This window comes from Diabrotica virgifera, chromosome 2 (assembly GCF_917563875.1).
Source record: "Diabrotica virgifera virgifera chromosome 2, PGI_DIABVI_V3a".
Lineage (NCBI taxonomy): Eukaryota > Metazoa > Arthropoda > Insecta > Coleoptera > Chrysomelidae > Diabrotica > Diabrotica virgifera.
Window position 1 is genome coordinate 29,873,688 of NC_065444.1, and position 113,527 is coordinate 29,987,214.

The 113,527-nt window shown below is 32.8% G+C and overlaps 2 protein-coding genes across 4 annotated transcripts in view; one reads left to right on the top strand and one right to left on the bottom strand.

The window, feature by feature from the left end:
• The first annotated feature begins 23,563 nt into the window (after positions 1-23,563).
• Positions 23,564-100,893, top strand: LOC126879478 (titin-like). 3 transcript variants are annotated; one of them, XM_050642510.1, is made up of 17 exons: positions 23,566-24,010; positions 24,073-24,270; positions 26,322-26,515; positions 36,368-36,653; positions 44,042-44,178; positions 48,149-48,375; positions 48,786-48,859; positions 49,829-50,085; positions 57,634-57,922; positions 64,438-66,001; positions 67,124-71,552; positions 80,671-80,941; positions 83,134-83,380; positions 87,735-88,433; positions 89,180-89,286; positions 93,036-93,280; positions 100,409-100,893. In XM_050642510.1, exons 1-17 carry the CDS (start codon positions 23,939-23,941, stop codon positions 100,503-100,505), a joined length of 9,393 nt encoding a protein of 3,130 aa, XP_050498467.1. In that variant the 5' UTR covers positions 23,566-23,938; the 3' UTR covers positions 100,506-100,893. The 3 variants fall into 3 exon arrangements, with proteins under 3 accessions (XP_050498465.1, XP_050498467.1, XP_050498466.1); XM_050642508.1 differs by having other exon boundaries at positions 23,564-24,010; positions 64,438-71,552; XM_050642509.1 differs by lacking the exon at positions 93,036-93,280 and having other exon boundaries at positions 23,572-24,010; positions 64,438-71,552.
• A 4,554-nt stretch (positions 100,894-105,447) lies between these two features.
• Positions 105,448-113,527, bottom strand: part of LOC126880665 (zinc metalloproteinase nas-13-like) — a 17,572-nt gene continuing 9,492 nt past the window's right edge. The window contains exons 3-4 of the mRNA XM_050644718.1: positions 112,234-112,367; positions 105,448-105,678 (exon numbers count right to left, since the gene is read on the bottom strand). Of these exons, the coding sequence (XP_050500675.1) occupies positions 105,448-105,678; positions 112,234-112,367 (365 nt within the window). The remainder of the gene's footprint in view (positions 105,679-112,233; positions 112,368-113,527) is intronic.

Below are 113,527 nucleotides of genomic sequence, written 5' to 3' on the forward strand. Positions count from 1 at the left end.
GACGAATTGGATGTTAAAGTGAATTTACCTAGATTTGAGGGTAGACAGATCATCCACGTGGCCCAGAAAAATATTAGCGACGTTCAATTTACATACCTCTTCTAGACAATGTTTGTACCGAATTAACGTTTAGACTACATGCCTTTGGAATGCTTGGGGCTACGCAGTGGCGTACTGAGCATGGTTCCGCGGGCTCCGCGGAACCAGAGCCCGGGTCCCGCAGTGGCCCGCTCCAGTGTGCTCTTTGCTTTTTTTTTAATTTGATGGGGACATTTTGCACTACACAAGTACACACTAAAATGTTGTTCTGAAGCTATTTCCTTGTGGCATATTTCATATTTCCCATATAAATAATTAATACACACTAAAATGTAACTTCTTAATAAATTTTTATTTTTGTGTAGGTACTTATAAATTAAAACGAGGAATACCTATTTATAAAAAAAATTGAAACCAGAATTTAATATTAGACACAAGGAAAACTTTTGGAAGGTCCTGTACTTGTTTTATCTACTAAAAGTGCCTAGAACCCAAGGTCCCTATACCATAGGTTGTATGGTAACTTTGACATTGACAAATGAAATATTGTCATCGTGACGTCACCCAGACGATCAATTTTACGAATTGTTTGTAAACATAATAGGATACGTGGTTTGGAGGCTATATTTTGTTATTAAATATTAGTCCTGTCGCCAGGGGGGGTACAACGGCCTCCTTAATTCAGATGGACTTACCCAAGTTTTTTTTATGTATTTTGACCCGTAGAATACGAATTTTTTGGGTAACAGTTGATCAGGATGTCGATAAGATTGTTATAAACAAAGAACTTGAGGAATTACATAGCAGCGATTTTTCGCAAAACAAAATATTTTTCTGTATTTTTTGGGTGATTCTCAGCAAAAAATGGTCTTAAAAGTTTTTTCGTAGGACGCGTAGTTTTCGAGATAAACGCGGTTAAACTTTCAAAAAATCGAAAAAGTGCAATTTTTGAACCGGAATAACTTTTGATTAAAAAATAAAATAGCAATTCTGATTACTGCATTTGAAAGTTCAAGTCAAATTCTATCGGTTTTGATTGTTTGCATTGCTAAAAAATAAGTTTTTATTTGTTAAATAAAGGTATAAACACATAGCGTTTCCCGGGCCCAATGCATGCGTTTTAATGGACGTAATGTACGTAGACATTCTGTATGCGCGCCTACTCGTTCGATTTCAAATTAGAAATGCATTGAAAATATCATTCAATTACTATGTGTTGATAGCTTTGTTTAACAATAAAAAAATTAATTTCTAGCAATGAAAATAATCAAAACCGATAGAATTTTACTTGAACTTTCAAATGCGGTAAGCAGAATTGCTATTTTATTTTTCAATCAAAAGTTATTCGGGTTCAAAAATTGCAATTTTTCGATTTTTTGAAAGTTCAACCCCGTTTATGCCGAAAACTATGCATCCTACCAAAAAACTTGTAAAATAATTTTTTGCTTAGAATGACCCAAAGAATACAAAAACATGTTTTGTTTTGCGAAAAATCGCTGTTATGTGATTCCTCAAGTTCTTTGTTTATAACAATCTTATCGACATCCGGATCGACTGTTACCCAAAAAATTCGTGTTCTACGGGTCAAAATACATAAAGAAAACTTGGGTAAGTCCATCTGAATTAAGGAGGCCGTTGTACCCCCCCTGGCGACAGGACTATATCGTTAGTGTTTTAATTTGTGTTTATATCTTAAGATATAATGTATCTATAGATATTATTATGTAAGTGTTTTTAGTATAATAACTTTAACCGAAAACTATTTTACAAGTGTTAAGATACATTTTAATGTGGTTGTATTAAGTACCTACTTACTTTACTGGATTTTCTTTCTGCTGTATTGTATAGTAAAGGACATTCGTGTATAGAGACATTACAGTTCTGTAATGTCTCTTGCGGTTCTTCACATCAAGTTTACATCATCTGTGTAGGTTACAATCTGCTTAGACTTATTGAACAATATATCTAATTAAGTCTATAGATAATAGATCTATTATATGTAATTGTTTCATATAAAATTATAACCAATATTGCAGCCATCTGAAGATCGTTTGAATAAACAATTATAAACTAAATGAATATATAAAATGGGCAAAATTCCCTTTATTGCGCTGAAATTGTATTTTTTTTATAATTTACTGTTAATGTAAAATTTCACAGGTACCTATTGAATGGAATCATAATGTTTTAATAGTTTTAGATATTATAATCCAGTACCTAACGTAATCAGATGCTCTTATGTTAAACTTAAGGGAACAACTACTAATTTTGATACATAAATCTTTAGTTGAATCTCTTTTTCACCATGGTTTACATGTTAGGAGGAATTTACAATAATGTACTACATGCAGTATCCCCAATTCAAAATTATTATATACCTACTCAAAATCATTTAAAAAAGTAAATTGTATTCAACCCATTATTAATATACCTAGGATATTTGAATGATTTAGTCCCATATATACACAAGAAAGAATCTCCTTCTGCTTTAATTAAGTAGTAATGCTATTCTACTGCATATATTTAATTGCAAATATATTCTATGATTTTTGTAACTCTACAGGTATCTACCACATTTTTTAACGAATATATGAAATAAATAGTTATTAAAAATCCAAACGTATTTTTTTTAAATATACACATTTTCAATACATTCCTACTTTCCGAGTTCATTTCAATGAGTGAAGTGAATGAATTTGAATGCAGCATTCTGGGTGACGTCACTCCCGCCATTAGATTCTCGACGCTGATTGGTGGAAAGTTACCATGCAACCTGTCTATTTATGAACCTTGCCTAGAACCCAAGTTTTGGTTTCAACACATGTAAAGAATTACCGCCTATAGGTACCTTTTAACTCAAAAACTTATATTTATATCAGCACGTTTCATGGATTAGTCGTAAACTAGAAAGTTGTAAAATTTTGCAAATTGACACAGTCATTGCAAGTTTTATACTTGCATTGAGGAGTGTTATAAAAATACCTAATTCCCAAACAATAAACTCGACGAAAAATCCTTCTTTTGTTTGTATTTATAGCATCATCATTCTTTACTTTTACATTTAAGTAATAATTCTTGATAACTGAAATGAACTAACAGGTACGTATCAGAACTTCCGTCCTTCCTGTGTGGAAGAAGTCAGTAAGTTGAATTAATAAAGTTTGAAATATCTAAGAGTTGACCGTGATCTAAAATTTCTAAGACCACTTTGGATTTGAATACCTTGATAGTAAAAATATAATACCAATATTTATTTAAACTTTACTCTGATACTCTGATCATTGATATAATGTTCAACGTTTTCGACGTTTGCTTCCGACCAGAGATATTATTTATAGCATTTCAAATTTTTTTGTGTTTGCACCAGTTTCATGGATTTTATTTTGATATAAGTCGTTTTTGTTTTTTTTTTTTTGCTTTGAACAAACTATTAATATAACCTTATTTCTATAGTTTTTGTAATCAACATTAAGATCGTAGACGCAAGAAGGCGCAAATATTTTACGAATATACCTTCTTTTTTTCTTTACACAGCAAATTACGTGTAGTAAAATTCTTGCTGGTACGGAGACGTAAACATTGGTTGACAATGACATTGCCATGATTAACTTAGAGATGGTTGAATGTTCTTGGATAATCGTTACTTGTATTACCGCTTAAATTATTAATTCATTTGATTAGTATGATAATTTTTTCACTAACTATGTATTCAGTGATTGCAATAATTTATATACTATACAATAAAAACTAATAATCGAGAAAAGAGTAAAAACGATTTTTTTAATAATATATTGTTACTATGGAACGCTTAGATAAATTTTGAACGTCTTTGACAACAAAATACTAGGATCACAGATCAATTATGTATCAGATACACTATCAATATTATTTAATAAACAATTCAAAATATTCCTAAAGCCGTATCAGTGTCAAATATTTAGTAACCTTGTTTGTCACTATCTTGTCACCACATTCTGTTCAACTGAGTGCATTGTATGACAAAGATAGCGAATGTTCGATTTGGAAAATATATGACACAGACATGGTGTCCATTTTTTTCGAATACTGAAAAAACTTATAAATATTTTTGAAAAAACTAGACGCAGAATGAAAGACTTATTATTACCGAGGACCGAAAGTCCCTTAGAATAAATAAAAAATTTCTTTTGAATGAGATATTTGAAATTTAAAATCACACTAAATTGTCTCTTTTTTTCACCCCTGTGACTTATTAAAATAAACATTATAGAAATTTTCAGGGCTTTCGGCCCTTGGTAATAACGTAATCTTTCATACTGCGTTTAAATTTTTTAAAAATACTTTTTAGTTTTCTCAGGATTCTAGAAAAAAATGAATGCTTTTAAAATGCATTGGAGCTCAAATTTGCGCCTATCCATTTAAGTGTTGGCGAAAGTTGTTTCATTATTTTTTTTTTAGGAAATCTCGTTTGATTAAAGATATCAACCCTACAGTTATCCAAGGTTTTATTTTTGCTATTTTTTCATTTAAGCGTTTTATCTCCCTAGCCCTAGAGGTTTGTATTTAATTATTTAACTTATTAAAATTTGAGAATATACAGGGTGTAACAAAAATACAGGTCATAAATTAAATCACATATTCTAGGACCAAAAATAGTTCGATTGAATCTAACTTACCTTAGTCCAAATGAGCATACAAAAAAAGTTATAGCCCTTTGAAGTTATAAGATAAAAATCGATTTTTTTCCGATATATCGAAAACTATTAGAGATTTTTTAATGAAAATGGACACGTGGCATTCTTATGGCAGGAACATTTTAAAAATAAATTATAGTTAAATTTGTGCACCCCATAAAAATTTTATGGGGTTTTGTTACCTTAAACCCCCCAAACTTTTTTGTACGTTCCAATTAAATTATTGTTGTGCTACCATTAGTTAAACAGCATGTTTTTAAAACTTTTTTACCTTTTAGTACTTTTTGGAAAAGCTAGTTTTTATCGAGATATTTTGAATATTTGTCAAATCCACCACATGTTTGTGTACTGTTACGTACGATTGTAGAGACCTGGTAATAATATGAAATTTTTTTTATTAATTACAGTTTGAGGTATATTTTGAACCATATTAGAAAAGAAGCCACATCTCGATAAAAGGTGCCTCCTCGGAAAAATACTAAGAGGCAAAAAAGTTTTAAAAACATCCTGTTTAACTAATGGTACCGCAATAATAGTTTAATTGAAACGTACACAAACATTTGGGGGGTTTAAAGGCACAGAACCCCCATAAAATTTTTATGTAAACATATTAAAAAAGAAGCCGCATGTCGATTAAAATTGGTTTATAGAAAAAATATTAAGAGGCAAAAAAGTTTTAAAAACATTGTGTTTAACTAAGGGTGCCACAATAATAATTTAAGTGGAACGTACAGAAAAGTTTGGGGGGGTTTAAGGGAACAAAACCCCCATAAAATTCTTATGGGGTGCACAAATTTAACTATAATTTTTTTTTTAAATTTGCCTGCCATAATAATACCACGTGTCCATTTTCATTAAAAAATCTCTAATAGTTCTCGATATATCGGAAAAAATCGATTTTTATCGTGTAACTTCAAAGGGCTGTAACTTTTTTTGTGTGCATATTTGTACTAAGGTAGATTAGGTCAATCGAACTATTTTTGATCCCAGAATATGTGATTGAATTTATGACCTGTATTTTTGTTACACCCTGTATTTTGTGATGTAATTTGCATTCTAATATTCATTTTTTAAAAGCTGTTTTAGTTATTCGATATTAAGGTTTTTAATTATGACTGGAGATTTAGATGTAGAAAATTTTTGATTATCATTATTTATAAAAATTGCTGGAGTAAAGTAATCAATTATGTTAGTATGAAAAACGATAGGATTAATATTAATTTACTGTTTTAAATTAGCTGAGTTTTTATAAATATAAGTATGATGATTTATATTTAATGTTTATTAAAAACTTTTAATGTACAATGTGTGTTTTTATTGGGCCGGGTTGCCCGCATTATTGGGGGGGGGTGCATTATTGGGCGGGGGCCCGCATCCCAACTGGAACCAGGGCCCGCGGATCTATCAGTACGCTACTGGGGCTACGGGGAATTATGTCCACACTCTTAACTGATTCCCAAGGAGAAAAAGAAGTGGAACTATTAAAATATTTGCAGAGCAGTTAAACAGTTTTCACCTATCATGGACATTGGTGATACACAGACAAACATTATTCTATTTGAGAGTGAACTTGATTTATGAAGAAATCATTGGAAGAATGAAAAGGAGAGAAATGCAAAACTGCCAGATGAAGTAACAAAGGTGCTTGACGTTTGTGACGCCAATACTTTTTCTATAATTCACAACTTTCTAAAAATCTTGGCTACTCTTTTTCTTATATCATATCATATCAAAAATCTATTTCATAAACTAGACTCTAGACTATATTTTCTTTCTTTGCACTTGTTGGACTTTATGGAGTTTTAGGTTAAAATTTGCTGTTTTTTCGTTGCTAGACAAATATAAATACTTAATATCGATAAGTTTTGAATGTCTTTATGGCACTCAAAAGTGTGTGAAAAGTGTCTTAAAACTCACCATTTAACTATAACTTTTTTTTAATTTCCCCCAGACCCCACGGTTCCCCCCCCCTCCAAAAAGTTCATGGCCCCTCCCAAAATCGGTCCTGGATCCGCCCTTGGTCCACAGTGCCTACATCGTTCTTTTTGAAAGATAATTACAAAAGTCTTAAAGCGTATTGACGCAGTTATCAATGTGAGTGCGAGTGAGATGCACCATATTGCACCATTTTGACATTTAAAAATTCAAACTTCTGTCAAACCACAAAACTGTTAAAACTTTTTTTGTAATTTATTGCTCACATGTCATCACCATGACAAGGCGAAAGTTCTTCTTCTTGTGGTGCTTTCTCCTTTAGTGGAGGTTAGCGACTACACTGGTAAATCTGTCTCTGTCCAATGCGGCTCTAAACAAAGATGTTGAATCAAGGCCGGTCCAGTCTCTGATATTTCTAAGCCATGAAATCTGGCGCCTACCGGGACCCCGTTTTCCTTCAATCTTACCCTGGATGATCAGTTGCGTGAGGCGGTACTTTTCGTTTCTCATTATGTGTCCCAGGTAGCTAACTTTTCTGACTTTAATGATTTTTAGCAGTTCCCTATTTGTACCTTCTCTCAGAACATATTCGTTGGTGGTGTGGGTTGTCCAAGGTATTTTCAAGTCTCTTCTATAAAGCCAGAGTTCAAAGGCGTCCAACTTGTTCATCAGTGTTGTGTTGTGTCCAGGCCTCCGTAATCAAGTTGATTGATGAACCAGCAACCAAGATATTTGTACTGGCTTACGTATTCAAGCTGTTGGTGTTTCACATATTTATTGGAAGAGGTAAATTTTTTTTCCTTGATATTCTTATAACTTTGGTTTTCGCAGTATCTATTGATAGTCATCTCTATTTTTTCACAACTCTCAGTAACCCTATCCAACAGTATCTACAGACTATGGTCCGAATCAGTCATTAACACTGTGTCATCTGCATAGCGGATGTTATTTACTCTCTGACCGTTTATCCTGATTCCTTCTGAAGAGTGCGATAAAGAGTTCGCAAATATTACCTCAGAGTAGACGTTAAAAGTATGATGGGTGATAGCACACAACCCTGTCTAACACCTCGTTGTATTTCAATTGGCCTTGACGTATTACCATTGGTCTTTATGATTGCTGTCTGATTCCAATAAATAGCCTCTATAATTTTAGAATCTCTTTTGTCGACTCCGATGTCGTTCAATCTTTCTATCAAGGTCTTGTGCTTCATCCTATCAAACGCTTTCTCAAAATCTACCACCGCAAATAATGATATGTACCACCAGTGGTACATGTGGTACAAAAAAATAGTGTTAAACTCTTAGGAATTTTCCTAGATGATAATTTGGACTGGAGTGCTCATACAGACTACTTAAGTTCTAAACTTGCTACAACTATATTTTTGATACGCAACTTAGTTTTTATGATCCCTAAAAGTACCCTTAAAATGATCTACTTTGCACTGTTCCATAGCCATTTAAAGTACGGAATAACTGTTTGGGGTGGCTCTTGTCACGCAGACAGAATTTTTAAGTTACAAAAGAAAGTAGTGAGGATACTTGCAGGAGCAGAGTATAGGGAACACTGTAAACCTTTATTTCAGAAGTTAGGTATTATGTCACTACCTTCACTCTTTATATATGAGACGCTGATTGAAATTCATTCCAACAAAAGTAAGTTTAACATAAACTCCAACTTTCATGATCACCATACAAGATCGAGCGATGCTATTAGAGCACAACGTTTTAGGTTGACGAAAAGTATAAAAAACTCAACTGATGTTGGTTTGTACAATTTTTTGCCAGATGAAGTAAAAAGTCTTCATTTACAGTCGTTTAAAAATAAAATAAAATCACACTTTTTAAAACATTGTTTTTACACAAAGACAGAGTACTTAGGTACCGCTTATAATACAATTATAATAAGTACACTAGTTTGGTCAGGGTTTTTTGCCGATTATGACGATATTTCATGTTTTTAAGTTTATTTCATGTCTTTACGTTTTTACATAGTGTGTTAAATTGTTTAAATTTGTTAGTACCTGTTTGTATATCTGTTCATTATAATTTATAATATTTATCTTTTAAATTTTGTCAAAATTTTATAATGTAGGTACTGTTTAATATATATAGCTGTGTAACAGCGTAGCAAGGGGCTGCGTGCTAGACATGACATGGCTAACTTCAAGCCAGTCAACATGGTGGTCACTTGTATGATTATTGTATACTTGTATGTTATATTGTATACTTGTATATTATATACTTGTATATTGTATACTTGTATGATTATTGTATGTAAGATGTTTAGTAAGTTTTATAAAAATATATAAGTTTACTCAATACTATGATTGTTTGATTATAACCCATTAAATAAACTAGTTTAAACATGGCGCAGTCAAACAGCTAGTTGGGTTACAGTTTACAGTCGAAAAGCTAAATTTATAGCAACTTGTACACGAGGTACCATACATAACCTACAATGGCAGTGATGGGAATAAATGTAAAATTACCACCAGATTTTGACCTGCAGGATCAAAATGCTGCAAGCGAATGGAAGTTCTGGAAGACTAGTTTCGAAGATTATTTACTAGCAACGGGACAAGACCAGTCAGCAGATAAAATGAAAATGTCAATTTTAAGAAATATAATTGGGGCTGAGTCTGCCAAAATTATGTCCACATTCGAGATCCCAGAAGCCGAAAATAACAAGTATGACTTGATGATATCACTAATCGATAAGTATGTTAATCCAAGGATGAATGAATCATTTGAAAGATACAATTTTATCATGAGGGTCCAGAAAGAAGGAGAGTCGTTTGAGCAGTTTCTTACTAGTTGTAGACATTTGATTCGAACATGTAATTATAATGAAATTGATCCAGAACAAACAGCCGAAGATAAAGCTCTGAGAGACAAAATATTAATGGGCATCAGAGATCCAGTTACTAGAGAAGCTCTATTGAGAGTGGACAAACTTACCCTACAAAAAGCCATCGAATTTTGTAGAACTAGTGAACAAAGTAAGAACCAAAATTTGAAATTTCATACCGAAAGAAAAGATGTAGACATAGGAGAAGTTCGTAAAGATAGGTACCAGGGCCATAGAAATTATAATAACTCTAGAAGTAAAGCGAATACCAATGAAAAATTCAAGTGTAAAAGATGTCAATCAACTCATGGGGCCAGAGAATGTCCAGCGTATGGAAAGAAATGTAAGAAATGTGGGCTTTTAAACCATTTTGCAAAGTCGTGTAGAGTGAAGAATATTGATGTCATAGATGAAGATAGCAGTGATGGATCAGCTGATAGTTTTGTAGGAAATGTCAATAAAGTATACCAAAATGTAAGTAGTCAAAATATTTGGGATGAAATTATAGAAATTGAAAACAAGAGAATTAAAGTAAAACTTGACACAGGTGCAGATGTAAGTATAATTCCATTAAAAATTTTTAAGAAAATTGATAAACAATTTAAAATTAGGGATAATCATTATGTACTGAAAGGGTTTGAGGGTACTCAGGCTAAAACAATGGGTGTCGTAAATTTATTTTGTAAACATAAAAATAAGTATGTTTACGAGGATTTTACAATTATTAATGGGGCAACTCGAGTTCTTTTAAGTGGTAAATTATGTATTGATTTGGGGTTAGTTAAACGAATCAACAATATTGAGAGTTGTGGTACTTTAGAATTAGCAGAAAGGGATAAATTTATAAACCTTAACCCTGAAGTTTTTAGAGGTCATGGTAAATTTTGTGGTAAACATAGGATCACTACAGTAGACAATTTTGAGCCAGTAAGTTACCCACCTGTAAATGTACCTGTCGCAATTAGAGATAATTTAAAAAATGAATTAGATAGGTTGACAAAAAGAGGGGCAATTGTCAAAGTTAACGAAATTGACCCCAGGGCAAGCATAAACCGCATTGTTATTGTGGAAAAGCAAAATGGTAAGTTACGTTTATGCTTAGACCCATTAGATCTAAACAAACAAATAGTCCGCAAACCAAGAGTAGTACATAAATTGGAAGATGTTTGTGCACAAATGATAGGTAAAAAGATATTTTCTGTATTTGATCTCTCTGAAGGGTATCATCATTTAGAACTTGACGAGACATCATCATGGAAATGCTGTTTTGCAACTTCTTATGGAATTTTCAGATATAAAGTATTGCCATATGGATTATCAAATTCCCAAGATCTGTTTCAAGAAGTAGTAGAAGATAAATTTAAAGGTATAGAGAATTTATTGATTTGTCATGATGATATGATTGTTATGGGAACAACAAAAGAAGAACATGATACAACTGTTAAAAAAGTGTTAGAAAGGGCTAAAGAAGTAGGAGCAAAGTTTAATGGGGACAAATTTCAATATTGTCAAGAAGAGGTCAGATTTATGGGTCAAGTTTTTTCACATAAAGGGATGCAAATAGATCCTGACAGAGTGGAATCACTTTGTAAACTTGAAAAACCAAATAGTAAAGTAGAATTACAAAGAATTTTGGGCGCATTTAATTACGTTAGACGGTACATTCCGAACATGGCTGAACATATTCAACCTCTTTGTCAATTACTTAAAAATAATGTAGAATGGGTGTGGCTCCCGTCACATCAAAAATGTTTTGATAATTTAAAGAACATAATTTGTAAATCACCAGCGTTAGTCCCTTATGATCCTAATCAAAAAATTATTTTACAATGTGATGCATCTAAAAATGGTTTAGGTGTTTGTATGTTCCAGAAATATGATTCTATTTTAAAATTAGTAGCTTGTGCATCACGAAATATGAATGATAGTGAAATAAATTATAGTCAGACTGAGAAGGAACTATTGGCAATTTATTATGCTACTCAAAAATTTCACAATTTTATTTATAATTTTGATGTTGACGTTCAATCAGATCACAAACCTATAATCTCCATTATGAAGAAGCCAATTTCCAAAATTGGATCAGTTAGACTCCAACGTTTAAGGCTTAAACTTCTCAAGTACAGATTAAATGTATATTTTGTTCCTGGGAAAGACATACATTTTGCTGATATGCTATCTAGGTCCAGTTTAAATATAGAGAGACATGACCCAGAAATGTTTGAAATGGTCCACTCAGTGAGTAAACATTTACCTATGAGCCAGGAAAAGCAATCTGAGTTAAGACTAGCTACTAGCCAGGATGAGGCATTAGCAGTAATTTTTGATTTTTATTATAATGGGTGGCCAAAAGAAAAAAATGTTCCTCAAGTGTGTAAAAAGTACTATGGTATAAGAGATTCACTGTATTTTGAAGCTGGCATCGCATTTATTGATGACAAAATAATTATTCCGAAAAAACTTAGGCTTGACATGATAAAATTGCTTCACAAAGGCCATATAGGAGTCAGTAAAACTATAAACAAAGCCAGGAGTATATATTATTGGCCAGGACTTAATGATGATGTGACAAACTATATAAAAAAATGCAGGATATGTGAGAAATACAGACCAAATAATTTTAAAGAACCAATGATGCCTCATGACATTCCCAGACTAAGATTCAATAAAGTTGGTACAGACATTTTAGAGTATGGTTCAAAAGCATATTTAGTAATTGTAGACTATTTTTCGCATTGGTTGGACATTTCAATATTAAAAGATAAAACCTCCAGTTCAGTAATCAACTCATTTCAAGATACTTTTAGTAGATTTGGATATCCAGAAATTTTAATTGCAGATAATCTACCATTTACTTCGGTAAAATGTAAAAATTATTATAGAGAAAAAGACATTACAATTATGACATGCACTCCACATTACCACCAGAGTAATGGACTTGCAGAAAAAGCAGTCAATATAAGCAAACAAATTTTAAGAAAGAGTAATGAGGAAAATGTTGATTTTAGAGATTTGGTGATGGAATATAATAATACCTGCATAATAAATCTTGATGCATCTCCAGCTCAAATTTTACAGAGCAGGATCCTGAGAGGACAATTACCAACTACAGCTAATAAATTAGAACCTACAATCCAGAAACAAGTATATAAGAATTTATGCAAAGAAAAAGAGAAATTACAAGTACGTTATGATAAGACAGCACGAAGAAAACCAGTAGAGTTTAGAAAGGGAGATAGGGTAGTAATAAGAAGTTCAAAAGATAATTATTGGCGTAAAGCAATTGTGTTAGAAAAGGCCAATGAACCTAGATCATATTGGGTGAAAAAAGAAGATAACAATAAAATTATTAGACGGAATTCACACCAAATGAAACATTCATACACCACAACACTTGAAAAAGAACTCATTTTAGAACCCGAGTTGTACCCTGATATTCAGTCACAAAGTGTTCATAAAGATACCACTCACATTAACGTAAATGATAGTGTTAATAAAACCATTAGTTGCCCAAGCCCAAATGTAAAATCAGTACCTACATTGAGTCATAAAGTCAACCCAAATATTGAGACTTCTAACAGTTATAAGACGAGAGTTGGTCGTAATATAAAGACCCCTTATAGATATCGATCTTAGGGGGAAGGTGTTTAATATATATAGCTGTGTAACAGCGTAGCAAGGGGCTGCGTGCTAGACATGACATGGCTAACTTCAAGCCAGTCAACATGGTGGTCACTTGTATGATTTATTGTATGTAAGATGTTTAGTAAGTTTTATAAAAATATATAAGTTTACTCAATACTATGATTGTTTGATTATAACCCATTAAATAAACTAGTTTAAACAGGTACGTACTCTTTTGACTTGTCAAAAACAAAAGAAATTTTGTATATTTGATGAAATAAATTCTATTCTATTCTATTCATGTACCACAGATTGAGAACCGCTGCTTTACATAATATGAGATAGAGTAGATAAAAATTATTTTTGTGAATTTGGTTAACAAAAATTGGTTAAACAATTTTTCGACCGTGGTACCGCGTGACACCCTGTGTATTTGTTATAAGAATTGTTATACGGATGTATTTCTTTGAGTAAGTTTGTGCAAAAAAATCGAATCAGAATAATTTACCTAACGGGGGCGACGTTACAGACTATACTAATAAGTAGTTGAAACGGTCAAAACAAAGAAACGCACACTCATCAAAAGTGCACTTGAGATTCTCGTATAATCAACATTTACTGAATCGATCCAGGAAGAGTCAACTCCAACTAGTAAAAGTTGATTTAAATTTTTAAAATCAACTTTTTCTGCTTGTTTCAGTTGGAGTTGACTCCAACTAGTTGGAATCAACTCTAACTGAAACTGAGAATCAACTTGAACTGTAACATATACAAGGTGTACCAAAAGTAGTGGAACGGTCGAATATTTCGCGAACTAAACATCGGATCGAAAAACTGAAAAATACGTGTTCAATCATTTTCAAAAATCTATCCAATGACACCAAACACCAACCCCCACTACACCCCCTGGAGGTGGGGTGGGGAGTAACTTATAAATCTCAAATAGAAACCCCCAGTTTTTCTTGCAGATTTTAATTTGTTACGTAAAAGTAAGCAACTTTTATTCAAGACGTTTTTTCGAACTGTGGATAGATGGCGCTATAATTGGGAAAGACGATTTATCCTGATACCATAGGTAAATTATAGAAACGGTAATATTTTTCGAAAACCTATTGAATAACACCAAACATGAACCTCCAACCTACCCCCTGGAGGTGGGGTGGGGGGTAACTTTAAAATCTTAAATAGCAACCCCCACTTTTTATTACATATTCGGATCCGTCATGAAAAACTAAGCAACATTTATTCGAAACATTTTTTAGAATTGTCAATACATGGCGCTTTAATTGGAAAAATACGATTTATTAGCGCCATCTATCAGAAATTTTAAAAAGTGTTACGAATAAATGTTGCTTAATTTTTTATGACGAATCCGAATCTGCAATAAAAAGTGGGGGTTGCTATTTAAGATTTTAAAGTTACCCCCCACCCCACCTCCAGGGGATGGGTTGGAGGGTCATGTTTGATGTTATTCGATAGGTTTTCAAAAAAGATTAAAAATTTGTTTTTTGTTTTCTCATTTGGAAGTGTATTTCGTGAGATATTAGACCATTTCTATAATTTACCTATGGTATCAGGATAAATCGTTTTTCTCAATTAAAGCGCCATCTATCCGCAGTTCAAAAAATGACTTGAATAAAAGTTTCCTACTCTTACGTAACGAATCCAAATTTGCAAGAAAAACTGGGGGTTTCCATTTGAGATTTTAAAGTTACCCCCCACCCCACCTCCAGGGGGTGGTGGGGATTGGTGTTTGCTGTCATTGGATAGATTTTTGAAAATGATTGAAAACGTATTTTTCAGTTTTTCGATCCGATGTTTAGTTCGCGAAATATTCGACCGTTCCGCTACTTTTGGGACACCCTATATAATACCTATCTACATTAAAATTTACAAGACTGACATAAAAATTTAAGGGGAGTCTAAACAAGGGTCATTTTTATAAAGATGGTTTTATTCAAGATGGTTGCAAAGTCACCCAGTTAATATTTAAATTCAAAAATTATTCAAAAGTCTCCTGAAAGACTACTCTTAAAATCGTATTAAAAATTTTTAAGCATTTGAAGAAGAATTACAATGGTCATTTTACCCGTTAACATTGTGAAATGTATTGTCATCTACAACGTCTACAAAATTAGGAAAACTTTGAGATTCAACAACAATACAGGGACCTAAATAGAGAAGTAATAAAAAGAGAAGTGATTAAAAGAAAAAATGCAACCTGGATCAAAAAATGTGAATACATAGATCAACAATTAGGAGGAACTAGGAGTTCAGATGCATGGAAAATGATAAAGAATGTCATAAAATCACATAAAGGTGGGCATACAATTAAGAGTATATCTGATGCCGAGTGGGAACAGCATTTTAAGGAATTATTAGTAGAAAAACGACCACAATACATAACAAGAATACAAGAAAAAGAGAATGATATACAGAGTGGACACGAAATAGAACTAGATAAAAGCAAAGTGGAAGAAGGTATTAAAACTATGAAATCCCGGAAAGACATATTACTCCCATACATAAGAAGGGATCTAAAAATATCCCCAAAAACTGTAGGGGAATCGTAGTAATCAGCACCATTGGAAGATTATACTCCAGGATAGTAAGAAATGAAATAGAACAAGAAATTCAAGGAAAGCAAGATGAAGAACTAGCTGGTTTTCGTGCGGGACGTTTAACGGTAGACAATCTCTTCACTTTAAAAATAGCGATAGAAAAAAAATACAAAGAAATCAGGAAACCCACTTCGCTCTTATCGACCTAGAAAAAGCCTATGATAGTGTCCCCATAATAGAACTATGGAAGTCAATGAAAGACATCGGTATCGATGGGAAACTCATACAAGCAACCAAAATGTTATATGAGACCACCAACACCAGAATCAAAAACGGCAAAGATTTCACTGAGGCATTTAATACTTCAAAAGTCCTCCGACAAGGATGTTGTCTATCTCCCACTCTCTTTAAAATATATCTTGACCAATCCTTACAGAGGTGGCCAAAAGCAGTAAAGCCGATGGGACTGAAAGTGGGAGACGACTCCCTATTTACATTATATTTTGCGGACGACCAAGTTGTTATAGCCCAAGATCAAGATGACTTAAGCTATATGATACGGAAGCTAAATGAGCATTACCAACAGGCAGGATTAGTAATAAATATGGATAAGTCAGAATACTTCATAGTGGGAAACGAAGACATTGAAAACCTACCATTGGAACAAGGACATATTGTTGGTGTGAACCAATGCAAATATTTGGGAGCTATATTTAACAAACGAGGAAATAGTGAAGATGAAATACAACACAGGATTAATAAAGGTAGAAGCATCGCTAGATCCCTCCATTCAATTTTATGGGACAAAGATATCAGGAAGGAAACAAAGAGAATATATGAAAGTATAATGAAGAGCGATACAATATACGGTGCAGAAGTTTGGGACATAAGTGCAAGAAATAAAAAGTTACTTAGTTCCGAAATGGACTTTTTGATGAGAAGTTGTCCGGTTTCGAGATTAGAACATGTAAGAAATGAAACAATTAGAGAACGTATGAAGGTGGAAAAAACTATAATAGACGATATTGAAAAGAGACAGCTGACTTGGTTCGGTCACGTTAAAAGAATGAATAAGACTCGCTGGCCGAGAAAATATTAGAGTGGGTCCCCCCGGAGAGAAGAAGAAGAGGACGACCACGGAGAAGCTGGAGGGAAAATATTCAGGAGGCAATGGATTTAGTCCTGTCGCCAGTGGGGGTATAACGGCCTCCTTAATTCAGATGGACTTACCCAAGTTTTTTTATGTATTTTGACCCGTAGAACAGGATATTTTTGGGTGACAGTCGATCCAGATGTCGATAAGATTGTTATAAACAAAGAACTTGAGTAATCACATAGCGATTTTTCGCGAAACAAAACATTTTTTTGTATTTTTTTGGGTCATTCTAACCAAAAAATGTTTTTACAAGTTTTTTCGAAGGATGCATACTTAGTTTTCGACATAAACGCGGTTAAACTTTCAAAAAATCGAAAAATTGCAATTTTTGAATCCGAATAACTTTTGATTGAAAAATAAAATAGTAATTCTGCTTACCGCATTTGAAAGTTTAAGTCAAATTCTATCGGTTTTGATTACATTCATTGCTAAAAATTATTTTTTTATTGTTAAACAAAGCTATAGACACATAGTGATTGAATGATGTTTTCAATGCATTTCTCATTTGAAATCGAACGAGTAGGCGCGCATACATACAATTTCTACGTAGATTACGTATATTAAAACGCATGCATTGGGCACGGGAAACACTATGTGTTTATGGCTTTGTTTAACAAATAAAAACTTAATTTTTAGCAATGCAAATAATCAAAACCGATAGAATTTGACTTGAACTTTCAAATGCAGTAAGCAGACTTGCTATTTTACTTTTTAATCAAAAGTTATTCGGGTTCAAAAATTGCACTTTTTCGTTTTTTGAAAGTTCAACCGCGTTTATCTCGAAAATTATCCATCCTACGAAAGAACTTGTAACACCATTTGTTGCTGAGAATCACCCAAAAAAAATGCAAAAAAATGTTTTGTTTTGCGAAAAATCGCTGTTATGTGATTCCTCAAGTTCTTTGTTTATAACAATCTTATCGACATCCGGATCGACTGTTACCCAAACAATCCGTGTTCTACGGGCCAAAATACATAAAAAAAACTTGGGTAAGTCCATCTGAATTGAGGAGGCCGTTGTACCCCCCTGGCGACAGGTCTAATTCGAGGCAATTAGATGAAGATATGTGTTACGATAGAAAAAATTGGAAGCTGAGTATGGAGTCATCCGGGATCTACTCAGTTCACCCCCGGCCTATTGGGTTCTTGTTCATCTTCGGGTGATGCACAGAATTCGCCGCTCGTCTGCAACGATTCACCAGTCTTGAAAAAGTCCGGTGCTACTAGCTTTGATAAAAGAAAAAACTAGTAGTATTTCTTACATTGCAAAAATTTGCGTTCTGAGAAGAACCAGCCATTTCTTAACATTACTTATAATAAGTGCACCTAAAAATGAAAAAAAAAACAGATAAACTCTAATTTTGTTTTCAGGAACCAGGAACTGCAGAAACAAAATAAAACATAAGTATTTCGGTTGTATAAACTGCCAACCACAGAATCAGGTAAGGTAACAAGGGCAGAGCCCCAGCTACCGGGACTCCGAGAGTGCAGGTGACTCTCAGAGGAGCCAGATTTAGGCCAATGGGAGTAGCGGACGGCCGGGAATCCCAAGATTCCGACCAATCCAAGAGAAGAAGGGTTCGATGCACATCGCGACTGTATCGTTCCGCTGACCAAAGACCCGCGATGACAGTTCTATATATCAGCGGTTCTCAATCTGTGGTACATGTACCACTGGTGGTACATATCATCATTTGCGGTGGTACACAAAACACAAAAAAATCAAATAGTAGTAAATAGTGAGTCTTGTTAATACAATCTAAAAATATAGGTGGTACCAAAGATTTTAAAAAGAACTGTAGGTGGTACATGACTCAAAAAGTTTGAGAACCGCTGCTATATATAATAATCACGGACATATGTTTTTTTCTGTCACTTCGAGCTTAATGCGTTAAGAGGATCGGTACGTATTTTCGGCTGCAATGCTATTCAAATGGGGATTCATTTTTTTCGAATCCTGAGAAAACTAATAAGTATTTTTGAAAAATTTAAAGGCAGAATGAAAGATTACGTTATTAGCGAGGGCCGAAAGTCCCTGAGAACTTCTATAATGTTTATTTTAATAAGTTACAGGGGTGAAAAACTAAGAGAAAATTTAGTGTGATTTTTAGTTTCAAATATCTCATTCAAAATAAACTTTTTATTTATTCTAAGGGACTTTCGGCCCTCGGTAATAATTTAGTCTTTCATTCTGCGTTTAAATTTTTCAAAAATATTTATTGGTTTTTTCAGGATTCGAAAAAAATGAACACAATGCCGTTGTAATATTTTCCAAATCTATCTTTGTCTTACAACGCACTCAGCCGAATATAATATTGTCAGCATATATTGTCAGTCAGACACTGACAATCAGTGACAATTTTAAATATTTGACATTGCATCGGGAATATTTTGAGTTATTGATTAAATATTATTGATATATATATATATATATATATATATATATATATATATATATATATATATATATATATATATATATATATAGTGTATTTGATAAATAATTGATTTAAGACGTGAACTTAATGAAAAGTTATTTATTGTGTATTATTTGTGGAAGATCCAAGCAGAGAATACGTCAGGATAATATATTCTGTGATCCAAGTATTTTGTTGTTAAAGATGTTCAAAATTGTGTAAGCGTTCCATAACAATATATTATTAAAAAATCACTTTAACACTTTTCCTCTTTTCTCGATTGAGTATTAGTTTTTGTTGTACAAATAAATTATTACAATCACTGAATACATAGTTAGTGAAAAAATTATCACATTTATTAACTGAATTAATAATTTGCAATTATAAAAATAACAGTTATCCAAGAACATTCAAAACCCATCTCTTTAAATGAATGATGACATTTTCAAGTAGAATGACATTCTAGTAATGTTTACATATCCATACCAGTGTGAATTTTACTACACGTATATAATTTGCCGTGTAAAGACAGAAAAAGTAGGGATACGCGTAAAATATTTGCGAATTATGTACCCATAGCCTTAAAGCGAATTCGACAAAGTATGACGCATTGAAAGAAGGGTTTGGTATGAACTTTAGCATTTTTTGTGTTGTACGTTTCAGGCAGTTAGTCGTAATATTCCCAAACTCAGCGACCGGATTATATCAGTAAATCCAAACATAAATATTTCGACATATCCCCGAATTAATTGCGACATATTTATAAAATAAAAATTGAATAAATTTCAATGCTGGTGATAAGTTGCTTTTATTGCAAATATTTTATTATCCATAAAATATTGTACAATGATAGAAATTAAATTAAGCATTAAAATATATAATAGGTAATTAATAACTTAATTATACTTAATAATTATTAAGATTGTCCGATAATTTATAAACTTGCTAGGTACTACAAGTTCGGAGACGTATTGGTATGGCAAAAAATGCGATGAGTCGTCTAACTAAAGTTTGGAAAGAGATCTATCTCTCGAAAAATCAAGATAAAACTGGTGAATGCCCTTGTATTCTCAATATATTTCTATATGGGGCAGAGATTTGGACTCTTCGCGAAAATTGATGCTTTTGAGATGTGATGCTGGAGAAGAATGCTGCGCATACCTTGGACAGCTCATAGGACTGGGCGTATGTCTCTGGGCAGTATGGAATAGTAATGGTGTTAAGCGTATAGAGCTCAAAATAGATCCAAAAGTGGGGCTTATAACCCCCAAGACCACCCTCTGGTTACGCCTATGCCTTGATGAGATTCAATCTAAAAATTATATTGGCCACTATATAGCCCATAGCAAATTTAAATCCGATTTATACCATTTATGTGATACTTCAAAACATCACATTCAGAAAAGAAATCCTATTCCTATGACACTGGGGGCAGAACAAAAAATTTTATTTCAAATGCAACTTTCAAAATATGCAATATTTTTGTCCTTGAGTGTATTTGCGAACGCTTTATCGCAGTCCTCAGAAGGAATCGAATAAACGGGCAAAGAGTAAATAACATCCGCTACGCATATGACATGGTATTAATGACTGATTCGGATCATAATCTTCAGATGCTGTTAAATAGGGTTACTGAGAGTTGTGAAAAATGGGGATGAAGATCAATACTGCGAAAACCAAAGTTATGAAAATATCAAGGAACAAAAATTTACCCCTTCCAATATATTTATGTGAACCACCAACTCCAACTCCAACAGCTTGAATACGTAAACCAATACAATAAATATCTTGGTTGCTGGTTCAACAATCAACTAGATTATAAACAAGAAGTAAGAGCTACAACAGAGGTAGCCCGACAAGGGGTTTATCAAAATGAAAAGCCTATTTTCTAACAGTAGCATTAATATCAGCCTTAGATGTCGTTTTCTGCATTGCTATATGGACAAGGAGGCTTGAACACTCAACATAACACTGATGAACAAGTTAAAAGCCTTTGAACTCTGGCTTTATAGAAGAATCTTGAGAATACTTGGACAACCAATACCACCAACAAAAATATTCTTACGCGAGAATAGGTAGGTACAGATAGGGATAGCTGCTAAAACTGATCAAAGTCAAAAAAGTTAGCTACCTGGGACACATAATGAGAAACGAAAAGTACCGCCTGGCGCAACTGATTATCCAGAGTACGATTGAAGGAAAAAGGGTCCCGGTGGCGCCAGATTTCATGGCTTAGAAATATCAGAGACTATCGGCCTTGATTCAACGTCTTTGTTTAGAGCCGAATTGGACCGAGACAGATTAGATAATTATTATTTATGTCTCTTATGTAGTTTGGATTTATCTTTTTTATGTCTCTTGGTTGATGTTTTATAGGTAGATAGGGTATTTTTATATCACTGGGTAGATCCCATAAGGCAAATTTTCCCTCCCAAGGTAAATGTCTAGATCCGTCACTGACCAAGACATGTCTCCAATGATAGGTGTAAACTGCCTCTCAATCGTTCAGAACAACAGATCTACCTACGACTTTTTGAGATTATGTTGAAAACCGTTAGACAAGAAGCATAGACAAGACAATAGACATAGAAGCATAGACAAGAAAATATATCTCCTAAAGAGAATCACTTTTTATTTATCAATCAACGATTTAACATTTTTAGGTAGCCCATTTACGCCAAAAGTAGGCAACTCACAGTACTGTTTTGCATTGGTGCGCCGGAATTAGAATATTATTTTAAATTAACATACAAAATTCAAACGTGAGGATTGGGAATATTTTATCGTTGCAATTTGGGGCAACATTAAATTGGAGGGTCCGAGAAGTTAGCTACAGATATAAGGAAATGAAGGCATGACAGTGTTGCCATGTGTTCTTAGGATAAATCGGAAAAGAGCATGTGGTATATTTTTATTAATTTATTTATTAACATGGAAAACATTAACTATGTAGATAAAATAACGAGAAAAATTTTTAAATTTCTCTAATTAAAAAGTGTAAAATAAGTAAAATTCTGCTGTTTTAAGATTTTATTACTATATACTTTTAGTTTATTGTAATCTATATAAAAATAAGGTTTGTATAAATAATAAGGTCGCCAATACAATAATTATTACAGATTATCTAGTAATATTATTACATATCATCTTTTCACCTGAACTCGAAACGCCATCGAAAAAACTCTAAATATTGATTAAAGATAGAAATATTAAATATAATGTAAATAATAACAGACTCCAGAATATATGCAACTGAAAACACAGATATACAAATCCACAGAAATATTAAAAAGCTGTGATAATAACAGGCTCCAGAATATATGCAACTGAAAATACAGATATACAAGTCCACAGTACTATTATAAAAAATAATTTGTCTAAAATGGAAGTTGTAGCTTATTTATATGGTCAAAAGGAAAAGGACTATAAGTCTTTCACGTGATACAATATAGTTGTAGGCATTTTAATATTTAAAAAAATACAAAATAAACATAAAAATAGCGTACTAACGAAGTGAACACTTTTCAGTAACTGAGAGCATTTCAGTATTCAGGTACATTAATTCCAAATAATACAAATATAATAAAAAGAAAGTCATAAAATGTATACCTATCTGCGGAACATCTGTGCAATCTGGCAAACGCAAATTTAAACGTTCCGACTCTGTTGCCAAATCTCTCCTGGAATCTATCAGGGCAATTGCCACAAAAAAATTTCTAGTAATTAACTGCAACTAATATCTAAACAAACAACAAATATTTATTCGTTCGTGTTTTACATAAATTAAAAAATATCAAAATCCATAGAATAATGTAAAAAGGTACCTTTCGAAGCTTTCTCTGTATATTTGAAGCGTGCAACATATTATACATTATATACATTATAATCACATGGCAACACTGTCAAACTTCAATTCAACGTTCTATGAAAATCTAATGTGGCTAACTTCTCGGACCCTCCAACTTAATGAAGTCCGCAATTTGTATTACCACGTCCCGCCTTTGATATTAATTAGCATTTTTTGCAGATTTATTTTTTTTAATTGCTACACCATGAATTCGGAAAAAAATATTATCACCAAATGTGACAACACTGACAGTAGTGACAGCCAAACATCTTTGCACATTTGCCAGATCTATGTTTTAACAGTCAAATCTAGGGTTCATGCAACTATTAAAAGCAATAAATATTAGAGACAAGAAATACATAACAATTATTAAAGGTTAAAATTACAACAGTAGCTAAAATGCTACTAAAATGTATTAAAAAATTTTGGGTATAACATATTGGTATCATAATAATCTCACAATTATGTTTGCATATACATTATTTCTAGAAGATCGTACATCAGTGCACGACGTTTTTTTAAAGTATAAAATTTTTAAATGGAGCGCCAATTTCTTAAATTACGCGCCAGAAATTAATATAAACAAAAGACAATCGAAAATGCTGTAACCACCTGTCAGCTTCAATTTTAATTTTAGTTTTTAGTTTTAATATTGTAACTACATAATTAGTTTATGTTAATTCTGGATTTATGCAGTTCAGTACAAAAGTTTTAATTTAATAAGTGCAATGAAGTTATATTTACTGAAAATTTAGTACCTAAACAAATCATATATTTTTTATATTGTGATAAAAACTTGGTTGGTTTTATCAAGTTTTATTATTTCCATTACTAAGATGGCATCTAAGGATCTACCAATTGATCTGCTAAAGGCAGATATTAATAACATTAAAAAGTATATACAAAAAGTAAGTAAATATTAATTGTAATGTAATAAAACATAGTGATATAACATTTAAACAAATTTTAGGCATTACAAGAAGAGACCATAAATGAAAGTTTATTATCTGAAGGGATTGATACATTGGGGAATATATCTCCAACAATTAAGCCTAAAGCATTTATAAAATATGTTCTAAAATACATAGAGTTAGTTATAATATTTGGAAATGGCAGGGACTATTATACACAAGCCACTGTGACCAGAAAATATTTTAATCATATTACAGTATGTATAAGCTTCCCCCAATTTATTTTACATTTTTAGTACAATTTCCATTATTTTAGATACCTACCTACATAGAAAATGTAGTCTTTATTCTGTGTAGGTACTTAAATCATATATTTTGAAAGAAATTAGTAGGTACTTAACCTATTTGTGGTTTAACCAAAGAACTGTCAACACTGATGGAATGGCCCCGTCCCATTCCACCAGTGAAGCGAGATAGGCGCCAACATACAAGAGAGAGGTTCTAGCACTTCTAGAGAGACATTAGAGAGACAGAGAATTTGTCAGGTAAAATTTGTGACAACTACAAGGTACCTGACTAGTGTTTGTTTACGAAAGATGGCGATTATCTTCCCTCCTTTACCTGATTATCTTCTATCTAATCCTGGCGCCATTAAATTTGCTTCATGGCGATTCCATCAGTGTTGACAGTTCGTTGGGTTTAACACATTCACGGACACACATCAGATAGACACATATTCTTATGAAGTCACTTCATAAGCAGTCATGTCCCTGAATGTGTTAAGTAATATTTTTTTATTCTTATTTCATAAATCTCATTATTTAACAGTTTTAATAGTCACCACACCATAAACAAAAATTGGAAAATTTGGATATGCTAAGGATTTCTATGGTTTTCAGTGTATTCCTTCACTCGACGGTTCTCTCCAGTTCTTTCTGTTTTGCCAGTCCCCTTCCTGTAGATTTCTTCTTTCCATTGCTTGGTCCACTTCATCTCTGAAGGAGCTTCGAGGTCTGCCTCTCTTCGTTCTTCCTATCAGGCTGCACTCTGTTATTCCATTTATTCAACAATTTTGGTATCCTCTTCTGGCATGTCCGTACCAGATTAATCTCTTCTGTTTGATGAAGTCTGAAGCAGATTACTTGATATTTTTTGACTTGATCTAAATGTAAAGTAGAAACTCAAAAATGTCACTCTAGTTATTCAAAAGTGTTGGTAACAATGTGAAACATAATCCATCACATTTCTGGAGATATATTAATGATAAAAAAAAATCAAAGAATGTTCCAAATCACATGTACCTTGATAACCAAATGGCAGATAATGCCCAAAACATAGCTAACTTGTTTGCCGAACATTTTGCTAGTGTATATATGATTCATCCACATTCAGATTGCCCAAAGCGAACTCATGTTCAAGTGCAGATATTTCTTTGTATACTATTAAAATCTCTGATATTTATGATGGTATATGTCAACTCAGAAACTCTTTTTCAATGGGACCAGATAATATTCCAAATTATTTCTTGAAACATTGTTCATTTACAATATCCAGACCAATATATCTAGTGTTTAATTTATCTTTGCTCACTTGTTCCTTCCCTGCTAGATGGAAAGAAAGCTATGTATCACCTATTTTTAAAGCTGGTGACAAAAATAATGTAAAAAATTATCATAGTTAGTATCTCTAAGCAATCAGCAATACCAAAGTTATTCGATAAAATAGTATACAATCAACTATATTGGCAATGTAAAGAATTATTATCTGTAGTTCAGCATGGGTTTGCAGCTGGGAAATCCACTATTACTAACTTGGCAGTGTATGAAATGGATCTGTTGGAGGCATTGGAGAGGAAGGAACAACTAGACTCAGTTTACACTTACTTCTCCAAGGCCTTCGACAGAGTCAATTTCGACATTTTGCTTGGAAAACTCCTAAATTTAGGATTTACTAAGGAGGCCATAGAATGGATATCAAGTTTTTTAAAGGATCGAAAACAAAGGGTGAAACTATTTAATTTCCTATCTGAATCATTTGAGGTTTTATCAGGTGTCCCCCAAAGAGGCCACTGTTCACCATTAGTATTAAATCTCTTTATAAATGATATTTCTGATAATCTTGAATCATCAGTTTTACTTTTTGCGATGACTTAAAGTTATATAGATGTATAAAATATGTAGCTGACACACATATATTGCAAAAGGATATTGAAAATGTTTATACATTTTGAAATATTTTATGTTCCTTTTATTGTTCCTTTCATTTTGGTATAAATGCTAATATTTTTAAATTATGTTTCTCATTTTAGGATATGATTCCCGCTGAAGTTCAAGAGGAATTTTTAAGACAAGGTACTCGACTCGTTTTTGATTATGTTCTAGAAGAAAATACTGAGAATTGGTGTATAAAAAAGGAGCTACTCAGATTTTTTAATGACACTAGTTTAGATTGTAAAAGGAAAGTGAAGCATGATATAGTGGATAAGTTACCACAAATATATTTGTAAGTTGTTTTTATTTCTTAAATTGATGTTGATATATGTATATTTATTATTTCTGAATTATTGTAAAAAGTTTTCTCTTTCTCTACCTTCCTTTTCATCCTGCTGGTTTATAATCCATGTTTTGTATGTCTCTGTGTATCTAATTATGTCTCGTAAACTCGCAGTTTAACAATTCTTGACACATTGTTTGCTTTCAGTATAGAATTTAGTGACCCATCACTCTGCTCCCCTTCTTTAATCTTTTGTCTATATCTTTTTCTTTTTTTTTTTCTTCGTGTTCGTTATGGTTACTCCTAAGTATTCACATTCTGAGATTTTCAAAACTATGTAAACAGCCTCTGCTCCTTTCATTTTGATATCTTTTTCTTCACTAGCCATATCATAATTATCTGATGTTGGCGATTACCATTGCGAAGGCTTCTCGATCTTCCACAATATGGAATAATTATTGTCCTGCATTTGATATCTGAATCCATTCACTGCATTCACGAACGTTTTTTAACCAAGACTTATAGTCTGGGCCGATTATCGGAGAATATGCCATTTTTGGGAAAAGTTATTTACCAGCAATTTTATTGCTGGAATCGAATCTTAGGATTGTATATATATTAATAATATAGGTATGCAAAGTTCGCAGATAGTGTGCTACTTTTTTTATAAACAAAATGGCGCCCAAAAATCATGTTTTTTGAATTTTTGCTCTATAACTCCAAAGATTTTAACTTTACACCAAAAACACCCAAATAAAAATTCACCGTAATTAAATAGAATTTCTGCATAGAAACGTGTTTTTCCCGATTTACTTCGACGAAAATTTTCCCCGGAAAATACAGGTTTTTTCAACAAAATCTTAAAATTTTAGATAAGTACCTTAAATATATTTAGTATCTATTTCTTTATCAATAATTAAATAACTTGGTAATGTATAGAGCTCTTTTTGTATAGATTCTAATTCCAGAAGCCGATGGAAATTGAATGAACAGTTTAGCAACAATTGAATTGTTAATTAAAAATTTACAGTCGCTGTAATAATCACAATAATTATGATACATAATAATAACTATGATTTTTGTATAAATAGATACTGTACCTATCTAATGTACTTTACAGAATTGGAATTGGACTATTTAAGAGGCCTCAGGAATATTTTAAAATTATAAACAATTTTTTGGCTTATAAACAAATAGAATATCTCGGGAAATATTAAATTAAATTAAATAATGAAAACGGTGTTGGAAAAAAGCGGCAGGACGCTTCTTTTAAAAGAAAAAACACTTAATTGTGATGAGTGGTTCCCGAGATACAACTGGTCAAACTTGACAGGCATTTACGGCAAAGATATAAACAATAGGATCATAATTTTCGAACCATCACCTTTTTATTTCGGTCCTCTTTCTCTACACCAATTTCCATATCTTTAAAATACTCATAACATATATTATACCTAATAAAAACTATCGATATTACGACTGAAAATTGCCAAAAATAGCAAAATTCCAATCTAAAAATTAGGTTGGAGAAAATGTAATCTCAAAGTTCAAAATACGTTAAAAAAAATGCATTTTCTCGGCTTCCCATGGAGCAATTTTCTTCATTCTTTTTTTGTTCTCAAGTAACTAACGCATTATTAAACGTCAAAGTTGCTTTTGTTTTGTTATAATATATTAATTTATTTATTATAACAAAAAATTTTAATTTATAATCAACTATTTATAATGGGAAATAAGCCACAATTTTACCAAAAAAAAAAAAGATTTTATTAACGTTTCGAAGCCCAAATCGGGTTTCGTTGTCAAAATACAAAATACTACTAAAATAAACAAAAATGTTGTTGCTAAGTAAAAAAATTCTTCTAATAATTTATTTAATCTGACTCATTTATATTGGCAATTCAGACATATATTATACATTTTAAAGTAGAAGTCTTTAAAATGATATCGTCAATATTTATGAGTTGCGTTCCTGGGACGACTTTACTAAAAGATAGTTTATTCGATTACATGAACTCAATCCCAACTCAAGAATATCCGTCACAAAAAATATCATAGCATGTGATCTGTCTTTAAAAATATTAACGATATCATTTTAAAGTCTTCTACTTTAAAATGTATAATATACGTCTGAATTGCCAATATAAATGAGTCAGATTAAATAAATTATTAGAAGAATTTTTTTACTTAGCAACAACATTTTTGTTTATTTTAGTAGTATTTTGTATTTTGACAACGAAACCCGATTTGGGCTTCGAAACGTTAATAAAATCTTTTTTTGGTAAAATTGTGGCTTATTTCCCATTATAAATAGTTTATTATAAAAAATGCCACAAGGAAATAGCTTCAAAACAAAATTTTAATTTGTTTAAATAAAGATTGTTTAAATAAGTATACAGCTTTCAAATGAGAATATTTGTGTTTTTAACGTTAAAGGTCACACTTGTAGTAAGTTTATCTAAAAAAAGTCTACAACTGGAAAAATATGTAGTTTTATTTTCTTATAAATAAATTAATCTATTGTAACAAAACAAAAGCAAGTTTGACATTTAATAATGCGTTAGTTAGATGGCCCTGCTCGAGTTACTTGGGAACAAAAAAAGAATGAAGAAAATTGCTCCATGGGAAGCCGAGAAAATGAATTTTTTAACGTATACCGATTTGGAACTTTGAGATTACATTTTCTCCAACCTAATTTTTGATTAGAATTTTGCTATTTTTGTCAATTTTCACTCGTAATATCGATAGTTTTTATTATAATAATATATGTTATGAGTATTTTAAAGATATGAAAATTGGTGTACAGAAAGAGGACCGAAATAAAAAGGTGATGGTTCGAAAATTATGATCCTATTGTTTATATCTTTGCCGTAAATGCCAGTCAACTTTGACCGGTTGTATCTCAGGAACCACTCATGACAATTAAACGTTTTTTCTTTTAAAATAAGCATCCTGCCGCTTTTTTTCCAATACCGTTTTCATGATTTAATTTAATTTAATGTTTACCGAGATATTCTATTTGTTTATAAGCCAAAAAATTGTTTATAATTTTAAAATATTCCTGAGGCCGCTTAAATGGTCCAATATCAATTCTGTAAAGTACATTATATAGGTACAGTACCTATTTATACAAAAATCATAGTTATTATTATGTATCATAATTATTGTTGTGATTATAGCGACCGTAAATTTTTAATTAACAATTCAATTGTTGGTAAACTGTACAATCAATTTTCATCGGCTTATGGAATTATCTATACAAAAAGAGCTTTTACATTACCAAGTTATTTAATTATTGATAAACAATTACTTATCTAAAATTGTAATTGAAAATTAAAGATTTTGTTGAAAAAACCCGCATTTTCTGGGGAAAATTTTCGTCGAAGTAAATCGGGAAAAACACGTCTCTATGCAGAATTTAATTACGGTGAATTTTTATTTGGGTGATTTTGGTGTAAAGTTAAAATTTTTGGAGTTATAGAGCAAAAATTGAAAAAAAACATGATTTTCGGGCGCCAATTTGTTTATAAAAAAAGTAGCACACAATCTGCGGACTTTGCATACCTATATTTTTAATATATAAAATCATAGGATTCGATTCCAGCAATAAAATTGCTGGTAAATAACTTTTCCTTGTATTTTGCTAATTAGCCCAGAGTATTAACTTGTTTTCTTCCTACACCTCTACGGCCCTCTGTTTTACCTTTAAGGATCAATTGTAATATTTTATATCAATTTCCCCTCACTATTTGTCCCAGATAAGACATTTTCTGGTGTTTAACAGTCTTAAGCCGCTCTCTATTTTTGTTGACCCTCCTTAGTACTTCTTTATTAGTTTTTTCTTGCTGTCCAAGGTATCTTCAGCATCCGTCTATAAATCCACATTTTCAGTGCTTCAATTCTGTTCATGATCAATACTTTTAGTGTCCACACTTCTGCACCATACAAACCACTTACAAAGCACTTAACCATTCTTTGTCTTAGTTCTAAACTGAGATAATTATTGAAAAGAAATGACTTCATTTTCAAAAATGTAGTTTAAGTCATTGCTATCGAATGATGATCATTTTGATATATTGATCATCATTTTGATATGGTCCTTTTCTTGAGCATTTTTCAGTGCGTCACAAATAATAGAAAAAAAAGGTAAGTCCGTGATAATACACATTTATTCTAACATGACATTTTAGTTAAATCTGACAGTTGTCACATTTTATTTGCAATTTGACATAAAAACAAATCAATTGTGTTTGTTGCATGTATAAAATGGTAATTTCTTTGATTTGTATAGTCTTATAAATTGTACAGATTATATTCGTAGATATATTATATAATTCGTAAAAAAAATTTTTCGACTATAGCGCCATCTATCGACAACTAGAATAAATGTTATAAATGTCTGTAATCACCGACGTGCCTTTTTTTCTGTCACATACAATTTAATGCGTTAGAAGAAATCGAGAAACTGTGGCGCACTGAAAGATGTCTGTGAGAAAAAGATTATATTTGATATTATTTGTTGTCTCTGATTTGTTTGGTTTATTGTTAGTCTGTATATTTTCGCTTCTTCTTCAAATTTCTGGAACACTTTTTCTAATTTTTTTTTTGTTCTCGCTAGTATCACATCATCTGCGTACACTATGCACTGATTTCTTGTTATTGAAAATAATCCTGTTTATGCTCATATTTGATTTTCTTTCAATTTGTTTTAATGCTAAGGTTGAAAATTCATTGAAAATCAATAAATAACATATGCAATTCTAAGTTTTGTTGGTAGATATTATTTTGTATTAATTTTAACTTATTTATTCAGTAGTTCAACAACTGTTGTTTTCCAAATAATTTTTGGATTATGTTATAGGCTACTTCTAATAATGCTACACCTCTATAGTTTTGGCACTCCGTTTTATCTACTTTTCATACAAAGGACAAATAAGAGGGCTGTTCAATTGTTTCTACATTTCTTTCTTTTGCCAAACTACTAATGTTAAGAGGAATATTCTTTTTTCAGTCTTTCGCTGCCTTTCTTAAAAATCTCAGCTGGGACGCCAATTTCTTCTGCCCTTTTGTTATTTTTTAGGTATCTTATTATTTCTTTGACTTCATTCAAAGTTGGTTCCTCGCATGTCCCTTCTTCATCTTCTTGCCAATTCTCATTTTCCTCTAGTTCCCATAGATATGTATTCAGCCCATCTGTTTAATTTTTCTTTTGTTTCTCCTAGAAGTAAATCTTTTTTGTTCCTGCATTACTTACGTTTCTCAGGATTTCTTAACTTCTTGGTAGAAAAGTAATAAAATAAATATGAAAAATAGTAGGTATATATTTTTTAATTTATAAAAAAACATATTTACGTAATCGGTAATATTTTTTGAGATTTTATTTTTACATTATTTTTAAACCAACTATGTATATCGTTTTCTTGTGTATTATATGTTACTGATCTTGGGTTACCATATGTCCGGATTTCGTCCGGACAGTCCGAATTTGAAAGACATGTCCGGATTGGCGTCCGGATATGAGAAATGTCCGGATTTTTTTCTTTACTAACTTTTAATATTAATACTAACTTTGGAGGTGTCAATAGGCAAGGGCAAGGATCTGTTTTTTTTTCCTTGGACTACCCCTGTCCGGATTTGGCCTTAATAAATTATGGTAATCCTATACTGATCTCACTCATATTTTCGCAGTAATATACTCATGGACAAAAATATTGCATATGCATGTGGAATGAAATTTTTTGTGCTGTTATCCTTAGCCCCCCTGTATCATAGGAATAGGATTTCTTTTCCGAATGCGATGTTTTAAAGTATCATAATATAAATGCTTTAATCGGATTTAAATCTGATCTGAGCTTTATACTGGCCAGTATAATTTTTAAATTGAATCTTAAGGTAAGTCTTCACTATGCTATAGAGATGTTGAAAAAGTATCTATTCGTTACAAAGTACTCGTTACTTACGAATACTGAAGGTAACGATTACTATACAGAGAGTCAAATCGTTACTTTGATTACTCTGATTACTTCGTACCAATCGTATCAGAGCGAGTAACGACTATTGTATCTACAACCAGTACACTTGATTACTTTCTACCAATCGTATCCCAGTGAGTAACGGACGGGACCGGTATTTTACGAGTGTTATCGAATATCATTATCGGTATGAAGCGTTTTATGGGTGTGAGGTTGAGGAGAAGATAGACGATGAAACAGAGGGAGGTATAATGGTATACGTTAAATATGTAATGTATGTCATTAACAAAGATCGAATGCGAGAACTATATTTTTTATCTAGATCTATATCTATACCTAGACAAAATACCTACCTACTGAGAAATACGATTCTCGATATCATTACCGGTACTCAAATACAAAAATAACGAAAGTAATCATAGTAATCAAATCATTTTTATCCCTTAAACAGATCGGTGAAGGTCGTTGTTATATCGGAATACCTATACAAAATACCTACCTACTGAGAAATACGATTCTCGATATGATTACCGGTACTCAAATACAAAAGTAACAAAAGTAATCATAATAATCAATGTAACGAATACTGTAAATGATTACTTTATACAAGAGTAACGATTTGTAACGAATACTCGAAAGTAACTATAATCATCAACATCATAGTCATAGTCATACTTTATTGATCCTTTAAGACATTAAAAAAATGTATAGGATACGTCACTACAGAATTCAGTATAAAAACATATACAGAATTCAGTATAAAAACATCACTGCTAGCGACATGAAGATGTGCATTAACACCAACATGTCATATCCAATATGGCTTTCAATGCTCTTCTTAAATGTTTTCAATTTACATATCAGTTGGCATTGGCCTAATAACTTTCACGTGTTCGGTATGTCCTTTCAAAGCAATACTGCTCCGTAGCAATATGCCGCCACCACCAAAACTAACGCTCTGTATGAGCTTACAACTAACATACTGTTCGCCATCTCTTCTTTAGATAAAGTTTTGTAAATCTTACTTTCATATGATGAACGCTATGCCAGATGTAACCTCATACAGAGTGTTAATTTTTGTGGTGGCGGCATAGTGCTATGGAGTGGTATTTCTTGGAAAGGAGATACCGAACTTGTGGAGGTGATTGGTTGAATGACGGCTGATATGTATATAGTTTATAGGCTGGTATGTATAGGTGTCCAGAAGATCAAACTCCTTACCAGAGAATTTAAACCTCAAACGTGGTCTGTAATAGATAAGGAAGGTAATTTAAAGATCGATACTGATGAAATATTGGAAACATGACGAAACTACTGTGGCGAGCTATATAAAAATAACGAGGTATCAGCAGAAAATCAGTGGCCTTCTGACTACCCTAGAGAACCTACTGTCTTACTCGATGAAGTCAAAGATGTAATTAAATCACTAAAGAGAAATAAATCCCCAGGCATTGATTCAATACCATGTGAAATACTACAGTTACTAGTTAAAGGATTACATATCATCCATTCTATCTGTGTAGCTGTTTGGAATTCAGGAAAATGGCCATATTATTGGTGTACCTCAATTTATATCCCACTACACAAAAAAGGAACTACTACCAGATGTGAAAACTACCGCACACTGTCACTAATAACTAGTGTGACCAACTCCAATTGAGTTGAATTCGGGACAAGACTGAAAAAAATACTTGAAATCCGGAACTTTTCAATGAAAATCGGGCCATTTTTTATTTTTTAAATATAGGATTTTAATATCATTTTATTGATTATTTAACATTTTTATATTAACAATGATATATTTAATGGGATTAAGCCACAATTGGTTATAATAATAATTATATTTTTGTTAGTTTTTGACGTGTCGACTTCCAGTCATTCTCAAAAAAGGAAAAATTAGAAAATAAAGTGATGTTGAATTTCCATGTAAATATAACCTTAGGTTAAAAATATAATTTCCAAACAGGCCACAAGAAAACAGCTTCAAAACATTTAAACATCAATCCATTCATATTTTAAATTGACCTCAACAAACAAAATAATGATGTATTCTTGCAATGTAATTCTTTACATTGCTTATTTTTTAAAATCATAATTATTGTCGATTTTTTTTTTCGTCCCAACAATTTAATTGTATGTGTATTATTACAACAATAACGGAAAAAATAGAATTTTACCAAAAATTTGAAAATTCGGATGGCCCGGAAGCCTTTTCTGGGAGGCCGGGACACGACGTCGTAATTCGGGCCATATCCCGAATTTTTCGAGCTAGTTGATCACACTAAATAACACATGCTAGTAAAATCTTGTTGCATATCATCAAAAACAGATTAAAAAACCTATCTACATTACCAAATACCTCAGGAACAAGCGGGGTTTGTAAAGGGTAAAGGTACAAGGGAACAAATCCTGAACCTGAGACAACTCATTGAAAAGTCTAGAGAATTTCAAGTATTTATGATTATATGCTTCGTTGACTACCAAAAGGCATTTGCTTGTGTAAGCTGGATAAATCTGTGTCTACCAGTCATAGCGACAGTACGACTAGATCAGAAGTTCTCAAACCAATTCAAGACCGAGAGAGGTGTTAGACAAGGATGCGTGTTGTCACCTGACTTATTTAACATTTATGGTGAACATGTCATGAGGATGGCTTTAGAAGAATGGGCCGGTGGAGTAACAGTAGCTGATAGGAAAATCTGCAATTTAAGATGTGCTGATAACACTACATTTATATCAGCAAATGAGCAAGAAATGTTTGATCTTCTGCGAAGAGTTGAGTACGAAAGTAATAAAGTTGGTCTGAAAATCAATAAAGCTAAGACAAAAATAATGGTGGTCGACAGATTCGACACTATTCGACTGACTACCATGTTACAGGAATACCAGATAGTAAACACCTTTATACAATCTGGGGTCTAGTATAACTAACGATGGTAATTGTGAAGCAGAAGTTCGGAGACGTATTGGTATGGCAAAAAATGCGATGAGTCGCCTAACTAAAGTTTGAAAAGACAGATCTGTCTCTCAAAATATCAAGATGAGACTGGTGAATGCCCTTGTATTCTCAATATTTCTATACGGAGCTGAAACTTGGACTCTTCGCGCATGCGAGCGCCAAAAAATTGATGCCTTTGAGATGTGGTGCTGGAGAAGAATGCTGCGCATACCTTGGACAGCTCATAGGACAAACGTTTCCATTCTAAACCAACTCAATATTAAAAAAAGGCTGTCTACAATATGTCTGAAACGAATTCTGCAATTCTTTGGTCACGTGGTTCGCAGAGGTGACGACAGTTTGGAAAGAATAATTGTTTCTGGAAACGTTCCGGGGAGAAGATCAAGAGGACGATCACCAACTAGATGGTCCGACCAAATAAAGAATTCAGCTGGAAACTCATTCTGCGAAGCTCTTAGAGCAGCTGAAGATAGAGACCAATGGAGAAACATTGTTAGGAATATTGGAAGAAGTCACGATCCTCAGTAATGAGGAAACGACAAGAGAGAGAGAGAGAGAGAGAGAGAGAGAGAGAGATATTTTAGAAGATCTTGTTTTGCCATTTGCCATGCAAGCCAATGCACCATGACGCAGGTCTTCATCTCGGTAGAATAGTAAATACTCTTGATGAGATTCAATCTAAATATTATATTGGCCACCATATATCATATATTCATACCATACCATATTAAATTTAAATCCGATTATACAATTTATATGATAGTTCAAAACATCACATTCGGAAAAGAAATCCTATTCCTATGACACTGGAGGCATCACAAAAATTTTATTTCACACGTTAATTTCAAAATATGCAATATTTTTGTCTAAGTTTAAGTTTTTGTTTAAGTTTTAATAAAATGAACTCAAAATGCGAATGAATTTTTTCAGGCTTAAGTTAGTGGACAGTGTTACTTCTTGTGCTGATTACGACCTACAAGCAGTAATATTGGAATTAATTTTCCGCATGTACAGCCAACGTATCATCCACAGCAAATTATATGAATTAATCCCCGAGTCCGAAGAATTGACCAGTTTGTTTTCCCAAATAAAAGCCGTAACTTTTGACGAAGACTTAAAGAAATTTTTGAATACCTTGAATGCAAAATACGACAAAGTTTTTACTCTTCTGTGTACTGATATAATCTTAGATAACACATGTTCTATTCCAGTTGAGGTAACTTGTAACGTTATTCAATTATTTCTTGTCTTTTATTTCTACATATACACCATTTCTTTATAATACTTATTAGTGAGTAGAAGTACCACATTATAGTCTGTGATTCTTCTTCCCTTTTGGTACTTTTGATTACTCGATCCTGAATTTACCTATTACGCCAGTCAATGGGAGCAAGAATAGGATATTACCTCCGAATTTTATCCTATTGCATGGATTTTAATGAAATTTTGAGCCTAGCCTCTACTTATCTCCTAATTCAAAGTCTAGCCTATGCCGATGTGTGCTTTTATCGTGGGGGTGGTTCCCACCCCTTCCTAGGGGTGGAAAATTTTTTGGTTAAAATTACCACGGAATTCGCTAGAGAACCTAATTCTAAGCAAAAACTGTTCCATAATTTTTTTTTGAAAACTCAATACTTTTTGAGTTATTCGTAGTTGAAAATTGGCCATTTTCATTGAAACAATACATACCTTTTCGAACGGTTTTTTGCGAATACCTTAAAAACTATGCATCTGACTAAAAAAACTATATTAAACATTTTTGTAGGTTATAAAAAACAAAGAGACACTTGCCTTCATAAATCTTCTAGTTATAATACAAAAAGAGATATGATAGGTGAAAATAGTTCGTTTTTTGGTACATTCTCAAATTGGTGTATTCAACTTAAAATGACAGAGAAACGGTCGATTTTAGGTGTGTAATGCTACTAATACCTTTTGTAGTGCTTGAAAATACCTTTAAAATGAGCTATATTAAAGGTCTATTACATTAAAACTAAGGTAGATATGCTGCAAACAAAATTGATAACTAATGTATTTTAAGAAGAAAATGAGAAGTAATTTTAACCTTCATCCACCAAAATGTAAATACATATTCCTTCCACAATACCTTTTATTATAGTGTTTTTCTATGTTCAAAAAGTTGGATGGGATTAAAATGAATGGTTTTTGAAAAAAAAAATCAAATTATAGAGAGCATTTTTAAACTTTCTTAAAAATCTTCCTTTTTCTCCATGTAACTTGAAAATGATAAGAAATACAGTAATGAAAAATAAAAAGGAAATTTTTACCTGAAAAAGCCCTACATTTTTGTGTGGTATCTTTTTTTCGTATCTCTTATCTTTTTCGAGTTACAAGGAGGAAAAGAAAGATTTTTAAGAAAATTTTGAAATGCCGCTCTATAATTTGATCTTATTTTTTTCAAAAACCATTCATTTTAATCCACTCCAACTTTTTCAACATTGAAATAATACTATAATAAAAAGTATTGTAGAAGGAAAACGATGTATTTAAATTCTGGTGGATGAGGGGTTAAATGTACTTTCTCATTTCTTCTTAAAATACATTAGTCATCAACTTTTTTTGTAGAATATCTCGCTTAGTTTGAATGTAATCGAAATTTAGTATCGCTCATTTTAAAGGTCTTTTCAAGCACTACAAAAGTTATTAGTATCATTCATTATACACCTAAAATCGACAGTTTCTCTGTTATTTCAAGTTGAATACACCGATTTGAGCATGCAGCAAAAAACAAACTCTTCTTACCTACCATATCCCTCTTTGTATTTTAACTAGATTTATGAAGGAACGAATCTCTGTGTTCTTCTATAACCTACAGAAATATTTTATAGTTTTTTTGTTAGATGTATAGTTTTTAAGTTATTCGCAAAAATCCGTCCGAAAAGGTGTCATTTTTCAATGAAAATTGCCAATTTTCAACCACGAATAACTTAAAAAGTATTGAGTTTTCAAAAAAATAATTATAGAACAGTTTTTGCTTAAAATTAGGTTCTCTAGTATCTTCCGTGGCTATTTTACCCAAAACATTTTTCACCCACGAGATGGGGTGGGGACCACCCCCAGGATAAAAGCGCACATCGGCTTAGGGTAGACTTTGTTTCTTGAGCTATTACCTGCTTACTGTGAAAATATTAAGTAAATCGATTTAGTAGGATGGAATTCGGAGCCAATTACCCTCATTGACTGCCCTATATGCGATTGCTCTATTTTTTCTGACTTTTTTCTCAATAGGTATGTTTTAATGTAAGAAATAATTTCTGTAAATTCGTTGGAACCTACTCAGAAAACTGGACCCTAACGTCCCGACAACTAACTCTTCATCACCAAATAGGGCTTTTCATTCACAGTCATTTGTTTTGAGCTTCTGTCATGTGTCACATAATATTAATATATCTACGTCATACGATATTGGTAATACCAATGATACAAACCAAAGACGTATGTCGAAGATATATTAATATTATGTGACACATGACAGAAGCTCGAAACAAATGGCAATCGATGAAAAGCCCTATTCAAAAGATCTAACAAAATGCATTGCCCAGCTTTCCAAACCAGCCATAGAAAAAGTTCATAAAAGAAAAGTACGATATCAGCTCAAAAAGATCAAAATTGCATATCAGCAAAGCCTGTCATCAATGAGACAAAGGAACTTTTCAATGCATTAGCACTAGACTTACTTAAGTGTCGCAGAGCTGCAGGAGTTACCAAAATATTTCCCGAGTTTATAAAACACTGGTCCAAAAACTCCAAAGTTGCTCCTAGATTTCTTCAACCCGATAATGACGCATTAGCTCTCTAAACTATTCAAACAAAGCAAAGTTATCTCAATCTGCAATCCAGCTAAAGCTACTTCACTACCAGAGAGTTACACACCAATCGTCCTCTTAAGTGTCTGCTAAGAGTTTTGAGAGGATAATCTACGGGAGGCTTTTACAATCTGTCAGCAGAAAGGGAGAAACTGATGCAATGAAGAAACTGCAGTGATCAAGTTTTTTCTCTAACAACGTTTATTGAAAAGAGCTTCCTAAAGAAAAACAAAACGGCAGTAACTTTAATTGATTTGCACTTACGACACAGTATGGAAAGAAGGTCTATACTCCTTCCCAAACCCTTTTTTTCATACGTCATTAATTTTGACGTCATATAGGATTTGAAGAATGTCGCAAATCATTACATGCCATTTTAGTTAAATCTGACACTGACAGTTCTCAGAATATTTACATCTATATAAACATCAATATATATATACAAATATTTGCCAGAATATTAATATTTAAAATATTCAATGTAAAATTAAATAAACACAATATCAAATTTCACTATACATGCCCGAATATACCAATGACATAAAATATTTATATTTACGTAGTTGACAAATTTCTAACCTAGAAATTACAATTGTTGTTTTACCATATGATCGATTATTTTTGTGTCAAATTATCTTACTCGCCTCATTGATTGGTTATCTATTTAGAGTATTGTAATCGCCTCAACCAATTATACATCTATAAGTATAAGTCCGCATTAATACCGTAAAATGGGGTGAATAGGAACGGTTTTAAACTTTCAACTGAAAAAAATGTCACTAACACATATTGCAAACATAAAACTTATGCATTGTTATTTGGGTCTTACATTCCTCTTTTAATATTTATATGTTAATAAATTAAAAAGTTAATACTTTAATCACAAAAAAATCAAAACCTGGTGTTCCTATTCACTCCACCAAGTGGGGTGAATGGGAACACCTGTATTAAAAACTGTTGTGTTCCTATTCGTACATTTGTATGGTCAATACAAACAGGTCAAAAGTGTCTAAGGTGTAAAGTAACATACACAGATAATAAATATAAAGTTTGTATTGTTGGAAAAATATATTGTTGAAATGAAAAAAAATTTTAAACTCTAATTTGGCATTTTTCTCTGAAAGACTATTAACCAGTTTTTTTAATAGTGTAGGAAACATTCCTGCCTGATCCTGTTTTTCATTCCTCAACTATTTTGCGCCACATAATCATCATGGGTCTTGTTGCGTCTTGACATACATTTAAACTTTTTGTTCAGCAGTTCTGATGATTGCAGAAAAATTTACGGAATCCACATTTGGTCCTTCAAGCCATTAATACCACGCGTGGTTGAGAACCCTGGTAGAAGTTTGTTTTGGATTGGAGACGATAACCGCCAGAGACGAGCTAACCGCCAGAAACACAATTTGCAAGGCATGGTTCTTTCTATTCTCTTTGTGTTGATCAATATAATATGTATAATTTGTTGTCAGATGAGATATTGGTTCGTTTGGTCTTACTCTATGGAGATATTGGATAAAAAAGTAATTTCTAATTTGTGGGGTGAATGGAATCACGGTAAATATTATGTTCCTATCCACCCCACATATCTCAAACTCATGACGCGAACAGTAATAATTGCTGTTAAGGCTATGGGTACATAATTCGCAAATATTTTACGTGAATCCCTACTTTTTCTGTCTTTACACGGCAAATGACGTGTAGTAAAATTCACATTGGTATGGATATGTAAACATTACTAGAATGTCATTCTACTTGAAAATGTCATCATTAATTTAAAGAGATGGCTTTTGAATGTTCTTGGATAACTGTTATTTTTATAATTGCAAATTATTAATTCAGTTAATAAATGTGATAATTTTTTCTCTAACTATGTATTCAGTGATTGTAATAATTTATTTGTACAACAAAAACTAATACTCAATCGAGAAAAGAGGAAAAGTGTTAAAGTGATTTTTTAATAATATATTGAAATGGAACGCTTACAATTTTGAACATCTTTAACAACAAAATACTTGGATCACAGAATATATATTATCCTGATGTATTTTCTGCTTGGATCTTCCACAAATAATACACAATAAATAACTTTTTATTAAGTTCACGTCTTAAATAAATTATTTATCAAATACACTATATATCAATAATATTTAATCAATAACTCAACATATTCCCGATGCAATGTCAAATATTTAAAATTGTCACTGATTGTCAGTGTCTGACTGACAATATATGCTGACAATATTATATTCGGCTGAGTGCGTTGTAAGACAAAGATAGATTTGTAAAATATTACCACGGCATTATGTTTATTTTTTTCAAATCCTGAAAAAACCAATAAATATTTTTGAAAAATTTAAACGCAGAATGAAAGACTAAATTATTACCGAGGGCCGAAAGTCCCTTAGAATAAATAAAAAGTTTATTTTGAATGAGATATTTGAAATTAAAAATCACACTAACTTTTCTCTTAGTTTTTCATCCCTGTAACTTATTAAAATAAACATTATAGAAGTTCTCAGGGACTTTCGGCCCTCGCTAATAACGTAATCTTTTATTCTGCGTTTAAATTTTTAAAAAATATTTATTAGTTTTCTCAGGATTTGAAAAAAATGAATCCCCATTTGAATAGCATTGCAGCCGGAAATACGTTCCGATCCTCTTAATAAAAAAGTTAACAGATAAATCAAAATATCATCATGTTATATTCTTGTAAAGGTTAAAGGTCTGGATCCCGCGTATGAAAAAAAAAGTGGATTAATAGCAAGCTGAAAATTTGTTAATAGCTTAAGGGTGTCTAGTCGGACAAACTTTGATATATGGGAACACTGGAACAGGGGAAGTTTTAATTGTGGAACAGGTTAAAAATTTGGAACGGTCAGACCACGAAAACGGCACATGTATTTTGTCCGACAGAACAGACTTAAACTCTCCGAACAGATATTAAACTCTCATGCAAAAATCAGACTGCTATTTACAATTAAAACTGACCCTGTTCCAGTTTTCCCATATATCAAAGTTTATCCGACTAGACACCCTTAAGCTATTAACAAATTTTTAGCTTGCTATTAATCAACTTTTTTTCATACGCGGGATCCAGACCTACTAGAATAAACAAAAAAACAATATTCTTCAATCTATTTTGACAGACATTTTGTACTTACTGAGAAAGTTTTTTGGGATAAGAAATATCCTCAAAATTAACGACTTTGTTTGCACACCGAGAACATAGGAACCAGTGACGCCAACAACAAACCTAAATTTCCTAAAGGCATATCAAGTTAGCCAACTTGATAGGCCAAAAAAATTAAATAGCCCAACGAAAGCAATATATATGTTTAATTGTTTAGTGAAGTTTTGTTCCTATTCACCCCACTGTTCCTATTCACCCCATTTTACGGTATGCAAATACCCGTCAAGGATACATAATTTTCTAAGTTCAATGCATAATAATCACAGAGATACGTTTTTTCTGTCGCTTCAAACGGTAATGCGTTAGAGAGAATTCGATAATCTGTCACGCACTGAAAAAAGGATTTGGGACGGAGTATACTACTTCAATTGTACCAGATGGTACCATGCCATTCATTTAATAACCAAGTAATTCAAATGCAGTGTGACAGATTATTTCAAATTAGCGTTAATTGAGAAACTAGTAAATTCAAAGGTTCACAAATGGCTTACCCCAAGGGTGGTTCTATCGCTGCTCGATCGGGCAGAACGCCCAAGTTATTCTAGAAGGCGACCTAAATATCATTAACTCATATTTTAAAAAATGTAGGCTTCGGCCAAATCCTACAAAGACAGAAGTTACTGCTTTCCATCGAAATAGCCGCTAAGTAAACCACAGAATAAACAGAGAAAGCGAAGGAGTTATTCTAAAATATAACCCAAGCCCAAAATATTACAGTGTAATACTGATTCTATAGATAGCCGTAGCTACCTTTAAGATTATGCTTTGCAGCTTTTGACTTCGAAAATGTACAGATTTTGGAAAAAGAACAAAACTACAAAAAATATGTACATATATTGGAGATGATTCCCAAAAAAGAAGATCAAAATTGTATCAATAACAAGACCGATATCAAGGATCTCTCCAGTATACAGGGTGCTTCATTAATAATTGGAAATATTTTAACTGTAGATTCTTGTGCTCAAAATATTAAGCTTTAACCCAAATTACTTAAATAAAATTACACCCTGAATTACAGGGTGTTTTATTTAAAAATTTAGACACTATTTGTACCCAGTACTTTAAAACCGTTTGACATATTCTTGTCATACTTGGCAGTAAGTGTAGGTAGTGTACACGCTACTAAACTATGTTAAGCAAATGTTTCTGGCTGCTACCAGAGGTGTATGACTGGGAAAAATCATTGGTTGACCCTTCACGTATTCTACGCCACTGGCGGAATGGCTATTTTAGTGCAATTTTTCGATTCTTCAATACATTGTATGTAGATAATATACTCTTGATTCGTAACGATAAAGTCATTAGTTTTCGAGATATATCTAATGTTAAAAATGAAACGGCACAGTTATTTTGATTAATGTATTATGTGCCCCCCTCTCTTTTTACTTGAAATATCTTTAAAAACTAATGATTTTATCGTTACCAATGAAGAGTATATTATTTACATAGAAAGTATTGGAGAATCTAAAAATTATTCTAAAATAGCAGTTCCGTCAGTGGCGTAGAATTTGGGAAGGGTCAAGTATTCATACCCTTTTTAATAATAAATTTGGTAATAATTTATATATATTTTTTTAATTTTAGGAGGGCTTTGACGTTCATTTTAATGTGTGGCACAAAGCTCTCTCGTGGTACCAACTTCAACAGGATGAAGATGGACATGAAACATGGGAACTGATAACAGTATTTGTATCGAATGTAGACATTGCATATACACGCAAGTAAGTATATTATTGTTTTCTTAATTTATTACCATTATAGCCCGATCAGGGAACACAAAATTTTACGAAAACCTCCAAAAAAATAAAGGAAGGATGAAAATTTGGGAATAGGTAGTTGAAATTGTCTTTTATTATATAAGAAAAAGTTTACAATTCTACATCCCCTCCATTTTACAAAAATTGGGAAATACGGGGTGAAAAATATTTTCTCGGAGGTGAAAAAATATACGTTCAAAATGAGTCCGAAATTGTATAAAATGACTAATTGTAAGTAACTTTTGTTCTATAGAGTTTTTCACTAAGTTAATACTTTTCGAGTTATTTGCGAGTGAATATGTTCATTTTCGACAAAAAAAAACATGTTTTTGGACGGTTTTTCCCAGATAACACAAAAAGTAAGTATTTTAGCGAAAAAAATATTCTTAGCAAAAATATAGCTTATAAAAAACTGAAAAAAAATGGTGTATGCATGAGGTCTGTAGACCCAGTAGAAGCAGAGTTGTAGCTAATGAAAGTAGGTTCTTCTTCGTCAAATTACAAATCGAATATTTCAATTTAAAATAACCCAAAAACGGAACTCTTTTTGGGGAAAATTCATTACAACTTTTTTAAAGTATTTAAAAAAGTTTTGTTTTTGTTAGTGTCAAAATATTGCTGGCCTTTTTTATTTTTTGCTAAAAAAATCGCGAAAATCACCCCCTAATTAGCTTCCCAAATAAAATTTATCGTTACCGCTTCACAAGTTACTTTACTTATGTATTGTTTATAATATCTATAAGTTTCATTGATTCAAAGTGCTCATTTTTGAAAAAAATTGGGTTTAAAATAAAACATTTTTTTTTTATTTTGAAAAAAATGGAATTTTTTATGGAATTTACTTAAAAATTATTATTAGTAATACCAAACATCTCAAAGAGTAATAAAATGTTCGTTTTGCTTTTCTGAATATTTTTGATTTTTTGTTTTTTTGTTAGACAAAAATTGGTTATGCAAAACATGGCAAAATTTGCCAAACTCGTGTTACTCGTTTAAGCCATTTTTTAAAAATGAACATATTCACTCGCAAATAACTCGAAAAGTACTGACTTAGCGAAAAAACTCTATAGACCAAAAGTTGTTTAGAATTAGTCATTTTATCCAATTCCTGTCTTATTTTGAATGTATATTTTTCACCTTCGAGAGGGGGTATTCCCCTCCATTTTTGTAAAATGGAGGAGATGTAGAATTGTAAACTTTTCTTATACAGGGTGTTTTATTGGGAAACGGAAATACTTTAATTGTGAATAGAGGTCACCGAGGTGGTTCTAGGTGTACTACAGTTTTTGCCCTACCGACTTTTATTACCGAGTTACAGGGTGTTTTATCGATTTTGCCAATTTCTTTCCTAAGCCATAACTTTAGAACCACACTGTATATTTTTTTGTTATTTGGTACACACGTGTCTCATCCAAAACCCAAACGACCGACATACTAATCATAAGAAAAATGCAGGTCCGGATTAACAAAAAATTATAAAGTAATTGTGACCTTAAAATAACACCCTGTATATTGAAATTCTGAAAATCTGTTTGCACATTTGAAAAGAGCACAAAAAACTAAGTCCAATCGTTTTCGTCAATTTTTCGGCCAGACAATTTTTTGACTTTAATTTTGAAGTTATATTGAATTTTTTAAAAACTCTGACATTAAAAAGCAGGTATTATTAACTTTTAATTATAAATTATTAAATCTATTGAATAAATACTCATTTTCAAATTAATCAATACTTATTTACCACATTGGAACGATCCAATTATTAATCACAAGAGAAATCCAGGTTCGGATTAACAAAAAAACATAAAGTAATTGTGATCTTGAAACAACACCCTGTATATAGAAATTTTCAAAATTTGTTTGCACATTTGAAAAGACCACAAAAATCTGAGTTTATCGGTTTCCTTTAATTTTTTGTGAAGGAAATTTAATGACTTTAATTTTGAAATTAAATATATTAATACTTTTAAGAACACTGAAATTAAAAAGCAGATTTTTAAATCAGTTTTAACAATAAATTATGAAAGTTGTTAAATAAATACCCATTTTAAAAATAATATCAATATTTATTTACGACATTCCAACGACCCACTTACAAATCACAACAAAACCAGGTCCGGATTAACAAAACAGTATAAATTGTAACCTTGAAACAACACCCTGTATATTGAAATTTTCAAAATCCGATTGCACATAGGTATAGAAAGAGCACAAAAAACTAAGTTTAATCGTTCGCTTCAATTTTTTGGCCAGACAATTTAATGAATTTAATTTTGAAATTATGTCGAAATTTTTAGGAACTCTGGAAACTCATAATAAAAATTTCGATATAATTTCAAAAGTAATGACATTAAATTGTCTGCACAAAAAAATTAGAGCGGAACATTAAACTTATGGAATGGAAATTCTTATATTGGATATTGGATAAATGGAATTTGTATTTTATTTTTAGTTTTTCGTGCTCTCTTCAGGTGTGCAAACGAATTTTAAAAATTTCTATATACAGGGTGTTTTTTAAGGTCAAAATTACTTTGTATTTTGTTGTTAATACGGACCTGGATTTTTCTTGTGATTAGTAAGTGAGTCGTTCTAACGCAGTAAATAATAACTGATTATTTTTAAAATCAGTATTTGTTCATTAACTTGAATGATTTATTATTAAAAGTGCTTTAAAAACCTGCTTATTAATTTCAGGGTTCTTAAAAATTTGAATATATTTAATTTCAAAATTAAAGTTAATAAATGTTTACACAAAAAATCAAAGTGAACCGATAAACCCAGATTTTTGTGGTCTTTTCAAATGTGCAAACAAATTTTGATTTATATTATAATTTATAATTATAAGTTAATAATACATGCTTTTTAATGTTGATTTCTTAAAAAATTCAATATAACTTCAAAATTAAAGTCAAAAAATTATCTGGCCGAAAAATCGAAGCGAACCATTAGACTTAGTTTTTTGTGCTCTTTTCAAATATGCAAAGAGATTTTCAAAATTTCAATATACAGGGTGTTGTTTTAAGGTCACAATTACTTTAAAATTTTTTGTTAATCCGGACCTGGATTTTTCTTGTGATTAGTATTGTCTGGTTAGAGATAAATGAGAAATTTAAAGAGATAGACCAATTGGTGTATTACCACTTTAAATACAACAATTGGTCTATCTCTTTAAATTTATCATTTATCTGTAACCGGCCAATAAAGATAAGTGAAAAATTTAAAGAGATACACCAATTGGTCTATCTCTTTAAATTTCTCATTTATCTATAACCGGGCCATATGTCGGTCGTTTGGGTTTTGAATGAGACATACGTGTACCGAATATTAAAAAAATATAAAAGGTGGTTCTAAAGTTATGGCTTTGGAAAGAAATGAGCAAAATCGATAAAACACCCTGTAACTCGGATATAAAAGTCGGTAGGGCAAAGAATTTAGTATATCTAGAACCGACTCGGTGACCTCTATTCACCATTAAAGTATTTCCGTTTCCCAATGAAACACCCTGTATAATAATAGACAATTCCAACTACCTATTCCCAAATTTTCATCCTTCCTTTATTTTTTTTTGGTCAGATTGTTCTTTGATCGGGCTATTAAACCACAACCTTAAATCAGAATTTTTATATGAATGTAGTATAAAGCTAAGAGCCAATAAAAAGTATGTAAAAAAGTCGAAACAACGAAATTTTTTGTAAAAAAGGTGAAAATCAACATTTATTATTGTTAAATAAAAAAATAAAATATCTCGACACCGTTACCTTACGAAATGTTTAAAGAAAATCTATGGAAAATTTCAGGTAGATCGGCCAAGTAGTTTTTGACTTACAATGTAAGTCAAAATCATCTGATCAATCTGAAATTTTCAGAGAGTATTCTTAAAGTTACTTACTTTCATTTAAGATAAAATAAATTCTCTTTGCAATCTTTTATTTTGTAGTAAAAAAGAAGAACCAGAAAAGTTATTTCTTGAAATAAAATTAAATGGTCCGTGTCTGACATCGCTCACAAGCTACCAGGAATCGAGAGATGTAATTAGGGATATAACGGTAGTCACAAAAAAATCCGAAATAACTGATGAACATCTGTACAGATCTTTATTACAAAAATTTTTTGATGGCAAATTTCGCATACTACCAAACGAAAATTTAAACATCTTAAGAACAGGTAGGTACGCCTATTTATTATCCATAAAGTATTTCAAAAAATGGCTAAGCTATTTAAATGTCATGATTTATCGATACCTATAAAAGTCAAGTTACTACGATGTTATATCTTCGCTATACTGTTGTACGGAGTTGAGTCGTGAACTCTCACAGACGGTGCCTGCAAGAAAATTGAGACCTTAGAAATGTGCCTTTGTCGTCGAATCCTGAAGATATCTTATACCGACCACGTTGCTAATCAGGACGTCTTATAAAGAATGCTACAGCTATAAATGCTGTTAGGGATACATGCTACATTCTTTTTTTTAATGGTATAAAATTCTTGTCTAAGTAACTCCATACTACTATATTTGCGTTAAATACAAATATAATTATTGGCTGCTTATAATTTTAATTTGAAATTGTTTTTAGATGTCATTCCTGCACCAGAGAATGAAAGTATAGAACAATTACCAACTTCAAATCAATCTGACGAATCATCTTTAGTAAGTACAGCATTTCTATCGTATATTTTTAGAGGTTTGTCCTAGAAATATGAGAACAAGTGTATACTTTTGGTTTTTATAGTATTTCCGGTTAAAAAGGTCTAACTGGAAGTGCCATATTATAGTCCCAGAAATAATACATTTGACATAGCAATCGAAATATATTGAAAAGTCGAGCTTGAATCTTTAGTTCCGGTTTTGATGTCATTTCCGTTTAAACAGTTATGACCGAAAGTTTATTAAAAATTACTTAACTAGGTCTGGATCCCGCGCACCAACAAAAAGTTGATTAATAGCGAGCAGAAAATTTGTTAATAGTTTGGCGGTGTCTAGTCGGACAAACTTTGATGTACGGCAACATGGAACAGGGGAAGTTTTAATTGTGGAACAGTTTAAAAATTTGGAACGTCAGATTAAGAAAACGTCCCATGTATTTTGTCGGACAGAACATCCAATTGATTTGTTACCCTTTCTTAAACTCTCATGCAAAAATCAGACTGCTATATTACTAACTAACATGATCCCTATCAGTTGACATGTTCTTCGTATTCCACTCATTAAAATGCGCAGTTGGTGATAAACACTAGTCTGATTTTTGCATGAAAGTTTAATGAAATTGTAACAAATCAATTGGAAGTTCTGTCCGGAAAAATACATGCAACGTTTTCGTAGTCTGACGTTCCAAATTTTTAACCTGTTCCACAATTAAAACTTCCCCTGTTGCAGTGCTCCCATACATCAAAGTTTGTCCGACTAGACACCGTTAAGCTATTAACAAATTTTCAGCTTGTTATTAATCAACTTTTTTTTAGTACGCGGTATCCAGGTCTATTAGCGAAATCGTATATCAATCGAAACAAAGTTGCACAAAGAGTTCAAATATCGACTTCCGGTTCTACTTTGTCACTTTGGGTGAAAACTTAGGACTTACGAAGTCCAATTACCTGTGTTTAAAGTATTTTCTTTTAGAATGTATTGGATCCTGCGACGACAACGCTCCATGATAGCCGAATATCATCGAAAAATATATCGACAGATGAATCGAAAAGATTACTTACTTCAAGTGGATCAGTTGCAGAAATCATTTCTATAGTGACTACCACAGAACACGACGTTACTACGGATCTCAGTGAACACAGGACATCACCAATAAAGAATTTAACTCCATTGAAAATATTAGGTGGGAGATGTACTGGCAGAGCAGTTATTTATAAAAATTTGATAAGGTAATTAATTTTCATTAATGTAGATATACAAAATAAATTTTAATGAAAAAATCCTTTATAAAAGGTAAATTTATTTTAAAACCCCTCAAAGGGCCACGTCTATCACATAATGTTTTCGCTTCAAGTAGAGTCTCATCAGTGCTGTTACAGGCATTATTTGCTGAACCACCAAAAATACGGACAGTGCCTATCTCGGTCCAAGAAACAGGTAGGTCTTTTAAAAATGTCCCAAGTCGGCGCAAAGATTAAAACTGCCCGATGTAAAATATACCAGCTCGGCTCATGGGATATTAATTGTTTTTTTTTTATTTAGAAAGTATAGCCGCATCCACCTTAATGGTGATTAGCGGCGGCTACAGAATACAATGCTAAATTCTATAAAATATTCCTATGGATTTTGGAAATGTTACAATATTTTCCATTGAGTAATTAGTGCCCAATAAATTACTTATACCTAATATATATTAGGTATGTCCACTTGCACAAAACACGATTCTTAATGTAAGCTTTTATATCACTCGCGGTATTTCGGCACTCATCTTTTCTATATCAGCACATACGGCAATTTCACTCGCGCACTGGTTGGCTTTTTCGTTGCCTGCAATGCCAATGTGGGATGGTATCTATAAAAATCTGATTCGTCTAGCGTTTTCTTGAGCCTACATCACTTCGAATTTTATGTGTTTCTCAATAGGACATTTGGGATAGATCTGTTTAAGGGTTTGAAGAGCGCTTAGCGAGTCACTTAAGTTAACTGAAATAGAAATGTCATTAGAATTCATATGCATGATAGCTTTGAGCACTGCATAGAGCTTAGCAGATAAAATCGCAATAGAAAATTAAGAAATAAGTGTTTGAAAGGTTGGTAGTCGATGGAAAAATTTATCTATATTCTACTCCAGTAGCTTAGTGAATTTTATTATACGAAAATGTAAGTTTACTGGCTAACCTGAGATGAGGCGCCCTCGGATTCAGAGACCTCGTTACCCAAGTGTCGTAGGATTTTCTTTCTGAGAGTGGTGATAAAACGTTTGGATGATTTGTTTTTCAATTGTGTATAAACTTCAGTTAACATATGGTGTAATCGCATTAGGTCGGGAGTAAAATCTTGAATAATGATATCAATAGGATTTTTCGCGCCAGTAATATTGCTAATAATTTAAATAACAATTTACAGTTGGTCATAATTGAGGACAAAAGGGGTCGAATGATTTTCGATAAAATTTTTGACAGGTTCAAGGTCACATGATTTTGATGATTTCGATGCTACATGCTCCTTGTCGCTTTTAATCTTCTTGGATTTAAGTTTAGATGTAGGTACAGTAAAGGGTTTTTCTGTATGACTTGTTTCTGGAGAAGTGAGAACCTCGCTGATACTACGTTTCGACTGAAGGTCGACATTAATGGCTATGGAGGTGTCCATGGTGCTAACTTCATGACTTTCTTCTATATTAGGATTGTTCAGATTATTTGCTGAGCTTTCTTCGATAGGAATTTGTTCGAGAGATAGAATTGTAGCTGTAGGTTGAGGCATAGATTCGGGTGAGGAAAAAGAGATCGGTTGGCTGTTGTTTGAATTTGATATTGATTCCATTTTATTTTGACAGTTTGTGGCGATGTGTCCAGACTTTTTGCAGGTATAACAGGCCATAGTTTCTAAGAAAATTCGATATGTTGTATTATCGAAGTCTAAAAGGAATGAGTCGGGTAAGGAGATATTGTGAGGACTAACGTATATTTGTCTTCTGAAGCTTAAAATATGATTGTATTCAGGAAGATTAGAACTGATTTTTAGGAAGGTGACTGGGGAGAGAAGATTAAGTCCTATTTTTTGTAAATAATCAGCTAGCAAACTGTGTGGTATACTGGGACATACGCCTGATAAAACGATACGTTCGGCTGGAGAAATCAGTCTTCTAGCTTGTACAATATTATTCTCGATTTTTATATGTCCGTGCTTTTGCATAAATTCGTCCACCAGTTGTTTGCTTGAAAGGTACATACATATCCGATTGTTCGATAATCGAGACGAAAATATAATATTTTTTTGTTGAATTAGATTGCCCAATGGAATTAAGTAATCTTGCAGCTTCGTATTTTCTAAGGCGCTGAAGACAGTCGCTTGCAGTTTCGACGGAAAAGGTGTAGAAGTTGCTGATGAATAGGTTTTATTGGTATTTGTCTGCAGTTGTTGTACATGTTACGAGTCAGAGAGACTTTGAATGTTAGGTTCCATTTTTAAATTTAACACGAGACACGTGTTCAAAACTAATGCGGTCCTGACCAGTAATTAAGCATGTAATTAAACCAGTAACAAAACTGCAATAAATTGTAGCTTATATCGTACTTTATTGATGTTATTAAATAAGAATTAGCCAAAACTGGTTTACCAAGTTATGTTAAACAAAAATAATACGATGGGTGCACTTACTTGTATCTAATAAACTTGTCACTGAACTATTTATAAATAAACTATTACTCTTTCTGCACAAAATTAGCAATTTTGTTGAGACCAGAAATAAACACACCTTTCGTTAGGTCATTCAGGGCCGTACCTCGATATAAATTGTTACTATCAAATAATTTTACATCTAAATGGAAAAAATAGATTTATAGAGTAACTATTAAATAGAATGTATAAATCACTCATTATTAGTTAAGGATTACACAGGCCAACGAAAAAAAAAGATTTAAAAAACTTTTCTTATAAATTTATGTTAATCCTATGTATTTTTTGGCGCTAAAAAAGAATCTGAAATTAGATTTTACGTATCACCCACAGTTTTCCCACAATATGGCACTGGCTTATTCTACAATATAATAATTTGAAAAACACAAAATACCGGAAAACCTTAAAACGATACATTATTAGAATAATACCTTTTATCTAATTTTTATCTTCTCATAGTATAGGTCTGTACAAGCATTTCAGGAGTCAATTCTTTTGAATTTTCTTTCTCTTTTTTTTCTGTAAAACTTCACAAGTAGCTTTTTCTCCTATTCGAGGCACGCTGTTGTTCTCGATGAAGTGACCAACAGTAATCACCCATCAGGTTGGTGTTCCAACATCCCTGGTATGGTTGCTCCATCACCTTGATATCCTGGTGGAAGCGTTCGCCTTGTTCTTCACTGACTGCACCCAGATTTTCAGGGAAATGATCAAGATGGTTATGCACAAGGTTGATTTTGAGGCTCATTTGACATCACAAATCTTAAATCTTATTTAAAATCTTAAAAAACTTATCTAATAAATTAGCTACTATAAGCTCGTAGTTAAGGCCTTTCACATTACCTAAAAACTTGGTTAAAACTTTTTTGAATCCAATCCAAGCTTCTTTTTTCTTAGTAGTAATCTTGGTTTCAAAGGTAATTATGCAATTTTAAATGTTAAATTGTGAAAGAATGGTGGGTGATACAGCATTTTTAATATGATTTTCGGACTCAGCACACTAAATTACATAAGATACATTTAATTTTATCAAAAAAGTTTTTTCATCGTTGGCCTGTGTTATTTTTTGTTTCAACTGTTAAAAACACAGAAGAAAAATTTAAACAAGATTGCCTTACAATCAGCAACCTATTTTTATTTTAAAATGGTTAAAAAGCTGAACCTTTACCATAATACATAGAAGATAAATTAGGTATATTTTCAAAAAAAAACGTAATTGCTTTTGACTACATGAGCAGTGGCGTAGCAGATATCCAAACAGTCAATATGTCTCTTAACATCTAACCATTTTATCTAATAATAAAACACTGAAAACGTTTGTTTTCTATACTTCCACAGAATTTATTATAACTAAGTGACTACAGCTGTTTCGGCAGAGTGCCTTTCTCAATTGATATAGTTTGAAACAACAATTTCCAAACATCATGTATTTAAACAGTTCTTATATTGGTGGAGATACGTGGATGATATACTAGTATGCTTTACAGGAACTAACAGATAACTTGCCCAATTTCTATCATATATTAATTCACTTCATAATAATATTGAGTTTACAATAGAAACAGAACAGAATAACTCCATAAACTTTCTAGATGTAACGATTTCCAGACTACACAACAAACATGAGTTCTCCGTATATCATAAACCTACCCATACTGACACAACTATACACAATTCATTATCCCATCCTACACAACACAAATTAGCAGCCTACCATAGCATGATACATAGACTGACAGAAATTCCCATGACAAAAAATAACTTCGAGATAGAACTAAACATCATTAAACAAATAGCAGTAAACAACGGCTATAACGAACAAACAGTTAACAAAATTTTAAACCAAAAACTCCATAAGAAAGCCCTGAAATTAGTGTATCCACCACCACAGAAAGAACCCAGTACCTTCTGCTCTCTCACATATACTGGCAAGATAACAACAAAAATAGCCAGATACATAAAAAAGAAAGGAATAACACCAGCTTTCAGAACTAACAACAACTTAAGCAAATATATTAAGAACAATAAAAGCCGAAAGAGAAAGCAACTACAGAGTGGTGTGTACAAACTAACGTGTGGTGACTGTCCGAAAACGTACATCGGTCAAACTGGCAGAACTTTTGACAAACGGATAGCAGAACACAAAAGGGCATTCAACAATAGAAAAACAGACACTTCTACATACGCACTTCACCTTCTAGATCATAATCATTCTTTCAATGAAGAGTTTCAAATTCTGCATATTCAAAATAAAGGCCTTAAGCTATCTTTTTTATAATCTATGGAAATTAATAAACTGAAAAATACAGATATAATTCTGAATGACCAACTCGAGACAAACAGCTCCCCACTCCTCAACCTCTTCAGTTGAAGACTTAAAAAGGCAAACACATTGTAAACTATATCACTTGAGAAAGGCACTCTGCCGAAACAGCTGTAGTCACTTAGTTATAACAAATTCTGTGGAAGTATAGAAAACAAACGTTTTCAGTGTTTTATTATTAGATAAAATGAACTTCCATCAAGTAACGGTCGAATCCATCAATTATCTAACCATTTATTTTTATTTTAAACTGGTTAAAAAGCTGAACCTTTACCATAATACATAGAAGATAAATTAGATATAATTTCAAAAAAAAAACGTAATTGCGTTTGACTGCATGAGCAGTGGCGTAGCAGATACCCAAACAGTCAGTATGTCTCAAACATCTAACCATTTATTTATCCTATGTATCAGTAGCGAAATCGATTCCACGGCCAACATTTCCAACCAAGAGAAACTTTTTTTTTAAATTGAGGGTAGGATGTTTTTCTATGTTAATAAGAATTTTTCCCTAATCTATAATTCCAAGATAAAATTATTATTATACCTACTAAGGGGGAACTAATACCCACCTGTTAATCTTTGAGCCGACCTGGGGTGTTTTTAAAATATACCTGGGGTATCATAAAGGACTAAAGGATTATAGTGAGCCGAGATGGGAATACCCCAAAAATACAAAGGTAAATACCCTTTAAATATTAACAGAATGTGTTACAAAGACATTATTGTTGAAAAATCCAATTGATGAATACAAATCGGTAAGAATGTGGCCTTTGGCATCATATGACCCCCCACAAGGCACATGGGTTGCTTAATTGATAATATGTCTTCACGTTAAGGACGGTGAGTAGCAACTGAAATCAGTGTTTAATTCATTTCCCATTGACATCAATCATTTATGGACCATTGATATCACTTAACCATTCAGTAACGGAGATTGAAGGAAAGATTGCGGTTACAAAGTAGCGGTTTAAATTTAATAAACGCTCGCCTTGCTTGTTGGGTACGGCATTTTATTTTTTGTTGAAGATCTCGTTAATAATTCACCATCATTCCCAAGTATTTGAATGTTTTCACTTGCTCGAATGGAGCATTATCTACTAGCAGTTGTACTTTTAAAAGTGTGTACACTTATACACTTCGAAACTGTACTTATAATTAAAGCCCGGATTATAAGCATGACAGAAAGGTCAAAATAAGCACTTATATAAGCAAAAAATGTGGCAAAACAAGCAATGTTTTTATGAAATAAGCAAGGCTCAAGAAAAAAAACCTGCAAGTAAACATGGATATAATGATATACAAAATATGAATAAAGGACATTAACATTAAATTACATTTATTTTTAATTACCGTATTATTAACAATAAATAAAAAATTACAAAAGTGTTATAATAAAAAAATCGAAATATAATTAACATATTAATATATTTTTATTCGTGGCCATTAGCATAAAAACAATTAACAATATGAAGAGCTCAAAGCTAAAAGGATGAGGGTCCATTTTTTGTCATTATGGAGATAATGCTAATTTCTTGTACGTTATCTCATGTAAAATATTGCATGGTATCTAACTAAGCAATAATGATGAAGGTGTACAAGCCATCCAGCTTTGAAAAATACGTCTTCTAGGCTAAAGGAATGAAGGTTAACATATGCAGGCTAAAAGGATGACAGTCCACCTAGTTCAGATTGCTGACCACAGAGGTCTCTGCTATTAGTGCTGTTTATTGTCTAGATATTTTGTTAATGTTCATACCTGTGTTTATTTCATAGACATATTATTATATAGGTATATGGTTTATTTACAGCTTTCTGTTATTCTGGTGTACATTGGTGTTATTCTGTAAAGTTTACAGTATATTTTGACGCACTGCCACATGCTTAAAACTTTTCATTGTATCTATTACTAACAGTCAACCGATCTGTATGATAATAACTTTTAAAAATATAGATTACCGTATCCTGTATTTTTAGTTTCATTTTAAGACATATTAGTGGACCATCATCCATTTAGCCTGAGATTTCATGACATCAAAAGATAAATAAATTTATATTTATAGTAATTTGCAAATTGATAACCCAAAAACATAACCTATACGTTACCTGTAAGTTACTGCATGAATTAGTAACCAAAATGAATTTTCTGTTAATTATTTTTCTATTTAGTTTTAAAACTTAAAAACCTAATTTCTCAAAACTTGTTTTTTGGACCCTCATCCTTTTAGCCCTGAGCTCTTCATGTTTTTCAAAATTTTCTTATAAAAAGCTATGTCTTCTATCTATAGACATGTTTTGATTGGTATTTAAATTTTTCTTCGAAAAAGTTCTTTCAACATCTGCAGATGTGATTGGTATTTAAATTTAGACAAATGTACCGATACTACTGAAAGGTATTTTACAGCAATATAATAAATTTGGGCTTTCTGCAGACCAATATTAGTTTATTACATGGACAGGTATAACGATGGGTTTTCCCGTTTATCTCCTAAGCCTAAGGGATTAAAATTCTTATGGTTTATTGAATTATTAGAGTTATATAGCTCTGTATACTTATAGATTTTTGCTTAAGACAGGAAGTAATACTTAAAATGTAACTATAGTTTATCATAAGAAGTAAAATAAATAAAGATAAGCAACATATCTTTAAATGAGCATTTTTACTAAAAATCCTAATAATAAGCAAAAAAGCAAAAAAAAAGTAAAATGCTTATAATCCGGACTTTACTTATAATAATCTTCAAGGTTCTCGCTATTAAAAATGTTTTGTTTTTAGGTCTCAAGGTTCATCGGTGGAACAAAATTTTACCGAAAGCATTCAAAAAACTAATCAAAATTTTAACATTTCCGTTGAAGAATCGAAAGATGAAACCGAATATTCAACAGCGATCGAGGATCCGGATACATCAACCTCTGAGTTGACAGAACAATTTGAATCGATGAAAGTTGTTATAGATCATCGAAGATCATCCAAAGAAAAGGCACTAAGTAAACCGAAAAGTATTAAAGGATTAAAGTCTAAAAATAATAATCAACGCACCAAAACAAAGAAAAAACAAAATGAGGTAAGCTTTTCTGTTTTTTTTTTTTTCTTTTTTTTTAAGTGCCCTCTCATCAATGAAGGTTGGCTACTACAATTGCAAATTATTGTCTGTCTTCAGCTGTTCTTATTAGCTGTTCAAAATTTAGCCTTGTCCATTGTTCGATGTTTCTTAGCCACGATAGTCTTTTCCGTCCTAGTCCTCTCGTTTCCTCGATCTTTTCTTTCACTATTAGTTGAACATATTGGTACACTTCGCGTCAAAAAAAACTGGTACAAGTCTTATAACCGAAAATCGTGTTTTTCTAGTTGTGTAAATTGGTCTTGTCACATATGTCATTCTTATTTCAAGGCAGCGTTGCCAGTGCAACTAAAATATTGTATCAAACCAGGTAAAATCAGGGCTGTGCGGCAGATCGCAAGTTTTTAGTAGGTTTACTAAAAATTAAAACAACATCGAGCATTCTCGATTAGTCAGTCACATTTATTTAAACATGGATACTAAAAAATTCTCTTATTTATTTTGTAATGTTCCATCATCTCAATTAAGTACCCATAAATTAATTCGTGTTCTATTATAATTTATGACAGATATGACATGAATGACAGATAATAACTCTAGACATGACATTAAATTATTCTTCTTCTTCTTCTTGTAGTTTCATGGCCTCCACCTCTTAGGTACTTGGCCAGTCCTCGTATTTAGACTAACTGGAAGGGAATCCTCTTTTCAAAGGGTCTGGATTTTTCCATATTCCCTTTAATGTTTAATTTAAATTATTATGTTTAATTTAAAATCGAGAAGTGTGAAGGGTTTCTCGGCTTTCTCGTAAAGTGTAGCACAAAACTCTTTTAGAGTTGTGGGATACTAATAAATAAAACAGACTGGAAAAATTAAAATTTGAAATTAATACAAAATGAATAACTTTTACAGTGAACAAGTAGTGTGGAACTGAAATATTATGTATTACAATAAAATTCGAAACTGCTGAAATATTAAGGACATAGGTGGAAAATTTCGGCTGTCAAAATGTTCAATGTGTTTTATTAAATGTATTCATTTTTTTCGAATCATAAGAAATATAATGAATATTTTTGAAAGATTTAAACGCAGAATGAAAGATTACATTATTACTGAGGGCCGAAAGTCCCTGAAAACTTCTATGTTTATTTTAATAAGTTACAAGGGGAAAATAAAAGAGAAAATTTAGTGATGTTTAATTGCAAATATTTCATTCAAAAAAAAACTTTTTATTTATTCTAAGGGACTTTCGGCCCTCGGTAATGTAATATATTTCATTTTGTGTTTAAATTTTTAAAAAATACTTATTAGTTTTCTCAGGATTCGAAAAAAAAATAAATACATTTAAAACAAATAGACAATTTTGACAGGCGACATTTTGCTCCTTTCCCCTTAATATTTTGTCATAGCTCCATTATTATTAATAACTGCCTGTAATCTTCTGGGCACTGAGTTAATTAAATTTACTGCTAAATTTTCATCTTCAGCCAAGCTTTTCCAGGTTTCTTCAATGATGGTCGACAAATGATCTCTGTTTTGGGGAATTACATTCAATTTTTGTATTTTGTTGACCATAAGTCCCCAAACGTTCTCTATTGGATTAATATCTGGGCTTTTAGAAGGCCATGGAAGAGTTTTAATGTTATTTTCCATAAGGTAATCCCGTACACGGTGAGCTGTGTGGATTGAACAGTTGTCATGCTGGAAAATAAAATTATTGTTGGGGAAAATTTGCCTAACCGATGGCAACATCACATTATCTAAAATATGTAAATAATTTCCAGCATTGAATCGTTCTTCAATTTTCCAGCACATTCCTAAACCTCCCCTATACATCCAAGCCCAAACATTTATAGAGAACCGCCCGGATTTATCACTTGACGAAATATAGTTTTCGTTAAACCTATTTCCAGGCGGTCTATAAACCCTAATGCGGCCATAATAACGAGACTGAAATACTTTTTCACCAGAAAAAACTACACGGTCCCAAAAATTAACAGGATCATTTAAGACATAATTTAGAGCAAATATGAGTCTACTTTGCTTATGTTCCTCGCTATACTTGTATTTTCGGGCGGCTGCACAATTTTTTAAACCAGTTGTTTTAATCCTCCTTAATGCTGTAGTTATAGATCCAATAAAGTTTGTATTCACTTTTGCTTGCCTTGCCGTGTGGAAGAGATTCACTCTTAAATAATTAGATAATGTTTGATCTTGTTGGTCTGTAGTAATAGCTGGTCTCCCGCTCCCTCTCCTTCTATCCAAAGGCTGCTCGTTTTCCCATCTTTTTTAATGTTGATCATTGTTGTTTTGCTTCTATTGAACTCTTGAGCCAGTTGTCGGACAGACCAACCATCTTCTATTTTCGAAATTATTGTAGTTTTATCAAACTTACTTAATTGACTTGGCATTGTTAAAAATTTACTTTGACGAATTTGTCAAATTTGACTGATGTCAAGTAATTAAATAAGTCATCGAGGACTGGACCTAGTCCTTTTTTATGTAATGTGTTTAATCGTTTAATTTTTCAGTTATGTGGATTTTTTAATATTAGCTCAACCGTCTCTCTGGATATTAAATCTATTAGATACGGTTTTTTGTTGTTAATGATAAAAATAATACCTGTCTAAAAATTTTATGCCGGATGGTGAATTGGAAAACGGGCCATATTGAATGTAAAATTTTAAACTGGTGAATTCATATGGTGAATTCACTGGTGAATTTTATATCAAAACACATAAACAAAGAGGATTGAAATCTGTATTGAAAACAACTGTTAAAATTGTTCTACGAATTAAACATAACAAAATTTTGTAAAAATATAATAATTTTTCACAGAAATACGCCAAAGCTAGGCCACACACATTACCATAATGTGTATCGGTTGCGTTCGGTCACAGTAAATTTATTATAAATATTGACAATTTGAACTGTCAAAATTTTTATTTTATCATTTCTTGTTTAAAAAATAATAAAATTGATAAGATAGCCTCAGTTGAGGAGAAAGTAATAATAATAAAGGTGTTTTATTCAGTCAATAGTGTGGCAAATGTAGGTATTTTTCAAAATTTTGGAATGTGCTTAAATCCTAGAACAATTTTAGCTTTTGTTTATAATAGATTTTAATCCTCTACAAATAGCTTCTCATGACTTTTGTTGTAAAATGATTAGGGAAGCAGGAATTTAACAGTTTAGAATTTTACATTGAGTTTCCTATGGCCCGTTTTACGATTCACCACCCTGTATATTTTTGAAAGTTATTTTTTGTATTTAGATTTAGCGCAATTCCATTATCTGAGCTGGCAACAACGCCGTGATTCACGAGCCATTGTGTCCAGTCTGAACACAGGTTTACATTGGGAAAAAAAAGTACCAGTTTTTTTTGACGCGAAGTGTACTTATTGTTGGAATTTACTTAATATTCAACTAATTATTATTTTTGTTAAGTGTTAGAATAGCCTTCACTGAATGCATAAAGGTCAGTTCGATACCCTCTTACGTAAAGATTGCATAAAAGTATCATATTACAAGGGATGTGAATGCGAGAAATGTGTTTTAGTTCGGTTTGGTGTTTTAGTCTGTAAGAATATTTTGTAGAACACACATCTTAATTTCTTTCTCTGTATATTATTGTTATAATACGGTTCGGTTAAAATAAATAGTTTTTACTTTTATTCGTACCTTTTATTATCTTCTATTTCTAATACTTATGTTTCTCAGTATGTGGCCTAGGCATGAAGATTTTCTAACTTTCACTGGGATGAAAAGTTCTCTTTCTTTGTCTATTCTATGCAGCACTTCTTCGTTTGAGATATGCGCTGTCCATGAAATTTTGAAGATTTTCCGGTAGATTCACATTTCAAAGGCTTCCAATTTATTTACGGTTGCTGTTTTAAGGGTCCACGTTAACTGCTTAGAGTCGAAGAGTCTGCTGAGAAGAGTCGACCAGACGTAGCATTTTGATACATGTAGTCGAATTTCGAGTTTTATTCGAGAATTACATAGCAGTATTTTGATGTTTTCAAAAAATTTACTGGCCTGTTCTACTCTCGATCTTATTTCTAGATCAGGATTTAGGCTGCTATTGATCCAACACCCCAGCTACTTAAATTTTTTGATCATTTCTAAAATGTGCCCGTTTATTGTGCAAGGTTGAGGTACATTATGGTTTTTTCGAATTGATCACCTTGGTTTTCTTTATGTTTATTTTCATGTCGAACTGTTCACAGATCGAATTGGTCCTGTCGATGAGTCGTTGTAGAACCAAGTCGGAATCCGCAATCAACACCGTGTCATCGTCGTATCTGATGCTGTTGATGTTTACGCCATTCACCTTGACTCCGGCCTTCGAATCCTCCAGTGCCCCTTTAAATAGAAATTCGGAATAAAGGTTAAATAGCAGAGGTGACAAAACACATCCTTGTCTAACTCCCCTCCTATCCTCCATATTCCTTCAGAATATGTGTTTCTTCTATCTTTCTTCGTTTTAACGCATTTGAATATATTTCGTGTACTTTAACTTTGGCTGAGTTTTTGTCATATTGTATTGTGTTTTAACATATATCGTATGTGCTTAGTGATTAGGTACTCCCATCATTTCCATTATACTCCAAAGGAGATTCCATTTTACTGAATCTAAAGCCTTTGTGTAATCTACGAAACAGAGTAGTATTGGTATATTGTGTTCCCTCGCTTTTTCTATTATTTGGAAGTAGAAAACTTAAAGATCGCAGAAGAAACGTTTGGATCAAAGGAGTAACGAAAGTGAAAGACGTTGCAGGTCACACGATCCGACAAGCAGATGAAAGATGGAACAAGCAGATGATCTACTGGCGACCAGAGAAACACAAGAGATAAAGAGGAAGGCCTCAGATGAGAAGGAGCGACGACCTCAAAAAGCATGCCGGATCCAGATGGATGACCAATGACCACGCTGGATAGAAACCAGTGGAAAAGAGAAGGAGAGGCCTATGTCCCAAGATGGATAGATCAAGGCTCGAAGATAAATAGATAGATGGATAGAAAGTTCTTTAGCGGTTCACTGTTTATACGTATTAGGATTTTGCCTGCATGTTTTTTGTTTCTTAGTTGGTCGAGAGCCTTTTCGACTTCTGCTCGTAAAATGATTAGTTCTGCATATCTAATTGCATGTTTCTTGTGTTGTGAGGCTGATGCATTTTTTGAATTGTCTGTATAATTCTGAGCATTAATTTTTCCAGGTCTTTGCAATGCTCTCTAGGTCAATTTTTACTTCTCCATTATGGCTTGTTCCGTGGTGTGGTGGTTGCGTGTGTGATCTTATTGTCCACGGAAACGACTAAATAATATTAAGGAAAACGACGGTCAATAATATATTTATTTATTTTGGTAAAAAGGCGTGCTTTGCTTATATCTCGTAAGGGTTTGTTATTCTTTTTTCGAGTGAGGGTTTTATGACCGACCGGACTGCCAGCTGATCGACTGAACTAGACCACAAACACTAATCTGTCATTATGTGGTTCTACCATATGGCCAGACAGGCGACAATTTATTAGATCTGGTGTTTTTAAAACTGCAAAGGCATTTTAGCTGAAATAGGGATATATTTCGTTTCTTAAAACTTAACAGGCCCTTCTATGCATATGGTTTGTACGAATTAGGAACGAAACACATGTGAATTTTAAATGACCTATATTATTTCGTTTAGAAAGGAAAGTTAATATTTAAAATTAGCAATTAAAAAATAGTAAAATAGTAATTGAAGCGTGTCGCCACAGTCTTGAATGGCTTAAAGTTGTGGCTAGAACTGTCGGGTCAACTATTTATCTTATTTAAATAGTTCATGACTTTCATGGCGGTTTACATGTTGCTCAAGTTCTTGCCACACTATAATAGAACTCGTTAAATACTGGAGATTAACTGTTAATACTGGAGATTAACTGGAGGTGAGGGTTGGTTTGATAAAACACTACTTGTTCATACTTATTTATTGAACACTACTAAATATATTAGTAACGAGTTGGTGTGCTTACGGTATAACCATCTGATGATGTATTTGCTTTACGAATGATAATTGATAACAGATCGAATTAGAATTAATCACGCTTCTTTTGTTGGATGTATAAGTAAAGTGTAAGGTGTTGTTGTTTTGAATGCTGATACAGCGTGGCCGTGAATTACAATAATATTGACTAGCTGACAAAGCGTTATTGCCGATTAGTGTACTTGTGTTGAGAAATCTGTGTCACCTACTTAATTGAAAACAAACGCAGTGTTTGTTTTTCTAGGACATTTAAAAATTAAATGACTATGTCTTGCTCTTATTTTTGGATGCTGATAATCCTGATACAATACGTTGTTAATATGGTTGTTTTTATCTCTGATACACATAGGTTTTATTTTCCTGCTTAGCTCCGCTTAAGTGTTGCTTCCAGTCAAAGAAATTTTCAGTACCGTCTTTTGTTTATGCCGAAGGCATCATCTCACTGATTTTAGTATGTATTACATTTAAAAAAATGTTTGAATCTTATTTTTTTTAGAGCACGACAGGAAAGCACAAACCAGGTTCTGGAAACTATGTTATTGAAGAGGACAATTATGTTTCGCCACCTGCCCTCACCGTTTTGCCAAAAGTAAAACCATCTCCCACTGTTGATGAAACTGAAAGAGATCAGAAAAAAATGTCATTCAAAGTATCAACTTGTATTAAAACTACAAAAACTGCGAAAGAAAATGGATTAAAAACAAAACCTCTAAAAGGAATAAAAATAAAAAATTCGAAAAAACCAGTGCTTGATATTTTAGGGCAAAAATTTGACCATGACAACGAAAATCAATCTTCAGCAGCTGTTTCTGCCTCAACACAACAAAATACAAGTGAAAAGTCTGTAAAAATATCAGCATCAGATGGAACTGACGAATATAATTCTCAAAAGAGTCCAATCGAGTCACAGGAAACTTTTTCTGAAAGCAGCAAGGGTAAAACGAATAATTCAATATCCGAAGAAAAGTTCATCGAAGGTATAGATGTGAATGAAAAATCATTAGAACACGAAAAAACATTTCCCGCTCAAGATGAAACTGAAAGAGATCCGAAAAAAATGTTATCATCGAAAGTTTCAACTTGTATTAAAACTAAAAACGATGCGAAAGAGAACGAATTGAAAACAAAAGTTTCTTCGAATCTAAAAGGAACAAAAATAAATAAATCGAAAAAAACAGTGAATCAGAAAAAAACAGAGTTTGACCACGGCAACGAAAGTCAACATTTAGCAGCTGTTTCTGCCTTAACACAACAAAATGCAAAAGATCTCTTGCAGTCTGTAAAAGCATCAGCATTTGATCGAACACGCGAATATGGTTCTCAAAAGAGTCTGGTAGAGCCCGAGGAAAGTGTTCTAGGCACCAAGGAAACCATATCTGAAGAATTCGATTCAAATTATTTGTTACCACCTACACGTATCGTTTTACCTAAAGCATCAACATCCAAAATAACTGTTTCTGAAAGCAAGGGTAAAGCTGATGATTCGATATCTGAAGAAGAGTGTATCGAACTTATAGATGTGAAAGAAAAATCATTAGAACAGCAACAAACATTCCCCGCTGTTGATGAAACTGGAAGGGATCAGAAAAAAATGTTGTCATCCAAAGTTTCAACTTGTACTAAAACCACAAAAAGTGCGAAAGACCACCAAATAAAACCATCTGTACCTTCTGTTCTAGAAGAAAAAGAAGTAATAAAAAAATCTAAAAAACCAATGCGTTCAAAACATCGCCGGCGTTCTGATGTTTTAGATCAAGAAGTTGACCACGACAACGAAAGTCAACCTTCAACAGTTGTTTCTGCCTTTTCACAACAAGATGCAAGAGATCTCTTGCAGTCTTTAAAAATATCAGCATTTGATCGAACACACGAATATGGTTCTCAAAAGAGTCTGATCGAGTCCGAGGAAAATGTTCTAGGTACCGAGGAAAATGTTCTAGGTACCAAGGAAATCATATCTGAAGAATTCGATTCAAATTATTTGTTACCACCTACACGTATGATTTTACCTAAAGCATCAACATGCAAAATAACCATTTCTGAAACCAAGGGTAACGTGGGTAATGCCATATCTGAAGAAGAGTCTATCGAAGTTATAGATGTGAAAGAAAAATCATTAGAACAGCAACTAACATTCCCCACTATTGATGAAACTGGAAGGGATCGGAAAAAAATGTTGTCATCCAAAGTTTCAACTTGTACTAAAACCACAAAAAATGCGAAAGACCACCAAATAAAACCATCAGTGCCTTCTGTTCTAGAAGGAGTAGAAGTAATAAAAAAATCTAAAAAACCAATGCGTTCAAAACATCTTCGGCGTTCTGATGTTTTAGATCAAGAAGTGGAAAACGACAACGAAAGTCAACCTTTAACAGTTGTTTCTGCCTTAACACAACAAAATTCAAGAGATATCTTTCAGTCTGTAAAAGCATCAGCATTTGATCGAACACGCGAATATGGTTCTCAAAAGAGTCTGGTAGAGTCCGAGGAAAGTGTTTTAGGCACCAAGGAAACCATGTCTGAAGAATTCGATTCAAATTATTTGTTACCACCTACACGTACCATTTTACCTAAAGCATCAACATGCAAAATAACTGTTTCTGAAAGCAAGAGTAAAGCTGATGATTCAATATCTGAAGAAGAGTGTATCGAACTTATAGATGTGAAAGAAAAATCATTAGAACAGCAACAAACATTCCCCACTGTTGATGAAACTGGAAGGGATCAGAAAACAATGTTGTCATCCAAAGTTTCAACTTGTACTAGAACCACAAAAAGTACGAAAGACCACCAAATAAAACCATCAGTGCCTTCTGTTCTAGAAGGAATAGAAGTAATAAAAAAATCTAAAAAACCAATGCGTTCAAAACATCTCCGGCATTCTGATGTTTTAGATCAAGAAGTTGACCACGGCAACGAAAGTCAACCTTCAACAGTTGTCTCTGCCTTAACACAACAAAATGCAAAAGATCTCTTGCAGTCTGTAAAAGCATCAGCATTTGATCGAACACGCGAATATGGTTCTCAAAAGAGTATGGTAGAGTCCGAGGAAAGTGTTCTAGGCACCAAGGAAATCATATCTGAAGAATTCGATTCAAATTATTTGTTACCACCTACACGTACCGTTTTACCTAAAGCATCAACATGCAAAATAACCGTTTCTGAAACCAAGGGTAACGTAGATAATGCCATATCTGAAGAAGAGTCTATCGAAGTTATAGATGTGAAGGAAAAATCATTAGAACAGCAACAAACATTCCCCACTGTTGATGAAACTGCAAGAGATCAGAAAAAAATGTTGTCGTCCAAAGTTTCAACTTCTACTAAAACCACAAAAAATGCGAAAGACCACCAAATAAAACCATCTGTACCTTCTGTTCTAGAAGTAACAGAAGTAATAAAAAAATCTAAAAAACCAATGCGTTCAAAACATCTACGGCGTTCTGATGTTTTAGATCAAGAAGTTGACCACGACAACGAAAGTCAACCTTTAACAGTTGTTTCTGCCTTAACACAACAAAATGCAAAAGATCTCTTGCAGTCTGTAAAAGCATCAGAATTTGATCGAACACGCGAATATGGTTCTCAAAAGAGTATGGTAGAGTCCGAGGAAAGTGTTCTAGGCACCAAGGAAATCATATCGGAAGAATTCGATTCAAATTATTTGTTACCACCTACACGTACCGTTTTACCTGAAGCATCAACATCCAAAATAACTGTTTCTGAAAGCAAGGGTAAAGCTGATGATTCAATATCTGAAGAAGAGTGTATCGAACTTATAGATGTGAAAGAAAAATCATTAGAACAGCAACAAACATTCCCCACTGTTGATGAAACTGGAAGGGATCAGAAAACAATGTTGGCATCCAAAGTTTCAACTCATACTAAATCCACAAAAAATGTGAAGAAACACCAAATAGAATCACCAGTACCTTCTGTTCTAGAAGGAACAGAAGTAATAAAAAAATCTAAAAAACCAATGGATACAAAACTTGACGAAGTTGGCCACGACAACGAAAGTCAACCTTTAGCAGTTGTTTCTACCTTAACACAACAAAATGCAAGAGATATCTTGCAGTCTGTAAAAGCATCAGCATTTGATCGAACACGCGAATATGGTTCTCAAAAGAGTCTGGTAGAGGCCCAGGAAAATGTTCTAGGCACCAAGGAAATCATATCTGAAGAATTCGATTCAAATTATTTGTTACCACCTACACGTATTGTTTCATCTAAAGCATCAACATGCAAAATAACTGTTTCTGAAAGCAAGGGTAAAGCTGATGATTCAATATCTGAAGAAGAGTGTATCGAACTTATAGATGTGAAAGAAAAATCATTAGAACAGCAACAAACATTCCCCACTGTTGATGAAACTGCAAGAGATCAGAAAAAAATGTTGTCATCCAAAGTTTCAACTTCTACTAAAACCACAAAAAGTGCGAAAGACCACCAAATAAAACCATCTGTACCTTCTGTTCTAGAGGGAAAAGAAGTAATAAAAAAATCTAAAAAACCAATGCGTTCAAAACATCTTCGGCGTTCTGATGTTTTAGATCAAGAAGTTGACCACGACAACGAAAGTCAACCTTCAACAGTTGTTTCTGCCTTAACACAACAAGATGCAAGAGATCTCTTGCAGTCTGTAAAAATATCAGCATTTGATCGAACACACGAATATGATTCTCAAAAGAGTCTGATAGAATCCGAGGAAAGTGTCCTAAGTACCAAGGAAATCATATCTGAAAAATTCGATTCAAATTACTTGTTACCACCTACACGTACCGTTTTACCTAAAGCATCAACATGCAAAATAAACGTTTCTGGAAGCAAGGATAAAATGCACATTTCAATATCTGATGAAGAGTGTATCGAAGTTATAGATGTAAAAGAGGAAACATTAGAGCAGCAAGAAACATTTCCTTCTGTTGTTGAAACTGAAAGAGATCGGACTAAAAAGTCGTCATCCAAAGTTTCTTCGGCTGTAAAAGGAACAAAAATAAAAAAATCGAAGAAACCAGTGCGTGGAAAAAATCTGAGGCGTTCTGATATTTTAGGGGAAGAATTTGACCACGACAACGAAAGTCAACCTTCAGCAGCTCTTTCTGCCTTAACACAACAAAATGCAAGTGAAATATCTGTAAAAATATCAGCATTTGATGAAGCTGACGAATATGAGCCTCAAAAGAGTCCCATCGAGACCGAGGAAACTGTTTCTAAAAGCAGTAAGAGTAAAGCGAATAATTTAATATCGGAGGACAAGTCTATCGAAGTTATAGATGTGAAAGAAAAAACATTAGCACAGCAAAAGACCTTTTCCGCTATTGATGAAACTGAAAGTGATCAGAAAAAAATGTTGTCATCGAAAGTTTCAACTAAATCCACAAAAAATGCGAAAGAACCCCAATTAAAACTACAAGTATCTTCTGTTCTAAAAGGAATGGAAGTAATCAAAAAATCTAAGACACCAGTGCAAACAAAACCTCTTCTATGCGCTGATATATTAGATCGAGAAAAGAAATTCGAAAACCAAAAAGAGATTCAATCTGTTTCTGGCTTAAAAGAACAAAACATAAAAGAAAAACCGGTCAAAATCTCATCATGTGATAGAAAGAATTCCATTGAGATTTTAGTTAACCAGGAAATCATATCTGAAAACGTTACTGAAGAAGTCAATTCAAAGTATTTTTTGCCACCTAGACTCAACGCTTCACCTAATTCAACTTGTGTAGAAAAATCTTTCACAGTAACAGATGCGGAAGAAATGTTGGAACAGCAAAAAATATTACCCACTATTGAAGAAGATGAAAGAAATCGTAAAGAAATTTTGTCGCCCAAAGTTTCAGCTTGTATTAAAACTACAAGAAAAGCTAAGGGAAAAAAATTAAAACCACAACAAAGGAAAAAACTCACAACTCTAAAAGAACAAAATACAAGAGAAACGCCTGTCAAAATATCAATATTTGATGAAATTGAAGAAAACGTGACTGGTTCTAACAAAGAAAACGAACAACCGGCACTAGAAACATTTGCTGATTCTCCAATAAAAATGAAATCAAAGCGTTTTGAAAATGAGCAACAAACGGAAGAAGAAGAGAAAATATTTAAACCACCAGACGCTGTTTCGCCAGAAGTGAGTATAACTAAATATGCAAGTCATGAATCGTCAATTCATAATGATTTAGAACACGGAAAAGAATTAGGTAACCAAAAAGAAAAACCAAAATTAAGTGATACTACTTCCAACTTAAATGCCAATTTAAATTCAAAAGACACTGAACAAGTATTAACATTTCCTAAACTAATAGTACTATTAGATAGATTTGACTCTAATTTACAAAAGAAAAGAACAATTTCAAAACCAATTGAAGACGTCTCAGAAAACCGTAAGTCAGAACAGATACAAAGTATGTCTAATGATTTGATTCTCAAAAATATAGAAGATAAGTCGATGAAATCACCAGATGCTCGTGCTATAACCCTAGATGATAAATTGAACCAAAAGGGATCCACTTCTAAAGTGGAAAAAGAAAATGTAACAAATTATACCACAGTGGAAGCTGTCGTGACGTTGAAAGATAATTTAGAGCACCAAAACGAAAAAGAAACACTAAAATCAATTAAAAGTACTACTCAATCCTTAAGAAAAAGACAGAAAAAATCCAAAAGAACGCAAATTATGGTACCGCATGATGAGGAAGTCATACAGGATTTCACAGAGAGTACAAATAGCAAACAGTCATCATTTTCTGATCCAAAGGTAAAAGAAAAAGTAGGCGACAAAGAAAAATCAACTTCAAAATTACAAATATCCGGAGAAAAAATGTATGATAATAAAATAATACAGGAGTCTGCAGTACCTACTTCTAAATCTAGTGATATCGACTTAAATTTAAAAAATATCGAACAAGTACCGTCTTTTAATCAACTAGTAGAGTTATTAGATAGACAATCATCATTTTCTGATCCAAAGGTAAAAGAAAAAATATACGACAAGGAAAAATCAACTGCAAAATTACAAATATCCGGAGAAAAAATGTATGATGATAAAATGGCACATGATAATAAAATAATGCAGGAGGCTGCAGTACCTACTTCTATATCTACTGATATCGGTGTAGGTTTACAAAATATCGAACAAAGTCCGTCGTTCGATCAACTGGTAGAGTTATTAGATAGATATGGATATGGTGTACAAAAGAAAACCACAGTTTCTAAACCGATTGAAGATGTTTCAGAAAAAAGTAAAGAACCGGTATTATCTACAGTAGTTGCTGTAAAAGAATGTGGACTAGCAGATGACGAAAAAGATACACAAGCATCTACGTTAGATATTGATGTTTCATCCCAAGTAATACAAGCGAAGACAAATGTGCAAGAAGAGATCATAGATGATGATTTAAAACAGGGTGAAAAAAGTGAAGGTCCCAGAAGTAAGAAAATACATATAAGTGAAAGTTCGAGTGATGAAACTGAATGCGAAGGAAATTCTGTGCTGGATGAGGAATTAAATGAATCAATAATAATAATGAAAATCGACAAAACTATAGGAAACAATAAGATCGATTTAGTACAGCCAATTTTGCAAAATGAAAAAGATGATACATGTATCAGGTAAGATAACTTCTTAGATTTAGAATATATTGGTTCAGAATTTATATATTCTACTTATACATTATTTCCAAGTCTGTTGCAACATTTCTTCGTCATCCATCAACCTACCACCACCAGGTTCTTTGTACCGGATGTCCCAATAGGAATGGCTCTCGACCATATCTCAGGAACCGTTTATAGTACAGCTTTGAGAAAAAAATATTTATAACAAAAGTTAGCTCGGCAAAAGCCTGAAAAATATTTTTATAATTGTAGGTCCACCGCTAGAGGGCGTAATTAAATATCAAAAATTAAAAAATCAAAATTTTACAAAATTTACCTAATGAAACGGCACTGGAAATCCGATCATCGTATTCTTTATAAAATTCTGTTCATATTTGATTTCACTAGTTTAAGTCTATCTTTGCAAATAAGAGGTGAGAGTGAGAGGGAACCTTCTTATAAAAAAATGTCTTTAAGTCCGGTTCTGCTAAATCGAATTTTACATACTTGGTCTTGTTGAAAACAGCTCTATTTTGTCAATATAGGAGTGTTATTTTCGAAATAGCCTAATAAGTAATATGTCAGCTAGTAGGCGTTATTTAATTATTTTCGGAAATCTAGTTTTCTTTGGAGAATATTAAATACACGTATCCATTTTTAATCCTGTATTACAAAATTAGACCAAATTAGCAACATAAATAAGAGATATCTTAAGAAACGTGTAAATTTTAAACAACTGTTAATGTCACCGGAAAACGAAGTTAAGGAAAAGTAGTGTGCTATGGAAAAAACAAAGAGACATTTTTCAGATGTAAACGTATATAATTAACTAAAACAACAATAAGACCAACAACACTAAAAAATGTAACAAAGAAATAAAAGCAACTACTTACTTAGTGACGACCTAAATGTTCAAATTGTTGCCCATCATTTTCGATGAGCATTTACTCTTTCAAGAGTAAATTGAACAGCAGTCTCAATTTCTGCTCTCGCAATGCTGTGAATGGCGTTTCATATTCTATATATCATGTTTTCTCGAGTATTTAATCTCGAGTCTTTAATCCGTCCCCATAAATAAAAGTCTAAAACTGTTGCTGTCCAATTTACTATTAGTCCTGTCGCCAGGGGGGGTACAACGGCCTCGTTAATTCAGATGGACTTACTCAAGTTTTTTTTATGTATTTTGACCCGTAGAACACGAATTTTTTGGGTAACAGTTGATCCGGATGTCGATAAGATTGTTATAGACCAAGAACTTGAGGAGTCAAATAACAGCGATTTTTGGCAAAACAAAACAATATTTTGTATTTTTTGGGCCATTTTAAGTAAAAAATATTTCTACAAGTTTTTTCGTATGATGCACAGTTTTCGAGATAAACGCGGTTGAACTTTAAAAAAATCGAAAAATTGCAATTTTTGAACCCGAATAACTTTTGATTAAAAAATAAAATAGCAAGTCTGCTTACCGCATTTGAAAGTTTAAGTCAAATTATATCGGTTTTGATTATTTGCATTGGTAAAAATTTATTTTTTTATTGTTTAACAAAGCTATAAACACGTAGGGTTTCCCGTGCTTTTACATGCGTTTTAACGCATGTAACGTAGAAATAGTCTTGATTGCACTAGTATCTATTCTACCTACTCGTTCGATTTTAAATGAGAAATCATAGAAACATCACTCACGCACTAGTTGTTTGTAGCTTTGTTTAACAATAACACAATAAATTTTTAGCAATGCAAATAATCAAAACCGACATAATTTGACTTGAACTTTCAAAGGCGCTAAGCAGAATTGCTATTTTATTTTTTAATCAAAAGTTATTCGGGTTTAAAAATTGCAGTTTTTCGATTTTTTGAAAGTTCAACCGCGTTTATCTCGAAAACTGTGCATCCTACTAAAAAACTTGTAGAAATATTTTTTGCTTAAAATGACCCAAAAAATACAAAATATTGTTTTGTTTTGCCAAAAATCGCTGTTATTTGATTCCTCAAGTTCTTGGTCTATAACAATCTTATCGACATCCTGATCAACTGTTACCCAAAAAATTCGTGTTCTACGGGTCAAAATACATAAAAAAAACTTGGGTAAGTCCATCTGAATTAACGAGGCCGTTGTACCCCCCCTGGCGACAGGACTATATTGAAAGAGTAAATGTTTGCATCGAAAATGATGGGCAACAATTTGCAACATCTAGACCGCCCCTAATTGTTTTGGAAAATGTCCATTTGTTTTTTCCACAGCACACTACTTTTCCTTAACTTCGTTTACCGGTGACAGTAACAGTTAAGTTTAAAATTTACACGTTTCTTAAGATATTCTCAAGATATCTTAAGATAGAAAAAAGGTATCGACATGCGGTTTTCGGTATTCTGTTGCTAATTTGGTCTAATTTTGTAATACAGGATTAAAAATGCATACTTGTATTTAACATTTTCCAAAGAAAAATAGATTTCTGAAAATAATTAAGTAACGCCTCCTAGCTGGCATATTACTTATTAGGCTATTTCGAAAATAAGACACTTACATTGACGAAAAAGATCTGTTTTCAACAAGGCCAAATATGCAAAATTCGATTTAGCAGAACCGGACTTATAGCCATTTTTTAAAAAGAAGGTTCCCACTCAATCCTACCTCTTATTTGCAAAGGTAGACTTAAACTTGTGAAATCAAATATGCGCAGAATTTTAAGAAGAATACTATGATGGGATTTCCAGTGCCTTTTCGCCTCTTAGGCAAATTTTGTAAACTTTTGATTTTTTAATTTTTGATATTCAATTACACCCTCTAGCGGTGGACCTATAATTATGAAAATAATTTCCAGGCTTTTTCCGAGGCAACTTTTGTTATAAATATTCTTTTCTCAAAGGTTTGCTATAAACGGTTCCTGAGATATGGCCGAGGGCCATTCTTATTGGGACACCCGATACAAAGCCATTAATTCGTTGTTAGTTCTTCTCTCCCGCTCGTCTTCTGTCTTCTACCCCCCGAATACACGTCTCAATCTTTTTCTTGCCCATCTTTCCAGAGTATCATATTCCTTCTGATTTAATTTCCAAGCCTCACAGGCATATACCACTTGGGTCTAATTACTGCTTTATATAATCCGAGTTGGTATTTTGAACTCATTTTGGCTCTTAAACTGTCTAATTGTTTATTCCCTTCGCTATTATTGAATTGAGCTCCAATTTTTCTTTTCCATTTTCATCGAATATTACACCCAGGTATTCAAAACTATCTACACTGTTAAAACTATAAGTTTTACCACTTGCAGACCTCACACTACATTTTTTTTCTGTTGTCCCTCCCATGATCATGATCATTTAGCTCCAATCCGTACTTGGCTTCTTTAATAATTTTCTTCGCCACTCTTCTTAATTCTTTAGCGCTTCTTGCTAAGATCGTTATGTCATCAGCAAATGTTATGCACTGGTGCTCATTTTTCATGATTGATTCTTCCACCTGCATGCTGCATGTTGTGATTACAGTTTCTAACACTGTTGGGTAATAATGTAGTATTAGTTACTATGCTAGTTAGTGTTGTAATAATGCAAATTCAGTAATGTAGTAGATAAATAATCTCTCTGTCTCAAGCCTTTTGCAACCTTAAAGCCGGGTCCAGACACGTGTAATGTAATGCGTAACGTAACGTGTAATGAAACGCGAATTCTGCGTTTGGGCGGCACTGCGAGCATTACATGTACCATTCGCGCTGGAGCTCGCCGGGACCCAGCGCCAGTCGGTTTTTTCGTGAACACAAAGGCGCTCGCAGCACTCGTTTGGACGGCGTTCTTGAAAGTTGTATGTGTGGCGAGCAATCGCTTGACGAATCTACCTGCTTACCAGCAAAACCCCGGTATTTGGGATCCAAAAAATTTTTTCGAGAGTAAATAACTAATTCTGCTGTATGTATTTTAATAGGAAAATATGTACCTACATAAAATGCTTCATATCTACATATCGCATTCATTTCATGTTTATTAATAGATGCGTGCACAGAAAACGTAATTTGGTTTTTTAATAAAATAGGTTACATTGCTGTATCATTGACATAAAAAGGCCTAAAACCATATAAATATATATTAGTGCCTCCATAAAGTAACGCATAAATTCATTATTTCGTAAACCAGTGACTTTAATGAAAAATCCCGACCCAGATCGATTTTTATTTTTAATTTCCGACTTATTGGCATATATATCATACTAGTGACGTCATCCATCTGGGCGTGATGACGTAATCGATGATTTTTTTAAATGAGAATAGGGGTCATGTGATTGCTCATTAGAAAGGGTATTAAATTCTCTATTCCATAATATAATTATTTATACGTGTTCACAAAAACATTTTATTAATTAAAATAATTGAGACAAAAAGAATAATGTATGTAATTTATCTAATTCAAAACACGTTTTAATGTTGTCAGAAAACAGGAAAAATGTTTATTTGACAAATAAATATTGTTTTTCGCTTAAATTTAATGTTAAAGCTTCCACCCACCTTCCTCTTGCCAGTTTGAATATTTCGTTTAAGCGAAATCAATGTTTATTTGTCAAATATTTTTTTTTTGTTTTCTGACAGTAGTAAAACGCATTTCGCATTTAATAAATTACATACATTCTTCTTTTTGTGTCAATTATTTCAATTAAAAAAATGTTTTTTTGAACACCCTGTATAAATAATTATGTTAATGTTTACATTACTGAATAGAGAATTGAATACCCTTTCAAATGAGCTACCCCATGATCCCTATTCTCATTTAAAAAAAAATATCGATTACGTCATCACGCCCAGACGGATGACGTCACTAGTATGATATATATTCCAAAAAATCGTAATTTTAAAATAAAAATCGACCTGTTTCGGGATTTTTCCTTAAAGTCGCCAGTTTACGAAATAACGAATTTATGCGTTACTTTATGGACGCACTGTATACAGGATGTAACGAAAATACAGGTCATAAATTTAATCACATATTCTGGGACCAAAAATAGTTTGATTGAACCTAACTTAACTTAGTACAAATGTGCATATAAAAAAAAGAATGTGTGTGTACTTTGTACGCACGTAAGAAGTTATACTTCTATTATCTGATTTAAACGAAATTAATATACTTTTTATTTATATTTTGTTTAAATATTAAACTAATTTATACTTACTACTTCTCAAATATTTTTATTAGAACAGTGCCAAAAATTAAAATAATAAAAGAATAAAACACACACAAACACATTAAACAAGCCACAAATGATGTCTGAACATTAATTGTCGAAAATTTTTTTAACTAAATACGTATTTTCTGAAAATACAATTATATAATAAATATACTTACAATCATAAAATGTATTAAAAAAACAAAAAAGAAAGTTTCTATTGGGACTCGAACCAGCGCTGATAAGAGCGGTTGGTATTGCAATTCATTCGCCTTCTCCGCTTAGCCACGGACACTATGTGTCATTATTTACGAAGATCGACTAACTAAACGGATTAAACTTGTGATATTTTGATATTTTGAAAATTGATCAAATTATTTTAATTTTGAATTGAAATGATTATAATTGAAAAAATACAACAAAACATAGAGTAAAAAAACAATATATTAGGTGAATATTGACAGAAATTTTGATGGTAATCAAATTATATAAATAAAAGTATTACATACTATGTATTTTGGCAGATCAAATAGGTAGGTTTATACCCATGATACATTAACAATTATTACGTACCTGTTGCTTTTAAAAACTATTTAAAAGTCACTACAATATTATAAACTTTTTTGTTTCTGTCCTCACAACAATAAAACTAATATATTATACATTTGTTTACCTTTACCTTTACCTCCAAACCACAGCTGCCATATCGGATAATTTTTGACATGTCATTTGAACATCCAATCAGAACAAAGTTATAATGCGCATGCGCCGGGCTGATGGGTTTTAACATATAAAGAAATCACCCTATATCGCCGGTAAAGAAGTATAACTTCAAAAAGTTACAACCCTTTGAAGTTACAAAATGAAATTCGATTTTTTCCAATATATCGAAAACTATTAAAGATTTTTTATTGAAAATGGATACGTGGCATTCTTATGGCAGGAGAATCTTAAAGAAAAATTATAGTGCAGTTTGTTCACCCCATAAATATTTTATGGGGGTTTTGTTCCCTTAAACCCCCCAAACTTTTGTGTACGTTCCAATTAAATTATTATTGTAGTACCATTACTTAAACACAATATTTTTAAAACTTTTTTGGCTCTTAGTACTTTTTCGAAAAGTCAGTTTTTATCGAGATATTTTGAATATTTGACAAATCCACCACATATTTGTATATGGTTGAGTACGATTATGGAGACTTGATCATAATATGAAAATTTATGTATGATTTACATTTTTAGGTATATTTTGAACCGTATTAAAAAAGAAGCCGTATCTCGATAAAAGGTGCCTTCTCGAAAAAATACAGAGGCAAAAAAGTTTTAAAAACATTGTGTTTAACTAATGGTACCGCAGCAATATTTTAATTGGAACGTACACAAAGATTTGGGGGGTTTAAAAGAACAAAACCCCCATAAAATTTGTATGTAAACATATTAAAAAATAAGCCTCAACTCGATAAAAACTGCCTAATCGAAAAAATACTAAGAGGCGAAAAAGTTTTATGAATATTAAGTTTAACTAATGGTACCACAATAATAATTTAATTGAAATGTACACAAAAGTTTGGGGGGGTTTAATGGAACAAAAGCCCCATAAAATATTTACGGGGTGCACAAATTTCACTATAATTTTTCTTTAAGATTCTCCTATCATAAGAATGCCACATATCCATTTAATAAAAAATCTCTAATAGTTTTCGATATATTCGAAAAAATCGATTTTAATTTTGTAACTTCAAAGGGCTATAACTTTTTTTATGTGCATATTTGTACTAAGGTAAGTTAGGTTCATTCGAACTATTTTTGGTCCCAGAATATGTGATTTAATTTATGACCTGTATTTTTGTTACACCCTGTATAGTATGTACATCGTATGTGCTATTATCATTATTATAATTATATTTAGTACATTTATTTCTACTAGCCACCAATGATCGGTTATTAGGATATCCCAGTTATAGTAATATTTTGGATTGGCACGAAGGCTATAAAACAGTATTGCTACCTGAGAACTCTTATAAATGAGCAGTGGAGCAATGTACAAATGTACAGGAAATAAAGTTCCGCATAGGAAAGGCAAGAACGGTGTTTAACGAAATGAGCTCCATCTTCAAAAGCCATAACATATCCCTAAATAAAAAAATGAGACATTTGAGATGTTACGTTTTCGCTGTATTATTGTAAGGAGCGGAGGCATGGACGCTTACAGACACCACTATTAAAAAACTTAAAGCATTTGAGATGTGGCTTTATAGATTACAGTATCTGGGACACGTTATGAGAAATCAGCACCGTTACTCCCTGCTGCAGTCGATATTGCAAAGTAAAATCAAAGGTAAGCGAGGACCCGGTAGAAGGAGAATATCATGGCTGAGGAATTTGAGAACATAGTTCAAGCAAACCTCAAGGAACTGTTTCGAACCGCAGCGAGCAATTTTATGATTGCCAATATGATTTCTTTCATCCGGAACGGATAGGAACCAGAAGAAGAAGAATATGAATCTCTTGTTGTCAAAAATCTTAATGTTAGTGCCAGTCTATCTTGTAGTGAAATTGCAGATTTCATGACAGTATCTTGTCTTAATATTTTAGATGTATAAATATACATGGGGTAATCGTGTCATCGTAACATTTAGTGTCCACGCTTCCATTCCGTAGAGCAGAACTGTGAATATGTAGCATTTTAATAGACGGTGTTTTGTTTTTATTGATATGTCTCGACTGTTGAAAATGGGTATCATTCTAACGTATGCTGCTTTCGCTTTTATTATTCGCTGTTTAGTTTCTGTTGAGTGGTCCCATTGGCTATTTAAATTCGTGCCCAGATATGTATATTGCTCAACTCCTTCGATATTCTGTTGGTTGATTGTAAGTTGAGCGTTTAGTATTGGTTTTTTTACTAATTGTCATAAATTTGGTCTTCTTTATGTTTAGAGCTAGTCCGTATCTGTTGCTGACTTCTGTTATACGATTTGTTAATATCTGTAAATCATTCAGATTATCGGCAAAAACTATGGTGTCATCTGCATATCTAATGTTATTCAACCATTCACCATTTATTAATACTCCCTTCGCACAACCGTCTAAAGCTTCCTTAAATACCCATTCAGAGTAAATATTGAATAGTAACGAGGATAAAATACCCGATAGTGATAAACTACCTATGTTAATAAATATTCAAAATCAGTAAACGGCATCCGGGTAAAGTTTTAATATTGGCCACTCATTTGCTGAGATTTTAGTTCCTCAAGTAAACTAGATCTTTTCTGATACAAATCAGTTTTCCACCGTTGACGCACCGAACGTTATTTCCGGTCTTCAGTTAGTAAATATATAAAAATAAAAGCAGTACCTACCTGCTGTCACGACATCCCTATTCGGCTGTTCGTAGCAACTGAGTGGAAACCAAGATTCGTTAAACGATTCGTATGGACGTTCGTGTGACGTCCACACTGTTGATGCTAAATTACACGTAATCTTACATTACACGTTACACGTGTCTGGACCCGGCTTAAATTGATCTGAAATGTGACCGTGTGCCAAGCAATTTCACAGATAAAGTTATTTACAATTCATTCATTTTACATATTCCCAACTGTAAACAAACGCACATGGAAGCTAAACAGGGTCGTCCTGAAGTGTATCTTAAAAACCAACACCCTACCTACAATTTGAATTTGCAGACTGACCAGTTTGGATCTGTAAAATGAGAATCCGCCTCATTTAGGGCAATAAATTACATTTAACAGCCTGTTGACGAATGAGACGGCGAATACTAACACGTGCGTTTGTTTATAGTTGGGAATTTGCTATGTGAATGTGGTGTAGTATCATTTTTACTAACCTGATCATTTTTTTTTTGCTATACCCAAATGTTCTATTTCTCGATACATTTGGATTAGTTAATCTATATTCCTAACATTTTTCAGATTTGTGTTTTTTAGCTATTTTAACAAAAATATAGATTTTTTCTACTCTTTTTAGAAACACCAGCGTAAAGGATATAGAAGTGACAACTATGCTAGATCATTCAGAGAAAAATTTGTCAGAGAAAGGACAAGAAGATATTATCAGACGACCGCGGGCACTTAATGCAGTGTTAACGGATAGCGATATGAGCATAGAAGATTTTTCCTCGGAAGTGCAAAAATTACCTCCGGCTGATAAGAAAGATGGAGGAGAAGAAAATAGTGTTAAAACCTTGAGCAATGAGAAACCTTTAGAATTTGATAGACTTGCAGCTGATAATAAAAAGGTATGACGAAAACTCGTTGGGTGCCATACTTTGTATTATTTATTACCTTACCTAATTTTGACATTTGTATTATCCGCTGGGAGGGTTGACATGGAGGGAATAAGTGCTTCTCAGCGCATATTTTTTAAGTCGTCCCCCACGGGTGATAAACTCAGTTCTTTTTCTTTTCTATATTTTCTTACCTTACTAATGAAATCCACCTCTTCTTTTTAACCAGATCCTTTGGAAATACAAAGAATTTACATATCCCTCTTTCATTATAGTGTTTACAAACCTGTGCTTGCTATATGACTCTCATAATAATTATTATTAAGCCTTGAAAATGGCCATTTTCGCACTTTTTCAAATTTTAAATCGCGTATCGAGACAACAATAAATTTTAGAGAAAAATCATAAGAGACCTTTTTTGCTCCGAACAGGGCCGCCGAGAGAGATGATCACACCCCGGTAAGTAGTGAAGAGTGGGATCCCGGCAAAAAGTGAAGAACAAAAAAATTGTTTAATTTTTATAGCAATAAAATTATCAATAATATATAATAAGAAAGATTTCAAATACATATAACTTTTATTAAATTTTGATTACTTATAGTTTTATAATTAACTATTTTGATTGGGAATAAGCCACAATTTTACTAAAAAAATTAGCGTTTCGACGTCCAAATCGGATGCCGTTGTCAAAATACAAAAAATATTAATAAATTAAACAAAAATGTTGTTGCTTAGTAAACAATTCTTCTAATAATTTATTTAATCTGACTCATTTATATCGACAATTCAGACATATACATTTTAAAGTAAAAGACTTTAAAATGATATTGAAAATATTTATGAGTTGCGTTCCTGGGACGACTTTACTGAAAGATAGTTCATTCGATTACATGAAATCAACCCCAACTCAAGAATATCCGCCACAAAAAAACCATAGCATGTGATCTGTCTTTAAAAAGACAACCACATGCAACGGTGACAGTAAAGTTCTCGCGTTAGAGATTACATAAGTATATTCTTGAGCTGGGGTTGATTTCATGTAATCGAATGAACTATCTTTTAGTAAAGTCGTCCCATGAACGCAACTCATAAATATTGGCAATATCATTTTAAAGTCTTCTACTTTAAAATGTTAACATATGTCAGAATTGTCAATATAAATGAGTCAGATTAAATAAATTATTAGAAGAATTTTGACAACGGCATCCGATTTGGACGTCGAAACGTTAATAAAATTATTTTTTCAATTTAATTGTGGATTATTACTAATCAAAATAGTTAATTATAAAAATGCCACAAGGAAATATATTTTTATAATAGTGAAAATATTTACAATACTAGTACTTTTAGAGTTTTTTGATTGGCAAAGATGTCTTTAATTTTCGAAAAATCGCATGATTTTACTAAATCATTCTCAATGCACAAAGTTGCTAGGCCAGTTAACCGATCTTGTGTAATTGTAAATCTCATAGCATTTTTTATGCGAGAAAGAAAACTTAAGGATCTATTATATTCTGCGACTACCTCCGGTAATGTGCAAAATATTCTTGACGTTATAACGACGTTAGGAAATAATGATTCCAATTTGGGATCTTTAATTTTATTAAGTATGTAAATGTATTGGAAAAAGCTAAGATTCACAAATGTTCTCCTTGCATATCGCTCTATCGTCTTCTTTATAAAACTCACGCAACATATCAATGTTTTTTCTTAATATTAATCTTAATCTCAATCTTAATATTATCTTCATCTCAGAATGTCCATAAAATGTTAAATAGCGAATGAATTTCAATTGCCGCATTAAATCTTCTCTCTAAAAGGTCATATTGAATATAGCTGAGTATTAACTAAACGCATTATGCACATAAAGTGAAGAGCAAAAAAATACGGGAAAAATTACATCTTTGGTCTGGTTGACGCCGGGCCCCTTACATCGCCGGTAAAATGTATCGGCTGTACCCCTCTCTCGGCGGGCCTGGCTCAGAATGACCCAAGTGATCTAAAAAAAATTGTTTTTGTGAATTTGTTTAAAAAAATTGTTTAAATTTTTTGACCACGGTACCGCCTGGCACCCTGTGGATTTGTTATAAGGACCTATTTTTGAGTCAGTCAAAAAAATCGAATCGGAATAATTTACCTAACGGTGGCGACGATACATCTTGGACTATTTGTACATATTTTTTTACCAGCATCTTATTTTATAGGTTATAAGTGGTGAGAAGAAAACGAAGGAAGTAAATGAAAAAAATAAAGAAAACAATTTGCCTCCAACGGAACCCAAAGTAATCCCAATCGAAAGGAGTTGTATGGCGGACAAGACGAATAATAGTAGTATTCGAAGAAAAAGAAAATTGTATGATCCAAATGATTTGTCTGTGTTTTCACACCTAGAAGATGAGGTTGAGAGATACGAGAAGATGACTAAGGAACAACAAATTGAGATGGAAGAAGGTAACATTATAGTTTTTTTACTGACCCACGCGTATGTTATAAATTATGTTCTTCATCATCATCAGTGGCGTTACAGCTCTTTATGAGCCTCAATGAGAACAATCCTTTATTCGCACCTGGGTCAATCCATGCCAAGTGGTCCAATATAAATTAAGTTGGTTGCTTGACCATTTTTAATATTTTTTATTTTTCTACCTCTTAAACTTCGGTCTATAGAGTACAAAATTGCATTTATTTTATTTTTAACAAAATTATTTTGCCGATGACGGGCCATTTTTGTTAAAGCGTATCGATCATTTTTACGAAAAACATGGCTTCGTTCTTTAGCCAATATTTTAACTGAGGTTTGTCCTATTACAATAAATCAAAAACCAAACTTTTTAGAAAAATATGCTCTAAAATAATTGCCTGTAGCATTATTTAATTTCAAACTACCCTTAAGGCCTTAAATGAACCTCAAAGTTTGAAAAGGTAAACTGATAAAATTCCATTTTCAGTAACAGCATAAGGCAAGCCGATAATGGTTTGTAATTTTTTCTGGAAAAGACATAGATACATACTTTAAATAAAAAAAGTTTGAGCTTTGAGACTTAAGTAAATTTTTTCAAAAAAAATCTCAAAAATGTAATTTTTTGAAAAATCTCGAAAGTTTGACCCCTTATGTCTCTGATGGGCACGGATGAAAAAATTTGAAATTTGGCTGGTTTAGCCCCCAGCAAGTAGAATAAAGAGTAAAAATTTGGAGTTGCAGACTTACGTCATATAGGAGTTACAGGCCTGAAAAAATTGGTCAAAAATCAAAATGGTCAAAATTTGAGCGTTTGCGGGAAGGGTAATTAAAATTCAAATAAACTGTCTAACGCAATAAAAATTAATCTATTTTCATCAGATTTCACAATGAATACAAATTTATACAGGATGGGCCAAGGAAAAGAGTTCACTTTGATATTTGGCAGTTATTAGATTTTAAGGGAATGCCGAAACAGCTCGATTTTTATTATTAAATTACAATTTTTTTATATGTATTTTATACTAGTGACGTCATCATTATGTATTTTATACTAGTGACGTATCTCATTTGAAAGAGTGTTCAATTCTCTGTTCAATAATATAAACAATAATCATTATTTATACAGGGTGGCCAAAAAAATTATTTTTTAATTAAATTAACTGACACAAAAAGATGAATGTATGTAATTTATTTAACTCAGAATACATTTTATTGCTGTTATAATACAGAAAAATAAATATTTTGGCAAATAAACATTGCTTTTCGCTTAAATTAAAAATGTTCAAACTCTCAAGAGCTAGGTGAGAGGCTGTTTGTGATTTAATTTAAGCGAAAGAAATGTTTATTTGTGAAATAAACATGTATAAACATAAACTGAATAGAGAATTGAACACGCTTTCAAATGAGATACCACACGACTCCTATTCGCATTTAAAAAATCATCGATTACGTCATCGGCTCTGATGGATGACGTCACGTAGCATGAAATATATGCCAAAAAATTGCAATATAAAAATGAACCTACTTCGGCATTGACTTAAAATCTAATAGGTAACTATTGCCAAATATCGAGGAGAACTCTTTTCTTTCGCTCACCCTGTATACATTTGTATTCGTTGTGAAATCTGGTGAAAATACATTAATGTTTATTTCAATAGATAGTTTATTTGAATTTTAATTACCCTGCTCGAAACGCTCACATTGATGATTTTTTACCATTTCTTCAGGCCTGTAACTCCTAATATGACGTAAGTCTGCAACTCCAAATTTTTACTCCTTATTTTACTTTCCAGTGGCTAACATTCAGCCAAATTTCAAATTTTTTTATCCGTGCCCATCAGACATATAAGGGGTCAAACTTTAAGGTTTTTCAAAAAATTACATTTTTGAGATTTTTTTTTTGAAAAAATTTACTCAAGTCTCAAAGCTCAAACTTTTTTTATTCAAAGTATGTACGTATGTCTTTTCCAGAAAAAAATTACAAACCATTATCGGCTTGCCTTATGCCTTATGCTATTAAGAAAATGCTGAAAATGGAATTTTCAAACTTTGAGGTTCATTTAAGGCCTTAAAGGTAGTTGGAAATTAAATAATGCTATAGGACGTTTTTTAGAACATACTTTTCTAAAAAGTTTGGTTTTTGATTTATTGTTCTAGGACAAACCTCAGTGAAAATATTGGCTAAAGTGCGAAGCCATGTTTTCCGTGAAAATGATCGACACGCTTCACGAAACAAAAATGGCCGTCATCGGCAAAATAAATTTTTTAAAAATAAAATGAATACAATTTTGTACTCTCTATAGACTGAAGTTTAAAAGGTAGACAAATAAAAAATATTAAAAATAGTCAAGCAACCACCTTTGGACCACTTTGCTTGGATTGACTCTTCTCCATGCTCTAATTCCAATAGATTTTAAATCGTTCGCTAAGTTGTCTTGGTACATAAGTTTCGGTCTTCCTCTTTCTTGTTGTCCTATCGGCCTCTTCGGTCAAAAACTTTTCTGACTATAGCATCTTCCTCTCGCATTATTACATAACCTATCCATCTAAGGCGTGCTACCTTAATGCATTTTACAACGTTAGGTTCTCCAAAACTTTAAGCAGTTTTAGGTCATTTTGTGTAAGTGACTAAGTTTCTGAACCATTTGTTAGCTCTGGTCTTATTATTTTTTTGTAGACAGTCAGTTTAATGTTTCTAGGTATTTTTGAGGCCATCTGTCTTCTTAAGCCATAGTAACACTTATTGGCGAGCACTATTCTTCTTTTAATTTCTTCACTGACATTGTTATCTTTAATTAGCAGCGAGCCTAAGTATATGAAGGTGTCGACACCTTCCAGTTCTAGGTCGTCATTATTCTTGTAGGTTTGAGTTGCTTGACTTAGTGTAACACATTTATTTGGTCTTTTGAATATTTATATTTAGTCACATTCTCTGTGCAGATGCTCTTAACGACCGAAATGCTTCAGTCAGAGATTCTGTGGACATACCTGTGTTATCTGCGTATCCGACAATTTTTACTGATTTGTGAAAGTTAGTACCATTCGTATTAATCTGGGACTCTCGAATTATTTTTCTACTGCCAGGTAAAATAAGAAACACGATAGTCCATCACCCTGTCTTAGTCCATTTTTGCAATGGAAGGGTCTTGAGAAATCGTTTTGGAATTTTACCATGCTGTCTGCTCCTGTGAGTGTAAGTTTAGTTAATTGGACGAGATGAAACGGTATTTGAAATTCTACCACAGCAAGTAGAAGTTTACCTCTATTAACTGAGTCGTATGCGGCTTTGGAGTCCTTGAATATGTGGTGGGTGTCGACGCCGAACTCTAGGATTTTTTCAAAGATCTGCCTTACTCTAAATATCTGGTCCGTTGTTGATGATTAGGGCGGAAACCGCGCTGATATCCTCCCGCTATATGTTCCGCGTAGGGGATGAGTCTTTTGTACAATAAGTTGGACAACACTTTATATGCCATGTTGAGTAGAGTGATGCCTGTATAATTATCACACACCATCATGTCTCCCTTTTTGTGTAGAGAGCACAGTACTCCCAACTTCCAGTCTGTGGGTGTTTCTTTCTGTTGCCAGATTTACTCCAAGAGCCAGCGCTAAAAAATCTCTTTGAATTTACTAAAGCTAGATTTTTCACAGTTAATTACTGTGATTGTTTTTAATTTAATTAATTGTTAAATTAATTCAAAAATTTTTTCGGACACTCTGTATAAATAATGATCTTAATGTTTATAGTACTGTATAGAGAATTGAATAACCTTTCAAATGAGCTAGCACACGACCCTTATTCTCATTTAAAAAATAGTCGATTACGTCATCACGCTCAGATGGATGACGTCACTAGTACGATATATATGTCAAAAAATCATAATTAAAAAATCAAATAACTTTTGTATTTTACATTTTTTTCTAATTTTGTAAATAAAGCAGTTTACAAGGGGGTCAAAATATAGTGAATAACCCTGTACATTCATTGTTAGCTGACCGACTATAATAACTTTATTTATATTCAATTTAGAATGTGTGTACTGATTTTCAGGCTTAGTAAATGGATTTAATTACCTTCGTAGGAAAGCAACTTTGATACCCTCTCAGTAACCCCTGTTCTACGTTTCGCTTGACCGACCGCAGTATGTTTCTCTACACAATCAGAGTAATGAACTGTGAAAAATTTAGCTTTAGTAAATTCAAACAGATTTTTCAGCGCTGCATCTCCGTCTAATTGCAGTTATCAGTTTATGCATGTGTTTCAAGAGGGTGTCGCCACCATTTTTGAAAATTTTTTGAAAAATTATGTTCGTTATGCTTGTAATTTACATCCATATTTTTTAGGTATAGATAAGTCTAATACAATCGACAAATCACGTTTACTCCTATTAAGTTCAGCCAAGGAGGGCCATTCATCAACCACTTATAAAAAAAAGTCTGCTTCGTTAAATTTCGTCAAAAAATATCAAGACCCATCAATAAATGGCAGAATCAATTTGACAACAAGTTATGTCAGATCTAAAAAACCCAAAAAGGGTACTAATTCACGAAACCGTTCATATTTATCCGGTATGATTACGCTACACAAAAGAAATAAACACGAAAGTAGTGTTAATATCAGTAAAGCCGATCGAACAATGTTAAACAGAACCTTGCACAAAATTTTTGGCTGGCCAGATGAAGGTGACAGTTTCTTGAAAAAAGTTCTTAAAAAATCCCATGCAAACGCCTCGGAATTAAAAACTCAAGAATATGTAGAATCACAAGATGAAAATACTGGAAGTCCTGTCATTGTCAAAGCTAAGGGTCCTACAAAGAAGAAAAGATTACCAAATGATCAAATCCGTTATGCTGATTTAATCAGAGCCCGAGATGCCAGGAGCCATAAGGCGAAGGAAACTTTTATGAAGATTCTGCAAGATATTCAAGATGATCTAAATGATGGAGAGTCTTTGATGGACATGCTTCGTAAATCTAAGGAAAAACCAACAGCTAAGGAGAAACGTTCTTCCAAAAATAGAAGCCGTAGATCTAAAACAAAGGGTGAGTAGCTTACAAAGTATACTGTTTTAAAAATGAATAACCATTTTCAATTTCTTTGCAAAACGAAAATACAGCCGCATCATATTCTAGTCCAATTAGAGAGTGCAGCAAGGTAGAGGTGCTTGCTGTACTTTACAGCAAATCTAATATCTTACAAAATCCTCAAAGTACAATAATCTTCTTGATTTAAAATAACACCATATCGACGTATACAAAAAATGTAGAAACGTTGCTTAAAATCTATTTAACTTCGGGAGAAAGATCTTTCTCGGTACTGAAAAGAGTAAAGTCGTATTTATGAAATTCTCTAAATCAAAAAAGTCTGTCGTTTTTGGCTATTTTAAATATATACAATGTAATAATTGACGTATTACAAAAAATTTGTACAAATTTAATAATTGACAATTAGTGAAATAAAATAAAAAACAATTAATTCAATATATTTTGTTTTTCTTACTAAGTATATATTGTACTTATTTTTTCTCTCTTTTTGTAGACATTTTTGTTTTATTAGGTATAATTTTAGTTGTATGATATTTCTGTATATATTTCAGTTACTTAAGTTAATTAATTTTTTTATTGTTATCTATAATGTACCAATAATATACGATACACCTATTCAATTTTTACTAATAGGCTCTGTAGGTTACTTTTATTTTTCTGTTTGATAGATATTCACACACGTTTGTTAGATATGTAGGTATATATTTTCTGTATGATACTCAAAAGATTCGATTTAATTCCAGCAAATAATAGCTCCAAAGTCAAAAGATCTAATGTTCCACAAAAAAGACGTAGTAGTACACCACATAGGTCTGATCAATGTTCTTCGAACAAGAAACGAAAAATTAAGGTAAGTTGAGTTTAATATGTATATTTTTAGTTGTTTAGTGTTCTCTATACAGGGTATTTTATAACAAGCTGACAGTGTCTATATATCGGAAACTACTTACACGAAATTTAGGAAAATTGGTGTATGAGGTAGCCATATTTAGGGGGAAGGAATAGAAAGGTAGCCACTTGGGAGCATTTTGACATTTGACCTCCACGGCTTGAACCGTACGGGCATATAATTATTTTATTCCGCTTCGCGCATAACTCTTAGGGTCGATTTCTCATACCTGCGTTAATCTATGGTTCAGTCGACTGAGGTTCACCGGTGAACTTTGGTTTTGTTTGGAATGCATTTCTCATTGTCAGTGCACGTTCTACAGCTTTCGAGAAATGCCAATAGATGGCAAAAGGTAAAAAACTGTCGCCATTTTGTACGACCTTTTTTATGCTGTTTTTGAATAAAGTTAAATTTAAGTATTTGTAGTCAAATAGTAATTTTAATAATTATAAATAAATGTAAGAAAAACAAAAATAATGTTATCGTTTATCATTAAGCTTAATATAATAAAATAGGTTATATTTATATTATGACAGCGTTTCGTGTTAATACAACGCATGCGTAATCCATGAAAGCACCTGAACTGAGTTCTGAAATCGTTGAATTCGCCGAATTCGGCCGAATTCCAGCGTTCAAGTTAAACGTAGTTTAAACTGCAATCGGTTTGAACGTGAATTGAGAAAGACGATTTTGACTTTTAACTGACGTTCACTAAAAATTCAGGTTAAACTGGAGTTGAACTCGACATGAGAAATTGGCCCTTAAAGTTATACGGTTCTTGGCGTTCGGCGCGTAACGGTGCGCGAACTTTAAAACTGCTGTACGGCATTCAAAAATATATTTAGATATAATTATAATACGCGTGAGATATCACCGAAACTTTTCGATCGAGCTCAGGAAGATATTTTGAAAAGATTATAATGGGAAGAAAATGATATAAAAAAATAGTGGAGAATGCTTGAACCTTCTGAGGTACGCTGATGATATCGTATTAATAACCTATACAAAAGAAGAATTGTTTGAAATGATGAAAGAACTGGACACAGAACTGGAAATATAGGTCCTAATATGAATTACAGCAAGACCAAAATCATAACAAATACAGATGAGAGCATCACAATGAGAATCAGACAAGATGAAATAGAATAAGTTCACGTTTATATATCTGGGTCAAATTATAAAACTTAACAAGGAAAACCAAGCAGTAGAGATCGAAATACGAGTTAGACTGGCATGAGCGGCATTTGGTAAACTAAGCTACATTCTTAAAAACAATCAATGCGTACTCCCTGTTCTCACTTATGGTTCCCAAACGTGGACGTTTACAAAAACAAACATGGACAAAATCATAAAAACGCAAAGAGCAATGGAAATACAAATGTTGCACATAAGACGAATGGATAAAAAGAGAAGCGAGCGGATAATAGAGAAAACAAAAGTTGGGGATGTTAAACAAGAAGTTGCACAATTGAAATGGAAATCTGCCGGACACAATATAAGACAAAAAGAACACCGATGGAACAAAATTCTTATAAATTGGAGACCGTGGGAATATAGATAAAGCAGAGGAAGGTCCCAAATGAGATGGGCAGATAATACCAAGAAGCACGTGGGCTCTAGGTGGATAACTGTAGCAATAGACAGAGAAGAATAAAAAAGGACTGGGGAGAACTATGTCCAAAGATGGACCGAAGAAGGGTAATTAAATAGATAGATACTTATAATACATAAAATTCTTCGACTTGGATCGTACAACTTACTTTGCAGTAATGTTTTAGTAGCTAAAAACCTTATAAACAAATTATAATGCCTTTTTAAATAAAAACACATCCGTTTATAATTCTTATAAGTTTGTTAAAAATAATATTTGGATTATATTTAAGCTTTATTAAAGCTGGTAGTTTTCCCTTTAATTTGAACTATTACAAAGTTATTTTACTAAAAATGCAGCCGAGTTAGAAGTGAAGATCCTTAAAGGCTGTAATTATACAATGTTTTTAAGCAAGCTGTAATTTTGCAGTATCTTTGGCTCTAATTATTGGATCAAGGTTTACCAAACATAATTTTGTAGGATTTTTTGTTGTAAGGAACAAACTGCAATTTGTAAAACTGATTTATATTTGATAGTTTACGAATTATAAGTAATAATTACGAATTATTTATGAAATGTATTTTTTTTTTTGTTTGTTTACTGTGCAATCAGTCTAAAAAAACAGACCATAAACACATTTGTTGAAATTTACAATGGCCCGAAGAGAAAAATTTCAATAAATATTTACTCTACATGAGTATTATTAGTGTTTCTTAAGTTAAGAATGGTAAATCTAATGGAAATTTTTGCTTAAGGCGCCTAATTTGTTGACTATTGTCTAATAAATTTAGCGCTAACACATTTGGGTGGTTTTCTAGTCGCTGTAAATATTTATCACTGTGTGACACTATCACTTCACTCACAGTTGGCACTTGAAGGTCTTGTAGGATGTCTTTGTTGCTTACAAACCACGGCGCATCAGTTATTGCTCGTAACACCTTGTTTTGAAACCGGTCCATGATTGCTAGATTGGATTTTGAAGCAGTGCCCCACAACTGTATTCCGTAGGTCCAAATTGGCTTGAGTATGGCATTGTATGCTAGTAATTTATTTCTCAACGACAACTGGGATTTTCTTCCGAGCAACCAATAGTATTTTCTATATATGGTGTCAAGATGTTTTCTTTTTTTCCATATATGAGTTTTCCAAGTGAGTCTCTTGTCGATATGTAGGCCTAAGTACTTTACAGTATCTACCGTTGGAAGGGGAGCATTGTTGAGTGATATTTGAGGAGAATCGCTATGACATTTAGTGAATACTATGTGGCTTGATTTGGATTCGTTAAGTTTTATCTTCCATTTCTTAGTCCATTTCTGGACTTTATTTAGGTTTTCTTGGAGTTGGTCTGCTGCAACAACGGGATCTGAATGTACCGCCATTATTGCGGTATCGTCTGCAAATGTGGCTGTATATACTTTATTGTCCGTAGGCAAATCGGAGGTAAATAGTAGATACAGGATCGGCCCAAGAACGCTACCTTGAGGAACGCCTACCTTTATGAGATGTAGACCGGTTATCTCGTCTTCATATTTTACCTGGAAATATCTTTCTTTTAGGTATGAGTATAGTATGTCATACATGTTCTGGTGTAGGTCCCTTTTTAGTTTATAGAGTAGTCCCTGATGCCACACCTTGTCAAAAGCTTGACTCACATCGATGGATGCAGTTGAGCAATATTGCTTACTTTCAAAAGAGTCTTGGATTAATTCTACCAGTCGATGGATCTGTTCAATTGTTGAATGTTTGACTCTAAATCCAAATTGGTGTATCGGTAGAAGTTCTTTTTCTGCAATAATTTTCATTAGTCTCTGAGCTAGTAATTTTTCCATAATTTTCGACATGACAGGCAGTAGAGTTAATGGTCGGTATGAAGTTGTTTCGTGTTGAGGTTTACCAGGTTTAGGGATTAGTATTATTTGCGCTACCTTCCATTGCGCAGGAAAATATTTTAGTCTTATGACGGCGTTAGTAAGGTAGGTTAACATAAGTATTCCTTTTCGCGGTAGTATGAAATGTATGAGTTAAAATATTATGTAGTACTTTTGCCAATGTTCCATCCCGCTTAAAAGTAGAGTCATTCTTTAGATTTAGTTAGAGATTTATTTGGTTTATCTTATAGAAAATCGGTGGTAAGAAAAAAGAGGGAGAAATAAATGACAAAAATAAAGAAAATAATTTTCTTCCGATATTAGACGAAGATTTGTCTTTTCAAATTAGTTGTGTTGCGGAGAGGAACAATAGCAATATTAGACGAAAAAGAAAATTGTATGATCCAAATAATTTGTCTGTAGTGTCACACCAAAAAGATATGGTTGAAAGATGCGCAGAAATGATAACTGAAGAAACCCATTTTTATGAAACACGGTAAGAATATTGCCACATATTTTTAATTCATCTTCCCACCTATTCCTGTTTAATCGTTAGGAATGTTAGCTTAATTACAAATAAATTGTTGGGCAAAATTAATGGTTAATTCTTCTTCTTCTTCTTAGTGTGCTCATCCTTTAAGGGCATTGACGATTGTCACGGTCCATTTTACTCTGTCTGCAGCAATTTTAAAGAGTTTTTTTTTCCACTTTCCCTTGTATACCTAGTCTTAAGATTTCTATAGATATTTCATCTGGTCCATGGCTTTATCATTTTTTATATATTTTATTGCTTTTTCAACTTCTTCATTGTAGGTCCATTTCTACTTCTTGGTTCGATTGTCTCCCTTCTTTTTATCATCTAGCTATTTATTTTTTCTACACTTTTAATTATTATTTTGTTGTTTTTGTTCATTATGTTTCTAGTACCTCTTTTTTGTATATGCCAGCTGTTTCTTTAATTTCCCTGTATATGTATGTTAAAGCTGTCATATTGTTTTTGTAACCTTTCTATTTCTCCACATTTTTCTGATAGCCACAATTCCTTCGCTTCTTTGATTTTTTTTTGTTTTATATACGTTTTTGTATTGTTCGTTTTTACTCTTGTATTTCCTCCTTTTAGATATCAATGACCTTATTTCTTGTGTTATCCATTGTTTGATTTTAGGGGATGTATCACCATCCAGTTGTTGTATGATGTTAGTTATTCGTTAGGATCTCTAACTCCCTCCATTTTCTGTAGCATTAGGTTGTCCTTGTCTTTCTACTATCTGGACTTCCTTGTGTATTTGTTCTTTGATCTGTTGGCAAAGATCAGCTTCTTTTAGCCTTCTTAGATTCTAGGTGTTTTGGTGGTTGTGTGAAAACTGTGAGAAATATGAAAACTAACTTGTTAACAGATTGATTTTAAAATAATATGGTTCCACAAGCTATGCGCAAATCGCTTACCTTAAAAATTAGTGTTCTTTAGGATTTGGTAAACTATGCAGACCCTAGGGTAACTACTCAATTCATCACTGCTCCTTTTTAATGGACTCCTTCCATGGAATTCACGATGCACGTACGACGCAACGGTATCGTCAAATCACGAAAAGTTCGGAATTCGGGAGTTTACCGTTGAAGGCTTGAAGCGAAGTTGTACCTTCTGTCCATAAGGTTCTCAACGGAGCATGTCCGTTTGTATATGATGCGCAAAGCAATTTTTGTGCTTGTGGATGAGTAAAAATTGATATTGAGCATTTATTTAAATTAGAAGACACACAAGGTTATTCTGCATCATTTTTAAAGAGGGCAGAGAAAAGCCACTAAATTATAATTATTAAATTATCTAAAACTTATTCTACCCTTATCTAATAAATTAAATATTAAAATGATGTTCAATATAAAATAAAGAAATAAGGATTCCCGAACAGTGGTTGTTTTTATTTTCTTTGGTATGAGTTTCATGTCTACTAAAAAAAGATTGTGGTCACTTCCTATATCTGCCCCTGGGCAAGCTTTAGTCGATACTATGGCGTTACCGAATCTTTGGCTTATATCAATTTGGTTTCTTACCATGTTCTCACCGTCATCTCTAGGAGTTTTCCAATATATTACTTGATATATTTACTAACCACGGTTATCCAAAGGCACTATTAAACCGATTAATTTACAACCCACACTATTATGATGAACCATTGGATAGAGATGCTCCACAAGATTTTAAATTCAGATTATACAGAATATGCACATAATACAGAAATAAGATTGTCCTTCGTTTGAAACCTGACATAAAATTACGGCCCTCTTCAAATCACAAATTAACATCAGAATTGGTAGTTACAGCTGTATTAATAACAAAAGTTTATTCTCTCGTATTAAAGATAAGACACCAGCAATGTACACTCCCAATACAATCTGCAAACCACCGTGTTTAGACTATGGAGGTTGCTATATTGGACAAACAAACCAATGACTAAAACAACGGGTTACCCAGCACAAAAGTGACTGTCACACAGGTAAAAACACATGCGCTGTTGTCAAATACTTCATCAACGCAGGTCATCAGTTTGACTATGTCATTTACTTACTAAACTTTATTTTTTCTGTACAAAGAAATTCATTTATTCTAATGTACAGTGCACACATTCTAATGGTGTCGGTGGGGGATGGCGTCGAGCAGTATTGTATTTGATGTATCAGAGAAAAAGTATTCGAAATAATTAAATAACAAATTTTATATTAAAAATCAAAAATGAATAACCATTTTCAATTTCGTTGCAAAACGAAAATACAGCCGAACCATATTCCAGTCCAATCAGAGAGTGCTGCAAGCACCTCTACCGGTTTCGAAACTTATTAGTCTCTCATCAGGAGGCACATATGCTGCTCTCCCTGATCCAACCAAAACAAACCCCAGCGTGCAGTCCCGAATTGCAACGAACGAAATGGCATAGATGCCCTAGCGGCAACTGCTAGCAAAAGACTAAGTTTTCACTCTAATGGCATATAACATATCCCACCAGAATGAAAACAATGGGAACCTTCTCTGGTTACACCTCCGAGGCTTCTACAATTTGCAAGCCATACGGATGCTGAGACTAAGGAAGATGAGGGAATTCTACAATTTACAATTCACGTCACATCTGCTCAGCGCGGTAAAGTTCCAACGAGACTGGTTCCCTTCATACTCCACACAGAGTAAATGTAAATCAAAAATGAATAACCATTTTCAATTTCGTTGCAAAACGAAAATACAGCCGAACCATATTCCAGTCCAATCAGAGAGTGCTGCAAGCACCTCTACCGGTTTCGAAACTTATTAGTCTCTCATCAGGAGGCACATATGCTGCTCTCCCTGATCCAACCAAAACAAACCCCAGCGTGCAGTCCCGAATTGCAACGAACGAAATGGCATAGATGCCCTAGCGGCAACTGCTAGCAAAAGACTAAGTTTTCACTCTAATGGCATATAACATATCCCACCAGAATGAAAACAATGGGAACCTTCTCTGGTTACACCTCCGAGGCTTCTACAATTTGCAAGCCATACGGATGCTGAGACTAAGGAAGATGAGGGAATTCTACAATTTACAATTCACGTCACATCTGCTCAGCGCGGTAAAGTTCCAACGAGACTGGTTCCCTTCATACTCCACACAGAGTAAATGTAAATCAAAAATGAATAACCATTTTCAATTTCGTTGCAAAACGAAAATACAGCCGAACCATATTCCAGTCCAATCAGAGAGTGCTGCAAGCACCTCTACCGGTTTCGAAACTTATTAGTCTCTCATCAGGAGGCACATATGCTGCTCTCCCTGATCCAACCAAAACAAACCCCAGCGTGCAGTCCCGAATTGCAACGAACGAAATGGCATAGATGCCCTAGCGGCAACTGCTAGCAAAAGACTAAGTTTTCACTCTAATGGCATATAACATATCCCACCAGAATGAAAACAATGGGAACCTTCTCTGGTTACACCTCCGAGGCTTCTACAATTTGCAAGCCATACGGATGCTGAGACTAAGGAAGATGAGGGAATTCTACAATTTACAATTCACGTCACATCTGCTCAGCGCGGTAAAGTTCCAACGAGACTGGTTCCCTTCATACTCCACACAGAGTAAATGTAAATCAAAAATGAATAACCATTTTCAATTTCGTTGCAAAACGAAAATACAGCCGAACCATATTCCAGTCCAATCAGAGAGTGCTGCAAGCACCTCTACCGGTTTCGAAACTTATTAGTCTCTCATCAGGAGGCACATATGCTGCTCTCCCTGATCCAACCAAAACAAACCCCAGCGTGCAGTCCCGAATTGCAACGAACGAAATGGCATAGATGCCCTAGCGGCAACTGCTAGCAAAAGACTAAGTTTTCACTCTAATGGCATATAACATATCCCACCAGAATGAAAACAATGGGAACCTTCTCTGGTTACACCTCCGAGGCTTCTACAATTTGCAAGCCATACGGATGCTGAGACTAAGGAAGATGAGGGAATTCTACAATTTACAATTCACGTCACATCTGCTCAGCGCGGTAAAGTTCCAACGAGACTGGTTCCCTTCATACTCCACACAGAGTAAATGTAAATCAAAAATGAATAACCATTTTCAATTTCGTTGCAAAACGAAAATACAGCCGAACCATATTCCAGTCCAATCAGAGAGTGCTGCAAGCACCTCTACCGGTTTCGAAACTTATTAGTCTCTCATCAGGAGGCACATATGCTGCTCTCCCTGATCCAACCAAAACAAACCCCAGCGTGCAGTCCCGAATTGCAACGAACGAAATGGCATAGATGCCCTAGCGGCAACTGCTAGCAAAAGACTAAGTTTTCACTCTAATGGCATATAACATATCCCACCAGAATGAAAACAATGGGAACCTTCTCTGGTTACACCTCCGAGGCTTCTACAATTTGCAAGCCATACGGATGCTGAGACTAAGGAAGATGAGGGAATTCTACAATTTACAATTCACGTCACATCTGCTCAGCGCGGTAAAGTTCCAACGAGACTGGTTCCCTTCATACTCCACACAGAGTAAATGTAAATCAAAAATGAATAACCATTTTCAATTTCGTTGCAAAACGAAAATGGTTCGGCTGTATTTTCGTTTTGCAACGAAATTGAAAATGGTTATTCATTTTTGATTTACATTTACTCTGTGTGGAGTATGAAGGGAACCAGTCTCGTTGGAACTTTACCGCGCTGAGCAGATGTGACGTGAATTGTAAATTGTAGAATTCCCTCATCTTCCTTAGTCTCAGCATCCGTATGGCTTGCAAATTGTAGAAGCCTCGGAGGTGTAACCAGAGAAGGTTCCCATTGTTTTCATTCTGGTGGGATATGTTATATGCCATTAGAGTGAAAACTTAGTCTTTTGCTAGCAGTTGCCGCTAGGGCATCTATGCCATTTCGTTCGTTGCAATTCGGGACTGCACGCTGGGGTTTGTTTTGGTTGGATCAGGGAGAGCAGCATATGTGCCTCCTGATGAGAGACTAATAAGTTTCGAAACCGGTAGAGGTGCTTGCAGCACTCTCTGATTGGACTGGAATATGGTTCGGCTGTATTTTCGTTTTGCAACGAAATTGAAAATGGTTATTCATTTTTGATTTACATTTACTCTGTGTGGAGTATGAAGGGAACCAGTCTCGTTGGAACTTTACCGCGCTGAGCAGATGTGACGTGAATTGTAAATTGTAGAATTCCCTCATCTTCCTTAGTCTCAGCATCCGTATGGCTTGCAAATTGTAGAAGCCTCGGAGGTGTAACCAGAGAAGGTTCCCATTGTTTTCATTCTGGTGGGATATGTTATATGCCATTAGAGTGAAAACTTAGTCTTTTGCTAGCAGTTGCCGCTAGGGCATCTATGCCATTTCGTTCGTTGCAATTCGGGACTGCACGCTGGGGTTTGTTTTGGTTGGATCAGGGAGAGCAGCATATGTGCCTCCTGATGAGAGACTAATAAGTTTCGAAACCGGTAGAGGTGCTTGCAGCACTCTCTGATTGGACTGGAATATGGTTCGGCTGTATTTTCGTTTTGCAACGAAATTGAAAATGGTTATTCATTTTTGATTTACATTTACTCTGTGTGGAGTATGAAGGGAACCAGTCTCGTTGGAACTTTACCGCGCTGAGCAGATGTGACGTGAATTGTAAATTGTAGAATTCCCTCATCTTCCTTAGTCTCAGCATCCGTATGGCTTGCAAATTGTAGAAGCCTCGGAGGTGTAACCAGAGAAGGTTCCCATTGTTTTCATTCTGGTGGGATATGTTATATGCCATTAGAGTGAAAACTTAGTCTTTTGCTAGCAGTTGCCGCTAGGGCATCTATGCCATTTCGTTCGTTGCAATTCGGGACTGCACGCTGGGGTTTGTTTTGGTTGGATCAGGGAGAGCAGCATATGTGCCTCCTGATGAGAGACTAATAAGTTTCGAAACCGGTAGAGGTGCTTGCAGCACTCTCTGATTGGACTGGAATATGGTTCGGCTGTATTTTCGTTTTGCAACGAAATTGAAAATGGTTATTCATTTTTGATTTACATTTACTCTGTGTGGAGTATGAAGGGAACCAGTCTCGTTGGAACTTTACCGCGCTGAGCAGATGTGACGTGAATTGTAAATTGTAGAATTCCCTCATCTTCCTTAGTCTCAGCATCCGTATGGCTTGCAAATTGTAGAAGCCTCGGAGGTGTAACCAGAGAAGGTTCCCATTGTTTTCATTCTGGTGGGATATGTTATATGCCATTAGAGTGAAAACTTAGTCTTTTGCTAGCAGTTGCCGCTAGGGCATCTATGCCATTTCGTTCGTTGCAATTCGGGACTGCACGCTGGGGTTTGTTTTGGTTGGATCAGGGAGAGCAGCATATGTGCCTCCTGATGAGAGACTAATAAGTTTCGAAACCGGTAGAGGTGCTTGCAGCACTCTCTGATTGGACTGGAATATGGTTCGGCTGTATTTTCGTTTTGCAACGAAATTGAAAATGGTTATTCATTTTTGATTTACATTTACTCTGTGTGGAGTATGAAGGGAACCAGTCTCGTTGGAACTTTACCGCGCTGAGCAGATGTGACGTGAATTGTAAATTGTAGAATTCCCTCATCTTCCTTAGTCTCAGCATCCGTATGGCTTGCAAATTGTAGAAGCCTCGGAGGTGTAACCAGAGAAGGTTCCCATTGTTTTCATTCTGGTGGGATATGTTATATGCCATTAGAGTGAAAACTTAGTCTTTTAAATTTTATATTATTTGTTATTTCATTATTTCGAATACCTTCTCTCTCATACACTGACTGCAATACTGCGCATAGACGCCATCCCCCACCAGCACCTTTAGAATCTGTGCACCGTACTTGTTTTATGTGTATTTTAACTTGCTTTATTTTAAAAATTGTTAGTCTAATTGTAGAAGTGTATTACTAATGTTTGTTTGTGAACAATTCGTAGTGCACTTCTAAACCTGAAATATAGGTACTGTTCTAGCTATTTGTTGGGCCTTGTATATAGTCTTGGGACTTGAAGTTATGGCTATTTAGCTCGGATTTCAAGACAAACTTTTTGCACATACCCCGTTATTTTGTACATTCCCAAATGCACACTGTAAACTTTGAGATATAACAGTTTATTCCTTTTATAGGGAACCAAGATTGCCAGAAAAAATTCAGGGACGTCTAAAAAAGGGATTCTGGGGGAAACCTCAAATAATCTATGAGGAAGGAGTAGAAGAAGGGTAGAAAAGTCTAATGGTCTAATAAGTTTAACAAAATTTGTTTCATTTAGAATTCGTTTTTTTGTTATATTAAATTTATTATTTTTTCAATTTAAATATATTTATAATATTTAAATAAAGATACCTGATACATATTTAAGAAACCTTTTCAGAAAACCAATCAGAAAGGGGTAGAACACAGGTAGAAAATAGATAAGTTTAACAAAATTTGTTTCAGTTAGAATAAGTTTTTGTGATATATTTAATTGTTCATTTTTCTAATTTAAATAAATTTATAATATATACCTACCTAAAGATAATTAGATTATTTGAGAAGATAAATATTTTCATAATTCGTTAAACACATGAATTGGAAAATTGTATTTATTCTATTTATATGTAATTGAACTAAAGTCACTAAATTTAAAATAAAATTTAATATAATGATAGATATTTTTTATTATATACCTATAATATGTTGGATTAAAACCAAAGATGATGTAGTGTAGCTACAATTCCCCTAAAAATTTTTGTAAAAATGTTTGAAAAAACTTTTTTTCCAATTTCGTCGTTTGGTTGATTCATTGGTGAAAAGATCAACGTGTTTTTGCAAATTACAACTCTCATCAGGTATTAGATAATCAGAGACCAGCGGACATAGCTCGAAAATAGCACCCAGAGTTTTGTTTTAATAGCTTAGATACGACGTGCAACTCCCTCGAAGACCATTTTTACGATTTAGACGCCTTTATTATCAATGTCCAAACTGTGAGTACAACAAGTACCCAGGACCTCAATTTTTGACCCTTCCTTCGTATCTGTTTAGTGTACAGAAAGCGAATGATCGATAACGAAGCAAAGGGTCAAAAATCGAGGTCCTGTACACTTTAAATTTTGGGGCAAAATAATAAGCACCAACTACTCTAACAAAAACTGTGAACCCAATAAATGGCACCCAAACCCTAACAATGTTTTTCTCGTACGCTGCTTGTTGGGCTCAAGTCTATGATACAAAAGATCAAGTTTCAAGCTATGTATTGTTGACAAATGGTACCTATAATAGTAGATATGGTGTCATTATTATAACTATACAGAGTGGGCCAAAGAACACAGTCCACCTCGATATTTGGCAGTATTTTTACGATACATACATCTGTCATCTGTCAACCCCCTCTCTTCCATTTCCCCCACCGCTTATTTTTAAATAGGGAATAGGGTTCGTGTGCTACCTCATTTGAAAGGCTATTCAATTCTCTATTCAGTAATATATTAACATTGACATAATTATTTATACAGAGTGTCCAAGAAAAATCATTTTGAATTAAATTAATTGACACAAAAAGAAGAATGTATACAATTTATTTACTCAAAATACATTCTACTACTGACAGAAAACAGAGAAAAATGTTTATTTGGCAAATAAATATTGTTTTTCGCTTAAATTCATTATTCAACCTACCAAGAGGCAGATGGGTGGCAGCTTGAACATTGAAATTAAGCGAAAAGCAATGTTTATTTATCAAAAAACATTTTTTTCTGTTTTGTGATAGAAGTAGAATGTATTGTGAATTAAGTAAATTACATACATTCTTCTTTTTGTGTCAATTAATTTAATTAAAATATTTTTTTCTTGGACACCCTGTATAAATAATTATGTTAATGTTTATATTACTGAATAGAGAATTGAATAACCTTCTAAATGAGCTAGTACACGACCCCTATAACCTATTTAAAAATAAGGGTAGGGGAAGGAAAAGGGAGGGGGTTGACAAATGTATGTACCGTAAAAATGTGTTCCCCTTAGATCAAAAATCGACCTGTTTCGTCATTTCCTTAAAATCTAATAAATACTGCCAAATATCGAGGTGGACTCTTTTCTTTGGCCCACTATATATACGCAATAATATCAAAATAAGAATACCTTAACTAAAATTCAAACAATTAGGAATGTACGTCATAGATTTAATGACATTATAACCCTCCGATACAAACTTGACTGCAATCAAATTCAACAATTTTTTTTTCATATACAGGGTGATTGATTAGTAGGGTAAAGCTCAATAGCTCCGCTATAGTAATAGATAGCAATAAAAGTTAATAACAAAAATTTTAGCCACCTTTGAGCTTCACATTATAAAATTAGTTAGAATGTTACAGGGTGTTCGATAACACAGTGGCAGACCAAACTTATGTTTTTTTAAATGGAACACCCTATATTTTATTTTAAATTCGAAATCCTGTTAACTTCTCCATCACAAAAATATAAAGGTTTGTTATGTTATACAGGGTATTTACAAAGTTGTAACCAATTTTATATGAAAATCGTAACAAGTTCAACTCCCTGTATAAATAAAAATAAGCAAAACAACAATGGTTTATTAATGCCATATTTTTTAACGTATTGTCAAAATTTTCAAGAATGGTCGATATTGCTAATTTTCTTTATATCAAATACAGGGTGAGTCAAAACGCAAGTACATTATTTTCTCAGTAATTTTAAATGGAACACCCTGTATTTTATATTACTATTTAAAAGTACCATTACCGTACTTTAATTTTTAGATAACATTCCCTATGTCTAAATTTATTAGTTTTCGAGATATTTTCATTTTTCAATGGAACAGTAGCGTGGCCACCCAAATCACCAGAATTTAATAAACTGGACTGATTTTTTTGGGGTTACGTTAATAATGAAGTTTATAAAATACCTCCAACAACAAGGGATGAGATGAAAAATAGAATACAAAGTGTATTTCAATGTGTTAATTTACAAATGCTCCGTAGAGTAAGTAGCTCATTCAATGATCGTTTCTATGCGTACATAAATGTGTTAGGAGATAATTTTGAACACCTTATGTAATTAAATATTAAAAATATTTTATTAAAAGTAGCTTCTAATTTTTTCAAACATGTTTTTTTGCAAAATGTATTACTGATAAATTATGTTTCGTTCTTTATTTGTTACATTGTTACATTTACATACAAAAGTAGTGTTTAATTGTCTTCACAAAATTTTGTGTTTGTGTGTTTTTTTGTAATATTTATTACTAATTTTCTTTGTTTATTTGTTGCATTTACATAAAAAGATAGTTTTTTAATTATTTCAAAAATGTTGCATGTAGTGGTTGTGTTTTTGTTTGTAAAATGTATTACTAATAAATTATTTTTATTTCTTTATTTGCTACAGTGTTACATTGATTACCGGATTGATAATCGGTAATCTTCAATTGTCAATTCAGTCATGGCTTACTTAAAATTTAGATAAATTTAAACACCTAAACTAATTTCCTCTGAAAAATAAAAATATCTCGAAAACTAATAAATTTGGGCATAGGGAATGTTATATAAAAATTAAAGTATGTACGTTAATGTTACTTTTCAATAATGATATAAAATACAGCGTGTTCCATTTAACATTACTGAGAAAATAATGTACTTGCGTTTAATATCAATAATTCAATATTAATATTAATAATTCTTAAAAATTTTGACAATAAATAAAAAAATATGGCATTAATAAACCATTGCTGTTGTGCTTATTTTTATTTATACAGGGAGTTGAACTTGTTACGATTTTCATACAAAATTGGTTATAACTTTGTAAATACCCTGTATAACATTACAAACCTTTATATTTTTGTGATGGAGAAGTTAACAGCATTTCGAATATAAAATAAAATATAGGGTGTTCCATTTAAAAAAACAAGTTACGTCTGCCACTATGTTATCGAACACCCTGTAACATTCTAACTAATTTTGTAATGTGAAGCTCAAAGGTGACTAAAATTTTTGTTATTAACTTTTATTGCTATCTATTACTATTCGCGGTGTGCAAGTACTTGGAAAGGCAAACGAGAAACGACCGTGCGCGAGTCGCGTAGAAATATTGCAACTATCTTAAATAATTCATATTGTCAATTGAAATTGTCAAATTGACGTATATTTCATACCTTCTGTCATTGACGTAGAAAAATTATATATTGCTCCACAATATTGATATGATATGCAATTATTATATAAAGGTAAATTTAATTAATTGTATTTTGCTTGCAGTACTGCATTTTAATAACTGATTTTATTTACTACATACAATTGTTTACGTTTGCTAAACATAACCTGCATCTTATTTTTTCTTCTTATTATTTTTTTGGACTATGGTCTTGACAATTATCCAGCAACCAGGACTAATATAATTGGCCAATATAATTAAAAGTGCGAATAAAAGTACAGAGCGTAGAAATAGAGGTCGCTTTGCCGAACTTGCACGGTCCCAATAGCGGAGCTGTTGAGCTTTACCCTACTAATCAATCACCCTGTATTAGTTTTTTCGCTACCGTCAAGTTTAACAGAAAGCGCGGTTGCCAAATAAAAAACATATACGTATTTACTAAAGCAGCTACCGGCTACGCTGTTTCTCTTTGGCTTTAAGAATGTGAAACAAAGATAACTATCTGTACTATAGGTGTCACACTGACATTGTCCTATAGAAGGTTATGTAAGATTTTTGTTTGTTTATTTATTTATTTTTTCTTCTTCTTTTATGGCCTTTGGGATCTGTACCCATTTAGCCAGCAACGTTTCTTAAAATTAACGCCTAACTAAACCTACCATACAACAAAACTATTACGAACCTAATCGACCAATTAAGTATAGGGAAAGCAAATGAAGTTGGTTAAAATATAAACTAAGTAAATAAAATATAATTTGGGAAACAATAATTTGACATTATATTTAACCTCCAATATTATGACGGATGACAGTTACCATTTACAATTTCTAGTTCACTAATTCTAGCCAATGAAATGTTCGCTGTAATAAGAATGGCATGTCAAAAAACTTTGATTATTCCCTATATATTTTTTCAGATATGGCAACGAGGGGAAAATTACGTGCATTCTTTATTGTTTGACTTTTCCTTTAGACCTAATAAGAAAAACAGCTATAATAATTATTATTTTTTTAATTACTTAATACAATCTTCTTCTTGAAAATATCGAGAATAAACTATTAGCAGCTTGTAAAAAAGGACCTAGATCCGAAGAACTACTTTCGTTATTACTAATTCCATCAGTCGTAATATCGCCAGTTATGTTTAGTTTCTGAGTTTTCTCAGGGCAGTTGTACATGGTATTTATCTTCATAATATCACCTTTACTGAAACCTTCCCGTTGCCCCATCTTTTCCACTTTTTTATTATCCTAAAATTTTTAAAAGAAAAAATTATATTTTTTCGTCGTAATGCAATCAACTGTAAAATTGCGTAGTTTAATCAACTTTTATCAAATATTATTTTGTCACTAGTTAATGATCATCAGGACTGTTATGTATAATATGACAAATAGACCAGATACGACGCCTATGAAAATGGCAAAAAGGATATTTATATTATTCCTAAGGGATATATTATTCTTTATGCCTTTTATGTAGGTTGGTAGTGAAAATAATAGAGAAAAGACTAAGGCAAGAAGTAGAAATGAAATTGGGAGATGAACAAGCGGCCTTTAGACCAGGAAGACAAACAAATGACAACATATCCGTGGCTGGCGTGAATATGTTGACATGTCTAAAAATGCAGTTTTTCAGGGCATTGATTTTAAGTTTTGACAATTAGCTGTAAAAAAGATTATTAACTTTTTTTTAGTTTAGTATCGTAAATATAAGTAATTTTAGTCGATTTTTACAAATCTGGAAAAAAAGTGGGATTTCCTTTGGTTATTTTATAGAAATCAGACTTGTCACATTGTTCACCTAGTACTTGTCAACTTATTCACCATAAGCAACTAACTCTAATTTAAATAAATCTGATGAAATAGAGAACTTTACAGCTAAATAAAACATGCCCTTCGGTTTGGAATATTTATTTCAGAAACTAACAGGAACGAAACATAAAATAAAAAATTGTAACTAAAATAAAACAGTCTTCTTTGTCACATACAAATAAAACTAATAACAGTAAATAGTTTTTGTTATTATTCAATGCTCTCTTCATCTGCATTGTCATTATCGACATCATCTGGATCTCTTTCGTCAATATCGGGATCTGTTGATTTGGTTTCAGTTGTTTTTATATTTGAATAGAAGTCGTGGAACAAAGGATCTATTAGATGCAAAATGTCCAGAAGATCTTTTTTCTTTTCTTTGCTTATTGGTAAAGGTTCTTTCGTTATTACGTTTAAGTGAAAGGAGTGTGTAGGTTTTCCTCTTTTTCTGAAAGTAAGACATTTAAAGGGGGTATTATCTTCGAGATTATCTTTAAAATGAATTTCGCCAACGGATTTTTGATATTGCAGCCATTTAACCGGTTGCCATAAAAACTTATCTCCAGCAACATCCTTTTTTCTAATTGTGAAAGGTCCTTTTCTTAAGCCAAGCTCAGTAAAATTATAAAAATCGTTTAAACTCATATGAACAACTTTAAATGGGTTTTTTATCTTACATGATCTAACCAGTTGAATCCAATCATGAAGATGGTTAATTTTCATTTGTGTTTTTTTTTAGTTTTCTCAATAATGGCGTGATCAGAGTCACATTCCATGTGACTATGACCACTAAGGAGAAATTTGTGATTAATAATTTCTAAAGTTGGGTGCTTGTCTAATAAAAATGTAAACATCATTGCCACGATGTTATTTTTATTCTGTCCACCGCAAGTATCTGAAAAGAATGTAATTTCTTTGACAACTGGTGGAAGATAATTTAAACAAAAGTGCCAAAGACAGGATGCGATTTGATTTGCACCACGTGCTCCAATTGTCTCATCCCACATGTAACACGTAGCTTCATCCGCTGCCAAGTTGTGAACCGTTAAATTAAAGGTCCAAAGCTGCCTCTTGTAAAAGGCAATTGAGGTTTGTAAAAGTGGTGTGGGTAGACACTGTTGGAGGTCAAACGCATAAGCCTGAAACGAGGAATCTTTTTGAGCTCTTACTTTACTGGCGCGTTTTGCAGAATAAGCCTTTTCAGCCTGCAAATGATGCTCAGCTAACTGAATTTTTAAATCTCCATTTTCCTCAGCTAACTTCTTCTGCATCGTTATCATATCACAGGTGTGACAGGTGTCTTTTGATGGTTTTTTAAAAGACAGTTTTAAGTCGTGAAAACAGTTTGAGTACAGTTTTAAAGAAACCGGCTCTAAGCAAGTTTCTTTATATAGCCTATACATTTTTGCTATAGAAAGATCAGGAGATAAATATTTTTTATTCGTGGATTTTCTACAGTAATGGCTTTCGTAGCTAGGAAAAGATAGAATATGATTTTTGACTGAAGTTATATCTTCTATACTTTTTTTGTTGGCAGGAGGACCTACACCCCTTTGATCGGATTCTATTATTCCGGTTGAAGAAAACTTCTTCTTCTGGACAAGTACATTGATAAATCCTTTAGTCTCCCCTAATATTCTACAAAAACATTCTTTGCAGGTTCGTTTTGCTTCATTATTAACGATCAGTTTGTATGTACAATAACACTCTCTATTTATTGCTCTGCCATCGGTTTTCTGGGTCTTTTTAGGTAAAATTGAAACTAACCCCGATATGTACATAGCCCTTCGATCTCTACTCCCTAACTTCCAGTAATCATTAAAACATGTAGCCCTTTCGGCTTGACTGAACCTTTCCGCACATTTTAGCCTACAAGGTAATAAGTTTTTCGATAATCTTTTGGGTTTAGTTTTGCCTTTTTCTGTAGTATAGCTCTCTCCTGCATTTCTAAGCCTTTTACATTCTTCTCTTTCTCTTCGTGTTCGACCTTTTCTTTTTGTATCATTTCTACTGGTTAGAGTTTGCAAAACTGGAATATTTTCCGTATCAGAGTTGCTGTCGTTATTTTGCAGGTTTTCGACTGGATGTTTCATGAAATTTTCTTTGGGTAAAACATAATCTGGATCTGCTACACTATCGTCTGAGAGATTTAAGTCTGAAAAAAAAAATAATAATAATAGAGTGTGACCCAAAGGAAACAATCCACCTCAATATTTAGCAGTATTTATTAGATTTTAAAGAATTGACTAAACAGGTCGATTTTTGATCTAAGGGGGACAAATTTTTACATTACATACATCCGCCATTTGTCAACCACTTCCCTTCCACTTCCCCCACTACATATTTTTAAATGGGGAATATGGGTCCTGCGCTAGCTCATTTGAAAGAATATTGAATTCTATACTCAGTAATATAAACATTAACATAATTATTTATAGGCGGTGTCCAAGAAAAAAATTTAGTTAAATTTTTTCACCCAAAAAGAAGAATGTATGTAATTTATTTAATTCAAAATACATTCTACTGCTGTCACAAAACAGAAAAAAATGTTTTTTGATAAATAAACATTGCTTTTCGCTTAATTTCAATGTTCAAGCTGCCACCCATCTGTCTCGTGGTAGGTTGAAAATTGAATTTAAGCAACAAACAATGTTTAGTTATCAAATAAACATTTTTTTCTGTTTTCTGTCAGCAGTATAATGTATTTTCAGTTAAATAAATTACATATATTCTTCTTTTTGGGTGAAATAATTTAATTAAATTTTTTTTTCTTAGACACCTTTTATAAATAATTATGTTAATGTTTATATTACTGAATATAGAATTTAATTTCCTTTCAAATGGACTAGCATAGGACCCATATTCCCTATTTAAAAATAAGTGGCGGGGGAAGTGGAAGGGAGGTGGTTGACAAAATGCAAATGTATGTACCGTAAAAATGTGTCCCCCTTAGATCAAAAATCGACCTCTTTCGTTATTTCTTTAAAATCTAATAAATACTGCCAAATATCGAGGTTGAGTTTTTGTTTTGGCCCACACTGTATACAATTCTACACACCTAGCTAATTTAAATAAATTTCTCACAAAAATTTCCGTTGATATCATTACAACCTATTAAAAATTGATTAACATCCACGTTTTTACAATTATTTCATTAATAAATTTTGCGTAGTCATATTAACAAAAAAAATACATTGATGTAACAGCTACTTTATTTGATAAAGACAACCTATTTCGAAAAAATTCTGATGATTTTAATTTAGCACCTTACTTTGCAAAGTATTATTTTACAAAATATTCAGAAATATAGACCAACTTTTAGATACGGCAGTTCACAACTTTTTGAATTAAAGATAGGTACTTACTAAAAAACAATAACGTTCATGTCATTTTATTTTTACTAGACTATTTAGTTGATATTTTGTACCTACGGCAATGTTCACAAATATTCAAATATTTCCTGGGCTAAAGTTTACTATGAAACGTAACTGAAAAATTGTGTGCCCCATACCTCGAAGAAAAAAGATTAAACCAGTTATGTTTTCAGTGTATATAAGGATAATAATTTATAATTAAAATGAATAGTTGTAACGCCTTTAAGCCTATATTCAATCAACGCTATAACCATAGCATACGACATACATTTTAAAACCCATTGCCTCTAACAATATCTCACAAATTGATACTTGAGTACAAAGGTAAACATGCAACTTTTGTTACCTTTAATATAAGTTTTTTTACCAAATTAGCATGCATTTCTTACAGTAAAGCCTTACACTTACCTTCTTCTAGGATATTGTTTTCTCCTGTTGGTGAACAACTTTCACTTTTATTCTCTGGAATAAGATTTTCCACTTCCAGAAATTCCTCGTCATTACTTGGTACACAACCTTCTTTGACATTTTTGTGCAATTCTCTTAAAAATTGTACCCGCTTCGCCATTGTAACAGAAGTAACTGGTGTTTTCAACATTAACATATGTGATTAACTGAACAGCGGCAGCAGACAGAAAACCGTTAAACTGTATGTACATCACGTGACCCACGCACCTACATAATCGAAGCATCCTGATATTTGAAGGCGGGAAATGTTCAGATCGTGCATCTCATTTTATCAACTTAAGATCATATTGTACCCAAAATGACAAGTCATGATATCAAAATACATAATAGTCAGAAACGAGACGTCAAGTTTCACATAACTATTAGTTATCAATTTATTATTACAAAAAGAGGATCAGGAATAACTGGATAAGTCGATGTATCACATTAGATATAGTGGCATTCTAACAAGTGTAACATCACAAAATGAGTTATAAAAATACGTAAAGGAATCTAAACTAAAGATTATGTCAACAACTCGACTGGTCAAATTTAAATTTTCTTTATCAATTTGATATCTATAGATATTAGATATATCTCGGCTTTCAAAGAGCTGTCAGTATATTCACAATGGGTTTAAACGTTATTAATGTGATTTCTTAAGATATTCAGTTATTCACAGCATAAAGTCATTAATAAGCAATCCATTGCAATAAATATCACAAAAATGCAAAATTTCGACTTGTCAAGTTATTCACGCCAGCCACGGATATATACCATCAGGAACCTAATCGAAAGATGCTTAGACACGGGGGAAAACTGGTATTAGCATTCATAGACCTAAGAGCAGCATTCGACACGATAGAAAGACAAATTATAGGGGAATGCTTGAGGAAAACAAATGTACCAAACAGATTGATAAAAATTATAGAAAGTACATATTTACAAAGAGGTAAAAGGAACAGTACAAATAGCAGGGGAACGATCAGAAGAATTTAATTGGAATAGAGGTATTAAACAAGGAGATAGTCTCAGCCCTTTGCTATTCATAATCGTAATGAACGAATTAATAAGAAAAACTAGAGCAAGAACCAACCAACTACAGACAATAATAGGATACCATAGATTACAATCGGTAACAATAGAGTCCTTAATGTATGCGGACGACATAGTACTAATAGCAGATTCCGAGAACAAAATGCAGAAACTAATGGATATATGGGTAGAGGAAATAGAAGAGCTAAAATGGAAATAAACGAGGAAAAAAGTAAGATAATGATAATCAACGGCAAAGAAGATAATGAAATACAGATAAAATGCAAAAACTCAGAACTGGAAATAGTTACAACTTACGTATACCTGGGAAGTATCATTACTAACGACGGAAAAATAGACTGGGAAATAACAAATAGAGCAAAGAAATCAAACAAGTTATACTATGCCTTAGCCCCAAAACTGGGGAAAAGAGAACTTGCAAGAGAGACAAAAATAAACATATATAACACAATAGTCATACCGACTGTGCTCTATGTAAGTGAAAACTGGACAATCCTGGAAAAACATAAGAGCAGAATAAATGCAATGGAGATGAGACATTTAAGAAGGATAGTTGGAAAGAGAAAATGGGATAGATTAAGCAACAAGACTATTAGGAGAATGGTTAACCAAGAACCAATAATGAATAAACTAAAAAAGAGACAAATGAATTGGTTTGGGCATTTGATGAGGATGCAACCCAACAGAATTACGAGAAGAGTCCACGAAGCAAGGAACATTGTAAAAAGAAAAAGAGGCAGACCAAGAAAAAAATGGATAAAACAAATAGTAGAGGCAGGAAAAGTGAAAGGAAAATCACTCGAGGAATTAAAAATAATGGCAGAAAACAGAAAAGAATGGAAGAGATGGGTGAATGTAAATTAAAATAGCGATCCCAAATCCGACACCCTGATAGGGTGTCGGAAGGGGAGAAAGAAAGAAAAAATATGTAGTTTGGGTTTATCTTGGATTTCATTGGAAGTTCACAACCCTCCCCCCTTGATTTTTGATATTTTATTTTAATCTTCCACAAAAAAAAAATTGTTTCACGAAATTTAGTGATTTTATCTTTTTATGTCGCAAATATACATTTATTCTTTTTATTTTACATTCTTCTTTTGTTTAATATTATACTCACCTTAGGGTTAATGGTACGTTTGCCATTAGCTGAAAATGCGGTACTGGAATAATGCATTACAGATATAAAATCGTACGGAACTCCAAAGTCTTCAGCGCCATTTTGCTCTGCTTTATTAAAATTTTTTTCCCTTCCTGACAAATAAAGATTTTATTTTAGAAAATATATAGTACATTCTTTCACGGTTTTTGCTGTAAATTTTAAAGAACCGCTTGGATTGACATGGAATTTGGCAAACGCATAGCTAACATGTCAGAAAAAAAGTGATATTGTCCTTTTCATGAGCATTTTTCAGTGCGTAACAAATGATAGGAAAAAGGGTAAGTCCGTGGTAATACACATTTATGACATTTATTCTAACATGACATTTTAGTTAAATCTGACAGTTGTCACATTCTATTTTCAATTTGGAATAAAATCAAATGTGTTTCTTGCATTTATAAAATGGTATTTTCTTTGATATATACATATATACAGTCTTATAAATTATACAGATTATATTTGTAATATTATTGTATAATTAAAAAAAACTATTTTTTTATTATGGCGCCATCTATCGACAACTAGAATAAATGTTATAAACGTCACCGATGGAATGTAATCACCGACGTGCGTTTTTTTCTGTCACATACAATTTAATGCGTTAGAAAGAAATCGAAAAACTGTGACGCACTGAAAGATGATCATGAGAAAAAGAATATGGTGCTGATGTGTGCTTTTGCCCTAGGGGTGAGTTTCACCCCATCTCGGAGGTGAAAAAATATATGTTCAAGATAAGTCTCGAAATGGATAAACTGACTAATTTTAAGCAACTTTTGATCTATAGAGTTTTCCACCAAATCAATACCTTTGAGTTATTTACAAGTGAATATGTTCATTTTTCAACAAAATAACCACCTTTTTAGACGGTTTTTCGCAAATATCTCAAAACGTAAGCATTTTGTTGAAAAAATATTCTTAGCAAAACTATAGCCTATAAAAAAATGAAAAAAAAACGGTGTATATATTAGGTCTCTATACCTAGCAAAAGCGGAGTTATAGTTAATGAAATATAGGTTCATATTCGAAAAATTCCAAATAGAAAAATTAAATGTAAAATATCCAAATAATGAAGCATTCTTGGGGAAAACACATTACAACTTTTTTAAAGTGTTTAAAAAAAGCTTTATTTCTGTTTTTATAAAAAAAAATTTTCTAGCATCAAACGTAAGCAAGTTACGCTCAAAATAAAGTTGGTTTCTTTTGTTTTGGCAAAAAAATCAGGAAGATCACCCCCCAATTAGCAACTTAAATG

Excerpts from the sequence above, each read along its gene's own strand:
- LOC126879478 (XM_050642508.1), top strand. The coding sequence starts at position 23,939 with ATGGCATCTAAGGATCTACCAATTGATCTGCTAAAGGCAGATATTAAT. Across the intron at positions 48,860-49,828 it reads AATCTGACGAATCATCTTTA|AATGTATTGGATCCTGCGAC; the intron begins GTAAGTACAGCA and ends ATTTTCTTTTAG. Across the intron at positions 88,434-89,179 it reads CCGTAGATCTAAAACAAAGG|CAAATAATAGCTCCAAAGTC; the intron begins GTGAGTAGCTTA and ends ATTTAATTCCAG.